Source organism: Nerophis ophidion, linkage group LG19, assembly GCF_033978795.1.
Source record: "Nerophis ophidion isolate RoL-2023_Sa linkage group LG19, RoL_Noph_v1.0, whole genome shotgun sequence".
Classification (NCBI taxonomy): Eukaryota; Metazoa; Chordata; class Actinopteri; order Syngnathiformes; family Syngnathidae; genus Nerophis; species Nerophis ophidion.
This window is the reverse complement of record NC_084629.1, coordinates 46,346,963-46,491,141: the sequence shown is the minus strand read 5'-3', so window position 1 is coordinate 46,491,141 and position 144,179 is coordinate 46,346,963. Positions and strand designations below refer to the sequence as shown.

Here is a 144,179-nt window from a genome sequence, read left to right as displayed (position 1 = left end):
GAAGGACTTACCTATTCATCCCCGAAAAAACAGCCAGGTGAACGGCTGATTTTATGAGTTCCGGTGCTGACGTAAGACGACCCGCGTCCTATATGTGAACGTAGGATGAACAAATAGATAGATAGATAGTACTTTAGTATTATTAGGTCCATCAGTGCTAAATATTATAAACTTATCACTTTCCTCGGGCACTGTTCCCCTAGCATTCAAAAAAGCGGTTATTCATCCTCTCCTTAAAAGACCTAACCTCGATCCTGACCTCATGGTAAACTACCGACCGGTGTGTCACCTTCCCTTTATTTCGAAAATCCTCGAAAAAATTGTCGCAGAGCAGCTAAATGAACACTTAGCATTTAACAATCTATGTGAAATCTTTCAATCCGGTTTCAGGGCAAATCACTCTACTGAGACAGCCCTTGCAAAAATGACTAATGATCTATTGCTAACGATGAGGTCCTCTCCAAGGTTTCTCATAGTCAGCATTGTCACTGGCGTCCCACTGGATGTGAATTCTCCCTGCCCACTGGGTGTGAGTTTTCCTTGCCCTTTTGTGGGTTCTTCCGAGGATGTTGTAGTCGTAATGATTTGTGCAGTCCTTTGAGACATTTGTGATTTAGGGCTATATAAATAAACATTGATTGATTGATTGATTGATACGGAAAACCATAGCATTTAATAGGAGAGACAAATACTAGAGTCTGTGAACATTGCTCCAAAGTCAGGATTTTTTTAGTTGATTTAATGTGCGTCCAAAAGTAAACATTGACAGGTGCAAAGGCAGCAATATATGATAAAACAAGACGGCAGCTAAAGAAGGACTTACCTGTTCATCCCCGAAAAAACAGCCAGGTGAACGGCTGATTTTATGAGTTCCGGTGCTGACGTAAGACGACCCGCGTCCCATATGTGAACGTAGGATAGATAGTACTTTATTGATTCCTTCAGGAGAGTTCCTTCAAGAAAATTAAAATACTGTCAGAGTTGCCACTGACAGTTTGTGTGTGTTTTAGTTTCTCCTCTGTGTGTTTAGTATTTCCTGTCCTTAGTTCCTGTCTAGTGCTCTTATTTTGGTTCAGCTTCCTGTTTGTCTCCCTGTGTCCTGTTTTCACTCAGCTGCGGCTGATTGGCATTTGGTCACACCTGGTGTCAATCAGCCAGCTCCTACTTTGCCTCCTTTGTTCCTCCAGTCAGGGCTGGATTATTGTATTGTTGTTGCCACATGTCACTCTTGTCGTCCCACCTGTCGTGTCATTTTGTTACAGCTACTTCCTGTCGTGCTACATTTTGTCCTGGTCGTCGTAGCGGTATGCTGTTTCTGTTAGCATTAGTTTTTCTGTTTGCTATCCACTAGCTTCCATGCTAAAGTTCCTTTTTGTTTTCTAGCTTCTAGTGCTAGCTCCCTTAGTTTGTTATTCCACCCACGTGCGTGCTTTTTGTTTGTTCTTGTTTAGTTTGAATTAAATCATGTTATCATATTCTATACCTGCCTCCGTCTCTGCATCTTGGGGTTCGTCAACAACAACTACCTCTGACAAATACAGAACAATACTAAGACTATCGTGGCCATTAACAGTTAGCTTCTACAGCTGGGTTGACCAAAGTGCGGCACAGGGGCCATCTGTGGTCCGGGTCTCGTTTGTCATCGACATTAAGCACATTACAAGAAACACAAAAATAGGGATGTCATTCGCACCCCTGGTGGTGAAATCTATCAAAAGGAGGAAAGTCCCAAAAAGGAGGTATTTTTCAAATTGACTGTGTGCCGGTTTTAAAAGTGCTCCACCCCTGGTCAACATATGAAATAACAAGTGCGTGAAAGAAATTGAATTTCAAAATTTGCCCAAAATGTATGAAAAAATAAAATAAAAATACATGTATGTAGAGTCATATTGTAATAACTTGAAGTAAATAATAACGATTAAAAACTAATTATAAACAAATAATAAAAAAAATAGTAAGTTAACTAAAATCTTTTTCCTCACATTGTGTCGACTTTTTTCTTATAAAATTGGGAAAAATTTCTCATATTCTTTTCTGTTTCTGTAATATTGCAATATTTTTTAGTAAAATTATTACTTTTTTAATGCAAAATGGTGACATTTGTCATTTGAAATTCTGTGTTTTTTATCACTATATCGCCAATTTGTTTGTTGTTCCTGCAAAATAGCGACATTTTTTGAGTCAAATCATGCATTTTGCCAAGTAAAATTCGGATTATATTATAATGCTGCCAAAATGTTAAAGTTTTCTTATAAAATGGTGACTTTTGTCACCATTCCAACTTTTATCAGAGTATTGCACAAATGTTCAGTTTTTCTTGTAAAATGTTGACTTTTATTATCCATCCATCCTTCCATTTTCTACCACTTGTCCCTTTTGGGCTCGCGGGGGTGTCGCTGGAGCCTATCTCAGCTGCATTCGGGCGGAAGGCGGGGTACACCCTGGACAAGTCGCCACCTCATTGCCGCACTTTTATTAAAATACTGCCAAAATTCTACGTTGTGCTTGTAAAATTGTGACCTGGCACCTTGTGTAAATGGTAAATAAAAACAGAATCCAATGATTTGCAAATCATTTTCAACTTATATTCAATTGAATAGACTGCAAAGACAAGATATTTAATATTCAAACTGATATATTTTTTGGGTGAATGGCGATATACGATATATATTTCGCAATTTTTTCCGTAAAGTCAAAACAAAATAGTCCTAGTTACCTGAGATACTAAGCATGTCATTATTATGCCACATGCTGAAATGTCCTCAATTATTACAGCATTTGGGAAGCCTGTAGTTGATTTTTATCATGTAAATGTTATATTTTTTGCAACATGTGAGAGCAGGAACCATGCCATTCAAAACTAGGCTGCTACATTACTAATGATTCATGTAACTATATCTGAAAAAAATAGTACAATAGCAAAAGGAGAGACTATTCATCCCTGAACACCATGTAGGCTTTATGATGCACTTACATTATTATATTAACTATCAGAGACAGCTTCAGGAAACTTTTCATTTAAAAGAGTGTTGTTTTTTTGCTGCTTCAACATAGTTCAATCAACACAGAAAAAGGTAAAGTGAAATAACTTTGTTCTTAACTGTAGGTCAATAATGATTGTCTTTCTTTTAGACAGACCGGGCTTTGCTGTCTGTAACACACACACACACACACACACACACACACACACACACACACACACACACACACACACTGAAAAAATAGCTAACTGTCTGCCTCTGCCGTGTGCACTGACTCTATGCGCTCTGAATACGCAGAGCTGATTGGCTGTTAAAATCTTTGCACTATGCGATTCAGCATCCGCTGACACCTCTCTGTCAGTTTACGTGGTCTACCACTTTGTGGCTGAGTTGCTGTTGTTCCCAAACTCTTCCATTTTCTTTAAAAAAGCCGACAGTTGACTTTGGAATATATAGGAGCGAGGAAATTTAATGACTGGATTTGTTGCACAGGTGGAATCCTATGACAGTTCCATGCTGGAAATCACTGAAAGCGGCCCATTCTTTCACAAATGTTTGGAGAAACAGTCTCCATGCCTAAGTGCTTGATTTGATACACCTGTGATTAGGACACCTAATTCTGATCATTGGATGGGTGGCTAAATACTTTCGGCAATATAGTGTATCTATGTACCAGACTCCAAGTGTCTTTGTTCATTCAACCAACCATGCTTCATACGCATTTTATATCGCTATATATATACTCTATATTGATATTGTTTTATTGACCCAGCTGTCAGGCTTGCCTCTGACAGTTTGACTATGTTTTAGTTTTTTCCTCTGCATTTGTCTTTGTTTCGTCTGTGTGTGTAGTGTTTCCTGTCAGCGCTCTTATTTTGTTGGTATCCTGTCTTTCTCCCTGAGTGCTGTGTTCCCCCTCAGCTGCGGCCGATTGGCACCTGGCCACACCTGATGTCAATCAGCCCGCTCCTATTTAGACCTGTGTTCCCATCCAGTCAGGGCTGGATTATTGTATTGTCTTGTCGATGACTTCCTTATTGTCGTGTCGTTTCATGTCGAGTCATTGCTGAGTAGCGGTAAGCTATCTTTCGGTATCTGTTTGTAACTTATTGTTTTTTGTTCCCTGCTTCCGTTTTGGGGCTTCACGGTGGCAGAGGGGTTAGTGCGTCTGCTTCACAATACGAAGTTCCTGCAGTCCTGGGTTCAAATCCAGGCTCGGGATCTTTCTGTGTGGAGTTTGCATGTTCTCCCCGTGAATGCGTGGGTTCCCTCCGGGTACTCCGGCTTCCTCCCACCTCCAAAGACATGCACCTGGGGATAGGCCCCTCCCACCTCCAAAGACATGCACCTGGGGATAGGCCCCTCCCACTTCCAAAGACATGCACCTGGGGATAGGTTGATTGGCAACACTAAATGGTCCCTAGTGTGTGAATGTTGTCTGTCTATCTGTGTTGGCCCTGCGATGAGGTGGCGACTTGTCCAGGGTGTACCCCGCCTTCCGCCCGATTGTAGCTGAGATAGGCGCCAGCGCCCCCCCGCGACCTCAAAAGGGAATAAGCGGTAGAAAATGGATGGATGGATGGGCTTCCGTTTTGTTTTGACTCTACAAGTAACGACTTCTGTTTTCCTGTTTGCTACCCGCTAGCTTCCACGCTAGGCCCCTTTTTGTTTCTTGCTAGCTTCCATGCTTAAGACTCTTACTTTGTTATCCGCCCACGTGCACGCTTTTTTTTTTTTTTAACCCTTTCTTTGTTTTTGTCTTAATATTTTTATTAAATCATGTTTTCTTGTTCAATGCCTGCCTCCGTCTCTGCATCTTGGGGTTCGACAACAACAAACTTTGACACCAGTCCTCGTTTCAACGCCCGGATAATTCAATCGATCTTATCCCTCTTAATGAAAGATAATATTCACGGACTTATCAAACCCATGAAATGTGAAAAGGCCTGAAAACACAACTGACAGCAGCCCTTATGAGACGTAGATGAATGGTTGAATCAGGGAGAACAAACTCCTGAAGAAACCGACAAGACTCTGGGACTGAGAGAGGGAAATTGCAGGACTAATCACAACTTGAGGGCGTCGTTAGAAAGTGGATGTGCATGAAAAAAAGTGGAGGAAGTCCTTCAGAGGGATAAAAATTGAGGCGGTATTATGTGGCGCGGCACAAGGACGAAGAGCATGAGCAGGCATTGCAAGGACTCCCTTTTTTTAATTAAAAAACCTATTATGATGTACTTAAGGTCTGGAACTATTGTTAAAGGCCTCCACATTATTTTAGTATTCCAGAACGGTTGAACGCGGCAACCTTCACGGACAATTCTTAAACGATTTCCCTGAACACTCAACAGCCTCAACTAAACAATGTTGAGGCGACCACTTGAAACAGCGACTAAACTAAGGAGCTGCGGCTTTGTGTACCACACACCTGCAAGACATCTCAAAGGCTTGTGTTGTTGTGAACGACATCGTGGAGGTAAGACCAACGTACAAACAGAACACCGGTCGCCACTTGAGAGCAACGTTCTCACTAAGTTGTCCTTGGAACACAGCCCATCTACGCTCTGCACAAAATGAAATCCAATGTGAATTCTAAACAAAATCAATCAATCAATCAATCAATGTTTATTTATATAGCCCCAAATCACAAATGTCTCAAAGGACTGCACAAATCATTACGACTACAACATCCTCGGAAGAACCCACAAAAGGGCAAGGAAAACTCACACCCAGTGGGCAGGGAGAATTCACATCCAGTGGGACGCCAGTGACAATGCTGACTATGAGAAACCTTGGAGAGGACCTCAGATGTGGGCAACCCCCCCCCCTCTAGGGGACCGAAAGCAATGGATGTCGAGCGGGTCTAACATGATACTGTGAAAGTTCAATCCATAGTGGCTCCAAGACAGCAGCGAGAGTCCCGTCCACAGGAAACCATCTGAAGCGGATCAGCAGCGTAGAGATGTCCCCAACCGATACAGGCGAGCGGTCCATCCTGGGTCCCGACGAGCGGTCCATCCTGGGTCTCGACTCTGGACAGTCAGTACTTCATCCATGGTCATCGGACCGGACCCCCTCCACAAGGGAGGGGGGGACATAGGAGAAAGAAAAGAAAAGAAGCGGCAGATCAACTGGTCTAAAAAGGAGGTCTATTTAAAGGCTAGAGTATACAAATGAGTTTTAAGATGAGACTTAAATGCTTCTACTGAGGTAGCATCTCGAACTGTTACCGGGAGGGCATTCCAGAGTACTGGAGCCCGAACGGAAAACGCTCTATAGCCCGCAGACTTTTTTTGAGCTCTAGGAATCACTAATAATAAAATAAACACATACGATATTTCCTAGAATTTCCGCCGGGTCAAACTCGTTTCGCCAAATAATTAGCATATGTTCACGGCTACACAAAAAGTGTGACAACTCCAACACCACACAAAGTGTAAATGCCAGTGTAGTTATGTTCTGTTTTGCTTGAGACTCCATTGTTTCCTGTTTTTGCGCTTCCTTGTTTGTTTGTTTCCATGACTACCCATTAGTTTTCACCTGTCCTCATGTCACGCACCTGTCTCACGATTTGCACTCGCACACCTGTCGCTAATCATGTCTATTATTTAAAGCGAAAGTTGCCGGGAAGTCAGCCTGGCAACTTTACCTTCCACTCTGCTTCATGCCATGTTTAGGATTCACGCTGCTTGTTTCATAGTTCCATGCCAAGTAAGTTTTTGTTTATTGTTCATAGTTTCTGCGTCCGTGCAAGTTTTGTTTCATTAGTCAAGTTTGTTCTCCGCCATTGTGCGCGCCTTTTGTTTGCTTCTTTTTTTGTAGTTATAGTGTTAAAATAAAGGATGTCATTACCTTCACGCCTTGCCCGCTCCAACTTTCCTTTGCATTAAAAAAAAACAAACCCCAAAGTCCACATTCTGACAGCCAGGCAGTTAGACTTCGACTCGCCAATTAGCTGTGTGCTTATTCTACTGTCATTTATTAAGAATGTTAATTTATGTATTTTATTAATGAAATGTTGTCACCGTTGAGTTATTGAGTCTGTTTAGCTGATTAGAGAGCTAGCTTCCCAAGCTAATGGGTTCATGATGATGACTTCTGATTTGTTCATTCATTCATGCCGTGTGACAGGCACTGTTTGAAAACAATTAAGGTATGAAAATGAACATTTACAAAATATTTTGTACTTATACATGCATAGTTTTATATATATATATATATATATATATATATATATATATATATATATATATATATATATATATATATATATATATATATATGTATGTATGTGTGTGCACGCACGCACACACACATACACACACACACACACACATGTATATGTATATATATATATATATATATAGTATGTATATATATATATATATGTTTATATGTATGTGTATTTATGTATGTGTATATATGTATATATATGTGTATATTCATATATATACACATATATATACATTTTTTATGTGTGTGTAGGTATATATATATAAATGTGTCTATATATATATATATATATATATATATATACATATATATATGTATGTATATATACATATGTATATACATGTATACACACACATATACGCATATATATATATATATATATATATATATATATATATATATATATATATATATATATATATATATATATATATACACAATCTCCCTGACCACCTGAGGGCACTACAGACTATGAATGCTTTAAAAAAAAAAAGGCTTAGAAAAACTTTTTTTTTAAAAAGCCTTTTTATAGATATATGCATACTAGTTCTGGCTATTAGGCTGTTCTACTTTTTATTTGTATTACATTATTATTATTATTATTATTTTAATACACTGTAGCACTTTTAGGTTGTTTGCTCAATGCAAAGTGCTTTTTACAAATAAAATCTATTATTATTATTATAATGGCAGAACTAAAAAAAATAAAAAAAATAAAAAAAATACCAATGATTGTCACACACACACTAGGTGTGGTGAAATTATTCTCTGCATTTGAATCATCACCCTTGATCACCCCCTGGGAGGTGAGGGGAGCAGTGAGCAGCAGCAGTGGCCTCACCCGGGAATCATTTTTGGTGTTTTATCCCCCAATTCCAACCCTTGATGCTGAGTATCAAGCAGGGAGGTAATGGCTCCCATTTTTATAGTCTTTGGTATGACTCGGCCGGGGTTTGAACTCACAACCTACCCATCTCAGGGCGGACACTCTAACCACTAGGCCATGATGTAACAATTACACTAGTTATATTGTCTAAAGGAATAGAATATTGGCAACAGCTCTTTGAGGGAATCAGTGTGGTATTATATCATCGCAAACTACAAGCACCAAAATAAACATATTTTTAAACTGCAATGCAATTAATTTTGGCACTGATGGTCAACAGGTGTCAAAAGTCATTTGGATCATCACCAAACTATAAAGATACACGCATTACCACCAGACACAAGTGTGGTAAATGTCCCTTCTGCGTATCCACTATCTTTATATAGTATTACGCCTTAGGGTAGACCAGCACACAAAGGAATGCTTGAGCTCAAATCCTATTAAATCTGGGGACCATGAATCTGGGGTTGAATGGGTGATTTGTAGACCGTTCTGAAGGAATATACAAAATTAATATCGACAGTCGACGACAATGAAAAGCCTAAGGAAGAAGCTTATATTGCTGTGGAATTGGATATTGTGCAATCTGTGGCCACCAGACACTGTGCTGTAATGGAAAGTTTTAATTCAGTAGTCACCAAACTACGGTCCGTGGGCCTTGATCTGGCCCGCCAGCGTCCCAAAAAAAAAAAAAAAAGTATTTAAAATTTGTACTTTCTAATCCATTTTCTACCGTTTGTTACTCTTTGTGTCTCCTGGATGCTCAGGCAAATTGTCTAAAAATGCATTGTGACAGTCTTAAGCCGTCGTGCGGGTTCAATGGACCACCTAGGAAGGACATTTCTTTTGAGCACGTTTGACTCTTGCTTATTTTGCAAAAAGCTTTGTTTTCAGGTCGGATCGCTTTTCAGCTTCTCCTCTCCACTGCTCGCTCACGGTCCGCTTTTCGTCGTCCTCGTCTTCTCATTGCTTTCGCTCCTTGGTCGCTGCTGCGGGCTCCCTTCCTCCTTCTGCCCCGTTTTATGCAGCGTGAGGAGAAATGTTAATTGTGAACCGGTGCACGATCCACGCACCTGCATTTGACTGCGGCGTCGCTCCCGGCAACATTCTATGCCTCCTCGCTGCCATCTCGGGCAGGGCTACATCGTTCGCCGGCTCCGCCTCTCCACAACCTTTTACTACTGTTACCCCAGGTGGTCCTTGGCAAAGACCTAACACCTGACTTACCCCTAGCCAGGGATACGGTGAAGACCTTAAGGGCGGAGCAGGCGTCAGACGGTAGTTTTAAGAACTATCACAACGGCTGTGATAGCGGAAGAAGGCTGCAGCAGAAAAAGGGCCCCAGTCGTCTTGGACTCCATGCCACTGGACCCTGACCCAATCGTGTGGTGACTGTCTCTGCACCAGTCTCCCCACGTACAAAAAAAAAAAAGTCACTCACAGACATCCTTCATGAAGGGATACACCCCTACTAGGAGGATCGTCATACTCGCTTCGAGTGACCGGCGATAATAACAACAGTGTGTGTACATGTATGTTTGTACGGTGAGTGTATTTTGTATTTTGACATGCTTACATAGGAATAAGGGCAGCACGGTGGAAGAGGGGTTAGTGCATGTGCCTCACAATACGAAGGTCCTGAGTAGTCCTGAGTTCAACCCCGGGCTCGGGGTCTTTCTGTGTGGAGTTTGCATGTTCTCCCCGTGACTGTGTGGGTTCCCTCCGGCTCCCTCCCACCTCTAAAGACATGCACCTGGGGATAGGCCCCTCCCACCTCCAAAGACATGCACCTGGGGATAGGCCCCTCCCACCTCCAAAGACATGCACCTGGGGATAGGCCCCTCCCACCTCCAAAGACATGCACCTGGGAATAGGCCCCTCCCACTTCCAAAGACATCCACCTGGGAATAGGCCCCTCCCACCTCCAAAGACATGCACCTGGGGATAGGCCCCTCCCACTTCCAAAGACATGCACCTGGGGATAGGCTCCTCCCACCTCCAAAGACATGCACCTGGGGATAGGCCCCTCCCACCTCCAAAGACATGCACCTGGGGATAGGCCCCTCCCACCTCCAAAGACATGCACCTGGGGATAGGCCCCTCCCACCTCCAAAGACATGCACCTGGGGATAGGCCCCTCCCGCCTTCAAAGACATGCACCTGGGGATAGGCCCCTCCCACCTCCAAAGACATGCACCTGGGGATAGGCCCCTCCCACCTCCAAAGACATGCACCTGGGAATAGGCCCCTCCCACCTCCAAAGACATGCACCTGGGGATAGGCCCCTCCCACCTCCAAAGACATGCACCTGGGGATAGGCCCCTCCCACCTCCAAAGACATGCACCTGGGAATAGGCCCCTCCCACCTCCAATGACATGCACCTGGGGATAGGTTGATTGGCAACACTAAATGGGCCCCAGTGTGTGAATGTTGTCTGTCTATCTGTGTTGGCCCTGTGATGAGGTGGCGACTTGTCCAGGGTGTACACCGCCTTCCGCCCGAATCGAGCTAAGATAGGCTCCAGCATCCCCCGCGACCCTAAAAGGGACAAGCGGTAGAAAATGGATGATAATATAAATAAATATAAAAAAACTACAAAGGCACGTGTTCCAGAACCTCCTTTGGACATTTTCTGAAAATGTCATCAAAATCTGTCCATTATTTAAATTGCGAACTTCCAGATGATGCAATTGGTTGCAGATTTTTTTAAGAAGCAGAACATTTGGACATCCTTGTCTTAGACAAAACTGAACCAAGTGGGCACCCGCTACAGTACTGTTCTGCTTGTTTTAAATCAGGGGTGCCCACACTTTTTCTGCAGGCCAGCTACTTTTCATTTGACCAAGTCGAGGGGATCTACCTCATTTATATATATCATTTATATGTTTTTATGATAATGCAATAATGTTTAACACATATAGAGTCCTTTCTTTCATTAAGACAAGAATATAAGTTGGTGTGTTACCTGATTCTGATGACTTGCATTGATTGGAATCAGACAGTAATGATGATAACGTCCACATTTTCGAATAGAGGAGAAAAAAAAGTTGTCCTTTCTGTACAATACCACATGATAGTGGTTGGTTTTTGGCATCTTATTTATCCAGCTTCTGTACTCGTTTTGATACACTTTACAAGAAATCCATTTGCTCCGTAGCTTGCTCGCTTGAGCACGCCAGCTTTCTAAGACTCTTATTTTGTTAGCGCAGGCAAGAGGAAGCAGCGCTTTTATTGTGAAGACAGGAACTGTGCAGTCGGTCTTTAGAGTTTTGACAGCAGGTACGTTGAAATAAAAAGTGTTTCTCGCTTTCCTGTCAATCACTTTTTCTTAATAATGAGCTCGCAGCTGCCAGCGTCATCTCACAAGACCCTCAGGTGTCGTGAATGTCAATCAAATGACGTCTTGGGGAAAATTGATGATGGCTAATTTTTAGGTCTATTTTTTTAAATGCCTGGCTGGCGATCGACTGACACACCCTCCACTATCGACGTAATGGGCACCCCTGTTATAAATGGTAAATGGGTAATACAAACCCCGTTTCCATATGAGTTGGGAAATTATGTTAGATGTAAATATAAACAGAATACAATGATTTGCAAATCCTTTTCAAGCCATATTCAGTTGAATATGCTACAAAGACAACATATTTGATGTTCAAACTCATAAACTTTTTATTTTGGCACATAATAATTCACTTAGAATTTCATGGCTGCAACACGTGCCAAAGTAATTGGGAAAGGGCATGTTCACCACTGTGTTACATCACCTTTTCTTTTAACAACACTCAATAAACGTTTGGGAACTGAGGAAACTAATTGTTGAAGCTTTGAAAGTGGAATTCTTTCTCATTCTTGTTTTATGTAGAGCTTCAGTCCTTCAACAGTCCGGGGTCTCCGCTGTTGTATTTTACGCTTCATAATGCGCCACACATTTTCCATGGGAGACAGGTCTGGACTGCAGGCGGGCCAGGAAAGTACCCGCACTCTTTCACTACGCTTGGCATTGTCTTGCTGAAATAAGCAGGGGCGTCCATGATAACGTTGCTTGGATGACAACATATGTTGTTCCAAAACCTGTATGTACCTTTCAGCATTAATGGTGCCTTCACAGATGTGTAAGTTACCCATGCTTTGGGCACTAATGCACCCCCATACCATCACACATGCTGGCTTTTGAACTTTGCGCCCAAAACAATCCGTCTGGTTGTTTTCCTCTGTGTTCCGGGGGACACCACGTCCACAGTTTCCAAATATAATTTGAAATGTGGACTCGTCAGACCACAGAATACTTTTCCACTTTGCACCAGTCCATCTTAGATGAGTTGGGGCCCAGCAAAACCAGCGGCAATCCTTGGTGTTGTTGATATATAGGTTTGGCTTTGCATAGTAGAGTTTTAACTTGCACTTACAGATGTAGCAACCAACTGTGGTTACTGACAGTGGTTTTCTGAGGTGTTCCTGAGCCCATGTGGTGATATCCTTTACACACTGATGTCGGTTTTTCATGTAGTACCGCCTGAAGCATCAAAGGTCCGTAATATAATCGCTTGCGTGCAGTGATTTCTCCATATTCTCTGAACCTTTTGATGATTTTACGGAAAATCCCTAAATTCCTTGCAATAGCTCGTTGAGAAATGTTTTTCGAAAACTTTTCGACAATTTGCTTACAAATTGGTGACCCTCGCCCCATCCTTGTTTGTGAATTACTTAGCATTTCATGGAAGCTGCTTTTATACCCAATCCCGGCACCCACCTGTTCCCAATTAGCGTGCACACCTGTGGGATGTTCCAAATAAGTGTTTGATGAGCGTTCCTCAATTTTTTTATAGTATTTATTGCCATCTTTCCCAACTTCTTTGTCAGTGTTGCTGGCATCAAATTCTAAAGTTAATGATTATTTGCAAAACAAATTTTTTTTTATCAGTTTGAACATCAAATATGTTGTCTTTGTAGCATATTCAACTGAATATGGCTTGAAAAGGATTTGCAAATCATTGTATTCTGTTTATATTTACATCTAACACAATTTCCCAACTCATATGGAAACGGGGTTTGTATAATATATATATATGTATGTGTGGGAAAAATCACAAGACTACTTCATCTCTACAGAACTGTTTCATGAGGGGTTCCCTCAATCATCAGGAGATTTTCCTGATGATAATCTCCTGATGATTGAGGGAACCCCTCATGAAACAGTTCTGTAGAGATGAAGTAGTCTTGTGATTTTCCCCACACATACATATTGAGCTCCACCACGGTATCGAGCACTATTCTCTGGATAATCCAATCAAGATATGAAATACTTGACTCTTAACCCCATCCTTGACCCCCACCCCCACCCCCACCCCCACCCGCCACCTCTCGAAATCGGAAGTCTCAAGGTTGGCAAGTATGACCAGGAACCCTCGGGTTGCTTCCACGGCAATTCTCCCAACCGCGCCACGTTGTAACTGCAGAGCAACACAGCTGCACCGGCACAACAACAAAATAATTGCTCGTCACAGCGGTTGGCTCCGGGGTCGTTAATGGTTCCAGGCCCGTTTTGAGCCGGTCTTCAAGTATTAATCAGCCCGCATGCGGATACAATTTTAAGGCTGATTTGCCGCCTGTCAACTAAAGTGTTTACGGCCCTGATTGCCGGACGGGGTGTTAAGTGAAGTGATAGATGTTTGGAGGCGTACATCTTATCTGGAAGGAGAAAGAAGGATGACGCTAAACACTGAAGCCGCGTTGTCTGGGCGACTGATGGAAGTGTTTGTCATCTCCAGACGGACGAGGAGAGCAGAGCGCCGCGGAGGAGGGGGGACGAAGGTCTTCAGGGGAAGGCGTGATAATGACAAAATGCCAAGGGGACGATCGAAGCGCGGGCCATGTTTACCCAAAGAGGTGGGAGTGAGTGGAAGCCACGGCGGAGAGTCTGAAGGCGGACGGCGTGACAGCCCACTGAAGGGTCGCTCTGTCGGCTGGGAGACGGGAGGAGATTGAGAGATATCGATGTGCGGACGGAGGAGAAAAAAGATGAAGTGAGACAGCCCCGGACGGAGAGATGGCCTGTGGCTCGGGAAAAGGATGAAGGGAAATGATCGGGAGCGGGGAAAGACTTGGAAGGACGGGATCCTGAGAGACAGCCAATGAAGAGACGGAGTCAGCAAATACGGAAAACATTAAAAATTCACACTGTGGCCTTATTGAGAAGAGTTATTGAGAAGAGTTATTCGGGAGCAGGGAAAGACTTGGAAGGACGGGATCCTGAGAGACAGCCAATGAAGAGACGGAGTCAGCAAATACGGAAAACATAAAAAATTCACACTGTGGCCTTATTGAGAAGAGTTATTCGGGAGAAGGGAAAGACTTGGAAGGACGGGATCCTGAGAGACAGCCAATGAAGAGACGGAGTCAGCAAATACGGAAAACATTAAACATTCACACTGTGGCCTTATTGAGAAGAGTTATTGAGAAGAGTTATTTGGGAGCAGGGAAAGACTTGGAAGGACGGGATCCTGAGAGAGAGCCGTGGTCCAATGAAGAGACGGAGTCAGCAAATACGGAAAACATTAAAAATTCACACTGTGGCCTTATTGAGAAGAGTTATTCTTCAGGGGAGAAGTGCAAGGAGACACTGGGTGATTTATCTCTGCTCTGCTCAGGGAGACGCAGTCCGAGGGGGGAAGTTGGAGATGACTCCACTTGGAATCGATAGAGAGAGAGAGAGAGAGAGAGAGAGATATCATCTGTAAAACCTCCGTCCGACCGGACCTGTCGGTTGCTGAGCTATGGACTTCGGCCACAGTGACTCATGTCCGGGCTCTAATGGGCTGCAACTTCCGTTCAGCACAAAAAAAAATAATTGTTTTTGATGGCTTGGAAGTTAGGTTGTGGAAACAGGATGGGTCTTACTGAATAAACATTCAAGCGCTTCGCCCAAAACCCATGAACCGTTATACCGTTTTGTACTCACAATCCTTTTTATTTGCCTGCTCCGCTTTCTGAAACGGGGCCTTTTTTTTTTCTTGTCCGTCAAGTGACGTTCATGGAGGTGGGACAAAAACCTGGTCAAGTCTTGAAATTGGTTAGCAGAGCACACTTGATCTTGCACAGTTGACTGGATTCCTTTAAATTGTTTAAAGCAGGGGTCAGCAACCTTTTTGAAAGCAAGAGCTACTTCTTGGGTACTGATTAATACCAAGGGCTACCAGTTTGATACACACTTCAATAAATGGCCAGAAATTGCCAATTCGCTCACATTTACCTTTAATAAATAAATCTATGTATATAAAAAAAAGGGTACTTCTGTCTGTCATTCCGTCCATTTTTTTTTCCTTTTCACGTAAGGTTTTTCTGTAGAAAATAAATGATGAAAAAAACACTTAATTGAACGGTTTAAAAGAGGAGAAAACAGGAGAAAATTAAATTAAATTTTGAAACAGTATATCTTCAATTTCGACTCTTTAAAATTCAAAATTCAACCGAAAAAAAGAAGGGAAAAACTAGCTAATTTGAATCTTTTTGAAAAAATTAAAAAAATATATTTATGCAACATTATTAGTAATTTTTCCTGATTAAGATTAATTTTAGAATGTTGTTGACATGTTTTAAATAGGTTAAAATCCAATCTGCATTTTGTTAGAATATATAACAAATTGGACCAAGCTATATTTCTAACAAAGACAAATCATTATTTCTTCTAGATTTTCCAAAACAAAAATGTTAAAAGAAATTCAAAATACTTTGAAATAAGATTTAAATTTGATTCTACAGATTTTCTAGATTTGCCAGAATATATTTTTTGGAATTTTAATCATAATAAGTTAGAAAAAATACTTCACAAATATTCTTCGTCGAAAAAACAGAAACTATAATGAAGAATTAAATTAAAATGTATTTATTATTCTTTACCATTAAAAAACATAAATTTACTTGAACATTGATTTAAATTGTCAGGAAAGAAGAGGAAGGAATTTAAAAGGTAAAAAGGTATATGTGTTTAAAAATCCTAAAATCATTTTTAAGGTTGTATTTTTTCTCTTAAATTGTCTTTCTGAAAGTTAGAAGAAGCAAAGTATAAAAATAAATTAATTTATTTAAACAAGTGAAGACCAAGTCTTTAAAATATTTTGGGGGATTTTAGAATTCTATTTGAGTTTTGTCTCTCTTAGAATTAAAAATGTCGAACAAAGCGAGACCAGCTTGCTAGTAAATAAATACGATTTAAAAAATAGAGGCAGCTCACTGGTAAGTGCTGCTATTTGAGCTATTTTTAGAACAGGCCAGCGGGCGACTCATCTGGTCCTTACGGGCGACCTGGTGAAAGTAAAAAGTAGTCATCATAATAATTACTTGAGGAAGAGTAAGTATTCTGTGGAAAAACTATTTAAGTAATGAGTAACTTATAAGTAACTTTAGATTTATATACAAAACCCAAAACCGGTGAAGTTGTCATTTTGTGTAATTCGTAATTAAAAACAAAATAGTGATTTTTTTTATTTTTATATTTATATAGCGCTTTTTCTCTAGTGACTCAAAGCGCTTTACATAGTGAAACCCAATATCTAAGTTACATTTAAAGCAGTGTGGGTGGCACTGGGAGCAGGTGGGTAAAGTGTCTTGCCCAAGGACACAACGGCAGTGACTAGGATGGCACAAGCAGGAATCGAACCTGCAACCCTCAAGTTGCTGGCACGGCCGCTCTACCAACCGAGCAAATCCTTTTCAACTTATATTCAATTGAATAGACTGCAAAAACAAGATATTTAAAGGCCTACTGAAATGAGATGTTCTTATTTAAACGGGGACATCAGGTCCATTCTATGTGTCATACTTCATCATTTCACCATATTTTTGCTGAAAGGATTTAGTAGAGAACATCCACGATAAAGTTCGCAACTTTTGGTCGCTAATAAAAAAGCCTTGCCTGTACCGGAAGTAGCAGACGATGTGCGCGTGACGTCACGGGTTGTGGAGCTCCTCACATCTCAACATTGTTTACAATCATGGCCACCAGCAGCCAGAGCGATTCGGACCGAGAAAGCGACGATTTCCCCATTAATTTGAGCAAGGATGAAATATTCGTGGATGAGGAAAGTGAGAGTGAAGGACTAGAAGAAAAAAAAAAGGCGAGGTCAGTGGGAGCAATTCAGATGTTATTAGACACATTTACTAGGATAATTCTGGAAAATCCCTTATCTGCTTATTGTGTTACTAGTGTTTTAGTGAGATTATATGGTCATACCTGAAAGTCAAAGGGGTGTGGTGACCACCAGTGTCTTCGATGGAAGCCACGTTTCTCGACGAAGCAAGGCAGCCGGGCTGAGATTTTTTTCCCCCCCCTCCTCCACGGTGTAAGCATTCGACGGTCGGGGGCGGCCGTTGGGAGGAGGCAAGAGAGTCCGCAGCTGCAGGAGGCGAGGCACGACGCAAGCTCTCCGCTCATAAAAACGGTAAGAGCTGACTTAATACCACCATTTTCTCACTGAAACCTGCCGGTTGTCATGTGGTAGGAAACCATGTTCGCTTGACCGCTCTGTTCCATAGTAAAGCGTCACCGTCATCTTTTGGGAATGTAAACAATGAAACACCGGCTGTGTTTGTGTTGCTAAAGGCGGCCGAAATACACCGCTTCCCACCTACAGCTTTCTTCTTTGACGTCTCCATTATTCATTGAACAAATTGCAAAAGATTCAGCAACACAGATGTCCAGAATACTGTGTAATTATGCGATTAAAGCAGACGACTTATAGCTTGGATCGGTGCTGGATCAAAATGTCCGCTACAATCCATGACATCACGCGCACGCCTCATCATACACGTCATCATACCCCGACGTTTTCAACAGGATACTTTGCGCGAAATTTAAAATTGCAATTTAGTAAACTAAAGCGGCCGTATTGTCATGTGTTGCAATGTTAATATTTCATCATTGATATATAAACTATCAGACTGCGTGGTCGCTAGTAGTGGCTTTCAGTAGGACTTTAAAGTTGGAACTGAGAAACTAATTGATTTTTTGCAACTAATCATAAACTTAGACTTTCATGGCATTTTTACCACTGTGTTACATGGCCTTTCCTTTTAACAACACTCAGTAAACGTTTGGGAACTGAGGAGACACATTTTTGAAGCTTTTCAGGTGGAATTCTTTCCCGTTCTTGCTTGATGTACAGCTTAAGTTGTTCAACAGTCCGGGGTCTTCGTTGTGGTATTTTACGCTTCATAATGTGCCACACATTTTCCATGGGAGACATGTCTGGACTACAGAAAGGCCAGTCTAGTACCTGCACTCTTTTACTATGAAGCCACACTGTTGTAACACATGGCTGAGGCGCTGTCTTGCTGAAATAAGCAGGGGCGTCCATGATAACGTCGCTTGGATGACAACATATGTTGTTCCAAAACCTGTATGTACCTTTCAGCATTAATGGTGCCTTCACAGATGTGTAAGTTACCCATGCCTTGGGCACTAATGCACCCCCATACCATCACACATGCTGGCTTTTCAACTTTGCGTCGATAACAGTCTGGATGGTTTGCTTCCCCTTTGGTCCGATGTGGAATATTTCCAGAAACAATTTGAAATGTGGACTCGTCAGACCACAGAACAGTTTTCCACTTTGCATCAGTCCATCTTAGATGACCTCGACCCCAGTGAAGTTGGCGGCGTTTCTGGGTGTTGTTGATGAATGGCTTTCGCTTTGCATAGTAGAGCTTTTCCTTGCACTTACAGATGTAGCGACGAACTGTAGTTACTGACAGTGGTTTTGTGAAGTAATCCTGAGCCCATGTGGTGATATCCTATACACGCTGTTGTCGGTTTTTAATGTAGTGCCACCTGAGGGATCGAAGGTTCGTAATATCATCGCTTATGTGCAGTGATTTCTCCAGATTCTCTGAACCTTTTGATGATATTACGGACCGTAGATGGTGAAATCCCTAAATTTAGAAATGTTGTTCTTAAACTGTTGGACAATTTGCTCAGGCATTTGCCCACAAAGTGCTGACCCTCGCCCCGTCCTTGTTTGTTAATGACTGAGAATTTCATGGAAGCTGCTTTTATAGCCAATCATGGCACCCACCTGTTCACAATTAGCCTGCACACCTGTGGGATGTTCCAAATAAGTGTTTGATGAGCATTCCTCGACTTTCTCAGTCTTTTTTGCCACTCGTGCTAGCTTTTTTTGAAACATGTTGCAAGCATCAAATTCCAAATGAGCTAACATCTGCAAAAAATAACAAGGTTTCTCAGTTTGAATGTTAAATATCTTTTCTTTGCAGTCTATTCAATTGAAAAAAGATTGAACAGGATTTGCAATCATTGTATTCTGTTTTTGTTTATGATTTACACAACCTGATCACTTCACTGGTTTTGGGGTTTGTCAAAAAAATAAAAATAAAACAATTCTAAAATAGGACAGTGCCTTAGTTTACTGTGAGGGTTTTGTCAGTACTGAGTTCTGACTTACAAGACTCTTTGGTAATTTGCTGGTAAAGTGCATATCTGATTGTGAATACCACATTCTGGTCCAGTTCTTCCCTACTTTAGTATATTTGCTATATTTTACAACATCCGTATCACAATTTCTGCTTTAGAAAAGAAACCAAACGCTCAATTTTGACAATTTTTGACAATACTCAGTGTCCACCCTGAGATCGGTAGGTTGTGAGTTCAAACCCCGGCCGAGTCATACCAAAGACTATAAAAATGGGACCCATTACCTCCCTGCTTGGCACTCAGCATAAAGGGGTTGGAATTGGGGGTTTAATCACCAAAAATGATTCCCGGGCGCGGCCACCGCTGCTGCTCACTACTCCCCTCACCTCCCAGGGGGTGATCAAGTGTGATGGGTGAAATGCAAAGAATAATTTCGCCACACTTAATTTGTGTGTGACAGTCATTGGTACTTTAAAAAAAAACATCTTTAGGTGGACATAGGACTCACTAAATATAAGATGACAAGCGACAGGAAGAAAAGGTTTGGGGAGCCATGTCAGCTGCTGGTGTTGGTCCACTGTGTTTCATCAAGTCCAGAATCAATACAGCTGTGTACCAAAAGATTTTAAGAGCACTACATGCTTCCATCTGTTGAAAAGCTCTATGGAAATGATGATTTAATTTTCCAGCAGGATCTGGCACGTGCCCACAGTGCCAAAACCAGCAGTAACTGGTGTACAGACCATGGCATTACTGTCCTCCATTGGCCTGCCAACTCTCCTGACCTAAACCCCATTGAGTATTTGTGGGGTATTGTGAAGAAGAAGCTGAAAGACACCAGGCCCAATGTTGCAAATGAGCTGAAGGCCGTTATTGAAGCATCCTGTGCATCCATAACACCTCAGCAATGCCACAGGCTGATTGCCTCCATGCCACGCCGCATTGAGGCGGTAATCCGTGCAAAAGGATTCCCAACCAAGTACTGAGTGCAGTAATTGACATTTTCAAGTGTTTAATTTTATTTTGCTGTTACTATTTCTTTTCCTTTACTGGGTCTTAGGAAATATTGTCATCTTTTGAGTTTTTTTAAGCTGTATGCCATAATCAGCAATATTAAAATAATAAAAGGCTTGCAATATTTCAGTTGATGTGTAATGAATCCAGAATGTATGACATTTTCATGCTTTTAGTTGCATTACAGAAAATAAAGGACTTCATCCCAATATTCTAATTTTCTGAGACAGTCCCACACAGAAATTTAAGAATTTTGCAATTTGTTCAATGAACAATGGAGACATCAAAGAAGAAAGCTGTAGGTGGGAAGCGGTGTATTGCGGCCGGCTTTAGCAACACAAACATTGTTTACATTCCCGAAAGATGACAGTCAAGCTTTAATATGGAACAGAGATGTCAAGTGAACACGGTTGGATTGGACCACACACACAAAGTACTATGTGTATTAATAAAATACATTTTACCATTCTGTATTCTGAAGGCGATCTATGTCGTGTGCTAGTCCAGCATCAATATGCGTCCTCCTGACCGTCACCGTCAGCGTCGGGTTCCAAGCGGTATTGTCATGATCCGTAGTCTGGATCATGTTTAGTTTAGTTATTTTCTGTTAGTTTGGACTCCCTTTGTTGTTTGTGTACCTTTGTGAGTCAGTCTGGTCACCATGGTAACATATTCATTTCACCTGCTGCGGGTTCCAGATGCACACCAGTTTTTGTTCATTACTTCCTTATTTAAGCCTGCCTTGTCCCGTCAGTCGGTCTTGGTCCCTTGTTTGCGGTAAGCAATAATCACGTACGCTATTCTTGTTTCCTGAACCTGTGCTGGTGTTAGCTTTAGCTTCCGTGCGTCCGGCATGCGTTTCTTTTGTGTATTTTGTCTGTTTTTGTACCAGTGTTTTTGTTATCAAATCATCTTACATTTACGGAGTGTCCATGTTTGCACTGGAGGAACGATCCCGCAGTAAAATGCGACCCTCACGTGACAGGTATGGTTCTATCCCTTGTTGCGGTTGGGCCTGGCCGAGTGGTCCACGGCTGCCACGGCGCCTCTCACAGCATCTTCCCTACCTGAATCGCTCCCACTGCCCTATTGTCTTATTTTTTTTTCCTTCTAGTCCTTCACTCTCACTTTCCTCATCCACGAATCTTTCATCCTCGCTCAGATTAACGGGGAAATTGTCGCTTTCTCGGTCCGAATCGCTCTCGCTGCTGGTGGCCATGATTATAAACAAAGTTCAGATGTGAGAAGCTCCACAACCCGTGACGTCACGCGCACATCATCTGCTACTTCCGGTACAGGCAAGGCTTTTTTATTAGCGACCAAAAGTTGCAAACTTTGTTGTCGATGTTCTCTGCTAAGTATTCTTTCAGCAAAAATATGGCAATATCGGGAAATGATGAAGTATGACACATAGAATGGACCTGCTATCCCCGTTTAAATAAGAACATCTCATTTCAGTAGGCCTTTAGGAATATAGTTTTAATGTAACTTTTCCCCCCTGCAATGTAGAACTGCACCGCATCACACTGAAAGATGCTACTATTATTCGGTGTATTCATTTTTGAAGGATTGAATCGCCTCTTTACCGCAGGCTACGTTGTCAAGAGGGGTAGCGTTCTCCCCTCTCTGGGGCGAGACGCTGCCCGGGAAACGGATGAGCCAGAAAATGCAGGCGAATAAAACGCTGAATGGAAGGGAACGCGGGAGGTGAGAGGTGAGATAGACGAGATGCGACCGACGACGGGTTGGGCGGGGTGAGGTGAAGGCTGGAGGGGAATGATAGATTACAGGAGGAAGGAGACATGAGGGGACGCCGGTGTCTTATTTACAGCACGAGTTTAGCACACCCCTGGGGGCTCCTTTGTGTCGCCGTGTATTAATACACACATTCTATCTAATTACATTTGAAAAAGCACGTCTGACTTCGGCAATGCAAGCGATAATTGTTAGCGGGATGCGTTCATTGTCGGTGTTGCCCTTTTTGACAGTCAAGGTTAACACATTTCTTTGGACCTTCCATCTTCTTCCGCTTATCCGAGGTCAGGACGCGGGGGCAGCAGCCTAAGCAGGGAAGCCCAGACTTCCCTCTCCCCCATACTTGCCAACCTTGAGACCTCCGATTCGGGAGGTGGGGGGCGTGGCTGGGGGTGGGGCGGAGGCGTGGTTTGGGGGCGTGGTTGGGGCGAGGGGCGTGGTTAAGAGGGGAGGGGTGTATATTTACAGCCGATTCACCAACTCGCGTAATTCATATATATTTCATATGTATATATATATATATATATATATATATATATATATATATATATATATATATATATATATACACAGTTATATATGTATGAAATACTTAACTTTCAGTGAATCCTAGCGGGGACGGCGTGGCGCAGTGAAAGAGTGGCCGTGCGCAACCCGAGGGTGCCTGGTTCAATCCCCACCTAGTACCAACCTCGTCACGTCCGTTGTGTCCTGAGCTTCACCCTTGCTCCTGATGGGTGCTGGTTAGCGCCTTGCATGGCAGCTCCCTCCATCAGTGTGTGAATGTGTGTGTGAATGGGTAAATGTGGAAGTAGTGTCAAAGCGCTTTGAGTACCTTGAAGGTAGAAAAGCGCTATACAAGTACAACCCATTTATCATTTATATATATTTATTTTATTGTATATATAAATAAAATAAATAGATGAATTTCAGACGGCACTTATCAAATACACAGTAATAAAAACACAGTTTTTCTACTAACTGTACTGTGCTTGCTGGTTACTAAAAAACAACAACAACAACACTTACCTTTCACTATTTGAGTAACGTCACTTCTGAGTTTCCAGAAGATGGCGCCAGTATGTGCTTTGTCTCTCGCTGTCAGCTCTGTTTGTTTTTGTGTTGTTTGCGTCTATTTTCGCCTCTGTCAGCTCACTGCTTGTTTATGGCCGCCAAACACTGTTGGATCTTTGCCCCTCTCCCACTGGTATGATCAACTTCGAAGTTGGTTTTTCGACGTCCCAGGGAGCTTTTTCACCTGGCCGGATTCCTGCCTTCCTTTCCCGCCTCGTGGCTCCTCTCCCCCGCTACCTGCGGGCTGTGTGTCGGGCCCCACCTGGATTAGCTGCGCCCTTGGACTTGCTGTCCCCCGCCAGGTTAGATCTTGTGAACGCAAGATCATTGACAAACAAAACAAAACGTTTATCCAGCAGGAGACCACCCCAAACGGAGACGGGTCAGCAGAGAAGAAATGTCCCCAATCGATGCACAGACGAGCGGTCCATCCTGGGTCCCGACTCTGGACAGCCAGCACTTCATCCATGGTCATCGGACCTGTGTCCCCCCCACCCCCACCAAAAGGGAGAGGGTGGCAGAAGAGAAAAGAAAAGAAACGGCAGATCAAATGGTCTAAAAAGGGGGTCTATTTAAAAGCCAGAGTATAAAAACGAGTTTTAAGATGAGACTTAAATGATTCTACTGAGGTGGAATCTCGAACTGTTACCGGGAGGGCATTCCAGAGTACTGGAGCCCGAACGGAAAACACTCTATAGCCCGCAGACTTTTTTTGGGGGGCTCTAGGAATCACTAATAAGCCGGAGTCTTTTGAAGGCACATTTCTTGCCGGGACATATGGTACAATACAATCGGCAAGATAGGATGGAGCTAGACCGTGTAGTATTTTATACGTAAGTAGTAAAACCTTAAAGTCACATCTTAAGTGCACAGGAAGCCAGTGCAGGTGAGCCAGTACATGTATATATGTATGTATATATGTATATAAAGGTATATACAGTATAGGTATATATGTATGTATATAAAGGTATATACAGTATAGGTATATATGTATGTATATATGTATATAAAGGTATATACAGTATAGGTATATATGTATGTATATATGTATATAAAGGTATATACAGTATAGGTATATATGTATGTATATATGTATATAAAGGTATATACAGTACAGGTATATATGTATGTATATATGTATATAAAGGTATATACAGTATAGGTATATATGTATGTATATATGTATATAAAGGTATATACAGTATAGGTATATATGTATGTATATATGTATATAAAGGTATATACAGTATAGGTATATATGTATGTATATATGTATATAAAGGTATATACAGTATAGGTATATATGTATGTATATATGTATATAAAGGTATATAGAGTATAGGTATATATGTATGTATATATGTATATAAAGGTATATACAGTATAGGTATATATGTATGTATATATGTATATAAAGGTATATACAGTATAGGTATATATGTATGTATATATGTATATAAAGGTATATACAGTATAGGTATATATGTATGTATATATGTATATAAAGGTATATACAGTATAGGCGTAAAATGATCAAACTTTCAAGTCTAGCAGCCGCATTTTGTACCAACTGTAATCTTTTAATGCTAGACATGGGGAGACCCGAAAATAATACGTTACAGTAATCGAGACGAGGCGTAACAAACGCATGGATAATGATCTCATCATCGTTACTGGACAAAATGGAGCGAATTTTAGCGATGTTTGTGAAGTCCACAGACTTAAGCTCAGTTTGTTTGGATGGTGGTGGTGGGGGTGGGGGGTATTTAGACAGCTGTCCACTGTCATACACATTGATTTTCTCGGGCTCGTCACAGTCATGGAGTGACTGGACCACCAACAGATGATGGCAGTCACCTGCTCCCTTACATGACATGAGGCTGGGGGCTGTTTAAGAGGAAGGCTTTAAATACAAACCCCGTTTCCATATGAGTTGGGAAATTGTGTTAGATGTAAATATAAACAGAATACAATGACTTGCAAATCCTTTTCAACCCATATTCAGTTGAATATGCTACAAAGACAACATATTTGATGTTCAAACTCATAAACTTTATTTATTTTTTGCTAATAATAATTAACTTAGAATTTCATGGCTGCAACACGTGACAAAGTAGTTGGGAAAGGGCATGTTCACCACTGTGTTACATCACCTTTTCTTTTAACAACACTCAATAAATGTTTGGGAACTGAGGAAACTAATTGTTGAAGCTTTGAAAGTGGAATTCTTTCCCATTCTTGTTTTATGTAGAGCTTCAGTCCTTCAACAGTCTGGGGTCTCCGCTGTCTTATTTTACACTTCATAAAGCGCCAAACATTTTCGATCAGGCACAGGTCTGGACTGCAGGCGGGCCAGGAAAGTACCCGCACTCTTTTTTTTTTTTTTTACGAAGCCACGCTGTTGTAACACGTGCTGAATGCGGCTTGGCATTGTCTTGCTGAAATAAGCAGGGGCGTCCATGAAAAAGACGGCGGCATATGTTGTTCCAAAACCTGAATTTACCTTTCAGTATTAATGGTGCCTTCACAGATGTGTAAGTTACCCATGCCTTGGGCACTAATGCACCCCCATACCATCACACATGCTGGCTTTTCAACTTTGCGTCGATAACAGTCTGGATGGTTCTTTTCCCCTTTGGTCCCAATGACACGATGTTGAATATTTCCAAAAACAATTTGAAATGTGGACTCGTCAGACCACAGAACACTTTTCCACTTTGCATCAGTCCATCTTAGATGATCTCGGGCCCAGAGTCTGTCATCCATGTCTTTGTGGACCTTGCTTTGTGTACTGGTGCACAGTCATGTTGGAAGAGGAAGAGGCCGGCTCCAAACTGTTCCCACAAGGTTGGGAGCGTGGAATTGTCCAAAATATTTTCGTATCCTGGAGCATTCAAAGTTCCTTTCACTGGAACAAAGGGGCCGAGCCCAACTCTTGAAAAAAACAACCCCACACCATAATTCCTCCTCCACCAAATTTGACACTCACAGTCCGAAATGTACCATTCTCCTGGTAACCTCCAAACCCAGACTCGTCTGGCAGATTGCCAGATGGAAAAGTGTGGCTCATCACTCCATAGAACGTGTCTCCACTGCTCTAGAGTTTAGTTTACGTGGTCTACCACTTGGTGGCTGAGTTGCTGTTGTTCCCAAATTCTTCCATTTCTTATAATAAGGCCGACAGTTGACTTTGGAATATTTAGGAGCAAGGAAATTTCACGACTGGATTTGTTGCACAGGTGGCATCCTATGACAGTTCCACGCTGGAAATCACTGAAAGCGGCCCATTTTTTACAAATGTTTGTAGATTTAGTCTACATGCCTAAGTGCTTGATTTTATACACCGGGCCAAGTGATTAGGACACCTGATTCTGATCATTTTAGTTTAGTGGCCTGGGAGCAGACCTTTCCCAGCAGGGTTAGACACTGAGGTGCTATTTAAGCAAACACAGTGATTGCCAACCTGACACAGCTGCCATGGGGCAGGTGACCACACATAAACCTGACTGAGAATAGGATTAGGGATGGACTTGCCTTCAATTACCAGGTCCAGAGGTCGGTGTAGTTTGACCGCCTGGTGCACACCCTCACTCTGATGGCTGGTCTCACCTGTTCAGGGGTATTGTGATGCTCCACGATATATATACGCTCTTACCAAAGTGGTCTTTGGTAAGAACAGGGGTAAATGCTGAAAAGAAGACCTGCCGATCACATGACTGGCACAAAGAGAACCATTCACACTCACTGGACTGTGGTCATCAGTCACCACACCATCCTTGACAGATCCGGGTCAGGGTCCAGTGGCATGGAGCCCAAAACGACTGGGGACCCACTTCTGCTGCAGCCTTCACCCGCCATCCCAACCGTTGTGTTAGTTCTTACATCTACCGTCTTCCACCTGCTCCGCCGTTGAGGTCTTCACGGTATCCCTGGCTAGGGGGCAGTCAGGTAGTAGGCCTTTGCCAAGGACCACCTGGGGTAACAGTAGTAAAGGGGTTAACCTCCTAGTGCCCCAAGACCCCATAGAGGAGCCTCCACTGCCGGATGCACTTTAACGTCATGCCCAGGACTTGGACTGTGGTAGGAAGCTCTAATACCAGCTTAGCGTGTTCAATAGGGCTGAAATACATGTTTTTGGACTGTGGTCATCATCATCGGCGGTCACTCGAAGCGAGTATGATGATCGTCCTGGTAGAAGGGTATCCCTTTATGGAGGATGCCTGTGCGTGACTTTGTTCAACGTGGGGAGACTGATGCACAGACAGTCCACACACGATCCTTGACAGAATTGGGTCGGGTCCAGTGGCATGGAGTCCAAGACCACTGGGGACCCTTTTCTTCTGCAGCCTTCATCTGTCATCCCAGTCGTTGTGACGCTCCATAGGGTTAGCAGTCTTCCTCCGCCTGTTCCACCGTTGAGGTCTTGGGTTGTTATTCCCCATATCTGGGCCCACATGCATGTGGGGGGGCCTTCTTCAACCATCGCAGCCGTAGTGGAGGTTCATACAGCTACCGTCTTCCGCCTGCTCCGCCGTTGAAGTCTTCACGGTATCCCTGGCTAGGGGGCAGTCAGGTAGTAGGCCTTTGCCAAGGACCACCTGGGGTAAAAGTAGTAAAGGGTTAACCTCCTAGTGCCCCAAGACCCCATAGAGGAGCCTCCACTGCCGGAGGCACTTTAACGTCATGCCTAGGACATGGACTGTGGTAGGAGGCTCTAATACCAGCTTAACGTGATCAATAGGGCTAACATACATGTTTTTGGACTGTGGTCATCATCATCGGCGGTCACTCGAAGCAAGTATGACGATCCTCCTGGTAGGGGGGTATCCCTTTATGGAGGATGCCTGTGCGTGACTTTGTTCAACGTGGGGAGACTGGTGCACAGACAGTCACCACACGATCCTTGACGGATTCGGGTCAGGGTCCGATGGCATGGAGTCCAAGACGACTGGGGACCCTTTTCTTCGCCATCCGAGCCGTTGTGGTAGTTCTTACATCTACCGTCTTCCGCCTGCTCCGCCGTTGAGGTCTTCACGGTATCCCTGGCTAAGGGGCAGTCAGATTCTAGGCCAGTGGTTCTTAACCTGGGTTCGATCGAACCCTAGGGGTTCGATGAGTCGGGCTCAGGGGTTCTGCGGAGGTCAAGACACACACGACTCATCGTGTAAATGTCAGGGATCAAACACTGATGACATCTATTAATCAGACAAACAAGCAAGGGACCATGCAGAGACAAAGTTCAATTCAGCTCATGAGGCGCTGCACACAGTCTCGCCCTACGCTCTAAGGTTCAGCTCTCACGTCCCTCTATTTATTCAGAAGTTCCATAATCAACATCACGGAGGCCGCCTCTAAAAGGAGTGGTCACATATATTATGCAAAGCAGGTCAAGTACGCATAATATGTGACGGAATGTGCTTGGGGGCTTGTGATTTCCTTGTTTCGGCTTCGTCTGTGTGCTGTCATCTTATCTTAGTTGAGGTCGTTGAAGTCCTCGGCTGTTAGCGGGCTAAAACAAATACAACATCTGTGGCTGAGGCCCCCCCCTCAGACAAGAAGTTTTGTCCTTGCACAGATAGAAAAAATGCAATAGCTAATAACTATGGCAACTGACTTTAAGCATACTAAAGTTGTGCGATAATATATGTACATGATTATCCGAACAGTAAATTAAAACTTCTCCTGGTGGGGTTCGGTACTTCCAACAAGGTTAAGAACCACTGTTCTAGACCTTTGCTAGGACCACCTGGGGTAACAGTAGTAAAGGGGTTAACCTCCTAGTGCCCCAAGACCCCATAGAGGAGCCTCCACTGCCGAATGCACTTTAACATCAAGCCCAGGACTTGGACTGTGGTAGGAGGCTCTAATACACCCCCCAAAAAACCTATTGAACATAAATGCCAACATATTTTGAAAAAGTACATCTTCCGGCCAACTTACTCGCCCAAAAATTTGTTATGTGCCTTATTTTGCCCATGTTTTAGCACTTCCAAATAGTCCTCAAGACAGATTCTTTATCTTCACTATTTCATTGCCCATCCATCCATTTTCTACCGCTTATTCCCTTTCGGGGTCGCGGGGGGCGCTGGTGCCTATCTCAGCTACAATCGGGCGGAAGGCGGGGTACACCCTGGACAAATCGCCAGCATTGCTCACAGCATAAATGGTGCTTTCATTTGCAGCCAAGTAGAGAGCAGTAAATGTCGGAGCTATTTTTCCAACCCGTGCCAACCGGTATTTTTGCTTTTCATCTCTCCCAATTCCTTACTATCACTTAACAAAGTCAACTAAGTGGTTATTATTCGCATTTGAGCGTGTAATCCCAGACCCACACTCAATATATTTGGCAGTCAGAGCATCAGCAACGTGCCAGAATGTGAAGAAAAGGATGATTTTTTTTCTTTCAACAACTAATCAATCAATCAATCAATCAATGTTTATTTATATAGCCCCAAATCACAAATGTCTCAAAGGACTGCACAAATCATTACGACTACAACATCCTCGGAAGAACCCACAAAAGGGCAAGGAAAACTCACACCCAGTGGGCAGGGAGAATTCACATCCAGTGGGACGCCAGTGACAATGCTGACTATGAGAAACCTTGGAGAGGACCTCAGATGTGGGCAACCCCCCCCCTCTAGGAGACCGAAAGCAATGGATGTGGAGCGGGTCTAACATGATACTGTGAAAGTTCAATCCATAGTGGCTCCAACACAGCCGCGAGAGTTCAGTTCAAAGCGGATCCAAGACAGCAGCGAGAGTCCCGTCCACAGGAAACCATCTCAAGCGAAGGCGGATCAGCAGCGTAGAGATGTCCCCAACCGATACACAGGCGAGCGGTCCATCCTGGGTCCCGACGAGCGGTCCATCCTGGGTCTCGACTCTGGACAGCCAGTACTTCATCCATGGTCATCGGACCGGACCCCCCCACCTCCCACCACAAGGGAGGGGGGGACATAGGAGAAAATAGAAAAGAAGCGGCAGATCAACTGGTCTAAAAAGGGGGTCTATTTAAAAGCCAGAGTATAAAAACAAGTTTTAAGATAAGACTTAAATGATTCTACTGAGGTGGAATCTCGAACTGTTACCGGGAGGGCATTCCAGAGTACTGGAGCCCCAACGGAAAACGCTCTATAGCCCGCAGACTTTTTTTGGGCTCTAGGAATCACTAATAAGCCGGAGTCTTTTGAACGCAGATTTCTTGCCGGGACATATGGTACAATACAATCGGCAAGATAGGATGGAGCTAGATCGTGTAGTATTTTATACGTAAGTAGTAAAACCTTAAAGTCACATCTTAAGTGCACAGGAAGCCAGTGCAGGTGAGCCAGTATAGGTATATATGTATGTATATATGTATATAAAGGTATATACAGTATAGGTATATATGTATGTATATATGTATATAAAGGTATATACAGTATAGGTATATATGTATGTATATATGTATATAAAGGTATATACAGTATAGGTATATATGTATGTATATATGTATATAAAGGTATATACAGTATAGGTATATATGTATGTATATATGTATATAAAGGTATATACAGTATAGGTATATATGTATGTATATATGTATATAAAGGTATATACAGTATAGGTATATATGTATGTATATATGTATATAAAGGTATATACAGTATAGGTATATATGTATGTATATATGTATATAAAGGTATATACAGTATAGGTATATATGTATGTATATATGTATATAAAGGTATATACAGTATAGGTATATATGTATGTATATATGTATATAAAGGTATATACAGTATAGGTATATATGTATGTATATATGTATATAAAGGTATATACAGTATAGGTATATATGTATGTATATATGTATATAAAGGTATATACAGTATAGGTATATATGTATGTATATATGTATATAAAGGTATATACAGTATAGGTATATATGTATGTATATATGTATATAAAGGTATATACAGTATAGGTATATATGTATGTATATATGTATATAAAGGTATATACAGTATAGGTATATATGTATGTATATATGTATATAAAGGTATATACAGTATAGGTATATATGTATGTATATATGTATATAAAGGTATATACAGTACAGGCGTAATATGATCAAACTTTCTTGTTCTTGTCAAAAGTCTAGTAGCCGCAAGAAATCTGTTTTGAACGCGTCAGAATTAAATTATCCCCTCAATTTGCCCTAAAATGGATGAACTCGCTGGAATAAAAAAAGACGATATAACATACATCCATAAACGTGGACACATGTGAAAAAGTGCAATATATCTATCTGTACAATTTATTTATATATATTTATTGATTTTATATATTTATTTATACATATTTATTTAATTATACATGCACCTCCATCCATCATCCATCATCTTCCGCTTATCCGAGGTCGGGTCGCGGGGGCAACAGCCTAAGCAGGGAAGCCCAGACTTCCCTCTCCCCAGCCACTTCGTCTAGCTCTTCCCGGGGGATCCCGAGGCGTTCCCAGGCCAGCCGGGAGACATAGTCTTCCCAACGTGTCCTGGGTCTTCCCCGTGGCCTCCTACCGGTTGGACGTGCCCTAAACACCTCCCTAGGGAGGCGTTCGGGTGGCATCCTGACCAGATGCCCGAACCACCTCATCTGGCTCCTCTCCATGTGGAGGAGCAGCGGCTTTACTTTGAGTTCCTCCCGGATGGCAGAGCTTCTCACCCTATCTCTAAGGGAGAGACCTGGAAACTCATTTGGGCCGCTTGTACCCGTGATCTTATCCTTTCGGTCATGACCCAAAGCTCATGACCATAGGTGAGGATGGGAACGTAGATCGACCGGTAAATTGAGAGCTTTGCCTTCCGGCTCAGCTCCTTCTTCACCACAACGGATCGGTACAACGTCCACATTACTGAAGACGCCGCACCGATCCGCCTGTCGATCTCACGATCCACTCTTCCCTCACTCGTGAACAAGACTCCTAGGTACTTGAACTCCTCCACTTGGGGAGATGGCATTCCACCCTTTTTTGGGTGTGAACCATGGATTTGGACTTACAGGTGCTGATTCTCATTCCGGTCGCTTCACACTCGGCTGCGAACCGATCCAGTGAGAGCTGAAGATCCCGGTCAGATGAAGCCATCAGGACCACATCATCTGGAAAAAGCAGAGACATAATCCTGCGGTCACCAAACCGGAACCCCTCAACGCCTTGACTGCGCCTAGAAATTCTGTCCATAAAAGTTATGAACAGAATGGGTGACAAAGGACAGCCTTGGCGGAATCCAACCCTCACTGGAAACAGGTCCGACTTACAATGCGGACCAAGTTCTGGCACTGATCATACAGGAAGTGGACCGCCACAATCAGACAGTCCGATACCCCATAGTCTCTGAGCACTCCCCACTGCTTTTATTCCCGACACTACCATGAGTTTATGTAACCAAATGTCGTTCTTATCTGTGTTGTAAAGTTCAAATTTGAATGACAATAAAAAGGAAGTCTAAGTCTTAAGTCTGAGCAGAATCCACTCAGATTTGACTCAGTTTGCTTTGAGCAGACGCCTGTGTTTGTCTGTCCAAATATGTACCGAGGGGCTTCTGGGGTATTTCCTCCCCTTGCTCTCGGACTCTGTTTACCTGCCGGGGTCACTCTGCCTTGCGCAAACAGGCTAAATCCACTCGGCGAGAGTGTGCCACGGACTGGAGGAGCGGCTCCATAAATCTTCTTTTCATTCACTTCTTTTCTTCCCCAGTTTTGGATCCATAACAGTCGGCTTTTACGGCTTAAACTCACTTTTAGTAGGTTTTAAAAAAAGTTATGTCTGTAATTAGCTCTTTAACGGGCAACAGCTATTTTTGGTGACGTGAGTGGATCTTTTAATTGCTCTTCAATGAAGTTGCACCATCCAACAAAGATGATGGAAAATAGTCTAGAATTAAGTACAGAATATAAAAATCCCTATTACGATAATTTTGGTAGAGTTGTTTTTGAAGATAACATTTTCCCTATTGGCGTATCAACTTCTCAACAGCACAATACTGGTCCTGTAGTTGTAGGAGATGTAACAAAACCTCACCAGGAGTCCCGACAAAACCCAAAAATGACAGAAATTCTACATTTTTTGAAAACTTGTTTTCGTTAAAATGTCCTAAGGGTCCTAGGACCCTTACACAAAAATTAAAACTGTCTTGCTTCAACAACACAACACTGGTGTTAGGAGATGTAACAAAACCTCACCAGGAGTCCCGACAAAACCCGAAAATGACAGAAATGCACTATTTTTTTTAAAATGTTTTCATTAAAAATTTTTTTCGTTAAAATGTCATAAGGGAGGACCCTTACACAAAAATGAAAACTGTCGTGCTTCAACAACACAATACTAGTTGTAGGAGATGTAACAAAACCTCATTAGGAGTCCCGACAAAACCGGAAAATGGGGGAAAATATATATTTTTCAAAAAATATTTTTTTGCTAAAATGTCGAAGGGTGGGACACTTTCACAAACATTTTGAAAAACTGTCTTGCTTCAACAGCACAATACTAGTTGTAGGAGATGTCTCAAAACCTCACCAGGAGTCCCGCCAAAACCCGAAAATGACAGAAATTCAATATTTAAAAATGTTTTATTTTCGTTAAAATGTCATAAGGGGGGACTCTTACACAAAAATTAAAACTGTCTTGCTTCAACAACACAATACTAGTTGTAGGAAATGTAACAAAACCTCATTAGGAGTCCTGACAAAACCCGAAAATGACAGAAATTCAATATTTTTTTAACCTTTTTTTCGTTAAAATGTCATAAGGGAGGACCCTTACACAAAAATGAAAACTGTCTTGCTTCAACAACACAATACTAGTTGTAGGAGATGTAACAAAACCTCATTAAGAGTCCCGACAAAACCCGAAAATGACAGAAATTCAATATTTTTTGAATTTTTTTTTTCGTTAAAATGTCATACGGGAGGACCCTTACGAAAAAATTAAAGCTGTCTTGCTTCAACAACACAATACTAGTTGTAGGAGATGTAACAAAACCTCACCAGGAGTCCCAACAAAACCCGAAAATGACAGAAATTCAATATTTTTTTAAAATATTTTTTCGTTAAAATGTCATAAGGGGGGACCCTTACACAAAAAATAAAACTGTCTTGCTTCAACAACACAATACTAGTTGTAGGAGATGTAACAAAACCTCATCAGGAGTCCCGACAAAACCCGAAAATGACAGAAATTCAATATTTTTTGAAAACTTTTTTTCGTTAAAATGTCATAAGGGGGGACCCTTACACAAAAAATAAAACTGTCTTGCTTCAACAACACAATACTAGTTGTAGGAGATGTAACAAAACCTCATCAGGAGTCCCGACAAAACCCGAAAATGACAGAAATTCAACATTTTTTGAAATTTTTTCCGTTAAAATGTCATAAGGGGGGACCCTTACACAAAAACTAAAACTGTCTTGCTTCAACAACACAATACTAGTTGTAGGAGATGTAACAAAACCTCATCAGGAGTCCCGACAAAACCTGAAAATGGGGGGAAAATGTATATTTTTCAAAAAATATTTTTGAAAAAAAACTGTTTTGCTTCAACAGCACAATACTGGTCCTGTAGTTGTTAGAGATGTCTCAAACCCTCTTCAGGAGTCCCAACATAACCCGAAAATGCCAGAATATGTATATTTTTAAAAACTTTTTTTAGTTAAAAATTTGAACAACACAATACTGGTCCTGTAGTTGTAGGAGACGTCTTAAAACCTCATTAGGAGCCCCGAAAAACCCCGTAAATGGCAGAACATATATACACCTGTATATGTCCGCCGTGGTACAAGTCCACTTTGGCATATTTTTCCAGGAAAGTCTTTTTCTCGTCACATTTAAAAACTCGCTGTGATACGAAGTCAGCTTCCTCAATCTCTTTAATAAGAGACAAGAGGCACACTTGGCTCGATCTTAAAGTTTGTAAACCGAAAAGCTGGCTTACAGAGGGCTTCATTAATCAAGGTTCCGCGTTATATTATATTGGCTGTTAGTTGGACAGAAAGCTTCATCAATTGTATCATTTAGGACACAGATGTCAAACTCCAGACCCGGGTGCCAGATCATTTTAAGTGGTCCGCCAAAAAGAAATATGTCAAAAAATACTTCATTCTTTCTCGTTAATGAAATGTATTTGCTCTTCCAATTTTGAAAAAAGTTTCACATGTTAACATCCCAACCTTATATTTTCCGATCATACACACACACAAAAACAAACAAACAATCAAAGCAATGTTTGGATGATTAAAATTTAATACTTGAATATATATGTGGAGAGACGGAGCCGATGGCGGGGCAGGACACGCTGCAGCCCTGCCCAAGATGGCGGCAAGGAGGCGGAGAATGTGGTGGAGCAGAGAGGCGGGGCGTGCCGGTAGCGACGCTGCCGCGATCTAATTCAGGTGCGTGGCTTACACACCAGGAAACGATTAACCCATCTCCTCATGATGTATAAAATGGGAGAAGGAGGAGAGATCGCGGAAGGAGTAGGAGAGCCGACAACAGCGACCGAGAAGCAAGAGAGAGCAAGCCCGACTAAAGAGCTAACCGGAGAACGAGACACAAAGGAGCGAGCAGTGGGAGCGACGACGGCGCAAAATACGCCATTTATTGAAAAATAAAAGAGTCAAATCTGCTCAAAAAGATGTCCTTCCTTGGTGATCAGTGGAACCCGAGCGACAACTGCAAAAGTCGTTCACATTTGGCGCCCAACCTGGCTGGATCACCGGAGGCGGGGGAGGATGATCCCCTGTGGGCTAACGTGAGCGCTCTCACACAGCTAGCAGTAAGCAAGAGAGAGCAAGACACGAGAGACGGAGTCTTGGCCTACTCAACAGCGGACCAGAAGCAAGACGCGAGAGACGAGGAGGGAGACACGGAGGAGCGAGCAGTGGGAGCGACGACGGTGCAAAAGACTGGCTTTGATGAAAAATAAAAGAGACAAACCTAATCAAAAAGATGTCCTTCCTTGGTGGTCAGTGGAACCCGAGCGACGACGGCAAAAGTTGTTCACATTTGGCGCCCAACCTGGCTGGACCACCGGAGGCGGGGGAGGACGATCCCCTGTGGGCTAACGTGAGCGCTCTCAAACAGCTGGCAGCAAGCAAGAGAGAGCAAGACACGAGAGACGGAGTCTTGGTCGACTAAAGAGCGGACCGGAAGCAAGACACGAGAGATGAGGAGCGAAACACAGCGCACGAGCAGTGGGAGCGACGACGGAGCAAAAGACGCCATTTATTGAAAAATAAAAAAGTCAAATCTGCTCAAAAAGATGTCCTTCCTTGGTGGTTAGTGGAACCCGAGCGGCTACATGGAAAGTCGTTCACAATATACTATATTGCCAAAAATATTTGGCCACCCATCCAAATGATGAGAATCAGGTGTCTTAATCACTAATCAAGCACTTCGGCATGGAGACTGTTTCTACAAATATTTGTGAAAGAATTGCCCGCTCTCAGTGATTTACAACGTGGAACTGTCATAGGATGCCACCTGTGCAACAAATCCAGCCGTGAAAATACCTCGCTCTTAAATATTCCAAAGTCAACTTCATTACAAGAAAAGTGAAGAGTTCGGGAACAACAGCAACTCAGCCACCAAGTGGTAAGCCACATAAACCGACAAAGAGGGGACAGCGGATACTGCAGCGTGTAGTGCAAAGACTTTCTGCACAGTCAGTTGCTACACAGCTCCAAACTTCGAGTGATCGTCCAATTAGCCCACGTACAGTACGCAGAGAGCGTCATGGATTGGGTTTCAATGGCTGTTCTGCTGGATCTAAGCCAGAACTGGGCACTACGGTACATTGTTTACAAATTGTTGATCATTTGTCAGCAAACTATCAAATGCTGAGACCTTTGTGTTTGTATCAGTTTTGTGTGGATGTTTTGTTTATTTATTTTTTTTGCATTCGAGGCAAACCAGATGCTAATGTGGCGGCAGTAAATTCTCCAGCGAAATTAAAGTTTGATTGACGGCCTCCTTTTGCACGCCATCGTCATCACCGTTTGCCATTTTGCATTGTCACATATTGGACGCAGACATGTGGCCTTCTCACACATGCCATCTCTTGGATCGCACACACAAACACACACACACACACACACACACACACACACACACACACACACACACACACACACACACACATAGACACCAAGCACCAGTCGTGAGTTGAGTCAGATGCCCTCAGGTTTGCTGAGTCAGAACGCCATCCTGTTAGATTTCTGATGGTGTTGCCGGCGCTCACGGCGCCTTGTCACACACACACACACACACACACACACACACACACACACACACACACACACACACACACACACACACACACACACACACACACACACACACACACACACACACATGACAAATTGTTCCCAATTTTTTTTTAATAAAAGTTGTCACATTGTGAGAAAAATTTAGTTAATTTCTTTCATTTTTTGTTGGTAATTGTTTTTTAATCTTCATTATTTACTTTAAGTCTTTACAGTATGTCTCTATATACATATTTATTTTATTTGTTTTTTTTATTTTGGCAAAAAGGAGCGCATTTCAAATTCTTACACACTTGTTATTTCATATGTTGACCAGAGGGGGAGCACTTTAAAAACCGACACACATTTGGTTTGAATTTTTTTTTAATAGATTTCACCATCAGGGGTGCAAATGAGACATTCTCTATTAGGTTTTCCCTATTGGGACCAAGATTTATGTCCTAACTTGTTCACCGGTCCTCACATGTTCGGAACTTTTCCTTGTTGATGTCTCAAGAAGGGTAAAAATACAAGACCACACACACACACACACACACACACACACACACACACACACACACACACACACACACACACACACACACACACACACATGACAAGTTGTTCCCAATTTTTTTAGAATAAAAGTTGTCACATTTTGAGAAAAACACTGCTTTTAGTTAATTTCTTTCATTTTTTGTTGGTAATTGTTTTTTAATCTTCATTATTCACTTCAAATTATTACAGTATGTCTCTATATACATATTTATTTTATTTGTTTTTTTAATTTTGGCAAAAAGGAGCGCATTTCAAATTCTTACACACTTGTTATTTCATATGTTGACCAGAGGGGGAGCACTTTAAAAACCGACACACATTTGATTTGAATTTTTTTTTAATAGACTTCACCATCAGGGGTGCAAATGAGACATTCTCTATTAGGTTTTCCCTATTGGGACCAAGATTTGTGTCCTAACTTGTTCACCGGTCCTCACATGTTTGGAACTTTTCCTTGTTGATGTCTCAAGAAGGGTAAAAATACAAGACCACACACACACACACACACACACACACACACACACACACACACACACACACACACACACACATGACAAGTTGTTCCCAATTTTTTTAGAATAAAAGTTGTCACATTTTGAGAAAAACACTGCTTTTAGTTAATTTCTTTCATTTTTTGTTGGTAATTGTTTTCTAATCTTCATTATTCACTTCAAATTATTACAGTATGTCTCTATATACATATTTATTTTATTTGTTTTTTTAATTTTGGCAAAAAGGAGCGCATTTGTGGGCCACACACACACACACACACACACACACACACACACACACACACACACACACACACACACACACACACACACACACACACACACACACACACACACACACAGACACACACACACACACACACACACACACGTTCTTATATTTGTTACCTTCTTGAGACCTCGGAAAAATGCCTACCTCTTTAGGACCAGCCTTTCTAGATATATAAAACAATGTATTTAAAACATTAATAATATATACATACTATACAGACATAAAAAAGCTTTTTGTGAAAAATGAGTTGGAATTTCATAAGAAAAAGGTCACAATTTCACAAGAAAAACTTGGAATTTTGGCAGTGTTATAATAAAAGTCGTCATTATACTCATAGCAAGTCAAAATTGTACAAGAAAAACTGAACAGTTCTGCAATATCATGATAAAAGTTGGGATTTTACTCGATGACAGTCGCAATTTTACATGAAAAGCTCAACAATTTGGCAATTTTATGGAAGGAGTTGTAATTTAACTTGACAAAAGTCACAATTTTATACGAAAAAGTTAACATTTTGGCAATATTTTAATAATAATTGGAGTTTTACTTGGCAAAATTATGACAAAAATCCAAATTTTACTTAAAAAAATGTCACTGTTTTACAAGAACAACAAAAAAATTGGCGATATTGTGACAAAAGTCAGAATATTATATGGCAACTGTCACCATTAGGCATTAAAAAGTAATCACTTTACATAAAAAAGCAATAATTTTACAAAAAATGTAATATTACAGAAACAGAAAAAATTTGACACATTTTTTCCCAATTTTTTTTTAGAACAAAAGTCGACACATTGTGAGAAAAACACTGCTTATAGTTAATTTATTTCATTTTTTGTTGGTAATTGTTTTTTAATCTTCATTATTTACAGTGTGTCTCTTTATACATATTTATTTTATATGTTTTATTAATTTTGGCAAAAAGGAGCGCATTTCAAATTCTTACACACTTGTTATTTCATATGTTGACCAGAGAAGGGGAGCACTTTAAAAACCGACACACATTTGATTTGAAAAAATCCCTCCCTTTTGACCTCCCTCATTTTTAATAGATTTTACCATCAGAGGTGCAAATGAGACATGATTTATGTCCTAACTTGTTCACCGGTCCTCACATGTTCGGAACTTTTCCTTGTTGATGTCTCAAGAAGGGTAAAAATACAAGACCACACACACACACACACACACACACACACACACACACACACACACACACACACACACACACACACACACACACACACACACACACACACACACACACACACCCCCGCCTTGATTTGCCCAGATGTATCTCCTTGTGCCCAGCATCACGCTGACATGCACACAGATAATTAAGGACGCTTGAATACGTCTGCTCAAGTATCTATTTAGCGCTCAACAAAAATGAATGCAAGAGCCCGGGCAAATGTGAGACGTACACATACCACACAAAACTTCTCGGCAAAACCCAATGCTGACATTTGGACTGATGACCGGTTGCCATGGACACAAGACTGGTGTTGAACATAACTGTATTTGTGGTGCCCTTCTATTTAGAAAAGTACTGAAATACTTTTGGTACTTCAAGGTCACTTTTGGAATATTTAAAATGTATGCTGATATTGAACACAAATACTGTATAAAGTAAACTACAAACCTTGTTTCCATATGAGTTGGGAAACAGAATACAATGATTTGCAAATTCAGTTGAATATGCTACAAAGACAACATATTTGATGTTCAAACTCATTTTTTTATTGCAAATAATCATTAACTTTAGAATTTGATGCCAGCAACATGTGACAAAGAAGTTGGGAAAGGTGGCAATAAATACTAATAAAGTTGAGGAATGCTCATCAAACACTTATTTGGAACATCCCACAGGTGTGCAGGCTAATTGGGAACAGGTGGGTGCCATGATTGGCTATAAAAACAATTTCTCCAAAAAATGCTCAGTCTTTCACAAGAAAGGATGGGGCGAGGTACACCCCTTTGTCCACAACTGCGTGAGCAAATAGTCAAACAGTTTAAGAACAACCTTTCTCAAAGTGACATTGCAAGAAATTTAGGGATTTCAACATCTACGCTCCATAATATCATCAAAAGGTTCAGAGAATCTGGAGAAATCACGACATGTAAGCGGCATGGCCGGAAACCGACATTAAATGACCGTGACCTTCTGCACTGTATCAAAAACCGACATCAATCTATAAAGGATATCACCACATGGACTCAGGAACACTTCAGAAAACCATTGTCACTAAATACAGTTTGTCGCTACATCTGTAAGTGCAAGTTAAATCTCTACTATGCAAAGCCAAAGTCATTTATCAACAACATCCAAAAACGGCGCCGACCTTTCTGGGCCCGAGATCATCTAAGATGGACTGATGCAAAGTGGAAAAGTGTTCTGTGGTTTGACGAGTCCACATTTCAATTTGTTTATGGAAATATTCGACATCGTGTCATCCGGACTAAAGGGGAAGCGAACCATCCAGACTGTTATCAACGCAAAGTTGAAAAGCCAGCATGTGTGATGGTATGGGGGTGCATTAGTGCCCAAGGCATGGGTAACTTACACATCTGTGAAGGCACCATTAATGCTGAAAGGTACATACAGGTTTTGGAACAATATATGCTGCCATCTAAGCGCCGTCTTTTTGATGGACGCCCCTGCTTATTTCAGAAAGACAATGCCCAGCCACAATCAGCATGTGTTACAACAGCGTGGCTTTGTAAAAAAAGAGTGCGGGTACTTTCCTGGCCCGCCTGCAGTCCAGACCTGTCTCCCATGGAAAATGTGTGGCTCATTATGAAGCGTAAAATACGACAGCGGAGACCCCGGACTGTTGAAGGACTGAAGCTCTACATAAAACAAGAATGGGAAAGAATTCCACTTTCAAAGCTTCAACAATTAGTTTCCTCAGTTCCCAAACGTTTATTGAGTGTTTTTTAAATAAAAGGTGATGTAACACAGTGGTGAACATGCCCTTTCCCAACTACTTTGTCACGTGTTGCAGCCATGAAATACTAAGTTAATGATTATTTGCAAAAAAAAATTAAATTTATGAGTTTGAACATCAAATATGTTGTCTTTGTAGCATATTCAACTGAATATGGGTTGGAAATGATTAGCAAATCATTGTATTCTGTTTATATTTACATCTAACACAATTTTCCAACTCATATGGAAACAAGGTTTGTATTAGCAGTCAAAATATGCTGCGGCAAACAGAAAGGGTTGCCGATAGTTTTGTAGTACCAAAATACAGACTAGGAGTGTAAACAAGAGGTTGAGTGACGGCAGGGCAGAGACTAAATAGCTCTCTGATTAGTGGCCAGGCAACAGGTGAGCGTCTCGAACACTAACCAGAGGCAGGTGATTGTAATCTGCTGTCATGGCAACCAAAACAAGCAAGGGTTGCACATAACAGGAACTAAGAGAGTCCACAACTAACAGAACATAACTAAACAAAACATGATCATGACATTGACACGTTGTGTATGTCATAAATAAAAACCAAATACAATGATTTGCAAATCCTTTTCAACTTATATTCAATTAAGTAGACTGCAGAGATGAAATATTTAATGTTCGAACTGAGAAACACTTTTTTTTTTTTGTTGCAAACACACTGCAAAAAGTCAAAAACCAGAAAAAAACAAAAACAAAAATGAGGGGTATTTTATATGAACTGAGCAAAATTATCTGCCAATAGAACAAGAAATGTTGGCTTGTCAAGACTTTCCAAAACAAGTAAAATGAGCTAACCTCAATGAAACCAAAAATACCTTAAAAATAAGAATATTCTCACTAATAACTGTACTACTATATAAGTGCTGTTTTACTTTCAAAGAAACAATAGAAAATAGGTAAAGTCCATTTGGCTGTGTGGAGAGGCGAAGCCGACAAGCCGACGGCGGGGCAGGACACGCTGTGGCCCTGCTCAAGATGGCGGCCAAGAGGCGGAGAATGCAGCTGAACGAAGAGGCGGGAGCGATGCTGCAGCAATCGAGATCAGGTGCGTGGCTCACACGCCGGCTCACAATTTGCCCATCTCCTCACAGTGTTTAAAAGGGGAGAAGGAGGAAAGATCGAGAGGAAGAGGTGGAGTGTCCAAAGCACAGCAGAAGCTGACGAACAAGGCCGATTAGAGAATGAGCCCCAGAGGAAGACGACAACACCGGCAGCTGACAGCAGCCCGAGACGAGCAGCGGAGGAGGAGGAGCTGAAAAGCGACCCGATCGACACTGACGCTTTCATATTTGAAAAAATAAAAGAGTCAAACCTGCTCGACACAATGTCCTTCCTGGGTGGTGCAGGCAACCCACACGACCACGGCTGGAGTCGTTCACAGGCTGTAATCTGTTTTAATTATGAGACACAATTGTGTCAAAGGCATGATTTTTTTTCATGCTTTGAATAAGACATGATTACTTTAAAAAAGTAGTTTTATACTTGAGTGTTGATGACACAGCTTTGCAACACTTGATATTCTAGTTTCAAGCATGTTTTACTCAATATAGGTCATCACATCTCAGCAACAAGCTGTAATATCTTACTGAGATCATTTAGGACCAAAACACTTAAAACAAGTAAAACACTCTAACATAAAATCTGCTTACTAAGAAGATTTATCTTATCAGACAGGAAATAATAAAATATCACCCTTTTTGGAGATATTTCATCTCACTTAGATTTCAGTTTTTGCAGTGTGTGATAATGGAATTTTTACCACTGTGCTACATGGCCTTTCCTTTTAACAACACTCAGTAAATGTTTGGGAACTGAGGACACACATTTTTGAAGCTTTTCAGGTGGAATTTTTTCCCATTTTTGCTTGATGTCCAGCTTAAAGGGGAACATTATCACAATTTCAAAGGGGTTAAAAACAATAAAAATCAGTTCCCGGTGGCTTGTTGTATTTTTTGAAGTTTTTTTCTAAATTTTACCGGTCCCTGAATATCCCTAAAAAAAGCTTTAAAGTGCTTGATTATCGCTATTTGCGATGCGACTATCCATTTCCCTGTGACGTCACACAGTGCTGCCAATGTAAACAAACAATGGGAATACCACAGCAAGATATAGCGACATTAGCTCGGATTCAAACTCGGATTTCAGCGACTTAAGCGATTCAACAGATTACGCATGTATTGAAACAGATGGTTGGAGTATGAAAGTATTGAAGAAGAAACTGAAGCTATTGAGCAAATAGCTATTGACGCTATTCATAGCCATAGCATGGCCGAATAGCTGCGTTAGCATCGCCGGTAAAATGTGCGGACCAAACGATCAGGACTTTCGCATCTTTTGACACTGGAGCAACTTAAATCCGTCGATTGGTAAGTGTTTGTTTCGCATTAAATGTGGGTGGGAGGAAACGTAATATAGTTGCAAATGCATCTGCAGGTTATCCATACATCTCTGTGCCATGTCTGCTTTAGCACCGCCGGTAAATAGCATGTTAGCATCGATTAGCGTAGCATGTTAGCATCGATTAGCTGGCAGTCAACATCAACAAAACTCACCTTTGTGATTTCGTTGACTTTATAGTTGCAATTGCATCTGCAGGTTATCCATACATCTCTGTGCCATGTCTGTCTTAGCATCGCCGGTATATAGCATGTTAGCATCGATTAGCATAGCATGTTAGCATCGATTAGCTGGCAGTCAACATCAACAAAACTCACCTTTGTGAATTCGTTGACTTTATAGTTGCAATTTCATCTGCAGGTTATCCATACGTCTCTGTGCCATGTCTGTCTTAGCATCGCCGGTATATAGCATGTTAGCGTCGATTAGCTGGCAGTCATGCCGCAACCAAATATGTCTGATTAGCACATAAGTCAACATCAACAAAACTCACCTTTGTGATTTCCATCCATCCATCCATCTTCTTCCGCTTATCCGAGGTCAGGTCGCGGGGGCAGCAGCCTAAGCAGGGAAACCCAGACTTCCCTTTCCCCAGCCACTTGGTCTAGCTCTTCCCGGGGGATCCCGAGGCGTTCCCAGGCCAGCCGGGAGACATAGTCTTCCCAACGTGTCCTGGGTCTTCCCCGTGGCCTCCTACCGGTTGGACGTGCCCTAAACACCTCCCTAGGGAGGCGTTCGGGTGGCATCCTGACCAGATGCCCGAACCACCTCATCTGGCTCCTCTCCATGTGGAGGAGCAGCGGCTTTACTTTGAGTTCCTCCCGGATGGCAGAGCTTCTCACCCTATCTCTAAGGGAGAGACCTGGAAACTCATTTGGGCCGCTTGTACCCGGGATCTTATCCTTTGTGATTTCGTTGACTTTATTGTTGCAATAATTCGCCAAAATTCACCCATTTACAGTTTGGAAATCGGTTAAACAAATACATGGTCTTTTTTCTGCACCATCAAGGTATATATTGACGCTTACATAGGTCTGCTGATAATGTTCCCTTTTAAGTTGTGCTATTTTAGGCTTCAATATGTGCCACACATTTTCAATGGGAGACAGGTCTGGACTACAGGCAGGCCAATCTAGTACCGGCACTCTTTTACTACGAAGCCACGCTGTTGTAACAAGTGACTTGGCATTGTCTTGCTGAAATAAGCAGGGGCGTCCATGATAACGTTGCTTGGATGGCAGCATATGTTGTTCCAAAACCTGTATGTACCTTTCAGCATTAATGGTGCCTTCACAGATGTGTAAGTTACCCATGCCTTGGGCACTAATGCACCCCCATACCATCACACATGCTGGCTTTTCAACTTTGTGCCTAGAAAGTTCGGGATGGTTCTTTTCGTCTTTGTTCCGGAGGACATGGCGTCCACAGTTTCAAAAAAAATTTGAACAGGGCTTTGGGGCGGGTTTTGTCGGGGTTGATCCGTAGAAGTCCCAAGGCTTCCTGGTGGGGAGGGGGGCGGGTTTCGGCCGGTTCCCCCCACCTCCCTTGGCGCGCGTGGTTAACCTACTCAGTGGCCTAGTAGTCAGAGTGTCCGCCCTGAGATCGGTAGGTCGAGTCATACAAAAAGTCTATAAAAATGGGAGCCATTACCTTCCTGCTTGGCACTCAGCATCAAGGGTTGGAATTGGGGGTTAAATCAGCAAAAATGATTCCCAGGCGCGACCACCGCTGCTGATCACTGCTCCCCTCACCTCCCAGGGGGTGATCAAGGGTGATGGGTCAAATGCAGAGAATAATTTCGCCACACCTAGTATGTGTGTGACTATCATTGGTACTTTACTTTTTATTAAATGTGGACTCCTCAGACCACAGAACACTTTTCCACTTTGCATTAGTCCATCTAAGATAGCCTCGGGCTTAGCAAAGACGGCGGCATTTCCGGGTGTTGTTGATAAATGGCTTTGGCTTTGCATAGTAGAGATTGAACTTGCACTTACAGATGTAGCGACCGACTGTAGTTACTGACAGTGGTTTTCCGAGGTGTTCCTGAGCCCATGTGGTGATATCCTTTACACACTGATGTCGCTTTTTGATACAGTAACGCCTGCGGGATCTGAGGTCACGGGCATTCAATGATACGTGCAGTGACTTCTCCATATTCTCTGAACCTTTTGATGATTTCACAGAGTGTAGATGGTGAAATCCCTAAATTCCTTGTTGAGAAATGTTGTTCTTAAACAATTTGCTCAGGCATTTGCTCACAAAGTGGGGACCCTCGCCCCGTCCTTGTTTGTGAATGACTGAGCATTTCACGGAAGCTGTTTTTATACCCAATCATGGCACCCACCTGTTCCCAATTAGCCCGTTCACCTGTGGGATGTTCCAAATAAGTGTTTGATGAGCATTCTTCAACTTTATCAGTCTTTTTTGCCACTTGTGCCAGCTTGTTTTTGAAACATGATGCAGGCATCAAATTCCAAATGAGCTAATATTTGCAAGAAATAACAAAGTATTCCAGTTCGAACATTAAATATCTTGTCTTTGCAGTCTATTCAATTGAAAATATGTCGAGATTGATTTGCAAATTATTGTATTCTGTCTTTATTTACCATTTACACGACGTGACAACTTCACTGCTTTTGGGTTTCGTCTTGTATGGTACCTTTTGTGCAAGTGTACCTACTATAGCGTACAACCTCCCTGCACATGCAACACTTTCACCACCTACATTTTTAATGAAGCCATGAGAATATTCTCGCTCAAGAGACCGACTCCAATTTCATTTAACAACTCATCGCGGCGTAAAACTCCAACTAAACACAAATGCTAACCTAAGTCCAATTCAAGCCTCCTCAGCAAAACACAGCTACTAACTTAGCATATAAATATGGTACAATGGAAATTATTCACAGATACAGATGTTTTTCAAGGTGGCAGCACGGTGGTACAGGGGTTAGCGCATGTGTCTCACAATACGAAGGTCCTGAGTAGTCCTGGGTTCAATCCCGGGCTTGGGATCTTTCTGTGTGGAGTTTGCATGTTCTCCCCGGGACTGTGTGGGTTTCCTCCGGGTACTCCGGCTTCCTCCCACCTCCAAAGACATGCACCTGGGGATAGGCCCCTCCCACCTCCAGAGACATGCACCTGGGGATAGGCCCCTCCCACCTCCAAAAACATGTACCTGGGGATAGGCCCCTCCCACCTCCAAAGACATGCACCTGGGGATAGGCCCCTCCCACCTCCAAAAACATGTACCTGGGGATAGGCCGCTCCCACCTCCAAAGACATGCACCTGGGGATAGGCCCCTCCCACCTCCAAAGACATGCACCTGGGGATAGGCCCCTCCCACCTCCAAAGACATGCACCTGGGGATTGGCCCCTCCCACCTCCAAAGACATGCACGTGGGGATAGGCCCCTCCCACCTCCAAAAACATGTAACTGGGGATAGGCCCCTCCCACCTCCAAAAACATGTACCTAGGGATAAACCCCTCCCACCTCCAAAGACATGCACGTGGGGATAGGCCCCTCCCACCTCCAAAAACATGTAACTGGGGATTGGCCACTCCCACCTCCAAAGACATGCACCTGGGGATAGGCCCCTCCCACTTCCAAAGACATGCACCTGGGGATAGTCCCCTCCCACCTCCAAAGACATGAACCTGGGGATAGGCCCCTCCCACCTCCAAAGACATGCACCTGGGGATAGGCCCCTCCCACCTCCAAAGACATGCACCTGGGGATAGGCCCCTCCCACCTCCAAAGACATGCACCTGGGGATAGGTTGATTGGCAACACTAAATGGTCCCTAGTGTGTGAATGTTGTCTGTCTATCTGTGTTGGCCCTGCGATGAGGTGGCGACTTGTCCAGGATGTACCCCGCCTTCCGCCCCAATGCAGCTGAGATAGGCTCCAGCGACACCCCGTGACCCCAAAAGGGACTCGCGGTAGAAAATGGGTGGATGGGCATATAAAATATGGGTGTTGTTTACATGAGTCATAGTGCAGTCGACACCTATCTATGTTTGACTGCCATCTACTGGTCACACTTATTACACCATGCACCACACAGAATTGCTTCGAAGTCGGTAAGCAAAACCAGAATTATCCCGCACATTCGGCGCACCGGGTTGTAAGGCGCAATCTCACTTTTGAGAATTTTTTTTTTTAAAGTGCGCCTTATACTGTATTTCCCTGAATTGTCGCTGGGGCGCTAATTAATTTAAAACCTCTTCTCACTCCGGCACTTACCAAAGGCATGCAGTAAAACATTTGAGTGTGATGTAAGGATACCATCATGAAAAGCACATTTAACATAAAAACGTTATTATAGTCTTACCTTTACTTATAAATGAAGTCCATGCCAGCTCCTTCTAATCAAAACAAACGATAACTTGTTTATAGAAGTCTTCCTTATCTTTCTTCAGTTAAAATGGAGATCTTCCTTTATTACCTCCTGCTTCGATTGAAAGTCCAGTTTAGAATACTGCTATCAGACCGCTGCTATCAGTTAGCTCGGCTCCTCAAGTGCGGGCGACGACAGAATTATCCTCGGACAACTCCCCCTCCCGTTCTGCTCCGTGGCTGTGCGATGAGGTGGCGACTTGTCCAGGGTGTACTCCTACTTCCGCCCCAATGCAGTTGAGATAGGCTCCAGCGCCCCCCGCCAACCTAAAAGGGACAAGCGGTAGAAAATGGAGGGCTAGATGGATGTTTTGCAAGATAAGGACCAGACAGGAGTTAATAATTATGCTAAAAAGGCACCAGTGACTTAACTTAAAGACATAAATCATTATTTCTTTGGAGACTTGTTGGAAATAGATGATATCATTTTGGAAAGGCGAACAGAATTACTGGGTATAGATGTTTTTTTTTTTGCAAACAATAAATCATCCACATTGTTTTCTTGCACATATTGACAGCTATTCTTACCCGCGGCTTTCATTAACTTCCACATAAACACCGACTGTGACAGAAACCGTAACTTGGCAGTCTGAAGCGTTCCTCCGAGCTCAATCTCTCCCCTTTTTCTCTTCCCTCGCTCCATGCCTTTTATGCCGTCTCAAACCTTTTAGTGCGGCACCAAAACCTCATTTTCACTGAAGTGGAGAATTAAGACGGCACAGCTGTGCCGTCACAAAAATCCTACGGATTTAATTCAGCGCCTCGGAACCGTCGGAAACAAGCGTCTGACTTTAGTTTTATCTGGGAAGAGAACAATGCGACCGGACCGCGCAGGCTGTCATCAGACCAGCTCATTTTCTGCAAGGCTCCAACCTGAGGTCCGTGGGCTGACTCTGCATATAACACCAAATTCTGGGCCACCATACCCAAGACACTTCTTTTGGAACACAAACACCCTTACGGCCATACTTGCCAACCTTTACACCTCCGATTTTGGGAGGTGGTGGGTTAAAAGGGGAGGAGTATATTTATTGCTAGAATTCACCAAGTGAATTTTATGTTGAATGTGCTTTTCATGATGCTATCCTTACATCACACTAATTTTTTTTACTGCATGCCTTTGGTAAGTGCCGGAGTGAGAAGAGGTTTTAAATTAATTAGCACCCCAGCGGCAATTCAGGGAAATACGGTATAAGGCGCACTTAAAAAACTAAAATTCTCAAAAGTCAGATTGCGCCTTATAACCCGGTGCGCCGAATGTGCGGGATGATTCTGGTTTTGCTTACCGACCTCGAAGCAATTTTGTGTGGTGCATGGTGTAATAAGTGTGACCAGTAGATGGCAGTCAAACATAGATACGTGTCGACTGCATAATAACGCAAGAAAACAACACCCATATTTTATATGCCCATCCACCCATTTTTTTACCGCTATATATATATATATATATATAAATATATATATATATATATATACATATATATATATATATATATATATATATGTATATATGGATAAGAGAAATACTTGAATTTCAATGTTCATTTATTTACACCTATACACACACACACATAACCCTCATCTACTCATTGTTGAGTTAAGGGTTGAATTGTCCATCCTTATTCTATTCTCTGTCACTATTTTTCTAACCATGCTGAACGCCCTCTCTGATGATGCATTGCTGTGTGGCACACACAAAAGTGCTTTCATCAAATGCACTAGAGTCTGGAATCTGTGTGGCGATGCTGACGGTCAGTCACAGCTGGCAGGTGATTAGATTTCACAGGTGGTACGTGATAATCCAATCCAATTAAAACATATGATTATTAAAATATTGGTAAAACCTGCACGCTTGGCTCCTGTGTGACAGTAATTAAGTCATTATTAACATACTGAGATGAAAAATATCTTATTTTTAATAAGGTTGAAAGTATTTCTCATCATTCTTGTTATTTGTATTCAATTGAACAACCTCTTAAACTGGATCTTAAAACTTGAAAGCAGGGTTGGTACGGATGCTTAAAAACCTTGAAAATGCTTGGATTTTAATGTTGTGTTTTCAAGAAAAAATGCTTGAATTTTGGGTGAAGTGCTTGGAAATGTCAACTTCTTTATTTTTAGACAACAAAATAAATGAATAAATACATGGAAAATACAAATAATAAAAAAAAAGGAAATGTTCATCATGTTTCTCGGCAGCCTGACTCAATAGGCTAATTATAAAATGGAAAAAAAAAAAAGTTTCCTTAAAAATGAAAGCTACATGCTTAAATAATGATAATAATAATAATAATAATAATAATAATAATAATAATATATTTTATTTGTAAAAGGCACTTTACATTGAGCAAACAACCTCAAAGTGCTACAGTGTATTAAAAAATAAATAAATAAAAATATAATAAAAATAAATAAAAATAAAAACTAGAACAGGCTAATAGCTAAAACTAGTATGCATATATCTAAAAAAAGGTCTTTTTTTTTTTTGAAATAAGTTTTTTTTTTGTTATGATCCGCTCCTCGGATCATGGCATATTCTGGTTTTGGTTCTGTCTTGTATCTCGTCTTGTTATTTGACTTCCTTAGTTCCGGGTGGCACTTCCAGTTTTGTTCCGTTTCCACAGTTACACATTTAGTGTCACCTGTCTCTTGTTTGTCGTCACGCACCTGCCTCCTAATTTTCCTCCCTACTTAAGCCTGCCTTTGTTTGCCCTTCGGCCTCGCAGTGTAGTTTGCTTTCCACGCAACAGGTGACGCCGCTATCCCGCATTTTGGTAAAGTACTTTTGAACTCGATTAGCTTCCACGCTATTTGTATGTTTATTTTCCTAGCTCACATGCTGGCGTCCTTAATTGTGTCTAGCTCTCATGCTAGGTCAGTTAGTTTTGTTTATAGTGCCTATGTGCAAGTCTTTTAGAAAAGAATAGAATAGAATGAACTTTATTGTCAGTATATTCGCATATAACGAGACTAATAACGTTTTGTTATTAGTCTGTTTTTGTCGTTACACATACATATTTTCTTACCTTTACGCTGTGTCCACTAAGCATTGCATCCAACGAGAAAACGCAATCCACACCACGATGCCAGCAAAACGTCACATTCTTAAGCCTTTTTTTAAAAGCATCCACAGTCTGTGGTGCCCTCAGGTGGTCAGGGAGAGCGTTCCACAGACTGGGAGCGGCGAAGCAGAGAGCTCGATCTCCCATTTTCCGTAGCTTTGTTTTTGGAGGTTGGAGGATGTTTGCCTGTTTGAGGTAGAAGAGGCTGGGGAAAGGGAAGTCTGGGCTTCCCTGCTTAGGCTGCTGCCCCCGTGACCTGACCTCGGATGAGCGGAAGAAGATGGATGGATGGATGGATGGTCTTTATCACATACATAAACGTAGCAAGAGGTGAGAAAGTGTACTGTAGGTTTCACTTTTGGATACATTTTGAGCCTCTGTATTTTTTTTTCTATTATAAATCTCTAATTACTGTAAAAACGGATGAGGGACTTTGTTGACAAAACTCTGTCAAATAAGAAGAAATGGCCGGCGGCGATTAAGTGCGCTCAAACCAGTCAAACATCTGTGCTTAGTGTGCTCAGGCACGCCTTGCGTCCTAAAGGCTTCGAACCCTCCGGCGAACCTCTCCAGACAAAATTTCTCAAATTTTAATCATCCCTCCAATTAGTGAGGGGACGGCGGTAGCTGCACATGCCGCTTTCATTTGTGCACTCGGTACCCGCATCGTTTTTTCAGTGCCTATGCAAGCATGGAAAAGTAGGAAAATGATGTCCAGAAGGGCATCTGTGGAAAAACAAAGCCTCACAAATCATGCTGGTGAGCAACACAGAAGCAGGCTGCTGATACTACATTTGATATCATCCAGATGGCAGAGCCACGTATTATAAGTGTGGTAATACAAACCCTGTTTCCATATGAGTTGGGAAATTGTGTTAGATGTAAATATAAACAGAATACAATGATTTGCAAATCCTTTTCAAGCCATATTCAGTTGAATATGCTACAAAGACAACATATTTGATGTTCAAACTCAAACTTTATTAATTTTTTGCAAATAATAATCAACTTAGAATTTCATGGCTGCAACAGGTGCCAAAGTAGTTGGGAAAGGGCATGTTCACCACTGTGTTACATCACCTTTTCTTTTAACAACACTCAATAAACGTTTGGGAACTGAGGAAACTAATTGTTGAAGCTTTGAAAGTGGAATTCTTTCCCATTCTTGTTTTATGTAGAGCTTCAGTCCTTCAACAGTCCGGGGTCTCCGCTGTCCTATTTTACGCTTCATAATGCGCCACACATTTTCGGTGGGAGACAGGTCTGGACTGCAGGCGGGCCAGGAAAGTAGCCGCACTCTTTTTTACGAAGCCACACTGTTGTAACATGTGATGAATGTGGCTTGGCATTGTCTTGCTGAAATAAGCAGGGGCGTCCATGAAAAAGACAGCGCTTAGATGGCAGCATATGTTGTTCCAAAACCTGTATGTACCCATCCATCCATTTACTACCGCTTATTCCCTTTCAGGGTTGGGGGGGGGGGGGGGGGGCCTATCTCAGCTACAATCGGGCGGGAGGCAGGGTACACCCTGGACAAGTCCCCACCTCATCGCAGGGCCAACACAGATAGACAGACAACATTCACACTCACATTCACACACTAGGGACCATTTAGTGTTGCCAATCAACCTATCCCCAGGTGCATGTCTTTGGAGGTGGGAGGGGCCTATCCCCAGGTGCATGTCTTTGGAGGTGGGAGGGGCCTATCCCCAGGTGCATGTCTTTGGAGGTGGGAGGAAGCCGGAGTACCCGGAGGGAACCCACGCATTCACGGGGAGAACATGCAAACTCCACACAGAAAGATCCCGAGCCTGGATTTGAACCCAGGACTGCAGGAGCTTCGTATTGTGAGGCAGACGCACTAACCAACCTGTATGTACCTTTCAGCAGTAATGGTGCCTTCACAGATGTGTAAGTTACCCATGCCTTGGGCACTAATGCACCCCCATACCATCACACATGCTGGCTTTTCAACTTTGCGTCAATAACAGTCCGAGTGGTTTGCTTCCCCTTTGGTCCGGATGACACAATGTCGAATATTTCCAAAAACAATTTGAAATGTGGACTCGTCAGACCGCAGAACACTTTTCCACTTTGCATCAGTCCATCTTAGATGATCTCGGGCCCAGAGAAGCCGGCGGCGTTTCTGGATGTTGTTGATAAATGGCTTTTGCTTTGCATAGTAGAGCTTTAACTTGCACTTACAGATGTAGCGACAAACTGTATTTAGTGACAGTGGTTTTCTGAAGTATTCCTGAGCACATGTGGTGATATCCTTTAGAGATTGATGTCGGTTTTTGATACAGTGCCGTCTGAGGGATGGAAGGTCACGGTCATTCAATGTTGGTTTCCGGCCATGCCGCTTACGTGGAGTGATTTCTCCAGATTCTCTGAACCTTTTGATGATATTATGGAGCGTAGATGTTGAAATCCCTAAATTTCTTGCAATGTCACTTTGAGAAAGGTTGTTCTTAAACTGTTTGACTATTTGCTCACGCAGTTGTGGACAAAGGGGTGTACCTCGCCCCATCCTTTCTTGTGAAAGACTGAGCATTTTTTGGGAAGCTGTTTTTATAGCCAATCATGGCACCCACCTGTTCCCAATTAGCCTGCACACCTGTGGGATGTTCCAAATAAGTGTTTGATGAGCATTCCCCAACTTTATCAGTATTTATTGCCACCTTTGCCAACTTCTTTGTCACGTGTTGCTGGCATCAAATCCACGGCATACTTACCCATGTAAAAAGTTATCCAAGGAGGCTGACCATAAACGATGGTTTAGTGTGGCTAACACGATGCTTAGGCTAAATAATTATTAGTTTAAGGCGGGGGTCGGCGACCCGCGTCTCTAGAGCTGCATGCGGCTCTTTAGCGCCGCCCTAGTGGCTCTTTGGAGCTTTTTCAAAAATGTATTAAAAATGGAAAAAAATAAGGGGAAAAAAAAACAATTTTTTTGTTTTAATATAGTTTCTGTAGGAGGACAAACATGACACAAATCTCCGTAATTGCAATAAAGCACACAGTTTATATTAAACATGCTTCACTGATTCAAGTATTTGGCGAGCGCCGTTTTGTCCGACTAATTTGTGCGGTCCATGAACTCACCACAGTTTGTTTACATGGACAACTTTCTCCGACTTTCTAGGACGTGTTTTATGCCACTTCTTTTTCTTTCTCATTTTGTCCGCCAAACCTTTAACGTGCATGAACGCACAAAGGTGACTTTTGTTGATGTTATTGACTTGTGTGGAGTGCTAATCAGACATATTTGGTCACTGCAAGCTAATCGATGCTAACATGCTATTTTGGCTAAATCTATGTACATATTGCATCATTATGCCTCATTTGTAGCTAGATTTGAGCTCATTTAGTTTCCTTTAAGGCCTCTTAATTCAATTTGTATCTCATGACACACTTTATGAATGTAATATGGCTTTTAATTTTTTGTGGCTTCAGACAGATTTGTTTTTGTATTTTTGGTCAAATATTGCTCTTTCAACATTTTGGGTTGCCGACCCCTGGTTTAAGGGCTTATCCGGCTTACTGTAGACCAGGGGTCACCAACCTTTATGAAAGCAAGAGCTACTTCTTGGGTACTGATTAATGCCAAGGGCTACCAGTTTGATACACACTTAAATAAATTGCCAGAAATAGCCAATTTGCTCAATTTACCTTTGATAAATAAATCTATATATATAAAAAAATGGGTATTTTTGTCCGTCATTCCGTCGTACATTTTTTTTCCTTTTACGGAAGGTTTTTTGTAGAGAATAAATGATGAAAAAAACACTTAATTGAATGGTTTAAAAGAAGAGGAAACACGAAAAAAAAATGAAAATTCAATTTTGAAACGTAAATTATCTTAAACTTCGACTCTTTAAAATTCAAAATTCAACCGAAAAAAATGAAGAGAAAAACTAGTTAATTTGAATATTTTTGATAAAAAATAAAAAAAGAATTTCATTAGTAATTTTTTCCTGATTAAGATTAATTTTAGAATGTTGATGACATGTTTTAAATAGGTTAAAATCCAATCTGCACTTTGTTAGAATATATAACAAATTGGACCAAGCTATATTTTTAACAAAGACAAATCATTATTTCTTCCAGATTTTCCACAACAACATTTTTAAAAGAAATTCAAAAGACTTTGAAAAAAGATTTAAATTTGATTCTACAGATTTTCTAGATTTGGCAGAATATCTTTGGGGAATTTTAATCATAATAAGTTTGAAAAAATATTTCACAAATATTCTTTGTCCAAAAAACAGAAGCTATAATGAAGAATTAAATTAAAATTGATTTATTACTCTTTACAATAAAAAAAATAATTTACTTGAAAATTGATTTAAATTGTCAGGAAAGAAGAGGAAGGAATTTTCAAAGGTAAATAGGTTAAAATCCAATCTGCACTTTGTTAGAATATATAACAAATTAGACCAAGCTATATTTTTAACAAAGAAAAATCATTATTTCTTCTACATTTTCCAGAACACAAATTGTAAAAGACATTCAAAAGACTTTGAAATAGGATTTAAATTTGATTCTACAGATTTTCTAGATTTGCCAGAATAATTGTTTTGAATCATAATAGGTTTGAAGAAATATTTCACAAATATTCTCCGTTGAAAAAATTTAATTAAAATATATTTATTATTCCTTACGATAAAAAAAATAAATTTACTTGAACATTGATTTAAATTGTCAGGAAAGAAGAGGAAGGAATTTTTTTTTAATAATTTTTTTTATTATCTTTCTAGCTATCATTATGTATACGTATCGTTGCATTTGAACAACTTTATTGTTGATAATAGAGTTAATCTATTGGTTTTGTTCATGATCAATAGCACTTTTTCTATTGGTATTTGTATGGGTCCAGTTTTAGTGTAAAAATGCTCATTGTCATTACTATATTATTTATTTCACCAACTGCTTATTTGCTATCACTTTTACGATCATATTTGTACATATTATGTATGTGCTGGTGTTGTTCTATTGTTGTTATTGTTGTATTTGCTGTTGTTGTTTTTGTCTCTCTGTCTAATCCCCACAATTTCCCCCTCTGTCTTCCTCTTTTCCTCTTTCTATTTCCTCCTGGCTGCACCAAATAATAATATAAATACATTTAATAAAGTCACATTCAAATAAGACAACAAGAGAAGTATCCTACACTTCTCTTTTGGAAAGTAACTCTGAACAGCCGATACGGGCGTCTACTTCAACCATATGATTGGCCCGAGAAGCTGGACAGGACAAAAAAAGAAAAAAAGAGGAAGGAATTTAAAAGGTAAAAAAGTATATGTGCTTAAAAATCCTGAAATTATTTTTAAGATTGTATTTTTTCTAGGGGTGGGCAAATTAATGCGTTAATTACGAGTTAACTCATCAATCTATTAACGCCGACAATTATTTTATCGCACATTTGCGTATGTTGTTTACATGCTTTTATTTTGTTAACGCTTTTTCTTAACAAGATGGCGTGGAGGGGCTCTTGGTAAAGATGGAACATTTGGCAAAAATACCGGACAATTCTGCAAATGTCCTGGCTGGCTTACAGCGTGGTCACTCCGGGATCACTTACGACCGCCAGACAATTCTGGATGTGGATAGATCGGGCCGTTTTGGACTGAATGAGGCGTGCTTGCTAGAGCGGCTAGCTAGCATGGGAATACTTTGCCGGCTACATCCAGCGGCCTGTGAAGCAGCGGAGTATATGTGTTGTCTGTCTATTTATGAATAATGCAGACCAGGAGTGTTGGCTGACTTCTTAACGTTTACTTTCAGAGCGTGCATATCACAACATACAAGATGCCGTCATGGCGACACAACCTATACATGCTCCTCACTCCTGTTGCATGCTGGGTAGGGTAGTTCTTTTATTCCCTGGTTCATAACATCACAATATAGTACCATGTATATGATGCCTTCAGTTTATCAAAGCACCAAGCAAACAATCGGAAAATTCCCATCATATCAATTCCTAGATATGGTCATAATTATTTTAAGTGCACTACGCAGAATAAACACAACATTATTAATATTGCTACTACGGATAATTTGATCAAAAATTCCCTAAAACAGCCCACTACCTGTAATATAGGTTTTTTAAACATAAGATCCCTGATAAAAAATGTTTTTCTGCTGTTACCTCAGAAATTGCCTGTTCAGATGTTATGATTTTTAATCGTTGCCGAGCCCTAATTTTTTCTCTAAAATTGTCTTTCGGAAAGAAGCAAAGTAAATAAATAATAATTTATTCAAACAAGTGAAGACCAAGTCTTTAAAATAATTTCTTGGATTTTCAAATTCTATTTGAGTTTTGTCTCTCTTAGAAATAAAAATATCAAGCAAAGCGAGACAAGCTTGCTAGTAAAAAAAAAAAAAAAAAAAAAAAAAAATAGAGGCAGCTCACTGGTAAGTGCTGCTATTTGAGCTATTTTTAGAACAGGCCAGCTGGCGACTCATCTGGTCCTTACGGGCGACCTGGTGCCCGCGGGCACCATGTTGGTGACCCTTGGGTTAGTGCATCTGCCTCACAATACGAAGGTCTTGAGTAGTCCTGGGTTCAATCCCAGGTTCGGGATCGTTTTGTTATGGAGTTTGCATGTTCTCCCCGTGACTGCGTGGGTTCCCTTAGCGTACTCCGGCTTCCTCCCACTTCCAAAGACATTCACCTGGGGATAGGCCCCTCCCAACTCCAAAGACATGCACCCGGGGATAGGCCCCTCCCAACTCCAAAGACATGCACCCGGGGATAGGCCCCTCCCACCTCCAAAGACATGCACCTGGGGATAGGCCCCTCCCACCTCCAAAGACATGCACTTGGGGATAGGCCCCTCCCACCTTTAAAGACATGCACCCGGGGATAGGCCCCTCCCACCTCCAAAGACATGCACCTGGGGATAGGCCCCTCCCACCTCCAAAGACATGCACCTGGGGATAGGCTCCTCCCACCTCCAAAGACATGCACCTGGGGATAGGCTTCTCCCACTTCCAAAGACATGCACCTGGGGATAGGCTCCTCCCACCTCCAAAGACATGCACCTGGGGATAGGCCCCTCCCACCTCCAAAGACATGCACTTGGGGATAGGCCCCTCCCACCTTTAAAGACATGCACCTGGGGATAGGCCCCTCCCACCTTTAAAGACATGCACCTGGGGATAGGCCCCTCCCACCTCCAAAGACATGCACCTGGGGATAGGCCCCTCCCACCTCCAAAGACATGCACCTGGGGATAGGCTCCTCCCACCTCCAAAGACATGCACCTGGGGATAGGCTTCTCCCACTTCCAAAGACATGCACCTGGGGATAGGCTCCTCCCACCTCCAAAGACATGCACCTGGGGATAGGCTCCTCCCACCTCCAAAGACATGCACCTGGGGATAGGTTGATTGGCAACACTAAATGGTCCCTAGTGTGTGAATGTGAGTGTGAATGTTGTCTGTCTATCTGTGTTGGCCCTGCGATGAGGTGGCGACTTGTCCTGGGTGTACCCCGCCTTCCGCCCGAAATAAATCTATATATATAAAAAGAAATGGGTATTTTTGTCTGTCATTCCGTCGTACATTTTTTTCCTTTCGCGGAAGATTTTTTGTAGAGTATAAATGATGAAAAAAAACACTTAATTGAACGGTTTAAAAGAGGAGGAAACGGGAAAAAAATGAAAATTAATTTTGAAACAGTTTATCTTCAATTTCGACCCCTGGTCTAGACGTAGACTTAGTCTCACGTTACATCCCCGCTATCGGCTCCTCTTGTTTTGCTTGCTAGGTAATCATCCGCTGGCGTTTATCGGCTTTAATATCCTACTCCGACTTTATTTGCCCCGAGCTCATCACACTTTCCAGTTGTCGACATCCATCATCCTTCCTTTCACATTGCTCCGACATGAATTTTATTCCACTCTCAAGAGGACTCACAGTCGTCTCATAAATCAACCGCCATTGTCTCACATATAGCACGCTTACATCTGCCGATTTATTGCCCCGCCCCCCCCCCCAGCCTCCCCCCGTAGTTGTTTGTCTTGTCATGCATTCCTTTCTGCTCTGCTCAAATCCTGTTATCCTCCGCTAATCTTTCCCATCCTAATTCACTCCTGGCAAGCTCACCTGCTGCCATGACTCATTATCACCGCCACCTGCGGCGCGTGCGTCGGCGTGCACGCTCGGCCGGGGAAGTGCAAAATGCGCGACACGCACGTGCGCCCGTCACGCCTCCGCGTCTTGACATTGACGGATGGACGGAGAACCTCAAACATGTGCCGGGCGTGACGGCGAGCTGTAAGGAAGGCCGAAACATTCCCAGTAATGCAGGGGTGTCCAAAGTGAGGCCATTCGCGGTTTATTTTTTTTAAAGGGGAACATCATCAAGTGGAGGAGTTCAAGTACCTAGGAGTCTTGTTCACGAGTGAGGGAAGAGTGGATGGTGAGATCGACAGGCGGATCGGTGCGGCGTCTTCAGTAATGCGGACGTTGTACCGATCCGTTGTGGTGAAGAAGGAGCTGAGCCGGAAGGCAAAGCTCTCAATTTACCGGTCGATCTACGTTCCCATCAATCAATCAATGTTTATTTATATAGCCCCTAATCACAAATGTCTCAAAGGACTGCACAACATCCTCGGAAGAACCCACAAAAGGGCAAGGAAAACTCACACCCAGTGGGCAGGTGTGTGTGCCACGCACCTGAGTCAAATTGTGGCGGCGTCGCTCGCGGAAAGCCCCGCCTCTCTGCTCCGCCGCAACCTCCGCCTTCTTGCCGTCATCTTGGGTGCCCCGCCGTCGGCCCGTTGGCTCCGCCTCTCCACAGGGACCTTGGAGACATCATGCCTCGTCGGTGTGTTGTCGGAGGGTGGAACAACACTAACAGGGAGGGATTCAAGTTGCACCACCGGACCGAAGATGCGAAAGTGTCTGCCGCCAGACCCCCATTGAATGTACCAAAGTGTCTCCACATTTTACCGGCGATGCTAAAGCAGACATGGCACAGAGATGTATGGATAACCTGCAGATGCATTTGCAACGATAAAGTCAACTAAATCACAAAGGTGAGTTTGTTGATGTTGACTCATGTGCTAATCAGATATATTTGGTCTCGGCGTGACTACCAGCTAGGGAGGGATTCAAGTTGCACCACCGGACCGAAGATGCGAAAGTGTCTGCCGCCAGACCCCCGTTGTCACACCACGCCTCGGGTGAAGGTAATGTAACCTTTGCAAACCAGACTTCAAAGCAAGGATGGCAAGTCACGCAGTTGGCAACAGTTTACAAACATTTATTTAAATCCCCAAAAAGTGTCAAAAGGTGAAGAAAACAGGAAGACAAAGCACCAAAAATCTCAGTAGTTGTTTGATGTATGACGACCGAAACTCTTGGTCAGGACAGAGAGCCTCCTCTGGCAGTGACAGGCAGCAGACTGGCATTTCCCCCACTTAAATAGCCCATAGCCCCGCCCACTAGCTGGGACCAATTTGACAGGGAAAATTAAGAAAACTGTTATTTTGTAAATTTAACCATAAACAACCATCAGATGTCTAAAAGTATTCACATAGTACTTTTGCATTTTTAAAGCAGTCACATTTGTCCACAGTGTATTCAGGTTTAGAAAACACACCTTTCAAATGTCCAGTGTCTCTCAGCAACACCCAGCTCCTGACAATCATGGTTTGGCCCAAATTAGGCCTAATTAGTCAAAGCAGGTGTGCTCACCTACATGAAGCCTTCAGCCCCACCATGACTCTTTCAACCAGGCATGCAGAGCCAAGGTGAGTGACAGCTTACAATTTGTTTGTTGAGCATGCTTTCCACGGACTAAAGAAAAATTTGCATGGTTTGAGAGGACGCCAAAGTTCAAACAGTGACAGTGTGGGGTCAAACTGTCACACCCATGGAATGTACCAGAGTGTCTCCACATTTTAGCGGCGATGCTAAGACAGACATGGCACAGAGATGTGTGGATAACCTGCAGATGCATTTGCAACTATAAAGTCAACGAAATCACAAAGGTGAGTTTTGTTGATGTTGTTGACTTATGTGCTAATCAGACATATTTGGTTGTGGCGTGACTGCCAGCTAATCGATGCTAACATGCTATGCTAATCGATGCTAACATGCTATTTACCGGGGGTGCTAAAGCAGACATGGCACAGAGATGTATGGATAACCTGCAGATGCATTTGCAACGATAAAGTCAACGAAAGCACAAAGGTGAGTTTTGTTGATGTTGACTGCCAGCTAATCGATGCTAACATGCTATGCTAATCGACGCTAACATGCTATTTACCGGCGGTGCTAAAGCAGACATGGCACAGAGATGTATGGATAACCTGGAGATGCATTTGCAACGATAAAGTCAACGAAATCACAAAGGTGAGTTTTGTTAATGTTGTTGACTTATGTGCTAATCAGACATATTTGGTTGCGGCGTGACTGCCAGCTAATCGATGCTAACATGCTACGCTAATCGATGCTAACATGCTATTTACCGGAGGTGCTAAAGTGGACATGGCACAGAGATGTATGGATAACCTGCAGATGCATTTGCAACTATAAAGTCAACAAAATCACAAAGGTGAGTTTTGTTGATGTTGACTGCCAGCTAATCGATGCTAACATGCTACGCTAATCGATGCTAACATGCTATTTACCGGGGGTGCTGAAGCAGACATGGCACTGAGATGTATGGATAACCTGCAGATGCATTTGCAACGATAAAGTCAACAAAATCACAAAGGTGAGTTTTGTTGATGTTGACTGCCAGCTAATCGTTGCTAACATGTTATGCTAATCGATGCTAACATGCTATTTACCGGCAGACATGGCACAGAGATGTATGGATAACCTGCAGATGCATTTGCAACTATATTACGTTTACTTCCACCCACATTTAATGCAAAACAAACACTTACCAATCGACGGATTTAAATTGCTCCAGTGTCACAAGATGCCAAAGTCCTGATCGTTTGGTCCGCACATTTTACCGGCGATGCTAACGCAGCTATTCGGCCATGCTATGGCTATGAATAGCGTCAATAGCTATTTGCTCAATAGCTTCAGTTTCTTCTTCAATATTTTCATACTCCAACCACCTGTTTCAATACATGCGTAATCTGTTGAATCGCTTAAGTCGCTGAAATCCGAGTTTGAATCCGAGCTAATGTCGCTATATCTTGCTGTGGTATTCCCATTGTTTGTTTACATTGGCAGCACTGTGTGACGTCACAGGGAAGTGAACAGTGTCTTGGCAGAGAGCGAAAATAAGGCACTTTAAGGCTTTGTTTAGGGATATTCCGGGACCGGTAAAATTTCGAATAAAAAAAAAAAAATACAACACATCTGTGTTGCTGAATCTTTTGCAATTTGTTCAATTAATAATGGAGAAGTCAAAGTAGAAAGATGGAGGTGGGAAGCTTTATCCTTTAGCCACACAAACACACGGCGTTTCCTTGTTTAAAATTCCCGGAGGTGAAGCTTTACTATGGATCAGAGCGGTCAAGCGAACATGGATCCCGACAACATGTCAACCGGCAGTTTTCGGTGAGAAAATTGTGGAAATAAGTCGGCTCTTACCAGCGTCCTCCTGCAGCTGCCGTGACTTCTCTCAGAGACTCTGGCGTCAAAACACCCATGGCCACACCTCTCCGACTTTTAGGTACTATTTAATCTCACTAAAACACAAGTAACGCAATAAGCAGATAAGGGATTTCCCAGAATTATCCTAGTAAATGTGTCTTAAAACATCTGAATTGCTTCTTTTTTTTCCTAGTCCTTCACTCTAAATTTCCTCATCCACGAATCTTTCATCCTCGCTCAAATTAATGGGGAAATTGTCGCTTTCTCGGTCCGAATAGCTCTTGCTGCTGGTGGCCATGATTGTAAACAATGTTCAGATGTGAGGAGCTCCACAACCCGTGACGTCACGAGCACATCGTCTGCTAAAAGCAAGGCTTTTTTATTAGCGACCAAAAGTTGCGAATTTTATCGTGGATGTTCTCTACTAAATCCTTTCAGCAAAAATACGGCAATATGGCGAAATGATCAAGTATGACACATAGAATGGACCTGAGATCCTGGTTTATATAAGAAAATCTCATTTCAGTAGGCCTTTAAATGTCACAGTTATTTGTTGTCGAACCCCAGGATGCAGAGAAGGAGGCAGACATTGAATGGGAAAACATGGTTTTAATTTAAAATACTAGAACTAGAACAAACAAAGGGTACAAACAAAAACCGCGCACATGGGCGGAATAATAAACTAAGGGTCTTTAGCATAGAAGCTAGCAAGAAACAAAAAATGACCTCGCGTGGAAGCTAGCGGGTAGCAAACAGGAAAAACTGGAAATGGCTAATGCTAACGGAAACAGCTTACCGCTACGACGACCAGGACAAAATGTAGCACGGCAGGTAGTAGCTGTAACAAAACGACACGACAAGAGCGACATGTGGCAGATACAAATAGGAGCGGGCTGATTGGCAACAGGTGTGGCCAGGTGCCAATCAGCCGCAGCTGAGGAGGAACACAGCACTCAGGGAACAAGACAGGAAGCTGAGAAAATAAGAGCACTAGACAGGAACTAAGGACGGGAAATACTAAACACAGAGGAAACAGACAAATGCGGAGGAAACAACTAAACCAGACAAACTGTCAGGGGAAAGCCTGACTTTTGGAGCATCAATAATTTTAGTGTGATTTGTTTTTTTAATGTCATTGCTCAAAAAATAATAATTAATTAAAAGCAATGATGTTATGAGTTATTGACCTTTTGAGTGCTCCAATCTAAAATATTCCACTTAAAAAAATATTGGGTGAAAATATTGTATATTTTGTGATTCTTCCATAAAAAAACAGTTTTTTTTTTGTGACAAAAAGAGCATACAACTTAAATCGTTAAAATCACTATTTTGACAGATAGACCTAATGTTGATCTAGAGATTTAAAGCTTGAATAGTAATACAAAAAAATAACACTGAATAATGATACATTTTTAATATTTTTTTGACCAAAACCCTTTGGGGTCCCTGGGATCAAGCCTGAGTGGAGGCCGAAATGTATATATTTTTTATACATACAGGTGTACCCCGCCTTCCGCCCGATGGTAGCTGAGATAGGCGCCAGCGCCCCCCGCGACCCCGAAAGGGAATAAGCGGTAGAAAATGGATGGATGGATGTATTGTTTTTTTAAAAATAAAAAAATATCAAAATGGCCCCCGCTTGCTTTGATTTTTCAGTGTGCGGCCCTCAGTGGATAAAGTTTGGACACCCCTGCATTACATCATCCGAGCTGGTGGTGGGTTGCCAGGATGCTTTCTGCACGACGAAGATGTGAAACAAAAGTTCAAATGCGCCTTGCATGTACGCGCGGGTCGATATCACCGATACGGCTTTCAACCTTCTGCCTGTGAGCCGCCTTTGTTTTGTCAACGGGTGTCTTGGAGTGGGACGTGGCTGCCATGTATGATTAATTATAGCAGGATCGAGAAGCTGGGATGCTGTCCGTCAGCGGAGCTTGACTCGAATGTTTATCATTCCGTTGTGTTCTGGCCGCTGAGAGCGGAACGGGAGTGCAATATGGGCCGTGCAGCAAAGTAGTGTTGCCTTGATACCGATATTTTGGTACATGTACTGGTTCGTTTGTCAGTTTTGAAGGACATGTAGGTATAATCAACGTCGGATCAATGACTAGTAGCTGCCGGGCTGTGAGACGAGCCAAGGTGTCCTTCACAAAGATACTGAGCTCCCGGCCGCACCTGATATTGATCAGCGTGGGAATAACTGATCATTCACCATCATGGTTGGGTGAAAAGCACAGTATTCTAAAGAGCTATAAAACCAGGACACAATGAGCACGCATGGGACGAGTCACATGATGGTGTACTTTGTGAGAAAAAAAAAATCCCATCATTGTGAGCAGTGTGTAGTTCCTTCATAGCTGGGTTCATGCCTGCTGTTATCTCAGTGCCAGCTTTTCTTTTGCTGGAGTCTTAGTCCCAGTGTGCATGACTTGAATGGTTAACCTACATAACTATTGTGTTCCGCAAAAAAAAAAAAAAAAAAAGCCCTTTTGTAGCTTTCCCATCTCGATAAAGTCGCAGGCATATTTCCCGCTTTAAAAAAGGATGGAATCTCACGCAGTTTAAATCACTCAAGTCTGAATGTTCCCATCGATTTGTCACTTCCGCAAACTTTTTTTTGATGGCATTTCCGTCCTATAGCATGCATGTGTTGTCTTTTCCGGCGTACGTCCAGTTTGTCTGTCAGGGTCGCAGGGTCCAGTTAATGTAGGTCATCCATTAATCTAGCCCATTTTGTTTCTCCTGGGAAAGAGGCGCCTCCTTACATGATAACATCACTCAGTCTCTGCAGCTGTCGGACGCACCCTGCAAAGTAGACACGCCGTAAATCTTTATAAGGTACCTCAAACCATTTTTCTGTGTACATTCCTCCATATTCTCTTATTTTGTATTGTATGTATGGAAAAGGACAAAGAGTTTTACACGTGAACAAACAGGCAGATGTTTACATGATGTGGTCATGTGACTGGATAGACACACTGCAAATTATTTGCCACTTGGCAAGATTAAAAAATGTATATGGAGAGGCGGAGCCGGCAGTTCGACAGCAAGGCTGGGCACGCCGTAGCCCGGCCCAAGATGGCGGCGAGGATGCGTGGCCGGCAGTCTGACAGCGAGGCAGGGCACGTCGTGAGCCTGGCCCAAGATGGCGGCAAGGAGGCATGGCCGGCAGTCCAACAGCAAGGCAGGGAACACCGGAGCCCGGCCCAAGATGGCGGCGAGGAGGCGTGGCCGGCAGTCCGACAACGAGGCAGGGCACGCCGTAGCCCGGCCCAAGATGGCGGCAATGAGGCGTGGACGGCAGTCTGTAAGGCCAGACGGGGCAGGCCGGAGCCCGGCCCAAGTTGGCGACGAGGAGGCGTGGCCGGCAGTCCAACAGCAAGACAGGGCACGTCGTGAGCCTGGCCCAAGATGGCGGCAAGGAGGCGTGGCCGGCAGTCCGACAGCAAGGCAGGGAACACCGGAGCCCGGCCCAAGATGGCGGCGAGGAGGTGTTGCCGGCAGTCCGACAACGAGGCGGGGCACGCCGTAGCCCGGCCCAAGATGGCGGCAAGGAGGCGTGGCCGGCAGTCCGACAGCAAGGCAGGGAACACCGGAGCCCGGCCCAAGATGGCGGCGAGGAGGCGTTGCCGGCAGTCCGACAACGAGGCGGGGCACGCCGTAGCCCGGCCCAAGATGGCGGCAATGAGGCGTGGACGGCAGTCTGTAAGGCCAGACGGGGCAGGCCGGAGCCCGGCCCAAGTTGGCGACGAGGAGGCGTGGCCGGCAGTCCAACAGCAAGACAGGGCACGTCGTGAGCCTGGCCCAAGATGGCGGCAAGGAGGCGTTGCCGGCAGTCCGACAACGAGGCGGGGCACGCCGTAGCCCGGCCCAAGATGGCGGCAATGAGGCGTGGCCGGCAGTCTGTAAGGCCAGACGGGGCAGGCCGGAGCCCGGCCCAAGTTGGCGACGAGGAGGCGTGGCCGGCAGTCCAACAGCAAGGCAGGGCACGTCGTGAGCCTGGCCCAAGATGGCGGCAAGGAGGCGTGGCCGGCAGTCCGACAGCAAGGCAGGGAACACCGGAGCCCGGCCCAAGATGGCGGCGAGGAGGTGTGGCCGGCAGTCCGACAACGAGGCGGGGCACGCCGTAGCCCGGCCCAAGATGGCGGCAAGGAGGCGTGGCCGGCAGTCCGACAGCAAGGCAGGGAACACCGGAGCCCGGCCCAAGATGGCGGCGAGGAGGCGTTGCCGGCAGTCCGACAACGAGGCGGGGCACGCCGTAGCCCGGCCCAAGATGGCGGCAATGAGGCGTGGACGGCAGTCTGTAAGGCCAGACGGGGCAGGCCGGAGCCCGGCCCAAGTTGGCGACGAGGAGGCGTGGCCGGCTGTCTGACAGCAAGGCGGGGCACACCGTAGCCCGGCCCAAGATGGCGGCAATGAGGCGTGGCTGGCAGTCTGTAAGGCCAAATACATATATATATATATATATATATATATATATATATATGTATATATAAAGGGAATAAGCGGTAGGAAATGGATGGATGGATATATATATATTTACGCATATAAAAGAAATACTTTAATTTCAGTGAGTTCTCGCTATATATATATACTCCTCCCCCCTTCACACACCCCCTGGTTCGCCCCGGCCACCTCCATCTCCCGAGTTCAGAGGTCTCAAGGTTGGCAAGTATGCACTAGATGTGCACGTCGCCACAAGTATGCACTAGATGTGCACGTCGCCACAAGTATGCACTAGATGTGCACGTCGCCACGACGACGCAGCAGGACACACATCTGACCCCGCTGCACGCACCATAACACACACACCCGAGTGTGATCTCGGCGGTGACCAGTTGTCTTCCTGCGTGTAAAATATGATGCCCGGTGGTGAGGTCACTGACCCTTCCGCCAAGTTCCCTTCATGAGCCCGACGTGGACCACATTGCACTTTTCTTGGTTTTACGGCTTCTCTCGGTCTGAGGTCACGTCAGTTCATCTGAAGTCGGGTGCAATTTAAGCAACCTGATAGTTGATAGGGGGTTGAGACAATAGAAAATAATCAATTCTGCATGTGTATATTTTCATGTTAGAATGCACAGTGTGGCAGTAAGTCGGTTTAACAGTGGACTTTGAAGTGTGAATGTGAAATAGACAACATTATTCTGTCTTCTAATGGAATAAACTCACTGTCTGCATTTTAATACAAACAACAACAGCAAATATCTGTTAATCCTTCATTTTTCTGTTTTGGACTTATATTTATTTTTTTCCATTTTTTTTTTTTTGTCCTGTCCAGTGACTTTGGCAAATTATATTGTTGATGCCCCAAAACTGTACAAATTAACTTATACTTTTCTTGTTGCCTTCTCTGTTTTTGACACTATTTAATGTATTCATATCAATCAATCAATCAATCAATCAATTTTTATTTATATAGTCCTAAATCACAAGTGTCTCAAAGGGCTGCACAAGCCACAACAACATCCGCGGATCAGCGCCCACATAAGGGCAAGGAAAAACTCACAACCCAGTGGGAGGTCGATGAGAATGACTGTGAGAAACCTTGGAGTGGACCGCAAATGTGGGTAACCCCCCCCCCCCCCCCCCCCCCCACCCCCCCCCCCCCCCCACCCCTCTAGGGGAGACCAGTGCAATGGACGTCAAGTGGGTCTGACATAATATTGTGGAAGTCCAGTCCATAGTGGATCTAACATAATAGTGGGAGTCCAGTCCATAGTGGATCTAACATAATAGTGTGAGTCCTGTCCATCGTGGATCTAACATAATAGTGAGGGTCCAGTCCATAGTGGATCTAACATAATAGTGTGAGAGTCTAGTCCATAGTGGATCTAACATAATAGTGTGAGAGTCCAGTCCATAGTGGATCTAACATAATAGTGAGAGTCCAGTCCATAGTGGATCTAATATAATAGTGTGAGAGTCCAGTCCATAGTGGATCGAACATAATAGTGAGAGTCCAGTCCATTGTGGATCTAGCATAATAGTGGGAGTTCAGTCCATAGTGGATCTAACATAATAGTGAGAGTCCAGTCCATAGTGGATCTAACATAATAGTGAGAGTCTAGTCCATAGTTGCTCTAACATAATAGTGAGAGTCCAGTCCATAGTGGATCTAACATAACAGTAAAAGTACTGTCCATGGTGGATCTAACATAATAGTGAGAGTCCAGTCCATTGTGGATCCAGCATAATAGTGGAAGTCCAGTCCATAGTTGCTCTAATATAATAGTGAGAGTCCAGTCCATAGTGGATCTAACATAATAGTGAGAGTCCAGTCCATAGTGGATACAACATAATAGTGAGAGTCCAGTCCATAGTGGATCTAACATAATAGTGAGAGTCCAGTCCATAGTGGATCTAATATAATAGTGTGAGAGTCCAGTCCATAGTGGATCGAACATAATAGTGAGAGTCCAGTCCATTGTGGATCTAGCATAATAGTGGGAGTTCAGTCCATAGTGGATCTAACATAATAGTGAGAGTCCAGTCCATAGTGGATCTAACATAATAGTGAGAGTCTAGTCCATAGTTGCTCTAACATAATAGTGAGAGTCCAGTCCATAGTGGATCTAACATAACAGTAAAAGTACTGTCCATGGTGGATCTAACATAATAGTGAGAGTCCAGTCCATTGTGGATCCAGCATAATAGTGGAAGTCCAGTCCATAGTTGCTCTAATATAATAGTGAGAGTCCAGTCCATAGTGGATCTAACATAATAGTGAGAGTCCAGTCCATAGTGGATACAACATAATAGTGAGAGTCCAGTCCATAGTGGATCTAACATAACAGTAAAAGTACTGTCCATGGTGGATCTAACATAATAGTGAGAGTCCAGTCCATTGTAGATCTAGCATAATAGTGGGAGTCCAGTCCATAGTAGCTCTAATATAATAGTGAGAGTCCAGTCCATAGTGGATCTAACATAATAGTGAGAGTACAGTCCATAGTGGATCCAACATAATAGTGAGAGTCCAGTCCATAGTGGATCTAACATAATAGTGAGAGTCCAGTCCATAGTGGATCCAGCCTAATAGTGGGAGTCCAGTCCATAGTGGATCTAACATAATAGTGAGAGTCTAGTCCATAGTTGCTCTAACATAATAGTGAGAGTCCAGTCCATAGTGGATCTAACATAATAGTAAGAGTCCAGTCCATAGTGGATCTAACATAATAGTGAGAGTCCAGTCCATAGTGGATACAACATAATAGTGAGAGTCCAGTCCATTGTGGATCTAGCATAATAGTGAGAGTCCAGTCCATAGTGGATCTAACATAATAGTGTGAGAGTCCAGTCCCTAGTTGCTCTAATATAATAGTGAGAGTCCAGTCCATTGTAGATCTAGCATAATAGTGGGAGTCCAGTCCATAGTAGCTCTAATATAATAGTGAGAGTCCAGTCCATAGTGGATCTAACATAATAGTGTGAGAGTCCAGTCCATAGTGGATCGAACATAATAGTGAGAGTCCAGTCCATTGTGGATCTAGCATAATAGTGGGAGTTCAGTCCATAGTGGATCTAACATAATAGTGAGAGTCCAGTCCATAGTGGATCTAACATAATAGTGAGAGTATAGTCCATAGTTGCTCTAACATAATAGTGAGAGTCCAGTCCATAGTGGATCTAACATAACAGTAAAAGTACTGTCCATGGTGGATCTAACATAATAGTGAGAGTCCAGTCCATTGTGGATCCAGCATAATAGTGGGAGTCCAGTCCATAGTTGCTCTAATATAATAGTGAGAGTCCAGTCCATAGTGGATCTAACATAATAGTGAGAGTCCAGTCCATAGTGGATACAACATAATAGTGAGAGTCCAGTCCATAGTGGATCTAACATAACAGTAAAAGTACTGTCCATGGTGGATCTAACATAATAGTGAGAGTCCAGTCCATTGTAGATCTAGCATAATAGTGGGAGTCCAGTCCATAGTAGCTCTAATATAATAGTGAGAGTCCAGTCCATAGTGGATCTAACATAATAGTGAGAGTACAGTCCATAGTGGATCCAACATAATAGTGAGAGTCCAGTCCATAGTGGATCTAACATAATAGTGAGAGTCCAGTCCATAGTGGATCTAACATAATAGTGAGAGTCCAGTCCATAGTGGATCCAGCCTAATAGTGGGAGTCCAGTCCATAGTGGATCTAACATAATAGTGAGAGTCTAGTCCATAGTTGCTCTAACATAATAGTGAGAGTCCAGTCCATAGTGGATCTAACATAATAGTAAGAGTCCAGTCCATAGTGGATCTAACATAATAGTGAGAGTCCAGTCCATAGTGGATACAACATAATAGTGAGAGTCCAGTCCATTGTGGATCTAGCATAATAGTGAGAGTCCAGTCCATAGTGGATCTAACATAATAGTGTGAGAGTCCAGTCCCTAGTTGCTCTAATATAATAGTGAGAGTCCAGTCCATAGTGGATCTAACATAATAGTGAGAGTCCAGTCCATAGTGGATCCAACATAATAGTGAGAGTCCAGTCCATAGTGGATCTAACATAATAGTGAGAGTCCAGTCCACAGTGGATCTAACATAATAGTGTGAGAGTCCAGTCCATAGTGGATCTAACATAATAGTGAGAGTCCAGTCCATAGTGGATCTAACATAATAGTGTGAGAGTCCAGTCCATAGTGGATCTAACATAATAGTGAGAGTCCAGTCCATAGTGGATCCAACATTATAGTTAGAGTCCAGTCCATAGTGGATCTAACATAATAGTGAGAGTCCAGTCCATAGTGGATTTAACATAATAGTGAAAGTCCAGTCCATAGTGGTTCTAACATAACAGTGAGAGTCCAGTCCATAGTGGATCCAACATAAGAGTGTGAGAGTCCAGTCCATAGTGGATCTAACATAATAGGGAGAGTCCATAGTGGGGCCAGCAGGAGACCATCCCGAGCGGAGACGGGTCAGCAGCACAGAGTTGTCCCCAACCGTTGCATAGGCGAGGGGTCCCCCCAGATCCTGACTCTGGACACATTTTGGACAATTCCATAGTCCCCAACCTTGTGGGAACAGTTTGGAGCGGGCCCCTTCCTCTTCCTACACAACTGTGCACCAGTGCACAAAGCAAGGGATTTCAACATCTACGCTCCATAATATCATCAAAAGGTTCAGAGAATCTGGAGAAATCACTCCACGTAAGCGGCATGGCCGGAAACCAACATTGAATGACCGTGACCTTCCATCCCTCAGACGGCACTGTATCAAAAACCGACATCAATCTCTAAAGGATATCACCACATGGGCTCAGGAACACTTCAGAAAACCACTGTCACTAAATACAATTGGTCGCTACATCTGTAAGTGCAAGTTAAAGCTTTACTATGCAAAGAGAAAGCCATTTATCAACAACATCCAGAAACGCCGCCGGCTTCTCTGGGCCTGAGATCATCTAAGATGGACTGATGCAAAGTGGAAAAGTGTTCTGTGGTCTGACGAGTCTACTTTTCAAATTGTTTTTAGAAATATTCGACATCGTGTCATATGGGCCTGTGTCACGCCTATGGTTCATGTTTTGTTTTGGTCATGCTGTGTTTAGTTTTTTGGACATTTAGTTCTGTTTTGCATTTCCTTGTTTGTCTTGTTACCATGCCAACTGATTTAGTTTTCATCTGTCATGTCTGATCATGAGTTCTGTATGGCCATATTATCCTGAGCATCCCCAATCTCATCTGTTCTCAAAGCTAAGTAGTGTCTGGCCTGGTTAGTACTTGGATGGGAGACTACCTAGGATTACCAGGTTCTTTGGACTCTAAGTTCCTTTTTTTTTCACTCCGTTTTGTTACCATGACGACCAATCAGTTCACCTGTCTTGTCTCACACCTGTTTTCACTTATGTTCATTATTTAAGCCACAGTTACCAGGTAGTCAGTCTGGCAACATCACCTCCTTCACAACCTGGATTTTCTGCTTCATGCCTTGCTCTGCTGTTCATTTTGTCCACGTAAGTTTTTGTTATTCATGCCATGGCACAAGTGTTTTGTTTCATGTTTATAGTTTATAGCCTTTGTGCTAGTCTTTTGTTTCATAGCCCACGTTTTGTACCTCCATTGTGAGCGCTTTTTGTTTGTTCCTGTTTTTAGTTTATGAGTAAATAAATTAAATATGTACCTACCTTCACGCCGTTTCCACTCCATTCGCTTCGCACCTCGGGAAAACAACCCAAGACCAAGTCCAAGCCTGACATACTGAAAGGTACATACAGGTTTTGGAACTAAATATGTGCCATCTAAGCGCTGTCTTTTTCATGGACGCCCCTGCTTATTTCAGAAAGACAATGCCAAGCCAAATTCAGCACGTGCTATAACAGCGTGGCTTCGTAAAAAAATAGTGCTGGTACTTTCCTGGCCCGCCTGCAGTACAGACCTGTCTCTCATGGAAAATGTGTGGCGCATTATGAAGCGTAAAATAGGACTGTTGAAGGACTGAAGCTCTACATAAAACAAGAATGGGAAAGAATTCCACTTTCAAAGCTTCAACAATTAGTTTCCTCAGTTCCCAAACGTTTATTGAGTGTTGTTAAAAGAAAAGGTGATGTAACACAGTGGTGAACATGCCCTTTCCCAACTACTTTAGCATGTGCTGCAGCCATGAAATTCTAAGTTAATTATTAGCGTTAATTGTTAGCGTTCCACAGACTGGGAGCAGTCTGTGGAATGCTCTCCCTGACCACCTGAGGGCACCTCAGACTGTGGATGCTTTTAAAAAAGGCTTAAAAACCCATCTTTTAAAAAAAGCCTTTCTATAGACATGCATGCTGGTTGTAGCTTTTGGGCTGTTTCTACTTTTTTATATATTTTTTATTTTTATTATTACTATTTTTTACACTGTGGCACTTTGAGGTTGTTTGCTCAACGTAAAGTGCTTTTTACAAATAAAAGCTATTATTATTAATTATTATTTGCAGAAAAAAAACAAAGTTTATGAGTTTGAACATCAAATATGTTGTCTTTGTAGCATATTCAACTGAATATGGCTTGAAAAGGATTTGCAAATCATTGTATTCTGTTTATATTTACATCTAACACAATTTCCCAACTCATATGGAAACGGGGTTTGTATTTTGCGTGCTTTCTTAGCAAACTTGCTGCGGCGTAAATGAAAAATGGGCCGAGCGGTCTTTGCAGGCCTATTATGGGTCGCCTGATGAAATCATCGATCAAGAGAAAATGAATTAATCCTCTCTTGGATCCTAATTTACGTTGGGCTGGCATTTGAACAGTTTCTACAGTTAGTAAGAATTTTCTTCGTCAGCGTAATTAATGACACCGTGTCAAGTTCAGCAACACAATTAAAAGTTACCGAGGCATAACTTGTGCGAATGTATTACGCGGCGTCGTATCAATCCGATGCTGAAAACCGGGTCAAATTAGCATGGAAGCCGTAACCTCCTTTTTTTTTTTTCTGTATTCAGCCTGCATTCATTCTGATGATTCGACAAAGCGAGACGGCGGACTGACGCGCATCACGCTAACAGGGAGTGATGACGGGCTTAAGCAGGAGTGTAAACACAGCCGGCGAAGAGAAGTGATATCACCGTGTGAAGTATGTGCAACAGGGAGTGTTGAAAAGGCGAGCTGCTGACAGGGCAGCCTTGAATCCGGGCTTTCTTCTTTTGCACAGCTGGTGAAATGCTATCACCTGGGAGCTCTTGTCATGAAAAAAAAGGAGAAAAAAAAGAGAAAAAAGATGAATGATATGTTATCAGAAATGAAGCGCTCTGGTGTGTACTCGGTGCCCTTATTTACACCACGTGCGATGAGGTGGCGACTTGTCCAGGGTGTACCCCTTCTTCTACCCATGTGCAGCTGGCATAGACGCCAGGGACAAGTGTTAGAAAAAAGATGGATGGATAGTTTACTAATGTTAAAATTGAGAGAATAACTCCATGATCATCTGAGGTCAGCCACCCGGACAGCTGCTGCAGCAATCGGTTTGCATAACCATAGCGTTTCGGCTTGAGTGGACAAATGCTCACATTTGATGGCGTCTGGAAAGTTGGACAGGTGTTGTCTTTGACGGATGAATACCGGATTTCACTGTTCGGAGCAGATGGTAGACAGCATGTGTGGTGTTAGTGCATGTGCCTCACAATACGAAGGTCCTGAGTAGTCCTGAGTTCAATCCCAGGGAGTTTGCATGTTCTCCCCGTGACTGCGTGGGTTCCCTCCAGGTATTCCGTCTTCCTCCCACCCCCAAAGACATGCACCTGGGGATAGGTTGATTGGCAACATTAAATGGTCCCTAGTGGGGTGAATGTTGTCTGTCTATCTGTGTTGGCCCTGCGATGAGGGGGCGACTTGTCCAGGGTGTACACCGTCTTCTGCCCATGTGCAGCTGGCATAGACTCCAGGGACAAGTGTTAGAAAAAGGATGGATGGATAGTTTACTAATGTTAAAATTGATAGAATAACTCCATGATCGTCTGAGGTCAGCCACCCGGACAGCTGCTGCAGCAATCGGTTTGCATAACCATAGCGTTTCGGCTTGAGTGGACAAATGCTCACATTTGATGGCGTCTGGAAAGTTGGACAGGTGTTGTCTTTGACGGATGAATACCGGATTTCACTGTTCAGAGCAGATGGCAGACAGCATGTGTGGCGTCAGTGCGTGTGCCTCACAATACGAAGGTCCTGAGTAGTCCTGGGTTCAATCCCAGGGAGTTTGCATGTTCTCCCCGTGACTGCGTGGGTTCCCTCCAGGTATTCCGGCTTCCTCCCACCTCCAAAGACATGCACCTGGGGATAGGCCCCTCCCACTTCCAAAGACATGCACCTGGGGATAGGTTGATTGGCAACACTAAAATGGTCCCTAGTGCGAGAATGTGAGTGTGAATGTTGTCTGTCTGTCTCTGTTGGTCCTGTGATGAGGTGGCGACTTGTCCAGGGTGTACCCCGCCTTCTGCTCATGTGCAGCTGGGATGGACTCCAGCACCCCCCCGCACCCCGAAAGGGACAAGTATTAGAAAAAGAAAGGATGGATAGTTTACTAATGTTAAAATTGAGAGAATAACTCCAGGTGCACCCTCCATGATCGTCTGAGGTCAGCCACCCGGACAGCTGCTGCAACAATCGGTTTGCATAACCATAGCGTTTCGGCTTGAGTGGACAAATGCTCGCATTTGATGGCGTCTGGAAAGTTGAAGAGGTGTTGTCTTTGACGGATGAATACCGGATTTCACTGTTCAGAGCAGATGGCAGACAGCATGTGTGGTGTCAGTGCGTGTGCCTCACAATACGAAGGTCCTGAGTAGTCCTGGGTTCAATCCCAGGGAGTTTGCATGTTCTCCCCGTGACTGCGTGGGTTCCCTCTGGGTACTCTGGCTTCTTTCCACCTCCAAAGACATGCACCTGGGGATAGGTTGACTGGCAACACTAAATGGTCCCTAGTGTGTGAATGTTGTCTGTCTTTCTGTGTTGGCCCTGCGATGAGATGGCGAATTGTCCAGGGTGTACACCTGCCTTCCGCCCCATTGCAGCTGGGATAGACTCCAGCACCCCTCCGCACCCCCGAAAGGGACAAGTGTTAGAAAAAGAAAGGATGGATAGTTTACTAATGTTAAAATTGAGAGAATAACCCCAGGTGCACACTCCATGATCGTCTGAGGTCAGCCACCCGGACAGCTGCTGCAGCAATCGGTTTGCATAACCATAGCGTTTCGGCTTGAGTGAACAAATGCTCACATCTGATGGCGTCTGGAAAGTTGGAGAGGTGTTGTCTTTGATGAATGAATACCGGATTTCACTGTTCAGACCAGATGGCAGACAGCATGTGTGGTGTCAGTGCGTGTGCCTCACAATACAAAGGTCCTGAGTAGTCCTGAGTTCAATCCCAGGGAGTTTGCATGTTCTCCCCGTGACTGCGTGGGTTCCCTCTGGGTACTCTGGCTTCTTTCCACCTCCAAAGACATGCACCTGGGGATAGGCCCCTCCCACCTCCAAAGACATGCACCTGGGGATAGGTTGACTGGCAACACTAAATGGTTCCTAGTGTGTGAATGTTGTCTGTCTTTCTGTGTTGACCCTGTGATGAGATGGCGAATTGTCCAGGGTGTACACCTGCCTTCCGCCCCATTGCAGCTGGGATAGACTCCAGCACCCCTCCGCACCCCCGAAAGGGACAAGTATTAGAAAAAGAAAGGATGGATAGTTTACTAATGTTAAAATTGAGAGAATAACCCTAGGTGCACCCTCCATGATCGTCTGAGGTCAGCCACCCGGACAGCTGCTGCAACAATCGGTTTGCATAACCATAGCGTTTCGGCTTGAGTGGACAAATGCTCACATTTGATGGCGTCTGGAAAGTTGAAGAGGTGTTGTCTTTGACGGATGAATACCGGATTTCACTGTTCAGAGCAGATGGCAGACAGCATGTGTGGTGTTAGTGCATGTGCCTCACAATACGAAGGTCGTGAGTAGTCCTGGGTTCAATCCCAGGGAGTTTGCATGTTCTCCCCGTGACTGCGTGGGTTCCCTCCAGGTATTCCGGCTTCCTCCCACCCCCAAAGACATGCACCTGGGGATAGGTTGATTGGCAACACTAAAATGGTCCCTAGTGTGTGAATATTGTCTGTCTATCTGTGTTGGCCCTGCGATGAGGGGGCGACTTGTCCAGGGTGTACACCGCCTTCTGCCCATGTGCAGCTGGGATAGACTCCAGAACCCCGCACCCCCGAAAGGGACAAGTGTGAGAAAAAGGATGGATGGATAGTTTACTAATGTTAAAATTGAGAGAATAACTCCATGATCGTCTGAGGTCAGCCACCCGGACAGCTGCTGCAACAATCGGTTTGCATAACCATAGCGTTTCGGCTTGAGTGGACAAATGCTCGCATTTGATGGCGTCTGGAAAGTTGAAGAGGTGTTGTGTTTGACGGATGAATACTGGATTTCACTGTTCAGAGCAGATGGCAGACAGCATGTGTGCCTCACAATACGAAGGTCCTGAATAGTCCTGAGTTCAATCCCAGGGAGTTTGCATGTTCTCCCCGTGACTGAGTGGGTTCCCTCCGCGTACTTCGGCTTCCTCTCACCTCCAAAGACATGCACCTGGGGATAGGTTGATTGGCAACACTAAATGGTCCCTAGTGTGTGAATGTTGTCTGTCTATCTGTGTTGGCCCTGCGATGAGGTGGCGACTTGTCCAGGGTGTACACCGTCTTCTGCCCATGTGCGGCTGGGATAGACTCAACAGATACAGCTTCAATAGCCGTATTCCCATGGTCAAGCCACTCCTGAACTCTAGACAACGGAAGTTCCCTCAGTCAGCAATGGTTTGGGGAGCCATGTCAGCTGCTGGTTTTGGTCCACTGTGTTTCATGAAGTCCAGAGTCAATGCAGATGTGTACATGCTTCCATCCGTGGTAAAGCTCTATGGAAATGATGATTTCATTTTCCAGCATGATCTGGCACCTGCCCACAGTGCCAAAACCAGCAGTAACTGGTGTACAGACCATGGCATTAATGTCCTCCATTGGCCTGCCAACTCTCCTGACCTAAACCCCATTGAGTATTTGTGGGGTATTGTGAAAAAGAAGCTGAAAGACAGCAGACCCAATAAAGCAAATAAGCTAAAGGTCGCTATTGAAGCATCCTGTGCATCCATAACACCTCAGCAATGCCACACCACATTGATGCAGTAATCCGTGCAAAATGATTCCCAACCAAGTACTGAGTGCATTAATTGACATTTTCAAATGTTTGATTTTTGTTTTGCTGTTTTAAATCTTTTGTTTTTTTACTTGGTCTGAGGAAATATTCCAATTTTTTGAGATAGGATTTTTGAGTTTTCTCAAGCTGTATGCCATAATCAGCAATATTAAATTAATGAAAGGCTTGCAATATTTCAGTTGATGTGTAATGAATCCAGAATGTATGACATTTTCATGTTTTTAGTTGTATTACAGAAAATAAAGTACTTTATCACAATATTCAAATTTTCTGAGACAGTCCTGTGTATAATATATATATATATATATATATGAAGAGTTCATATGCAAAAGCAGATAAATCCATTTTGACCGATTCTGTATATTAACGATTTTCTGCCTGCTGGTGTTGCCGGTACATATACAAGCATACAATGGTTTATTTAATATCAACATAAGCAAGTCATGAAAGCCTAAACTTTTAAGAAATGCTGATGTAATGAATGGCTTTCAAATAAGAGTGTTTGATGTGGTTTTACGTCAAAAGCAGATATATCCAAATTATGATATGTTGCAAAAACAGATATCTCCAAAATCGTTTTCTTTGCGGTCGTTATTTCGCATAATATTCAAGATAAAGATAGAGAGAAAAACAGAACGTGAAATTTATCGAAAGCCACATTTCAAGGTAACAACTGTTCACATTTATTTACTTCATTATTTAACAGTTTGGATCCCTTGGTACGTATAAATCTAGCTGTCCCTGCGAACATTGTTTTTTCGTACTTGCTAACCAGACATGCTTTTTTGGAACTGTGACCTCACATATTTACCTTGTGCTTTTCAGCACAAAATGAAAAAACAAAAAAACAGTGTTGCAATGAAGACAATGTTTTATTAATAAAAACAAGCACAAATGCTCAACCTGGTTTGCCTATCAAAAACACTCCTGTGCAGATAACAGCTGACTCATCATCGCTATCGACATTAGCTCCATGCTCGACAACATCGTTTAACGCAGCGGTGTAAAACTCACGGACACGCGTGCTAGCGCCAACATCAAATAACTTCAACACGTCAGTTTTTTTCGCTGGCTTAACAGTGTTCACAGGAGAAGCATCCAAATGATTCATGCGTGGATAACAACACTGAGTGAGTCCGAGCGCGCTGCCATTTTGTTTGTCACGTGATCCCGTACTGCAGCGCTGGTTGGGCAAACGGATATATCGGCTTTTGTGATAAATGATCCATGGCGCTTATCGGCCTTTGCAATAAATCGCTGAACTAAATGACGTTAAAAGCGGCATTTGTCCGCATTTGCAAACAAATTGATTTTGGTATACCACAATAGAAGTGGTGGACTATATATTACCAAGGCTGGGCTAAACTTTATCAAAATGGCGTTTATCGGTTTTTGCGTATGAACTCTTCATATATATATATATATATATATATATATATATATATATATATATATATATATATATATATATATATATATGTATATATATATATGTATATATATATGTATATGTATATGTATATGTGTATATATATATATATATATGTATATGTATATATATATATATGTATATATATATGTATATATATATATATATATATATATATGTATATGTATATATATATATGTGTATATATATATATATTTTTTTTTTTTTCAATTCTTTTTAATCCAATGCTGCCACCGAGTCAAAAAGTTTGGGGACCCCTGGTGTACAGGATTATTTGTGTCCTATTATAGACCAGTTCTAGAAACAATACACGCTTGTTGTTAGTTATTTAATTAATCTATGTATGACATTTTCATGTTTTTAGTTGCATTACGGAAAATAAAGGACTTTATCACAATATTAAAATTTTCTGAGACAGTCCTGTATATATATATATATATATATACATATATATATATATATATACATATATATATATATATACATATATATATATATATATATATATATATATATATATTTTTTTTTTTTTTAATTCTTTTTAATCCAATGCTGCCACCGAATCAAAATTTTGGGGACCCCTGGTGTACAGGATTATTTGTGTCCTAGCATAGACCAGTTCTAGAAACAATACACGCTTGTTGTTAGGTCAATACCTTCAGATTAATTAAATAACTATTTTTCATACATTTCTGAATCAATAACCCTTTTTTTTTGGTTCATGCCCTCTAGTGACAACGTAGGCCTGATGTTGTGACTTCATAGAACGTTGGATTACTTCCACCAAAAGGAACTGGGTGTTCATTCCAGCCAGCTTGATAGATGCATAATTTATTATCCATGTTTCGAATAGACAAATAAATGTAGGGCAGATGATTACAAAAAAAATTTTCAATTCAGGATGCTGTGGTGAGATAAAATGAGACTAGACTTGTCTGTTTCTCATTGTTGCTTTTCAAAGAACGCTATTAAAGGTTTTCACTGGAAGAAATTAGGGCATTTTTAATGTTTGCTTCCGTGAGAGTTAGTTTTTGCTTTTGTGCAATAAAGAGGTGAACATTAAAATCCACTCATTACATCACAAAATACACAAAACCCAAAACCAGTGAAGTTAGCACGTTGTGTAAATGGTAAATAAAAACAGAATACAATGATTTGCTAATTATTTTCAACTTATATTCAATTGAAGAGACTGCATAGATAAAAAAGTTAATGTTCAAACTGGAAAACATTGTTATTTTTGTAAAAGTTAGCTCATTTGGCATTTGGTACCTGCAACACGTTTCAAAAAAGCTGGCACAAGTGGCAAAAAAGACTGAGAAAGTTTAGGAATGCTCATCAAACACTTATTAGGAACATCCCACAGGTGAACAGGCTAATTTGGGAACAGGTGGGCACCATGACTGGGTGTAAAAGCAGCTTCCGTGAAATGCTCAGTCTTTCACAAACAAGGATGGGGGCGAGGGTCACCGCTTTGTGAACAAATGTGTGAGCAAATTGTTGGACAGTTTAAGAACGACATTTTTCAACGAGCTATTGCTGTTATGGGTTGCTGAGGGGAGATGACGGCAACAGACACCATGGGGTTTAAGCTTTAGGATTTATTATGTGTGTGGTTAGCTGAAGTGTGTGTTACCAAGTGTTGAACAAGACCAGGAAGTCCAGGGGAGAGAGAAGTACGTGTCCGAGCGGGAGGTTGAGATCCAAGTTGCAGTCCGGGAAGCAGGGGGAGAAACGAGGAATGTCGAGACGCACAACACGTGGAACAAAGGCAGTCAGCAGGAAGGACGACAAGGGAAAACGTGAGACCATATAAACAGAGGAAAAACACAGAGAGCGACGGAAGGTTTGCATGGAGCCGGATGATCGCTTATTGTACGTCAACAGAAGATTATATTCCGGCCCGGCATGGCAGGTTGAGCAGGCTTATGAAGACCAAGAAGATCATCACCCACAGGTGCGCTGATTTCCGATTGACTGCAGCCGGCGGAGTGGTGCGTGCAGGAGAGGAGCGGCCGTGGGCGTGACCCGAGGTGCATTGAGGAATGCACACTGGCATGTGTCCAGGCTGCGACAGTTGCAAGGAATTTACTGATATCACCATCTAAGGTATGTAATATCATCAAAAGGTTCAGAGAATCTGGAGAACTCACTGCACGTAAGCGTCTAAGCCCGTGACCTTCGATTCCACAGGCGATACTGCATGAAAAACTGACATCGTTGTGTAAAGGACATCACCACATATGTAAGTGCAAGTTAAAACTCTAATATGCAAAGCCAAAGTCATTTATCAACAACACCCAGAGGACTTGAGCTCATCTACGATGGACTGATGCAAAGTGTTCCTTGGTCTGACGAGTCCACATTTCGAATTGGTTTTGGAAACTATGGGCGTCGTGTCTTCCGGAACAAATAGGAAAAGAACCAATTATTCATAATTATCATGTTAAGCCAGGGGTGTCCAAACTTTTTCCACTGAGGGCCGCACACTGAAAAATCAGAGCAAGCGGGGGCCAATTTTATAATTTTTATTTTAAAAACCAATACAATATATGTATAAAAAAAAATACATTTAGGCCTCCACTCAGTTGTGATCCTGGGGACCCCAAAGGGTTTTGGTCAGAAAAAATATGAAAAATGTGTCATTCTTCAGTATTATAATTTTTATTATTATGCAAGTTTTAAATCTCTAGATCAACAGTAGAAAAAAAGAAAAAAGAAAAAAACCCCACAAAATATGCAATATTTTCACCCAATACCTTTTTTAGGTGGAATATTTGAGATTATATAATAATTGGAGCCTTCATTTTGGATTTTGATTCATTATTATTTTTGAGCAATGACACTTAAAAACAAATCACACTAAAATATTTGGGGATCCAAAAGTGTCCTACTTACTAAAGTGTTAAAAAATAAAATATACATTTCATTTACCGTTTACTTTTAGCACAATAATCTCCAGATCAACTTCAGATATATCCGTCAATTTTAAGTTTTATTGTTGTTTATGTTTTAGACCCTTCTTTAAAAAAAAACAAAACAGCTCAGTGTTTTATATGGTCCATCCATCCATCCATTTTCTACCGCTTATTCCCTTTTGGGGTCGCGGGGGGCGCTGGCGCCTATCTCAGCTACAATCGGGCGGAAGGCGGCATACACTCTGGACAAGTCGCCACCTCATCGCAGGGCCAACACAGATAGACAGACGACATTCACACACTAGGGACCATTTAGTGTTGCCAATCAACCTATCCCCAGGTGTATGTCTTTGGAGGTGGGAGGGGCCTATCCCCAGGTGCATGTCTTTGGAGGTGGGAGGGGCCTATCCCCAGTTGCATGTCTTTGGAGGTGGGAGGAAACTGGAGAACCCGGAGGGAACCCACGCAGTCACGGGGAGAACATGCAAACTCCACACAGAAAGATCCCGAGCCTGGATTTGAACCCAGGACTGCAGGAACTTTGTATTGTGAGGCAGACGCACTAACCCCTCTGCCACCGTGAAGCCCTTCTTTCTAGTCCTTCACTCTAAATTTCCTCATCCACGGATCTTTCATCCTCGCTCAAATTAATGGGGAAATTGTCGCTTTCTCGGTCCGAATATCTCTCGCTGCTGGTGGCCATGATTGTAAACAATGTTCAGATGTGAGGAGCTCCACAACCCGTGATGTCACGCGCACATCGTCTGCTACTTCCGGTACAGGCAAGGCTTTTTTATTAGCCACCAAAAGTTGCGAACTTTATCCTCGATGTTCTCTACTAAATCCTTTCAGCAAAAATATGGCAATATGGGGAAATGATGAAGTATGACACATAGAATGGACCTGCTATCCCCGTTCAATCCCCACCTAGTACCAACCTCGTCACGTCCGTTGTGTCCTCAGTTTTATATGGTAAAACATAAAATATGCGACATTATCCCCCAAAAAATATCTCAAAGTGGAATATTGAAGCCTTGAATAGGTCAATAATTCAAAATGATTCATTATTATTTTTTTGGCAGCTTTGTGTTATAAGAGTAAGCATTGCAACAATTTCTTGTTACATTTCACCTGTTTGCTCTTTTATACCACTTTTTTATGGTTTTAATTTTTTTTAAATTGTATTCTTAAAATGTGTTGTGGGGCCGTTTAAAAAATGACCCGCGGGCCACACTTTGGACGGCCCTGTGTTAAGTAATGTCAGCTAAGATTTATCTGAGAGCCAGATGCAGTCATCAAAGAGCCACATCTGGCTCTAGAGCCATAGGTCCCCTACCCCTCCTCTAAGGGAATAAGCGGAAGGAAATGGATGGATGGAAAGGTCCATACAGGTTTTGGAGCAACATATGTTGCCATCCAAGCAACGTTATCATGGACGCCCCTGCTTATTTCAGCAAGACGATGCCAATCCACGTGTTACAACAGCGTGGCTTCGTAGTGTGTACGTTTCTCAGTTGGAACATTAAGTGAATTGTGAAGTGAATTATATTTATATAGCGCTTTTTCTCTAGTGACTCAAAGCGCTTTATATAGTGAAACCCAATATCTAAGTTACATTTAAAGCAGTGTGGGTGGCACTGGGGGCAGGTGGGTAAAGTGTCTTGCCCAAGGACACAACGGCAGTGACTAGGGTGGCGGATGCGGGAATCGAACCTGCAACCCTCAAGTTGCTGGCACGGCCACTCTACCAACCGAGCTATACCGGTTGGTATAAATATCTTGTCTTTGCAGTCTATTCAATTGAATAAAAGTTGAAAAGGGTTTGCAAATCATTGTTTCCTGTTTGTTTATTTACGAATTACACAACGTGCCAACTTCCCCGGTTTTGGGTTTCCTATTTACAAACTTCGTTTTTGTGTTACAGTGCAAAAGCACAGAGCAGCGACCGACCGTGCCTGCTTTAACGCTGTCTGGTTTCCATTAAAACACACAAACACTCGTTGTCATAGCAACAGATGACTCAAATAGTAATTGGTGTGTTTTGGGGGTTGGATGATTGAAACGGTGTAAAATGTAAACAGATGTAGCAGCAAAGGATGCCAAAGTGCTTCACTTATGCATACAGTAGGTGTCCAAAACTGGTAAAACACCGATACATAATACAAACTGTAGTAGTACAGTTGGCACTGGTACTGTAAAACATTTAGCATGTGACATTTCAAACAATTTTGAACAGAAATAGTTCATGCACATTCAGGTAAATTCTTCAAAATTATAATAAAAACAAATTTGCACTAATTGACTGAAAGAGCACACATTTGGCAGCTCTCAAATCCCTTCACTCCCGATTGAATACAAAGTTTCCCTACTAACACACCAGTGCCTCCATGGAAATGCCCCCCTCTACCTCAAAACACCTCCGCTCCGGACAGGCTAACCTCCTCCAACCTTCGAGGACAAAGCCACGAACTATAGGAGACCGGGATTTCTGCTCCGCCGCTCCCAGTCTGTGGAACGCTGTCCCTGACCACCTGAGGGCACCACAGACTGTGAAAGCTTTTAAAAAATGTTTTAAAACCCTTCTTTTAAAAAAAAGCCTTTTTTATGGATATATGCATACTAGTTCTAGCCCAGGGGTGTCCAACTCAAATACAAAGTGGGCCAAAATTCTAAACTGAACAAAGCCCCAGGCCAAAGTTTCATTTCATTTATTTATTTCGGCAATCTTCACATAAAACAAAGAACAACAACAAAAAAACAACAAAAAAAAAACCACTCATTTGAGCAATGATTGAGCCGAAAGGGTGTAGGTTGAAGCAACGCTTATATAAACCTACCCCATCACAACAAGAACAAGGTTCAAAATATATAAAATCTAAAACATGCTTCACTTATATTACTTTAAAAAAAAATTTTTTTTTAAACAATATATAAGCAACATATATGTAGCACACGTCTCATATACACAGTTTAACATTTAAATCAAACATATACATTTGTACACCTATATATATATATATATATATATACACACACACACATATATATATATATATATATATATATATATATATATATATATATATATATATATATACACACAATTTATTTAAATTCCATATAAAGTGGTAATATATACATTTTAATATAACTTATATGTATAATTATGAAATCATAAATTGTATTTATCCATCCATCCATTTTCTACCGCTTATTCCCTTTTGGGGTCGCGGGGGGCGCTGGCACCTATCTCAGCTACAATCGGGCGGAAGGCGGGGTACACCTTGGACAAGTCGCCACCTCATCGCAGGGCCTAAATTGTATTTATATACATATTATATATTATTGTCTTTCTAAAACAATGTTTGCTCTTCTTTCTTATATTTACTAATGATAAATGATTTAAAAAGCTTTTTAAACTGGTTTATGTTGGTGCTGTTAAGCTTTTAACTTAAGCTTTTAATAGGGACCCAAACAAGTTTTGCATTGAATATTGAACAAGCAAGGCTTATATAACTTTATAGTGACATGCAAAATCCAGCGTCCCGGAAGAGTTAGTGCTGCAAGGGGTTCTGGGGATTCGTTCTGTTGTGCTTACGTTGTGTTACGGTGCGGATGTTCTCCCAAAATGTGTTGTTTGGTGTGGGTTCACAGTGTGGTGTAACAGTGTTAACGTTGTTTATACGGCCACCCTCAGTGTGACCTGTATGGCTGTGGACCAAGTATGCCTTGCATTCACTTGTGTGTGTAGAAGCCGCATATATTACATAAATGGCTGTTTGTATGGAGGAAAAGCGGACGTGACGACAGGTTGTAGAGGATGCTAAAAGCAGTACCTTTAAGGCACGCCCCCAATATTGTTGTCCGGGTTGAAAGTCGGGAGAATGGTTGCCCCGGGAGATTTTCGGGGAAGGCACTGAAAATCGAGAGGGTTGGCAAGTATGAGAATTAGCGTTGAACGCGGTGATACAGCGGCACCGACGCTGTATAATACCGGCGGGCCAGCTCTAATGTTAATTTATTATTGCCTCAAGGGCCAAATGAAATTACACGGCGGGCCAAATTTGGCCCCCGAGCCAGAGTTTGACACCCATGTTCTAGCCATTAGGCTGTTGTAGTTCCCCACTCATAAAGTGATGCATTTTTATTATTTGTATTTATTTATTATTATTAGGGGCGGCGTGGCGCAGTGGTAGAGTGGCCGTGTGCAATCCGAGGGTCCCTGGTTCAATACCCACCTAGTACCAACCTCGTCACGTCCGTTGTGTCCTGAGCAAGACACTTCACCCTTGCTCCTGATGGGTGCTGGTTGGCGCTTTGCATGGCAGCTCCCTCCATCAGTGTGTGAATGTGTGTGTGAATGGGTAAATGTGGAAGTAGTGTCAAAGCACTTTGAGTACCTTGATCATTTATCATTTATTTTTTATTTTATTTTACTTTTAACACTTAAATTTCAAGATCAATGTCCGATATATTTGTTTGAACTATTATTTTGTTTGTTTTAATGCTCTTTTGTCAACATTTTGATGTTTTTATATGGCCACCACACAACATATGCAATATTTTTTCCACATAAAACATTTTAAAGTGATCATTTTTTAAGTAGTGAAGTGAAGTGAATTATATTTATATAGCGCTTTTCTCTAGCGACTCAAAGTGCTTTACATAGTGAAACCCAATATCTAAATTACATTTAAACCAGTGTGGGTGGCACTGGGAGCAGGTGGGTAAAATGTCTTGCCCAAGGACACAACGGCATTGACTAGGATGGCGGAAGTGGGAATCGAACCTGCAACCATTTAAGTCTCATCTTAAAACTCATCTGTATACTCTAGCCTTTAAATAGACCTCCTTTTTAGACGAGTTGATCTGCCGCTTCTTTTCTTTCTCCTATGTCCCCCCCTCCCTTGTGGAGGGGGTCCAGTCCGATGACCATGGATGAAGTACTGACTGTCCAGAGTCGAGACCCAGGATGGACCGCTCGTCGGGACCCAGGATGGACCGCTCGCCTGTATCGGTTGGGGACATCTCTACGCTGCTGATCCGCTTGAGATGGTTTCCTGTGGACGGGACTCTCACTGCTGTCTTGGAGCCACTATGGATTGAACTTTCACAGTATCATGTTAGACCCGCTCGACATCCATTGCTTTCGGTCCCCTAGAGGGGGGGGGTTGCCCACATCTGAGGTCCTCTCCAAGGTTTCTCATAGTCAGCATTATCACTGGCGTCCCACTGGATGTGAATTCTCCCTGCCCACTGGGTGTGAGTTTTCCTTGCCCTTTTGTGGGTTCTTTCGAGGATGTTGTAGTCGTAATGATTTGTGCAGTCCTTTGAGACATTTGTGATTTGGGGCTATATAAATAAACATTGATTGATTGATTGATTGAACCCTCAAGTTGCTGGCACGGCCGCTCTACCAACCGAGCTAAACCGGGGGTGTAATAATTCAATATAGCATAGATTTTTTTGTCCCCTTTTTTTTTAGCAATGGAAAAAAAAGAAAATAAAGACAAAAGGCAAGAAAAAAAACGGCCTGCATAGAATTTGTGTCAACATAGCCACTTTTTCTCATTAGATTTCACCTCATTCCACTTTTTTTTAAAAATATTTTTTTCTAATTTTTGCAATACTATCAATTTTGCAATTTTTGCAGAATGTGTGGCGGGCCGCTAAACGATTAGCTGCGGGCCGAAAATGGCCCCCGGCCCGCACTTTGAACACCCCTGCCCTAGACTGTCCACTCACTCACAGATTTTCTTTATTTTCTCAAGCTATCGCCGCTCCCCCAGAACCCCAGACTTTGAAGCCTGGCCATCGTCCGCTTGACTGATTGCAAACGTTTGTGTTGTCTGTTCTTTTGAGGCGGGCGGGTGCCCCTAAAAGTGTGGATTTTGTTTGCTTTTGCAGCACATAGACAAAGGTCTGTGATGTCTGTGGGCCAATGTGAGAAGGATTACGAAACCATGAGGACTTAATTGAAAACATGTTTTTTTTTTTTACACAATGGGTCTCATCCACTTTGTTCTACAAAATCCGAGTATGCTTGACTTGTCGGTGGATGTCAATGCTTTTAATTAGCAAAAAAAAAATGGATGTCTCATTGCAATAACATTTGTTTCTATGTGTGTTTAGTAGTCTTGTACATGTCAATCATTAATTATCTCTTTGTGGTATCGTGTATAAATTGAAGAGGATTACTTTGCTGTTGATACCAGAACAGGACAGGACAACTGTGGAGTCTTTCTTCTGGCACTGCAGGCTCTGTGAGTTTAATTGCAGTGCAGAGAACATGAAGTCATCAACATGTGTCCAAAACAGCTTCACTGGTTCCAAAAGCTGAGTTGTCTTTAGAATAAAGGCAACAAAACGGTTAAATCCATTTCTCATTTTATTATTAAATTGTGGGTGTTGAAAAATATAATGGCACTAAAATGTATCTTGACAGTTTCAACATAAAGAAACAAGAGCAATAACTTAACATGAAAGTAATAAAAATATGATTCGTCCGTCTGTAACCTGGAATAAAACATTGAAGTAATTCTAATTATTCAAAGAAGAAAGCCTTTTGTCTTATGAACATATTTAAACGTCCATCCATTCATCTTCTTCCGCTTATCCGAGGTCCGATCGCGGGGGCAGCAGCCTAAGCAGGGAAGCCCAGACTTCCCTCTCCCCAGCCACTTCGTTCGGGGCGACCCTAGGTCAGCCGGGAGACATAGTCTTCCCAACGTGTCCTGGGTCTTCCCCGTGGCCTCCTACCGGTTGGACGTGTCCGAAACAGCTCCCGAGGGAGGCGTTCGGGTGGCATCCTGACCAGATACCCGAACCACCTCATCTGGCTCCTCTCCATGTGGAGGAGCAGTGGCTTTACTTTGATCTCCTCACCCTATCTCTAAGGGAGAGACCCGCCACCTGGCAGAGGAAACTCCTTTCGGCCGCTTGTACCCTTGATTTTGTCCTTACGGTCATGACCCAAAGCTCATGACCATAGGTGAGGATGGGAACGTAGATCAACCAGTAAATTGAGAGCTTTGCCTTCCGGCTCAACTCCTTCTTCACAACAACGGATCGATACAGCGTCCGCATTACTGAAGACGTTGCCTGTGGATCTCACAATCCACTCTTCCCTCACTCGTGAACAAGACTCCGAGGTTCTTGAACTCCTCCACTTGGGGAAAGATCTCCTCCCCAACCCGGAGATGGCACTCCACCCTTTTCCGAGCGAGAACCATGGACTCAGACTTGGAGGTGCTGATTCTGATCCCAGTCGCTCCACACTTGGCTGTGAACCAATCCAGTGAGAGCTGAAGATCCTGGCCAGATGAAGCCATCAGGACCACATTATCTGCAAAAAGCAGAGACCTAATCCTGCAGCCACTAAACCGGATCCTCTCAACGCCTTGACTGCGCCTAGAAATTCTGTCCAGCCTTGGCGAAGTCCAATCCTGACCGGCTGGGCTGACTTGGATGGGCTGATTCTCATCCCAGTCGCTTCACACTCGGCTGAGAACCGATCCAGAACCGGTCCATATTTAAATGTCTTGAAGTTGTATTTCTCTTGACCTTGATGATTCTGCGAAGGTGCAGGTAAAAAATATTTTTCAAAACCAGTCGAACAACTTCACCAGAATGTAAAAAATGTTACCCAAATCTAAACTTAAAAACAAACAAAAAGACCAAGTTGAGCATTTCGTTTAAGCTTCTGCTCGGTCAAATTTGGCAGTTACTGAGTTAGAAAATTGTGCAAAATGCAAAAAGTCCTCGAGTGCACGATTCTCTACTGGATGGGTTCGCAACCGAGTGTGAAGCGACTGGGATGAGAATCAGCGCCTCCGAGTACGAGTCCATGGTTCTCGCCCGGAAAAGGGTGGAGTGCCATCTCCGGGTTGGGGAGGAGACCCTGCCCCAAGTGGAGGAGTTCAAGTACCTCGGAATCTTGCTCACGAGTGAGGGAAGAGTGGAACTTGAGATCCACAGGCGGATCGGTGTGGCGTCTTCAGTAATGCGGACGCTGTATCGATCCGTTGTGGTGAAGAAGGATCTGAGCCGGAAGCGAAAGCTCTCAATTTACCGGTCGTTCTACGTTCCCATCCTCACCTATGGTCATGAGCTTTGGGTTATGACCGAAAGGACAAGATCACGGGTACAAGCGGCCCAAATGAGCTTCCAGGTCTCTCCCTTAGAGATAGGGTGAGAAGCTCTGCCATCCGGGGGGAGCTCAAAGTAAAGCCGCTGCTCCTCTAACTCTACCGCCTGGCCTGGGAACGCCTCGGGATCCCACGGGAGGGGCTGAACTGGTTTCGGGTTTTGTAGAATGCAACAATGTAGCTTGCAGGTAAACAAATATTTAATAGCACCACTAGTCTCCAGGTTGGGGAGGAGATCTTTCCCCAAGTGGAGGAGTTCAATTACCTAGGAGTCTTGTTCACGAGTGAGGGAAGAGTGGATGGTGAGATCGACAGGCGGATCGGTGCGCCGTCTTCCGTAATGCGGACAAGGTATCAATCAGTTGTGGTGAAGAAGGAGCTGAGCCGGAGGGCAAAGCTCTCAATTTACTGGTCGATCTACGCTCCCATCCTCACCTATGGTCATGAGCTTTGGGTTATGACCAAAAGGTCAAGATCACGGGTACAAGCGGCCCAAATGAGCTTCCTTAGAGCCCTATCTCTAAGGGCTCTCTCTTAGAGATAGGTTGAGAAACTCTGGAGAGCTCAAACTAAAGCCGCTGCTCCTCCACATCTAGAGGAGCCAGATGAGGTGGTTGGGCATCTGGTCAGGATGCCACCAGAACGCCTCCCTATGGAGGTGTTAGGGCACGTCCGACCGGTAGAAGGCCACGGGGAAGACCCAGGACACGCTGGGTAGACTATGTCTCCCGGCTGGCCTGGGAACGCCTCGGGATCCCACGGGAAGGGCTGAACTGGTTTCGGGTTTTGTAGAATGCAACAATGTAGCTTGCAGGTAAACAAATATTTAATAGCACCACTAGTCTCCAGGTTGGGAAGGAGATCTTTCCCCAAGTGGAGGAGTTCAAGTACCTAGGAGTCTTGTTCACAAGTGAGGGAAGAGTGGATCGTGAGATTGACAGGCTAATCGGTGCCGCGTCTTCCGTAATGCGGACAAGGTATCAATCAGTTGTGGTGAAGAAGGAGCTGAGCCGGAGGGCAAAGCTCTCAATTTACCGGTCGATCTACGCTCCCATCCTCACCTATGGTCATGAGCTTTGGGTTATGACCAAAAGGTCAAGATCACGGGTACAAGCGGCCAAAATGAGCTTCCTTAGAGCCATATCTCTAAGGGTGAGAAACTCTGGGGAGCTCACTGCTCCTCCACATCTAGAGGACCCAGATGAGGTGGTTGGGCATCTGCTCAGGATGCCACCAGAACGCCTCCCTAGGGAGGTGTTTAGGGCACGTCCGACCGGTAGAAGGCCACGGAAAAGACCCAGGACACTCTGGGTAGACTATGTCTCCCGGCTGGCCTGGGAACACCTCGGGATCCTCCGTTAAGAGCTGGACGAAGTGGCTGGGGAGAGGAAAGTCTGGGCTTCCCTGCTTAGGCTGCTGCCCCCGCGATGGATGGATGGATGCATGATTTTTGAGCTGAAAAAGATCTTGGTTATTTTGTACCAGCCCAGAAAGAAACACAGTGTCATAAAATCATAAATATCTGCAACTTGAGCACCATTTTGAAATGTGTTTTAGCCCTATCAAAAATATAAGGCACATTTGGTAAATACCCTACTTGTAGATGTATATTCTTAAGCAAGTAACCTGATACAAAATACTGAATACCATTCCACACATCACATAATATTGGAGTCTTTTTTTTAAAAACATCACCAGTATTTCAACAGAGCTTTGCAGTTGATTTGGGCATCGAGTTAATACTTCATCAGTCCACGACAATGTTCTTCACCTCGTTATATAACATGCAGGTATGTTGTCTTTGTGTCCACTCCTATCACGTTTTTGGCGGTGCACCTGTAGAATCCTGTGTCCCTACTTGACGGGTTCTGTATCACCAAAGAACCTCGGGGACTCAGGTACCGGTTACCATAGATACGAGCTTGGCCCATCACCCTGAGCTGTGTCATGTCTGGTGTTTCCCAGGTAACCACTGCCCGGGGAGTTGCTATGGTAAGGCAGGGCAGCTCCACGGCGACACCAGGACGGGTGTAGGACACAGGCGAGGGGCCCGTTGTGATACGTGGCGGGTAAGCAATGACTATGACGGGGACAGTGACAACTGAAACCGAAGAGGAATCCTGGCTGGAGGATCTGCAGGTGTAAGTGCCTCGGTCGAACACGGATGTCTGGTGCACAACCAGTGTCCCATCCTCTTGGACTAAATACCGGCCTGAGTCGCCGCTTTCCCCCCTGGACACCACCTTGCCATTGGGAAAAGTCCAAGAAAGGGAGCCTTGGGTTTGTTTTGGGTCTTGAGAAGCGGAACAAGATAGACGAAGCGTCTCTCCATTTGTAATGCTAATCAGAGAAGCAGTTTTGGTGCTCACAGCTGGTGCTGAAACCGCCAGGGGTGCGGGGGGGCCAATAGGATCAGGGGCTACAAGTGAAGATGGTGCTTGTTGAAATGTCTTCATAGGAACGGTAATTCGAGAAGGCACCTCAGGTATTATCTGTCTCGATTGAGGGATTTGTACTCGGTCACCCGGGCGAGGTACGGCAGACAAAACCGATCTGGATAGTTCTTGTGGCTCAGAGACCTGCAGCTCGACCTGAATTCTCACTTCTCCTTTGTCCCCTCTAACTACGCACACCAATGTCCCACTGTCGCTCACCCGAGCACCTCGCACCTCCAAGGAACCGTTTCTGTGAACCGTGAGCCGGCTTCCGTAGTACGGGGCTGGTAGGACACCGTTACCAGGCAGATACCAGGTCAAAGATAGGGAACCATGAGATGGACACGGCAAAAGAACAGTTTGGCCTTTCAATACCAGCTTTTTCCCGGTAGTTACCACACCCACACGCTTATCAGTGGCGCTATGTGGGCGTTTGCCAGCTGCAGCTGCACTGCTTAAACCACTGTTCCTATTTTTATTGTTCATTCCTGAGTTGCCAATGGTCCAAGTTGTGCTGAGAGTGCTACTCCCACCATGATTAGCGGTACTACTTGCAAACACTCTATTTCTCGAAATGCTGCTAATCTTACTGTTGTCTCTACTGGGGCTTTGGTCATTGTTTGCCTTCCCAGCCGCAAAGTCATTGGTACTAGCCCCAAGATTCCTTTCAAAACCTCCAACTCCAGCTGAGCTCTGACGGCTTCTCGTAGTTATCTCTCTAATTAAAGTTCCTGGGGCATTTTTATCCATGATTCCTTGGTTATTTGCTTTCAGTCTGACATTTCCACTGTCGTTCACATCGAAGCCAACGACACGACTGAGCTGTGTTGTGATTCCACTCGTAGACTTTTTGAAACCGTTTTCAGAATCGCTCCTGGGGGCTGGATTAAGACCATTGGTTACTTTGGTATTTCCACTGCTTGTTCTTGTATGGCCATTGTTTTCACTAAAGCCGTTGTTTCCTTCCACCTCAAGACCCACCACCATGCTTCTTTCCCCGGCAAAGTTGCTTGCTTGGCATGTATAGTTTCCTGCGTCAGTCTTCTGGGCCCGACGCACCTCCAGAGTTCCCCCAGCAGCCGCCACAACCCGGTCGGTGTAGAAACCAGAGCTGATTGGAATGGCTCGATGTGCCGGTGAGAACCAAGTCACTGTCGGTGGAGGATCACCCATGGCCTCGCAGCGAATGACGGCCGTTGCCCCCTGACGTACTTTGATGACTTGATAACTTCTGTGGTCACTGGAGGCCGGCGGCGATCTCGTCATAACCTTGACGTTTACCTTAAGGGAAAGAAGTATGTGTTAAAAACAAGATTGCGAGAATTTTCTGAGTTTTGGTTTGCCTTCACCTTCATGGTATCTTGACCTCCTTGGTTCTCAGCATAACAGGTGTATTCCCCTTCCTCTCCCATGCCCACTGCCGGAACCAGCAATGTTCCATTATCGAAGACGATTAGCCTCCGTGCCCGACCCGCTCTATCCGCCCCCTGCAACACACTGTTGACCATTGTTCCGTCTGGTAGACTCCAACTCACGGCCGGGTCAGGTCGTCCTGAGGCCACACAGTCCACCTGTAAGAACCAGAATCATTTTTTTACAATGGGAACTAATAATCGGTATGTATATTTAGAACTTGACAATCAATTGCAGATGAATTTTAAACATTGATTAAACATTGCTTTCGAAAAACCCAATCTATAAAACTTTGTGCACATTAGTACATCAGGGGTATCAAAGTCAATTTAACTGGGGCCACTGCAGGTAGAGGCACAAAGTTTCACTTCAGATCCACCATTTAACCATGTGAATAAATGTGTTAACGAGTCCTACAAACAACCGTGACTATGACTATGATCTATGGTCTGGTGGCCATGGATGAAGTGCTGGCTGTCCAGAGTCGGAACCCGTGCATCGGTTGAGGACATCTCTGGGCTGCTGACCTGTCTCCGCTCAAGATGGTCTCCTGCTGGCCCCACTATGGACTGGACTCTCAGTATTATGTTAGATCCACTATGGACTGGACTCTCACTAATATGTTAGGGCAACTATGGACTGGACTCTCACTACTATGCTAATCCACTAGGGACTGAACTCTCACTATAATGTTAGATCCACTATGGACTGGACTCTCACATCATTATGTTAGATCCACTATGGACTGGACTCTCACTATTATGTTAGATCCACTATTGACTGGACTCTCACTATTATGTTGGATCCACTATGGACTGGACTCTCACTATTATGTTAGATCCACTATGGACTGTACTCTCACACTATTATGTTAGATCCACTATGGACTGGACTCTCACTATTATGTTAGATCCACTATGGACTGGACTCTCACTATTATGTTAGATCCACTATGGACTGGACTTTCCCACTAATATGTTAGATCCAATATGGACTGGACTCTCACACTATTATGTTAGATCCACTATGGACTGGACTTTCCCACTAATATGTTAGATCCAATATGGACTGGACTCACACTATTATGTTAGATCCACTATGGACTGGACTTTCACTATTATGTTAGATCCACTATGGACTGGACTTTCCCACTAATATGTTAGATCCAATATGGACTGGACTCTCACACTATTATGTTAGATCCACTATGGACTGGACTCTCACACTATTATGTTAGATCCACTATGGACTGGACTTTCACTATTATGTTAGATCCACTATGGACTGGACTCTCACTATTATGTTAGATCCACTATGGACTGGACTCTCACTATTATGTTAGAGCCACTATGGACTGGACTCTCACTATTATGTTGGATCCACTATGGACTGGACTCTCACTATTGTGCTAGATCCACTATGGACTGGACTCTCACTATTATGTTAGATCCACTATTGACTGGACTATCACTATTATGTTAGATCCACTATGGACTGGACTATCACTATCATGTTAGATCCACTATGGACTGGACTCTCACTACTATGTTAGATCCACTATGCACTGGACTATCACTATTATGTTAGATCCACTATGGACTGGACTCTCACACTATTATGTTAGATCCACTATGGACTGGACTCTCACTATTATATTAGATCCACTATGGACTGGACTATCACTATTATGTTAGATCCACGATGGACTGGACTCTCAAACTATTATGTTAGCTCCACTATGGACTGGACTCTCACACTATTATGTTAGCTCCACTATGGACTGGACTCTCACTATTATGTTAGATCCACTATGGACTGGACTTCCACAATATTACGTCAGACCCACTCGACGTCCATTGCATCCGGTCTCTCCTAGAGGGGTTTGGGTTACCCACATTTGCGGTCCTCTCCAAGGTTTCTCAAAGTAATTCTCATCGACGTCCCACTGGGTTGTGAGTTTTTCCTTGCCCTTATGTGGGCACTGATCCGAAGATGTTGTTGTGGCTTGTGCAGCCCTTTGAGACACTTGTGATTTAGGACTATATAAATAAACATTGATTGATTGACGGCAGGCTTTAATTGATTAAGAATGTTATGATGGTCAGAGAGTTCTCCACTCGCCTGTAAGAAGTTGTTCTTCGTGTCTTTGTGTTTGCATTGTTATTATAGTTAAGAGTTATTTTTCTTAGGCTTCAAGATTGCAATAATATATTTAACTGTTCACCGCCATGGTGTGTGGGTTGCAAACACACTCAATTCTGAAGCCAAGTAGAAGGCCTCAAACTATGAGGGTTTGAGACACTTGCTGTACAAAAACCGAGTAACAGATTAATGCAGTAAGTCAAGGTCATCTCTTGCACATCATTAAGTTTTGTTATTAGCATGACCAGGTTTTAATTATTCATTGTCATCGATGAAGACTGCTGAATGATGGATAAGCAGCATACACCATGAATTCCAAACTCTTTCCGAGAGAAACGTACAACAGAAATACACATCGTTATCTGCAAACTCCATATGAGTTGGGAAATTGTGTTAGATGTAAATATAAACAGAATACAATGATTTGCAAATCCTTTTCAAGCCATATTCAGTTGAATATGCTACAAAGACAACATATTTGATGTTCAAACTCATAAACATTTTTTTGTGTGCAAATAATCATTAACTTTACAATTTGATGCCAGCAACACGTGACAAAGAAGTTGGGAAACGTGGCAATAAATACTGATAAAGTTGAGGAATGCTCATCAAACACTTATTTGGATCATCCCACAGGTGTGCAGGCTAATTGGGAACAGGTGGGTGCCATGATTGGGTATAAAAACAGCTTCCCAAAAAATGCTCAGTCTTTCACAAGAAAGGATGGGGCGAGGTACACCCCTTTGTCCACAACTGCGTGAGCAAATAGTCAAACAGTTTAAGAACAACCTTTCTCAAAGTGACATTGCAAGAAATTTAGGGATTTCAACATCTACGCTCCATAATATCATCAAAAGGTTCAGAGAATCTGGATAAATCACTCCACGTAAGCGGCATGGCCGGAAACCAACATTGAATGACCGTGACCTTCCATCCCTCAGACGGCACTGTATCAAAAACCGACATCAATCTCTAAAGGATATCACCACATGGGCTCAGGAACACTTCAGAAAACCACTGTCACTAAATACAGTTTGTCGCTACATCTGTAAGTGCAAGTTAAAGCTCTACTATGCAAAACCAAAGCCATTTATCAACAACATCCAGAAACGCCGCCAGCTTCTCTGGGCCTGAGATCATCTAAGATGGACTGATGCAAAGTGGAAAAGTGTTCTGTGGTCTGACAAGTCCACATTTCAAATTGTTTTTGGAAATATTCGACATTGTGTCGTCCGGACCAAAGGGGAAGCGAAACATCCAGACTGTTATCCACACAAAGTTGAAAAGCCAGCATGTGTGATGGTATGGGGGTGCATTAGTGCCCAAGGCATGGGTAACTTACACATCTGTGAAGGCACCATTAATGCTGAAAGGTACATACAGGGTTTTTGAACATATGCTGCCGTCTAAGGGCTGTCTTTTTCATGAACGCCCCTGCTTATTTCAGCAAGACACTGCCAAGCCACATTCAGCACGTGTTACAACAGCGTGGCTTCATAAAAAAGGAGTATGGGTATTTTCCCGGCCCGCCTGCAGTCCAGACCTGTCTCCCGTGGAAAATTTGTGGCGCATTTTGAAGCGTAAAATACAACAACTGTTGAAGGACTGAAGCTCTACATAAAACAAGAATGGGAAAGAATTCCACTTTCAAAGCTTCAACAATTAGTTTCCTAAGTTCCCAAACGTTTATTGAGTGTTGTTAAAAGAAAAGGTGATGTAACACAGTGGTGAACATGCCCTTTCCCAACTACTTTGGCACGTGTGGCAGCCACGAAATTCCAAGTTAATTATTATTAAAATTATGAGTTTGAACATCAAATATGTTGTCTTTGTAGCATATTCAACTGAATATGGCTTGAAAAGGATTTGCAAATCATTGTATTCTGTTTATATTTACATCTAACACAATTTCCCAACTCATTTGTAGTCACGGCACTGGTGTTTAAAGAATATTTGACTTGAAATTGAATAGCGTTCTATTTTCCCAATCTCGGAAAGTCAGAAGATTGGTTTAAGACATGAACAGATTAAACAGATAAAACTTTAACCACCTCGGAAATCTCAATGTCTGATACCGCTTAAAATCCACCAGTAGATTTCTTGCTTTGACATTAATGAATAATCCTTTCAAACTTGACAAATGTCATTTAAGCCTAGCGCACTGAATAGAAATCACTACGGACGCCGGAAACAGGACAGACTAAGTCTAATTCCCGCCTAGTCTGATATGATCAAATACCCAGCATTCGATTCGTACGTTACCTTCAATGCCTTTCCAAAGGAGACCATTTGATTGAAAGGCTGCTTGGGCTCAATCTTTGCAGGCTTGATGTCAACGGAAACACGCAGGAGACGATAATCATCTGCCACCTTGTTCCGTGCGATGCAGAGATAGTCTCCAATGTCCCGCTCCGTCACTGACTGGACGGACAGCGTGCCATTTGGGTGAACTTTCAGGCGTCGATCAAAACTTCAAATGAAACATACACGGGAAAGACAGAGCGTGAGACACAATGCCAGAGCTAAATTATATTGCTCATACACTGCAAAAAGTTAGTGTTCAAAAACAAGGAAAAAAAATGCAAAAATGAGGGGTATTTTACTTGAATTAAGCAAAATTATTTGCCAATAGAACAAGAACATTTGGCTTGTCAAGTCTTTGCAAAACAAGAAAAAAATGAGGGGTATTTTATTTGAATTAAACAAAATTATCTGCCAATAGAACAAGAAAATTTGGCTTGTCAAGGCTTTCCAAAACAAGAAAGAAAATACATATAATAGTGATATATTATTTGAAATTAGCAAAATTATCTGCCAATAGAAGAAGAATATTCAGCTTGTCAAGACTTTCTAAAACAAGAAAAAAAATACAAAAACGAGGGATATTTTATTTGAACTAAGCTAAATTATCTGCCAATAGAACAAGAAAACGCGGCTTGTCAAGACTTTCCAAAACAAGAAGAAAAAAATTGGGAGTATTTTATTTGAATTAAGCAAAATTATCTGCCAATAGAACAAGAAAATTTGGCTTGTCAAGACTTTTCAAAACAAGAAAAAAAAAATTAGGGGTATTTTATTTGAATTAAACAAAAATTTTTGCCAATAGAACAAGAAAACGCGTCTTGTCAAGACTTTTCAAAACAAGAAAAAAAAAAAGTTACTGAAATCTAAGGAAGATGAAATATCTCAAATAAGGCTGATATTAGCTTATTTTCTGTCTGATAAGATAATTCTTCTCACTAAGCAGATTTTAGGTTAGAGTGTTTTACTTGTTTTAAGTGTTTTGGTCCTAAATGATCTCAGTAAGATATTACAGCTTGTTGCTGAGATGTGATGACCTATATTGAGTAAAACATGCTTGAAACTAGAATATCAAGTGTTGCAAAGCTGTGTCATCAACACTCACAAGTAGAAAACTACTTTTTTAAAGTAATAACTTCTTATTTTATGCATGAAATAAAATTGTGATGCCAAGCGCATATCATGATGTCAAGGTAATGGCACTAGCATTTACTTCATTTAAGAATATTTTTCAACATAACGTTTTAGCATTCAATCAGGCATTATTGCAAAGTTTTGTATTAGTGTGCCTAAAAATAGATATACCGGCTCCCAGACACGTATTTGTTTTTTCTAAATGTGGTCCCTGAGTCAAAATAATTGCCCAGGCCTGACCTATATTGAGTAAAACATGCTTGAAACTAGAATATCAAGTGTTGCAAAGCTGTGTCATCAACACTCACAAGTATAAAACTACTTTTTTAAAGTAATCATTTCTTACTTCAAGCATGAAAAAAAAACTCATGATGCCAAGCGCATATCGTTATGTCAAGATAATGGCACTAGCATTTACTTCATTTAAGAATATTTTTCAACATATTGAGCAAAAAGTGTACTTTTCTACCTAGAAAAGTACACTTGTTATTAGTGAGAATATACTTATTTTAAGGCATTTTGGGGTTCTTTGAGGTTAGCTCATTTTCCTTGTTTTGGAAAGTCTTGACAAGCTGAATTTTCTTGTTCTATTGGCAGATAATTTTGCTTAGTTTAAGTAAAATACCCCTCATTTTTGTATTTTTTTTTATTTTCTTGTTTTTGAACACTGCCTTTTTGCAGTGTGGTGACTAAGACACTAGCTCTTTAGTCAAATCTTACAGGGTTCACTGTGGAATTTGCTACGCCAACTAGGAGTTGGGAGGCTCGGAACCCCAACTTTTGCTCGCATGGCGCATAACAACCAACCAAGAGCGCTGTGGCTTGTATAATACTGATGTTGATTTCACCTGTGGTGAGACACTCATCTGAGCCTCTGACCCATTAGTATTGGACTCATGATGCCTAGCAAATGATGACATAACTCGTTATGTCAAGATAATGGCACTAGCATTTACTTCATTTAAGAATATTTTACAACATATTGAGCAAAAAGTGTACTTTTCCACATAGAAAAGTACACTTGTTATTAGTGAGAATATACTTATTTTAAGGTATTTTGGGGTTCATTGAGGTTAGCTAATTTTGCTTGTTTTGGAAAGTCTTGACAAGCTGAATTTTCTTGTTCTATTGGCAGATAATTTTGCTTAGTTTAAGTAAAATACCCCTCATTTTTGTATTTTTTTTTCTTGTTTTTGAACATTGACTTTTTGCAGTGTAAACACTTAAAACAAGTAAAACACTCTGACATAAAATCTTATATATGGCCGCGCAAGTCCCGTGATGCCCAACATGTCGATAACACACCCAGTTGAGTCCCATGGGGAGAGGGGATGAAAGTTGTAAAAGTCAGCAAATGTCCCAAAAATGTTCAAAATACCTACACAGGTTCGAGTCCCACAAGTTCTGCCGCCAGCCGGGATGCCCAAAATGTCCAAAACGCGCCCAGCAAAGTCCCACGGAGAAGTGGGGAGAAAAGTGAGAAAAGTCGGTGAAATGTTCAAAAGCCCCACCCGGTTCGAGTGTGCACTCAAACTCAAACTCGAACCCGGTTGGGACTCGAACCTTGGTAGGTATTTAGAAAATTTTGGGGGACTTTTGCCGACTTTTTCTCATTTTTCCCCCCTACTTCCCGTGGGACTTTGCTCGGTGCGTTTTGGACATTTTTTGTATCCCAGGATTTGTGTGTCCGGTGGTGGGACTCGTGGGACTGGAACCCCGGGGAGGTATTTTGGACACAATTGGGACTTTTGAACATTTTGGCCGCCTTTTCCCCCTCTTCTTCCCCACTTTCCTGTGCACCATTGCTGGGTGTGTTTTGGACACTTGGACAAAAATAGTTTCAAGCATATTTTACTCAAAATAGGTCATCAAATCTCAGCTACAAGCTGTAATATCTTATTGAGATCATTTAGGACCTAAACACTTAAAACAAGTATAAAATCTTATGTATGGCCGCGCAAGTCCCGGGATGCCCTAAATGTCCACAACACACCCAGTCGAGTCCCATGGGGAGGGGGGATGAAAGTTGTAAAAGTCAGCAAAAGTCCCAAAAATGTTCAAAATACCTACACAGGTTCGAGTCCCACAAGTTCTGCCGCCAGCCGGGATGCCCAAAATGTCCAAAACGCGCCCAGCAAAGTCCCACAGAGACGTGGGGAGAAAAGTGAGAAAAGTCGGTGAAATGTTCAAAAGTCCCACCCGGGTTCGAGTGTGCACTCAAACTCAAACTCGAACCCGGTTGGGACTCGAACCTTGGTAGGTATTTAGAAAATTTTGGGGGACTTTTGCCGACTTTTTCAAATTTTTCCCCCCTACTTCCCGTGGGACTTTGCTCGGTGCGTTTTGGACATTTTTTGTATCCCAGGATTTGTGTGTCTGGCGGTGGGACTCGTGGGACTGGAACCCCGGGGAGGTATTTTGGACACAATTGGGACTTATGAACATTTTGGCTGCCTTTTCCCCCTCTTCTACCCCGCCTTCCTGTGCACCATTGCTGGGTGTGTTTTGGACACTTGGACAAAAACAGTTTCAAGCATATTTTACTCAAAATAGGTCCTTTTTGTTTTAAATTTATTTATTTTTTATTTTTTTTATTTTATTTTTTATTTTATTTCAATCTTCTATTTTTTTCTCTCCCCCCCTTGTTTACCTGTATGTCATCTTTTTTGTAAGGGGCGCTGGAAGCCGGCAGACCCGTCAGCGATCCTGTTCTGTCTCCCTTTAATGTTTGTCTGATCTTGAATGGGATTGTGCTGAAAATTGTAATTTTCCTGAAGGAACTCTCCTGACGGAATAAATAAAGTACTATCTATCTAATCTAATAAAATGTCGTAAACAAGCTGTAGTATCTTACTGAGATCATTTAGGAGCAAAACCCTTAAAACAAGTAAAAGACTCTTACATAAAATCTGCTTAGTGAGAAGAATTATCTTACCAGACAGAAAATAAGCAAATATCACCCTTATTTGAGATATTTCATCTTACTTAGATTTCAGTTTTTGCAGTGTACTGTGTATCAGTTCAAACCCACAATACCTGAAGTGCATGTCCACCAGTTTCTTGTTGGGGGTCCTCCAAATAATAATGGGGGATGGGTGGCCAGTTACAGAGCAGTGAAGCTGCAGATTTTCCCCATAGGACACCGTAGTGATGGACGGTGAGCTGAAGACAATTCGGGCTTTGCTGAATGGAGTTACGGGCATGGACGGCAAAACAACTGAAGCTCTGCCTTTTTCAGATGTGTTTACAAAGCCAAAGGACACTGTTGTAACCACGGGGGTTTTTGTCAAATTAGTCAGCTGTGAGTGGGAGGGAACGACTGTTCTATTGATTTTTGAAGCCGAGTCCACAGAAGCGGGCCGGCGAGGAGGATGTGAGTATTTTGAGCCTGTTCCTGGCCCATTCCTGGATCCATGAGAAGGCAATAGTGGGGTAGAATCAAGTGCTATTGATTGGTAGCTGGATCTGTTTTTCAGAAAACCAGATGTAAAAGTTGTCCCTTCCCTTTTCTCAGCATCTGTTTCCTCTTTAATGTCCACCTTGACCGTCCTCCTGTCAGTTCCAACTGCATTAGTGGATGTGCATTCGTAAATCCCAACATCCTTCGGACCCACTTTTCGGATATGCAGGGTCCCGTTTGGCAGGACGAAAAGGTTGCCGTGAAGAAACTGGGATGGCTGAACTACAGTCCCATCTGGGAGACGCCATCTCAAAGTCGGCGGCGGGTCCCGTCTAGCAAAGCAGTCGGCATAAAGCGGTCTCCCCAGAGCCAAGACCAGGCGTTCCTCTGCGGGTTGCTCCATCACCGGGGGCAACGACGATACGTGGAGTCGAACAGAAGCGCTGGCAGCTCCGGCTGAGTTGGAGGCCACACAGCGATATATCCCGCGATCACTTGGTAAGGTTGAGGAAATACGGAGGGTTCCGTTTGAGTCCAGACTGATACGATTGCCGGAGTTGGTAGTGGAGGTCAGGACTGAGCGATCCGGAAGAACCCAGGAGAGCAGAGGGGCTGGGACGCCGCTCGCATGGCAGTCCAGGTGGGCTTCTCCACCTTGCTGGACGCTGAATTCTCTGTAGCCCGCCAGCTGCATTCGAGGGGGACGTGTCCACACTTCCAGGGTGGTCAGCAGCCTTGACATAAAAGAAATGAAACATCCTCTCTCAGTATAGAAATTCTTACAACGTCTCGGTGTTGGCATAAGAGTGTGTATGAACCCCGTTTGTGTTAGATGTAAATATAAACAGAATACAATGATTTGCAAATCCTTTTCAACCCATATTCAGTTGAATATGCTACAAAGACAACATATTTGATGTTCAAACTGATAAACTTTATTTTTTTTTGCAAATAATAATTAACTTCGAATTTCATGGCTGCAACACGTGCCAAAGTAGTTGGGAAAGGGCATGTTCACCACTGTGTTACATCACCTTTTCTTTAAACAACACTCAATAAACGTTTGGGAACTGAGGAAACTAATTGTTGAAGCTTTGAAAGTGGAATTCTTTCCCATTCTTGTTTTATGTAGAGCTTCAGTCCTTCAACAGTCCGGGGTCTCCGCTGTCCTATTTTACGCTTCATAATGCGTCACACATTTTCCATGGGAGACAGGTCTGGACTGCAGGCGGGCCAGGAATGTACCCGCCTTCATTTTTTACAAAAACACGCTGTTGTAACACGTACTGAATGTGTCTAGGCATTGTCTTGCTGAAATAAGCAGGGGCGTCCATAAAAATGACGGCGCTTAGATGGCAGCATATGTTGTTCCAAAACCTGTATGTACCTTTCAGCATTAATGGTGCCTTCACAGATGTGTAAGTTACCCATGCCTTGGGCACTAATGCACCCCCATACCATCACACATGCTGGCTTTTCAACTTTGCGTCGATAACAGTCTGGATGGTTCGCTTCTCCAATGTCGAATATTTCCAAAAATAATTTGAAATGTGGACTCGTCAGACCACAGAACACTTTTCCACTTTGCATCAGTCCATCTTAGATGATCTCGGGCCCAGATAAGCCGGCGGAGTTTCTGGATGTTGTTGATAAATGGCTTTTGCTTTGCATCGTAGAGCTCTAACTTGCACTTACACTATATTTAGTGACAGTGGTTTTCTGAAGTATTCCTGAGCCCATGTGGTGATATCCTTTAGAGATTGATGTCGGTTTTTGATACAGGGGATGGAAGGTCACGGTCATTCAATGTTGGTTTCCGGCCATGCCGCTTACGTGGAGTGATTTCTCCAGATTCTGTGAACCTTTTGATGATATTATGGAGCGTAGACGTTGAAATCCCTAAATTTCTTGCAATTGCACTTTGAGAAAGGTTGTTCTTAAACTGTTTGACTATTTGCTCACACAGTTGTGGACAAAGGGGTGTACCTCGCCCCATCCTTTCTTGTGAATGACTGAGCATTTTTTGGGAAGCTGTTTTTATAGCCAATCATGGCACCCACCTGTTCCCAATTAGCCTGCACACCTGTGGGATGTTCCAAATAAGTGTTTGATGAGGATTCCTCAACTTTATCCGTATTTATTGCCACCTTTCCCAACTTCTTTGTCACGTGTTGCTGGCATCAAATTCAAAGTTAATTATTATTTGCAAAAAGTTTCTGAGTTTGAACATGAAATATGTTGTCTTTGTAGCATATTCAACTGAATATGGCTTGAAAAGGATTTGCAAATCATTGTATTCTGTTTATATTTACATCTAACACAATTTCCCAACTCATATGGAAACGGGGTTTGTAGTTATTTTGCATTCATAACTTGATAACTAAAGTATTCTCACCTGTCGCGGCCCAGGAAGTTGTGCACGCTGCAAATATACGTGCCCCTGTCTTGGAGCTGAACACTTTGGATGACAAGACTGCCGTTTGGCAGCACCTCAAACCGCTGAGACCTGGAATGGACTGACATGACAGCTCCTGGAACCCAAACATCCACAGACACACTATTAGAAAGGGCGGCAGAAAGAGAAAAGATAATTATGCACGATAAACACATAAATGATCGCTTATGTCAGGGGTGTCCAAACTTTTTCCACACGGAAACATTTAAGTATGCAGGGGCCGTTTATAATATTTTTCATTTTCAAACCATAACAAAATATATGTTTTGTTTTTTTAATCTTTAGGGGTCCTGGGGAGTATACGGGTGTCAGTCACCAAAATGTTAAAAATAAGTCAAATTATATTATTATTTTTAATTTAATGCTTACACTAAATCTCTATATCAACTTGAGGTTGATATAAAGTAAAACAAATAAGGTTTTATGCCTTTTCTGTCAAAGACCACTTTGTTTTTTTATAGTAAAACTGAAATATGCAGTATTTAGATAGATAGATAGTACTTTATTGATTCCTTCAGGAGAGTTCCTTTATTTAGCAATAAAAGCCCTCAAAGATCAATAATGCAGGACACCATTGATTTTAATTATTTAATATTTTGGAGTAATTATTTAATATTTTATTGAGTAATCACAGTGAAAAGTTGAATAAAATCCTACTAAATATATACACTAAATGGTCCCTAGTGTGTGAATGTTGTCTGTCTATCTGTGTTGGCCCTGTGATGAGGTGGCGACTTGTCCAGGGTGTACCCTGCCTTCCCCCCGATTGTAGCTGAGATAGGCGCCAGCGCCCCCCGCGACCCCGAAAGGGAATAAGCGGTAGAAAATGGATGGATGGATAAATATATTTGAAATCCGAAAGGTTCCCCACTCATAAAGTGATGCATTGTGGTAGAGTGGCCGTGTCAGCAACTTGAGGGTTGCAGGTTCGATTCCCGCTTCCGCCATCCTAGTCCCTGCCGTTGTGTCCTTGGGCAAGACACTTTACCCACCTGCTCCCAGTGCCACCCACACTGCTTTAAATGTAACTTAGATATTGGGTTTCACTATGTAAAGCGCTTTGAGTCACTTGAGAAAAAGCGCTATATAAATATAAAAATAAAAAAAATCACTATTTTGTTTTTAATTACGAATTAAGCGCTATATAAATATCATTCACTTCACTTTTATAAGATGTCGATAATAATACATACTCCTGCAGTAGTGTCGTCCCGATACCAATATTTTGGTACCGTTACCCGTACCAAAATTGTTTCGATACTTTTGGGTACTTTTCTAAATAAAGGCTTTATTATAACAAAATATCTTACGGTCCATTAAATATATGTTTCGTATTGCAAGTTTTTCCTTAAATAAAATAGTAAACATACAAGACAACTTGTCTTTTATTAGTAAGTAAGCAAACAAAGGCTCCTCATTTAGCTGCTGACGTATGCAGTTCTATTATTTTTGTCAAAATTATCAAGGACAAGCGGTAGAAAATGTTAATAACTGCTTACTTTCTCTTTAACATGTTTTATCTACACTTCTGTTAAAATGTAATAATCACATTTTCTTCTGTTGTTTGATACTTTAAATTATTTTTAAATGATACCAAAAATGTGGGTATCAATCCGATACCAAGTCGTCATATTCAAAGTCCTCATGTGTCCAGGGACATATTTTCTGAGTTTATAAACACGATACACTATTGAAAAAAAAAAAATGTTATGATGCCAAAAAATATTGACGTAATCATAGTAGAATCGAGGAGAAAACGCTCCTGTACTTGGTATCATTACAGTGGATGTTAGGTGTAGATCCACCTATGGCGTTTGTTTACGTTTTGTGTAGTGAAACATGTTTAGCTATTCCTTGTCCTGCAGGGATATTACTTGTAAGAAACATACTTTATTTGTCGCCAGGGAGGCGAAGATTAGTGATTTGAGCTGGACTTTAGCCGCTAGCCAGCTAGCCATGTCTTAAAGTGTCTCTTCCAGTGGGCGTTTCAGTGTTATAACATCACCTTTATCGTCAGTTTTTAAGCCAAATTGCGTCCGTTCTACCTTTTCTATCTACACACCGTGTCTGCTTGTAAGTACTCTGTGATTGTGCACTGCCGAACATGCTCGTCTGCTCGTAAACCAGCCATGATGTGAAGACGAGGGGGGGCGGAGGGTGGTATGGCGGACCGGTACTTTTTAAAGGCGATATAGTACCGAAAATTATTCATTAGTATCTCGGTACTGTACTAATAACGGTATACCGTGCAGCAATATTAGTTTTACTATTTGCTGTTTTGCAATGTCCACCTGACGGCTGAAGAAAATATAATTAAAAACTACTGGTGTAATAAAACTGTTCCACAATTCTGTACTGTACTTAACTCTTTCCGACATGGCATATCCTACTTATATGTTTAACCTACAAACCCCGTTTCCATATGAGTTGGGAAATTGTGTTAGATGTAAATATAAACAGAATACAATGATTTGCAAATCCTTTTCAAGCCATATTCAGTTGAATATGCTACAAAGACAACATATTTCATGTTCAAACCCATAAACTTTTTTGTTTTTGCGAATAAAAATTAACTTAGAATTTCATGGCTGCAACACGTGCCAAAGTAGTTGGGAAAGGGCATGTTCACCACTGTGTTACATCACCTTTTCTTTTAACAACACTCAATAAAATTGGGAACTGAAGAAACTAATTGTTGAAACTTTGAAAGTGGAATTCTTTCCCATTCTCGTTTTATGTAGAGCTTCAGTCCTTCAACAGTCCGGGGTCTCCGCTGTCGTATTTTACGTTTCAAAATGCACCACACATTTTCGATGGGAGACAGGTCTGGACTGCAGGCGGGCCAGGAAAGTACCCGCACTCTTTTTTTCAACGAAGCCACGCTGTTGTAACACGTGCTGAATGTGGCTTGGCATTGACTTGCTGAAATAAGCAGGGGCGTCCATGAAAATGACGGCGCTTCGATGGCAGCATATGTTGCTCCAAAACCTGTATGTACCTTTCAGCATTAATGGTGCCTTCACAGATGTGTAAGTTACCCATGCCTAGGGCACTAATGCACCCCCATACCATCACAGAAGCTGGCTTTTCAACTTTGCGTCGATAACAGTCTGGATGGTTCGCTTCCCCTTTGGTCCGGATGACACGATGTGGAATATTTCCAAAAACAATTTGAAATGTGGACTTATCAGACCACAGAACACTTTTCAAATTTGCATCAGTCCATCTTAGATGATCTCGAGTCCAGAGAAGCCGGCGGCGTTTCTGGATGTTGTTGATAAATGGCTTTGGCTTTGCATAGTAGAGCTTTAACTTGCACTTACAGATGTAGCGACAAACTGTATTTAGTGACAGTGGTTTTCTGAAGTGTTCCTGAGCCCATGTGGTGATATCCTTTAGAGATTGATGTTGATTTTTTGATACAGTGCCGCGGTCACGGTCATTCAATGTTGGTTTCCGGCCATGCCACTTACGTGGAGTGATTTCTCCAGATTCTCTGAACCTTTTGATGATATTATGGAGCGTAGATGTTGAAATCCCTAAATTTCTTGCAATGTCACTTTGAGAAAGGTTGTTCTTAAACTGTTTGACTATTTGCTCACACAGTTGTGGACAAAGGGGTGTACCTCGCCCCATCCTTTCTTGTGAAAGACTGAGCATTTTTTGGGAAGCTGTTTTTATAGCCAATCATGGCACCCACCTGTTCCCAATTAGCCTGCACACCTGTGGGATGTTCCAAATAAGTGTTTGATGAGCATTCCTCAACTTTATTAGTATTTATCGTCACTTGATGCTGGCATCAAATTCTAAAGTTAATGATTTTTTGCCCCAAAAAAGTAATGTTTATGAGTTTGAACATCAAATATGTTGTCTTTGTAGCATATTCAACTGAATATGGCTTGAAAAGGATTTGCAAATCATTGTATTCTGTTTATATTTACATCTAACACAATTTCCCAACTCATATGGAAACAGGGTTATTGTGTGTTTTGTTGTATATATTTAATCAAATGTGTCCATATCAGCTTACCTGTGGCGATCTTGGTCCATGTGATGGTGGGTTTGGGTTCTCCTTGAGCCTCACAAGCCAGTCTTGCAACGCCCTCGGCTGGGAATGACACGGTTCTGATGTGTGGGTCAGCAATCTTTGGCCTGAATCTTAAAACCGGTACCTGGGAACCGATAATGGATCGTAATCACATTAATGTTTAAAAAGTACCAGCATGATACAAGGGTGGCATTACAATACAGTTTGTTTATTACAGCATTATTGTTGTTTCAGATTAAAAAGTTCCTCATCTGTGATGGAATTCATTACTTTGGGTTGTTCAGTCTTGCAAAAAAAATTAATGTCTCATTGTTACAAATCCCATGGGATTAGACTCTGACAACGTTTAATGTTGTAATGGAGCGTGTTGTTTTTTCACCTTTTGCTTACTGACAGTGTGCTGAAAAATCCTATAAATATAAGAACTTCCATAAGCATCCCTTAGGTTTTAATAGTAGGTCACTCAAATACTGTCACGCCTATGGATTATGTTTCGTTTTGGTCATGTTATGTTTGGTTTTTTGGACACTCTGTTTCTGGTTTGTGTTGCTACCATGACAACTTATTAGTTTCACCTGTCATGTCACGCACCTGTTCAATCACTGATGATGTCACTGCTATTTAAGCTGTCTGTTTCTGTTCTTCGTCCTGGCGACATAATAATAATAATAATAATAATAATAATGGATTAGATTTATATCACGCTTTTCTATTGTTAGATACTCAAAGCGCTCACAGAGAAGTGGGAACCCATCATTCAGTCACACCTGGTGGTGGTAAGCTACATCTGTAGCCACAGGTGCCCTGACGGAAGCGTGGCTGCCAGTTTGCGCCTACGACCCCTCCGACCACCACCAATCATTCATTCATCATTCATTCACCAGTGTGAGAGGCACCGGGGGTAAAGGGTGAAGTGTCCTGCCCAAGGACACAACGGCAGTGATTTTTTTGGATGTCAATAGGTGGGAAGTGAACCTGCAACCCTCAGGTTTCTGGCACGGCCGCTCTACCCACTACGCCATCCCGCCCGGACGCCGGACATCACCTCCTTCACGCCCTCGATCACCTGCTACGCACCTTGCTAATGATCCATGCCCCTTGTTTTTGTCACAGTAGGTTTTCTTGTTATTCATGCCACAGTGCAAGTTTTTGTTTCTTGTTTATAGTTCATTGCCTTTGTGCTAGTCTGTTGTTTTATAGCCCTTTTTTTGTACCGCCTTTGTGTGTGCCTTTGGTTTGTTCCTGTTTTTAGTTTTAGTGTTTAAATAAACATGTCTTTACCTTCACGCCATCGCCGTTTCCACTCCGTTCGCTTCGCACCTCGGGGAAACAACCCAAGTCCAAGTGTGACAAATACAGAGTGGGCCAAAATGTAATACTGAACAAATGAACCTTTTATTAGGGACCCAAACAAGTTTTGCACTCAATATTGAACAAGAAAGGCTTATATAACTTTATAGTGACATGCAAAATCGAGTTTCAAATAATAATAATAATAATAATAATAATAATTAAAAAATATCAATGGCATATCAAATACAATTTAAATAAATATCCAATGCCTCTTTTCTATTTGGAGCCTTCTGAGGTAAATATCAAAATAAACTTTTTCCACAGGCTAATATAACAAATTTGCAAATAAAAAATAATAACGAATGAAGAAAAAATTTTAGCTTTGAAGTAGCAGGAGAAAGTGCATGAATAAAATGTTGATTATTTGCTCAGTTAGCTACACCGATTTTGAATATGGAGCAAGCAACGCTTACCGTATTTCCTTACCGTATATAGTATGCGCCTTCCTAGAATTACTGCCGGGTCAAACTCGTTTCACAAAATAATTAGCGCATGCTTAGCATTACCGCCGGCTCAGGATTAACGCCGGGTCAAACTCGTATCCCAAAATATTATTTTTATTTGCGCATTTTTAGAATTTCCGCCTGGTCAAACTCATTTCGCAAAATAATTAGCATATGCCTAAAATTTCCACCGGGTCAAACTCGTCACGTCACGAGTGACACTTCACCTGTCATCATTTTCAAAATGGAGGAGGCTGATTTCAATCATTTGAAATCGCATAAAGGGAAGAAGATTAAGAGCTATTCAGTAGGATTTAAGGTCCAAGCTATTGAATATGCTAAAAAGAACAGTAAGCAGCTATGTTTTATTAATATACCGTAGCTGCGTGTGTCAAATATGAGTCATTAAATGACTCCCGCCTCCTGGTGGTAGAGGGCGCTAGTGATCCTTCTTGCAACTACTCGGCTGCAGAAGAAGTGACAACAAGCAGCAATCGTTTATTTTTTCCTCTCGCTTGCACTTTTAACATGGAGGATTACATATTTAAAATAAAACAGTTTTCTAAACTGGACTTTCAATCGAAGCAGGAGGTAATAAAGGAAGATCTCCATCGAGACAGAGAGACTTTGAAAACTGAAGAAAGATAAGGAAGACTTCTATAAACAAGTTATCGATGCTTTTGATCAGAAGGAGCTGCGCATGGACTTCATTTATAAGTAAAGGTAAGACCATAATAACCTTTTTTTATATTAAATATGCTTTTCATGATGGTATCCTTACATCACACTCAAATTTATAAGCGGGGGGCTAAGTTTACCGCATGCCTTTGGTATGCGCCGGAGTGAGAAGAGGTAACTTTTTTTATTAAATGTGCTTTTCATGACGGTATCCTTACATCACACTCAAATTTATAAGCACCGGCCTAAACTTACCGCATGCCTTTGGTAAGCGGCGGAGTGAGAAGAGGTTTTAAATTAATTAGCGCCCTGGCGGCATTTCAAAGAAATACGGTATAAAACTCCATCCATCCATCCATTTTCATAAAATATAAAACTCAATAGTGCAAAATCAACTTTCAAAAAACAAACGAAAAAACAACAATGGTATAGTAAATACAATTTAAATAAAAAATGTATTTGCAGCCTTCTGAGGTAAATGTCAACATGAACTTTTTCCACGGGCTAATATATTTGAAAATAAAATTACAATGAGGTGGGCGGGGTTTGGTGGTAGAGGGGGGGGGGTTACTGCTGCAAGGGATTCTGGATATGTTGGAGGGAATGTGTTTGTCATGGTTGTTTGGTGTGGGTTCACAGTCTGGCGCATATTTGTAACATTGTTAAAGTTGTTTATATGGCCACCCTCAGTGTGACCTGTATGGCTGATGGTTGACCAAATATGTCTTGCATTCACTTGTGTGTGCGTGAAAGCCGCATATATCATGTGACTTGGTCGGCACGCTGTTTATACGGAGAAAAAGAAGACATGAAGACAAGGCAATGTCTTTAAGGCACGCCCCCAATATTGTTGTCCGGGTGGAAATCGGGAGAATATTCGGTAGATTTTCCGGGAGGGGGGCTGAACTTCCAGAGTCTCCCGGGAAAATTAGGAGGGTTGGCAAGTATGAGTATGAGAGTTTGACACCATGGATTAGAGCAGTGGTTCTCTACCTTTTTTTTAGTGATGTACCTCTTGTGAACATTTTTTTAATTCAAGTACCCCCTAATTAGAGCAAAGCATTTTTGGTTGAAAAAAAGAGATAAAGAAGTAGAATACAGCACTATGTCATCAGTTTATGATTTATTAAATTGTATAACAGTGCAAAATATCCATCCATCCATCCATTTTCTACCGCTTATTCCCTTTCACTGGCGCCTATCTCAGCTACAATCGGGCGGAAGGCAGGGTACACCCTGGACAAGTCGCTACCTCATCACAGGGCCAACACAGATAGACAGACAACATTCACACACTAGGGACCATTTAGTGTTGCCAATCAACCTATCCCCAGGTGCATGTCTTTGGAAGTGGGAGGGGCCTATGCCCAGGTGCATGTCTTTGGAGGTGGGAGGGGCCTATCCCCAGGTGCATGTCTTTGGAGGTGGGAGGGGCCTATCCCCAGGTGCATGTCTTTGGAGGTGGGAGGGGTCTATCCCCAGGTGCATGTCTTTGGAGGTGGGAGGGGCCTATCCCCAGGTGCATGTCTTTGAAAGTGGGAGGGGCCTATCCCCAGGTGCATGTCTTTGGAGGTGGGAGGGGCCTATTCCCAGGTGTATGGGTTTGGAGGTGGGAGGGGCCTATCCCCAGGTGCATGTCTTTGGAGGTGGGAGGGGCCTATCCCCAGGTGTATGGGTTTGGAGGTGGGAGGGGCCTATCCCCAGGTGTATGTGTTTGGAGGTGGGAGGAAGCCGGAGTACACGGAGGGAACCCACGCATTCACGGGGAGAACATGCAAACTCCACACAAAAAGATCCCAACCCTGGATTTGAACCCAGGACTGCAGGAACTTCGTATTGTGAGGCAGACGCACTAACCCCTCTGCCACCGTGAAGCCCCGAGATCAATTTTAAAAAAGTAAAAAGTAAATAATGGGGGTTTAAATGGAAATAAAATAGAGAAATATTACAATAAGAATAAAAAATCTAAAGCAACGATGGGAATAAAAATACAACATTGTTTTGCATCCCCTGTCATCCTTGTACCCCCTTGCCCCAGAGAGGAGTTGTACAGTCTAATGGCATGTGGGACAAAGGAGTTTTTGAGCAACACTAGCAACACAATAGGCAGATAATGGATTTTCCAGAATTATCCTAGTAAATGTGTCTAATAACATCTGAATCGCACCCACTGCAATCGCCTTTTTTTTCCCTTTTTTCTAGTCCTTCACTCTAAATTTCCTCATCCACGAATCTTTCATCCTCGCTCAAATTAATGGGGAAATTGTCGCTTTCTCGGTCCGAATAGCTCTAGCTGCTGGTGGCCATGATTATAAACAATGTTCAGATGTGAGGCGCTCCACAACCCGTGACGTCACGCGCACATCGTCTGCTACTTCCGGTACAGGCAAGGCTTTTTTGTCAGCGACCAAAAGTTGTGAACTTTTCTCTACTAAATCCTTTCAGCAAAAATATGGCAATATGGCGAAATGATGAAGTATGACACATAGAACGGAGCTGCTAGCCCCGTTTAAATAAGAACATCTCATTTCAGTAGGCCTTTAAATCAAAGACTGTTGATCGTTTTTAATTAGTCTTTTTGTCGTAGGTATTGGCTTTAAAACACATTTTCCTGATATAAAACTTTTCTCAATAGATCAAGACTCACCCGTGGGGCGGCAGGAAGTGGAGACGGAGACCACTGTGGCCTGTTGCTGTGTGAATCCGGAATTAAATTAGCTCCAGGGTTCCTCCAGTCAGTTGGGGGTGGACTCTGGTTGGAAGCCACAGACACAGGCCTCCCTTTGGCTTTGACCTGGCCCATGGTTGGCCTCTCTCTGGATGACACAGCAGGACTTGATGTTGTTCTTGTAGAGGATGCGCCGGGTGTAGTTGATGACATTTTGACTGAGGAGCCACCAGGAATCGGACTGCTTGTTTTCGAGGTAGAAGAAGCCGGACCTAAAGTCATCTGAGGACTAACTCTGAGGAGATCTGCTGTTTTTGTACCACTCAAAGTAGTAGTCGGGGGAAGGGTGGTGGAAGACTGAATAACAGTAGTGGGAGCAGAAGTTGAAAATGTGTTACCCTTCGGAGTAGTTTCGGTAGGCGTCGTCGATGGACTCAAACGTCCAGTAAATGTAGTCAGTGTTGAAAATGTTTCATCTAAATCTGCAAAACTAGTACTACTTGTAACGTAGTTATTTGTGGGACTGGTTGAAGGAGTCGGCAATAAAACCGCGGAGGTTACAGGGGCTTGGAGAATAGTGGAGAAATGAGATACATCTCGTCCAACGTCAAGGTTTGTTTCCGGTCCTTCACCCTTTTTGCCCGAGGGCCCGACATCATGTATGCCGGAGGGCGTTTGTGTTTTTGTGTGCGCATCACGAGAATCAGCAGTCCCCGGTGGTTGAGGTTCAAAGACCCAAGGCTCTGTGCTGTCTGGTATGTTGCCTGAACGAGTCATGGCGTCTACATATGTCTCCGTGTCCATGTGGGGCAATGAAGTCGGTGAAGGCAAGTCGGCGGTTATACCTGGAGTGGTGTAAATGTACGTAGTTGAAGGATTTACCATACTGATTGTTGGAGTAGACAAAGTAGTTTTAGTATCATTCATCTCTTTAACCAGAATAGGAGATATTGTGATCTGGTTCGTTGTGTAAGGTATCAGAGTTTTTGGAGAGTCAGGCAGAGGTTGAGGTGGTAGAGTCGGTCGCCCCCTTGGCCGGTTGAGGACTCGCCTCCGCTGTCCGATCCTCCTGCGAGAGTTCCAAGGGTTTTGAGGCCGGGTTCTGGGGGTTAAATTAGGCATGAATCCCCTATGTGGTTTTAACGGTTTGACTCTCGACGACGTGGGGATTGCTTCCTGTTGTTCCCCTCCAGCTGGATCTGGGTCATTAGTTCCAAAGGTGACTGGATTTGTCCGTGTTGTTGTTTTGAGCTGTGTTGTGGCCTCGTTCTTGTGTGTCTGTGTGTCCGAGGGCTCACTGTCTATATGCCTCTCAGTGGCAGTTTTGGTCCCAGTTTCCACTTGTGTTACCTCGTTTACGGTCTGAGGGGGGTAAATAGGCTGTAAACTTTCCTCTCCCAGATTAGCGTCATCGACTGACGACCCTTCCATGTCTGATATATTTATCCCTTCCCCCTTTATGTCATCACCATCCTCATTTCTTTCCAAGTCTTTGTCTCCTCTCAATGGTTCTGCTGTGGGCTTTCCTGCTGTGATGTCCTCACTGTTGTTCGTAAGTGCAGTCTTCTGGCGTATCTTTGCCAGTAGGTCAGCCCATTTTTGAGGGTCTATGTTTTGTTTGTTTAGGGTGACTCTAGACCTGCTGTCACTTTGGTTTCTCATCTGCTCAGATGATAGAGGCCTCCCTCTTCTTCTCAAGGGACCCTTTCTCAGAGGCCCTCGTCTAATGGACTTGCCACCTTGAAAGTGTCTGTTCGGACTAGGTTGAAGAGGTCTTGCATGTTTTTTATTAACTACAATAGTTCCCACTTCTTCCTCTGCTCCATCCCCGGATCCTTCCTCTATTTGACGTAACAACGGCGCTCGTATCTTTGTTGATCGCCCGGAGGCTGACTGTGGCCCGACTGGAACATGTCCAAAAGACACCGGGTTCAGTGAGTTTATTTCTAGGTTAATGGACAAGGACGCGCTACCATACTGGTTGGCAGCAACACAACGATATTGACCAGCATCTCTCAGAGAGGGGTTGGAAAGAAAAAGACTCCCATTTGATTGGATCATAAGTCCCCCTGATACTGCTAAACCCTTCCAAACTACATTCCCATCTGGTAACACCCAACCTGTTTGTGGTTCTGGTGAACCAGATGCCTTGCAAGATAAGCTGACAGGCTGTCCGGCTGATCCTGTGACAGGGGGTCCGACTTGCTTGCCTATTGTTGAGGCGGAGGACTCCTCCACTATCAGGCGCACAGGGAGAACATCAGAATCAGTTCCAGCCTGGGCTAAGCAGTAGTAAATCCCTGCATTTGAGAGCTCCACTTTGTGCAACAATAGCCCAGTACCAGAGGCCTGAATTCCACCATCTTCACTAATGGAAGGGGAGATAAGTTTTGATCCATCTGGAAGAATCCATTGTATTTGCGGCTTACTAGAACTTAAAACGGGACAGGAAAGCTCCAGCCTAGAGCCTTCGATAGCTGCTAGTGCTGTGGGGGTATGGGAGGTTGAAATGAGTACCCATGGGTGTGAAATAGTGGTAGATGATGCTGAATCTGTTGTGGGGTCAGGATGAGTAGAGACTCTTGTGGAGTATATAAGGCTCACTGTGTCTCGGCTAGACTGCGCTCTGTTAAGCTGAATGCCAATTGCTGGCTGCATTAACCAGTCTGGTCCTGTTTGGACCGTGGCTTTGACTCCAGTATTATAATATCCCTCTGTCCCTGCTGCTTGCCGGTAGTGGTATGCCAGACCCGGTGGTCCATTCAGCATTTCTCTCTCAAGGTGCACTGCAGTCTCACTGTAGTAAGCCAGGATCCTCCAAAGACTCTCGTAGCTCGTTCTTTCCACGGGGCATTCCAGAGTTAGTGACAAAGCCATGGCGACAGGAGAAGAGGAGGGAAGAGAGAGATCCAGGGCAGGGAATTCATTTTGAGAGTCTGCCGAGCGAGTGATGTCGCAGCGCAGGTCGGCACTGTTCCCCTGTTGGTCCGACAGGCCAAGGGTCGCGGTGCCTAGAGGCTCTTTGAAGGATTCACTCGGTCCGATTTCACTGTACTCAATCTCAGAGGGCGTTTTTTCTCCACGCTGGGTAATTACAGGTGAGGCACAGGTCATATCTTTCTGTTTAAGCAAGCTCTGACCTCGAAGGGCGGTCGGTGATTCACATAACGGACACTCAGGACCTCCGGAACATTTCAATAACTCTAGATGGAAAGATAGACAGAAACAGGTAAGAGGAAATTGATCCCCTACGCTATGTAGGATAATGTGCACATTTCATCTCTCTGTGCGCGTGACTAATGCCAGATTTAGCATGCACGCTCTTCTCCACTGTTAATTACACTTCATATCACTTACTAATTTGATATGGCTACTTAATCTGCTTATAAATCGTAAATATGCAAAACCTAATTATTCCACTGCAAGCTTTAGCCTTTGTTTCAACTGCCTGCACACAATGCTGCCAATATGTATTAGTCATGGGAGGTTAAGTCTGGCATGTCTCAGAGAGACATTTGAAATTCCTGCCGTTTTTTAACACCCTCTTGAAAGCCAGAAATAGACTACAGATTCACATTGTTAGAGAAAAAAATCAGTTGGCAACAGACGTCAAAAGTATACAAAAATGCAACCACGTATTTAAATGCAAATGCATATGTCAACCATCAGGCGGGATTTGACAGCGTGACAAGACATTAGAGGCTCATCAATCAGTCAGAAAGTGACTCGTGTTTCTATTTGCGTTCCTGATGCCGACCCGTTCTTTTTCTCGAGCATAAGCAATGGCCGTTTTTTGAAGGACAACATGCAAGTGACAAAATAAGCAATGACCGTTTTTGAAGGACAACATGCAAGTGACAAAATAAGCAATGGCCCTATTTGAAGGACAACATGCAAGTTGCAAAACAAGCAATGGCCGTTTTTGAAGGACAAAATGCAAGTCACAAAATAAGCAATGGCCATTTTTGAACGACGACATGCAAGTGACAAATTAAGCAATGGCCGTTTTTGAAGGACAACATGCAAGTGACAAAATAAGCAATGGCCATTTTTGAAGGACTACATGCAAGTGACAAAATAAGCAATGACCGTTATTGAACGACTACATGCAAGTGACAAAATAAGCAATGGTTGTTTTTGAAGGACAACATGCAAGTGACAAAATAAGCAATGGCCGTTTTTGAAGGACAACATTCATGCAAGTGACAAAATAAGCAATGGCCGTTTTTGAAGGACAACATGCAAGTACAAAAATAAGCAATGACCGTTATTGAAGGACTACATGCAAGTGACAAAATAAGCAATGGCCGTTTTTGAAGGACAACATGCAAGTTGCAAAAATAAGCAATGGCCGTTTTTGAAGGACAACATGCAAGATGCAAAATAAGCAATGGCCGTTTTTGAAGGACAACATGCAAGTTGCAAAAGTAAGCAATGGCCGTTTTTGAAGGACAACATGCAAGTGACAAAATAAGCAGTGGCTGTTTTTGAAAGACAACATACAAGTTGCAAAATAAGCAAAGGCCGTTTTTGAAGGACAACATAAACAATGACGGTTTTTTGAAGGACAAAATGCAAGTGAAAAAATAAGCAATGGCCGTTTTTTGAAGGACAACCTGCAAGTGACAAAATAAGCAATGACCGTTTTTGAAGGACAACATGCAAGTGACAAAATAAACAATGACCGTTTTTGAAGGACAACATTCATCCAAGTGACAAAACAAGCAATGGCCGTTTTTGAAGGACAACATACAAGTGCAAAAATAAGCAACGACCATTATTGAAGGACTACATGCAAGTGACAAAATAAGCAATGGCTGTTTTTGAAGGACAACATGCAAGTCACAAAATAAACAATGGCCGTTATTGAAGGACAACATGCAAGTGACAAAATAAACAATGACCGTTTTTGAAGGACAACATGCAAGTGACAAATAAGCAATGGCCGTTTTTGAAGGACAACATGCAAGTGACAAAATAAGCAATGGCCATTTTTGAAGGACAACATGCAAGTGACAAATAAGCAATGGCCGTTTTTGAAGGACAACATGCAAGTGACAAAATAAGCAAAGGCCGTTTTTGAAGGACAACATAAACAATGACGGTTTTTGAAGGACAACATGCAAGTGACAAAGGAGCAATGGCCGTTTTTGAAGGACAACATGGAAGTGACAAAATAAGCAATGGCCGTTTTTGAAGGACAACATGCAAGTGACAAAATAAGCAATGGCCGTTTTTGAAGGACAACATGCAAGTTGCAGAATAAGCAATGGCTGTTTTTGAAGGACAACATGCAAGTCACAAAATAAGCAATGGCCCTATTTGAAGGACAACATGCAAGTTGCAAAACAAGCAATGGCCGTTTTTGAAGGACAAAATGCAAGTGACATAATAAGTAATGGCCGTTTTTGAAGGACAACATGCAAGTGACAAAATAAGCAATGGCCGTTTTTGAAGGACAACATGCAAGTGACAAAATAAGCAATGGCCGTATTTGAAGGACAACATGCAAGTCATAAAATAAGCAATGGCTGTTTTTGATGGACAACATACAAGTGCAAAAATAAGCAATGGCCGTTTTTGAAGGACAACATGCAGCGACAAAATAAGCAATGGCCGTTTTTGAAGGACAACATACAAGTCGCAAAAATAAGCATTGGCCGTTTTTGAAGGACAACATGCAATTGCAAAAATAAGCAATTGCCGTTATTGAAGGACAACATGCAAGTGACAAAATAAGCAATTGCCGTTATTGAAGGACAACATGCAAGTGACAAAATAAGCAATGGCCGTTTTTGAAGGACAACATGCAAGTGACAAAATAAGCAATGGCCGTTTTTGAAGGACAACATGCAAGTTGCAAAATAAGCAATGGCTGTTTTTGAAGGACAACATGCAAGTCACAAAATAAGCAATGGCCCTATTTGAAGGACAACATGCAAGTTGCAAAACAAGCAATGGCCGTTTTTGAAGGACAAAATGCGAGTCACAAAATAAGCAATGGCCGTTTTTGAAGGTCAACATGCATGTGACATAATAAGTAATGGCCGTTTTTGAAGGACAACATGCAAGTGACAAAATAAGCAATGGCCGTTTTTGAAGGACAACATGCAAGTGACAAAATAAGCAATGGGCGTTTTTGAAGGACAACATGCAAGTCATAAAATAAGCAATGGCTGTTTTTGATGGACAACATGCAAGTGCAAAAATAAGCAATGGCCGTTTTTGAAGGACAACATGCAGCGACAAAATAAGCAATGGCCGTTTTTGAAGGACAACATACAAGTCGCAAAAATAAGCATTGGCCGTTTTTGAAGGACAACATGCAATTGCAAAAATAAGCAATTGCCGTTATTGAAGGACAACATGCAAGTGACAAAATAAGCAATTGCCGTTATTGAAGGACAACATGCAAGTGACAAAATAAGCAATGGCCGTTTTTGAAGGACAACATGCAAGCGACAAAATAAGCAATGGCCGTTTTTGAAGGACAACATGCAAGTGCAAAAATAAGCAATTGCCGTTTTTGAAGGACAACATGCAAGCGACAAAATAAGCATTGGCCGTTTTTGAAGGACAACATACAAGTCGCAAAAATAAGCAATGGCCGTTTTTGAAGGACAACATGGAAATGACAAAATAAGCAATGGCCGTTTTTGAAGGACAACATGCAAGTGACAAAACAAGCAATGGCCGTTTTTGAAGGACAACATGCAAGTCACAAAACAAGCAATGGCCGTATTTGAAGGAAAACATGCAAGTGACTAAATAAGAAATGGCCGTTATTGAAGGACAACATGCAAAGTGACCACATTGTTAGGAAAATTGGAACCTTATCTACTGAATGATAGTAACCTCGGTGAACAAAATGCCAGGCGGGGAACCAACTCATCCTGCAGTCGCAGCTCCAGGGGTTGGCATGCAGTGATAGTGTTTCCAGCATGGGGGCCGTCTTAAAGGTGGCCCCTGGCAGGGTGCTTAGACTGTTGTTGGACACGTCCAAGTGCCTGCATGGAAATAAAAGAGATGGAATACATTAATGCTGCAGTAAGAGGCCATAAGGTGAACCGGGAAAAAGTGTCTGGAAAGTGATTTTCGTTCCCACGTCTGGGCACTACTCTTTTTTTTAGCATTTTTGCATTGACAATGCCATTGTGGACATGAGGTTAAAAGTTCTCCGTAAAATATCCCGGCAGTTTTTTTTAGAGCCATAAATGTATTAAAATAAGAATTACAAAAAAACGAACATTTTAGGCAACTGAAACAGAATCTCTCTGACAAATTGACATTAATACATATACTAACCCTGTTTCCATATGAGTTGGGAAATTGTGTTAGATGTAAATATAAACAGAATACAATGATTTGCAAATCCTTTTCAAGCCATATTCAGTTGAATATGCTACAAAGACAACATATTTGATGTTCAAACTCATAAACTTTTTTATTTTGCAAATAATCATTAACTTTAGATTTTGAGTCCAGCAACACGTGACAAAGAAGTTGGGAAAGGTGGCAATATATACCGATAAAGTTGAGGAATGCTCATCAAACACTTATATGGAACATCCCACAGGTGTGCAGGCTAATTGGGAACAGGTGGGTGCCATGATTGGGTATAAAAAAGGTTTCCTTAAAAAATGCTCAGTCTTTCACAAGAAAGGATGGGGCGAGGTACACCCCTTTGTCCACAACTGTGTGAGCAAATAGTCAAACAGTTTAAGAACAACCTTTCTCAAAGTGCAATTGCAAGAAATTTAGGGATTTCAACATCTACGCTCCATAATATCATCAAAAGGTTCAGAGAATCTGGAGAAATCACTCCACGTAAGCGGCATGGCCGGAAACCAACATTGAATGACCGTGACCTTCCATCCCTCAGACGGCACTGTATCAAAAACCAACATCAATCTCTAAAGGATATCACCACATGGGTTCAGGAACACTTCAGAAAACCACTGTCACTAAATACAGTTTGTCGCTATATCTGTAAGTGCAAGTTTAAAACTCCACTATGCAAAGCGAAAGCCATTTATCAACAACATCCAGAAACGCCACCGGCTTCTCTGGGCCCGAGTTCATCTAAAACGGACTGATGCAAAGTGGAAAAGTGTTCTGTGGTCTGACGAGTCCACATTTCAAATTGTTTTTGAAAATATTCGACATGGTGTCATCCGGACCAAATGGGAAGCGAACCATCCAGAGTTTTATTGACGCAAAGTTGAAAAGCCAGCATGTGTGATGGTATGGGGGTGCATTGGTGCCCAAGGCATGGGTATCTTACACATCTGTGAAGGCACCATTAATGCTGAAAGGTACATACAGGTTTTGGAACAACATATGCTGCCATCTAAGCGCCGTCTTTTTCATGGACGCCCCTGCTTATTTCAGCAAGCCACATTCAGTACATGTTACAACAGCGTGGCTTCGTAAAAAAAGAGTGCGGGTATTTTCCTGGCCAGCCTGCAGTCCAGACCTGTCTCCCATGGAAAATGTGTGGCGCATTATGAAGCGTAAAATACGACAGCGGAGACCCCGGACTTTTGAACGATTGAAGCTCTACATAAAACAAGAATGGGAAAGAATCCACTTTCAAAGCTTCAACAGTTAGTTTCCTCAGTTCCCAAACGTTTATTGAGTGTTGTTAAAAGAAAAGGTGATGTAACACAGTGGTGAACATGCCCTTTCCCAACTACTCTGGCACGTGTTGCAGCCATGAAATTCTAAGTTAATTATTATCAGTTTGAACATCAAATATGTTGTCTTTGTAGCATATTCAACTGAATATGGCTTGAAAAGGATTTGCAAATCATTGTATTCTGTTTATATTTACATCTAACACCATTTCCCAACTCACATGGAAACGGGGTTTGTATACACCAGAATTTTAGAGTCCAAACAAAGCCACTTGTGGACTTGCTACTGACCTGAGTGTAGAAAAGTAGTAAGTGTTGAGTAGGGAAATTGTGCAGAGAGCGTGGGGATGAAGCTGCTGCAGCCTGTTTCCTTGCAGACGGAGCAGACGGAGGCTTGGCAGCTGCAGCAAAGCCCGGGGGTGGATGTACTGGAGACGGTTGTGATCCAAGTACAAACGCAGTAGCGAGGTTAGGCCAGAGAAAGTCCGGGATGAAGGGATCTCTGTCAGCTTGTTGTAGCTTAGTTTAAGAATCTGTGAAGGAGCAGATGGTGATATCAAACAAGAGATAATACCGCAATACACAGTAAAGTACTTTTGCTTCGCTATGTAACTTTGATTTTTAAGGTAATCATTTTTAATGTAAAACCGTCATTTTTACCGCTGGATGATCAAAAACCGTACTCATTATGGGGAAAACCGTGCTTGTTAGCAGGAGACGGATCAAGATTTTAACACACATTGTAAGTCGGAAAAAAACGAAGAAAATCTGAAATATATTTGTTTATATATGTACAGAGATAGGGAAGCGCGGTGGTACAGGGGTTAGTCCATCTGCCTCTCAATATGAAGATCCTGAGTCGTCATGAGTTCAATCCCGGGCTCGGGATCTTTCTGTGTGGAGTTTGCATGTTCTCCCCGTGACTGCGTGGGTTCCCTCCGGGTACTCCGGCTTCCTCCCACCTCCAAAGACATGCACCTGGGGATAGGCCCCTCCCACCTCCAAAGACATGCACCTGGGGATAGGCCCCTCCCACCTCCAAAGACATGCACCTGGGGATAGGCCCCTCCCACCTCCAAAGACATGCACCTGGGGATAGGCCCCTCCCACCTCCAAAGACATGCACCTGGGGATAGGCCCCTCCCACCTTCAAACACATGCACCTGTGGATAGGTTGATTGGCAACACTAAATGGTCCCTAGTGTGTGAATGTTGTCTGTCTATCTGTGTTGGCCCTGTGATGAGGTGGTGACTTGTCCAGGGTGTACGGCGCCTTCCGCCCGAGTGCACCTGAGATAGGCACCAGTGCCCTCCACGCACCCCAAAGGGAATAAGCTGTAGAAAATGGATGGATGGATGGATGGATGTTTATTTAAATTTCATTATCATATTAATGTTTACATTTAACAATCATATTTAAAATTTCACATTTATATTTAACATTTATTTTACATATATATATATATATATATAAAATATAGATATATATATATTTGTGAACAAATGCGTGAGCACATTGTTGAACATTTTAAGAACAATATTTCTCAACGGCTGTTATGGGTGGCTGAGGGGAGGTGACGGCAACAGACACCAGGGAATTTATTTTATATATATATATACATATATAGGGACGGTATGTATATATATTGGCAAATTTTTGATAGAAATATTATTGATTAATACATTTCCCTGAAGAGCAGGGAAACCTCCAAAACAGGCTTGTGGGGATGACATAGGTTCTACATTTTTTCTTGACCTAACTTATATATATACGTATATATATATATACATATATAATGTGGCTTATTTTTAGAACCCAGACACTTCTGGTTCCCTGGGACCAAACTTTAGGGAAACCCTAAGAGTTAAAAAAAAATCAATAAATTGTATTGGCTTTGAAACTCAAACATCTCAAACTGATTTCTACATGCTTTCATTTTTCATTGTGCAGCCCTCAGTAGAAACAGTTTGGACACCCCTGACCTGCCCAATCTAGATTGGAATCTGCCATATGACAGAATGCATCTTATTTTCCTGGGATCGGGGTTCGACAAGAACCAGCCCGTGATCATTTACCAGTGATGTATTGCTTCTTGTCCCCACTCACCTGCAGCGCTGTCAGGTCTCTAAACAGTGCATCCGGCAGCTGGTGGATGTCATTGCTGTGCAGCATCAAAAGCTCTAACCTCTGTAACCCGGCCAGTGAGGTGTCATTGATCCTGCCGATGCTGTTGAACCTACATGTGCACCCCAAGCCCCACCGGGATAAAAAACAAAAACAAAACAATTTACTATCATTTTTTTTTTTTTTTTACAAACCCTGTTTCCATATGAGTTGGGAAATTGTGTTAGATGTAAATATAAACAGAATACAATGATTTGCAAATCCTTTTCAACCCATATTCAGTTGAATATGCTACAATGACAAGATATTTGATATTCAAACTCATAAACGTTACTGTTTTTGCAAATAATAATTAAACTGGCGGCATTTCTGGATGTTGTTGATAAATGGCTTTCGCATGTACCTTTCAGCATTAATGGTGCCTTCACAGATGTGTAAATTACCCATGCCTTGGACACTAATGCACCCCCATAAGTCACATATGTGGTCCGCTCCAAGGTTCTCATAGTCCTCATTTTCACCGACGTCCCACTGGGTGTGAGTTTTCCTTGCCCTTATGTGGGCCTACCGAGGATGTGGTAGTGGTTTGTGCAGCCCTTTGAGACACTAGTGATTTAGGGCTATATAAATGAACATTGATTGATTAATTGATACTATCACATATGCTGGCTTTTAAATGGGTTGTACTTGTATAGCGCTTTTCTACCTTCAAGGTACTCAAAGCGCTTTGACACTACTTCCACATTTACCCATTCACACACACATTCACACACTGATGGAGGGAGCTGCCATGCAAGGCGCCAACCAGCACCCATCAGGAGCAAGGGTGAAGTGTCTTGCTCAGGACACAACGGACGTGACGAGGTTGGTACTAGGTGGGAATTGAACCAGGGACCCTCGGGTTGCGGACGGCCACTTTCCCACTGCGCCACGCAGTGGGAGAGTGGCTGTGCGTGTTCATCGATAACAGAGTGTTATCGACGAACTTTGCGTCGATAAAAGTCTGGATGGTTCGCTTCCCCTTTGGTCCGGATGACACAATGTCGAATATTTCCAAAAACAAATTGAAATGTGGACTCGTCAGACCACAGAACACTTTTCCACTTTGCATCAGTCCATCTTAGATGATCTCGAGCCCAGAGAAGCCAACAGAGTCTCTGGATGTTGTTGATAAATGGCTTTTGCTTTGCATAGTAGAGCTTTAACTTGCACTTACAGATGTAGCAACAAACTGTATTTAGTGACAGTGGTTTTCTGAAGTGTTCCTGAGCCCGTGTGGTGATATCCTTTAGAGATTGATGTCGGTTTTTGATACAGTGCCATCTGAGGGATCGAAGGTCATGGTCATTCAATGTTGGTTTCCGGCCATGCCGCTTAAGTGGAGTGATTTCTCCAGATTCTCTGAACCTTTTGATGATATTATGGAGCGTAGATGTTGAAATCCCTACATTTCTTGCAATTGCACTTTGAGAAAGGTTGCTCTTAAACTGTTTGACTATTTGCTCACGCAGTTGTGGACAAAGGGTGCTCAGTCTTTCTTGTGAAAGACTGAGCCTGCACACCTGTGGAATGTTCAAAATAAGTGTTTGATGAGCATTACTCAACTTTATCAGTATTTATTGCCACCTTTCCCAACTTCTTTGTCACGTGTTGCTGGCCTCAATTTCTAAAGTTAATGATTATTTGCACACAAAAAAAAATGTTTATCAGTTTGAACATCAAATATGTTGTCTTTGTAGCATATTCAACTGAATATGGCTTGAAAAGGATTTGCAAATCATTGTATTCTGTTTATATTTACATCTAACACAATTTCCCGACTCATATGGAAACGGGGTTTGTAGTTTCACTCTGCTGTGGTTCGACACTTCCTCTCCACAGTAAACACCACACAGCATTTGACAAAGTTGGCGTGAGGCCGTTACCCCAAGTTGATGCGGCGTGTGTGCGCAGGCAGCCCGGGCGGGACGGTGAGCAGGGAGCGGAAAGTGCAGTGGACTTCGTTGGCCTGGTAGCAGTTGCAACTCCTGGGACAGGCCTGGCCCCCCTGAGCCAGGAGGGCCGAGAGCGCGGCGGCCAGGATGCACACGCCGCCGGGAGACATCTTCGAGGTTGGCACTGATGAGACGATAAAGACCTCGTTGATTTGGTTTTTATTTGCAAGACTTTTTAATTTGCGCGGGGCTTTTGGAGGCGGAGCGACACATGGCCCTTCGTATGTTTTGGCACGGCCCCGTGTTGTTGCACCTGTCCTAAAATAAACACAACTGCGTGCCTGCCAGACTAATTCACCTCACATCTGGTGCATAACACATACTTGCCAACCTTGAGACCTCCGATTTCGGGAGGTGGGGTGGGGGGCGTGGTCGGGGGTGGAGCTGAGGCCTGGTTGGGGGCGTGGTTTGGGCGGGCCGTGGTTAAGAGGGGAGGAGTATATTTACATCTACAATTCACCAACTCCAGTATTTCATATATTTATATTTATATGTGTGAATTGTGATGTGAATTATATTTATATAGCGCTTTTCTCAAGTGACTCAAAGCGCTCTACATAGTGACACCCAATATCTAAGTTACATTTAAACCAGTGTGAGTGGCACTGGGAGCGGGTGGGTAAAGTGTCTTGCCCAAGGACACAACGGCAGTAACTAGGATGGCACAAGCGGGAATCGAACCTGCAACCCTCAAGTTGCTGGCACGGCCACTCTACCAACCCAGTATGAAATACTTGACTTTCAGTGAAGTCTAGCTATATATATTTATTCTATTACACATATAAATAAAATAAATAGTTGAATTTCAGACGGCACCTATCAAATACACAGTAAAAAAAACACAGTTGTTTTACTAACTGTACTGTTCTTGCTGGTTACAAAAAAAAACCAACAACAACACTTACCTTTCACTATTTGAGTAACATTTGTTCTGCCGTTTGCGTACTGGCGAGAGTCACTTGCCGTCAGGTGCACAACACCACATAAATCGTTGGCCAATCAAAAAGCAACCCCATAACGCTATAGCCAACATTCACCAGGAGATGGCGACAGACAACATAGAATCACTCTATTACAGACGGTGTCGCCATGGCTGTAACTTCCTCGTTTTTCTGCTTCGTCTCCTCGTGTGTGAAGTTTTTAATTAAAATCCGTAGATGTTGTAACGTGATTGGGCAGGCAAGCTGTTTATATAAAAGGAAAGCGGACGTGAAAACAGGCTGTCCCCACTCAGGTTCGTATGGAGCTCGAGGGGGCGTGTCCTCCAGCTACGCTGAAATTTCGGGAGATTTTTGGGAGAAAATTTCTTCCGGGAAGTTTTCAGGAGAGGCGCTGAATTTCGGGAGTCTCCCGGAAAATCCGGGAGGGTTGGCAAGTATGGGATAACATTAAGTACAGGCACATGATAGAATAGATCAGGGGTCTCAAATATGCGGTCCGCGGGCGAATTGCGGCCCGCGAGACGTTATTTTGCGGCCCGCACTTCAATATGACAATTTATTGTAGGTGCGGCCCGCGAGTTTAATATGAACGGAGCTTGCCAACGTTCCCAATTTTTCCGGGAGTACCCTTAATTTCAAGGCATCCATTCTCTAGAAATCCCTGCCGATTTTTACCCAACCAACAATACTACATCCTGTACAGATAGCGTGCAAGCCCAGTTATTTTTTGCATCTGGCTATGCAGTGGACACGTGTGATGTTGCAAGACATATTTGATCAACAGCTACACAGGTCACACTAAGGGTGGCCGTAAAAAAAAACAATTTGACACTGGTACAAATATGCGCCAGACTGTGAACCCACACCAAACAAGAATGACAAACACATTTAAGGACAACATCTGCACCGTAATACAACATAAACACAACAAAACAAATACCCAGAATCCCATGCAGCCCTAACATTACACACACCACCGCTACCACCAACCCCCCACACCCCCACCCTCCCTACTTGCGTCGGTTGAAGTGGTGTATATTGTTGTACGGGAAAGTTAGGGCTGCAAGGTGTTCTGGGTATTTATTCTCTTGTGTTTAAGTTGTGTTAGGGTGCAGATGTTCTCCCAAAATGTGTTTGTCATTTTTGTTTGGTGTGGGTTCACAGTGTGGCGCATATTTGTAACAGTGAAGTGAATTATATTTATATAGCGCTTTTCTCTAGTGACTCAAAGCGCTTTACATAGTGAAACCCAATATCTAAGTTACATTTAAACCAGTGTGGGTGGCACTGGGAGCAGGTGGGTAAAGTGTCTTGCCCAAGGACACAACGGCAGTGACTAGGATGGCGGAAGCGGGAATCGAACCTGCAACCCTCAAGTTGCTGGCACGGCTGCTCTACCAACCGAGCTATACCGCCCCAGTGATAAAGTTGTTCATGCGGCCCCCCTCTGTGTGACTTTATTATGCATTTTCGGTAGGTGCGACTTATACTCCGGAGCGACTTATACTCCGAAAAAAAAAAAAAAATGATATAAAAATAACCAAAAACTTGTTGAAAAATGAACAAGTGATTCAATTGTAAATAAAGATTTCTACACATAGAAGTAATCATCACGTTCAAGTGCCCTCTTTGGGGATTGTAATAGATATCCATCTGGATTCATGTGTCATGTCTGTTGATCATGCTTTTGTTTGGCCATGTGCTGTTTGTTTTTTGGACTCATTAGTTCCTGGTTGTGCACTCTTGCTTGTTTTGTTTCCACGACTACTCATTAGTTTCTCACGTTTTGCACTCGCGCAGCTGTCACTAATCAGGTCGGTATTATTTGAGCTTGCAGTTGCCAGGCAGTGGGCCTGGCGACATTACCTGCTGGACACCCATGCTATCTGATATCCTTACTACTCATTAGTTTCTCACGTTTTGCACTCGCGCAGCTGTCACTAATCAGGTCGGTATTATTTGAGCTTGCAGTTGCCAGGCAGTCGGCTTGGCGAAATTACCTACTGGACACCCATGCTATCTGATATCCTTACTACTCATGCCATTGTCATGCTGCCATAGTTTTCTTGCTGCTCGTTTCTCGTCACGTGAGTTTTGTGTATTCTTGTCAGAGGAAGTGTTTATTTGTTTCATGTTCATAGTTTTTTGCCCAAGTGCTAGTTTTTGTTTCACTAGTCTAGTTTGTTCTCCGCCTTTGTGCGCGCCTTTAGTTTTGTACCTTTTTGTGAGAGTTAGAATAAAATCATGACCGATCCAACTTTACTTGCATCTCGGGGAAACAAACACCCCATAGTCCACACCTTGACATCATCAACTTAATTCTAAACATTTCTTCACAAAAACAGAAATCTTTAACATCAATATTTATGGAACATGTCCACAAAAAAATCTAGCTGTCAACACTGAATATTGCATTGTTGTATTTCTTTTCACAGTTTATGAACTTACATTCATATTTTGTTGAAGTATTATTCAATAAATATATTTATAAAGGATTTTTGAATTGTTGCTATTTTTAGAATATTTTTTAAAAAATGTCACGTACCCCTTGGTATACCTTCAAGTACCCCCAGGGGTACGCGTACCCTTATTTGAGAACCACTGCAATAGACAATAATAATAATAAATAATGTAATATATATCATTTATTATATATAAATATATATATATATATATATATATATAATATTTTAATCAAATCATTTAGCTCAGGCCTGGGCAATTATTTTGACTCGGGGTCCAAATTTAGAGAAAAAAAAAAGTGTCTGGGGGCTGGTATATCTATTTTTAGGAAAACTAATACAAAACCCTCACAATAAAGTCTGATTGAATGTTAAAAATTATACGACAGACCGTCTTAAAAACGGAATGGAATTTTTAACTTTTTCTACGAACGATAAAACCCTGAATATTGAGAACATATAAACGTCACACTCCCTCTCAATCGACATATTTTACATTCAAGCCAAATTCAACAAAAATGCAACAAACACAGCGAAATATGAACGTGAAGGGTAAAAAAAACTAAAAAAAAAAACTTCTACAATCTAATATATGTGATAAATCACTAAGCTATTTTTGCATCTGAAAAAAACACACCCACAAACGCTGGCTTACTCCGATAAAAATGTCATGTTTGTTATAAATTCAGTTAAAAAAAAAAATAAAATAAAAAATTCTGGCTTCCTGTGGAGAGACCTGTGTCTGCTAGCTTGAGCGCCCCCACTTCTCCCAGTGTGGCGAGTCAGAGTACTGCTGAGGCATTGAACTGCAAATTGACAATATATCGCCCCCTACCTTGAGGCAGAGGTACTTGCTGCCTCAAGATCAGCCTTTCTCAACATGGCAACAAGCACGCGCCCAATACACACTGTGTGTAGCCGTGGAGGCACCGCCTGTGTCTGCCTCACTTCTCATCTGCTGCATTGTTTTGATCAAGAAACATGGAATTTCCGCGATTTCTACCATGAAAATTATCAAAATATGCAGGAACCAAACCAAAATCACATGGAAAGCATAAACCCAAAGAGAAATCTGAAAACGTATTTTATTTTATTACTTTGTTTTGGAACATCTCATGGTTAAGCCACCTGGTGGCAGATGAGGCACTGCCTCACTTGCCTCCCCTGACAGCACGTCACTGGTATTAGTATAGTACCGCGATACTAATGAATCATATTCGGTACCATACGGCCTCTGATAAGTACCGATCCGCCACACACTAAGATTTTTTTGTTAAAATAAAGCCAATAATGCAATTTTTTCTTGTCTAGAAAAAATTGTGTTACTAAAACACTAGTAACACAATAAGTAGATAAGGGATTTTCCAGAATTATCCTAGTAAATTTGTCTAATAACATCTGAATCGCTCCCTCTGACCACCACTAGTCTTTTTTTTTTTCCTTCACTCTCACTTTCCTCATCCAGAAATCTTTCATCCTCGCTCAAATTAATTGGGAAATCGTCTTTTCTCGGTCCGAATCGCTCTAGCTGCTGGTGGCCATGATTGTAAACAATGTGAGGAGTTCTACAATCCGTGACGTCACGCGCACATCGTCTGCTTCTTCCGGCACAGGCTAGGCTTTTTTAATAGCGACCAAAAGTTGCGAACTTGATCGTCGATGTTCTCTACTAAATCCTTTCAGCAAAAATATGGCAATATGGCGAAATGATGAAGTATGACACACAGAATGGAGCTGCTATCCCCGTTTAAATAAGAACATCTCATTTCAGTAGGACTTTAAACAAGCCATTTATTCACCATGACGACTTCCCAAGCTTGTTTGCCAAATATTGCACGGAAACAGTTAAAAGCTTACCTTGCGATCCTTCAGTCCAGCTGAGTGACTTATTTAACAACAAAGTCATTCATGTCTCCCTTGCAAACGTGCACCGTCCCAAAAACTGGGGGGGAAAAACTCCACATGAAAGAAAAAGAAACATGCGACCCAAATAAATGTTTGATAAAATGATCCACAGCTGTTGTTTGGGAGCATCCAATAGGTTTCTTTCATGTGTGTGCATGTGTGGTTTTGCAGGAAACCCGCCTGCGTGTGTGTGTGTGTGTGTGTGTGTGTTGAGGGGGAAAATGAGAATGGGCAAAAGTAAACTTGCAGAGGAGCTCTCACTCTCAGAGGAGGGGCTTGACTTTACTGTATGTCCTCAATGGGAGTCCCACTCCCCCTCTCGTCTTGGAATGGGTGGGAACGTTTTGCACATACAATGTCGGACAATGTTCTTTTTTTAAGGAAGACAAGTTGATGGTTAAAAGGCGAAATAAACGGCGTATGACAGGGGTGTCCAAAGTGCGGCCCGCAGCTAATTGTTTACCAGCCCGCCACACATTCTGGAATTGCTATTGCAAAAACAAAAAAAGGGCATTAAAAATATTGGAATGAGGTGAAATCTATTGAGAAAAAGTTGCAATGTTGACACAAAGCTGCCGTGCAGGCTGTGCAATCTATTAATAAATGTTTCAATCAATCAATTATTTATTTTTTATTTTTTTGCCATTGCTCAAAACGAAAAATAATGACAAAAAAAAAAAATCCATGTTATAATGAATTATTTTCAAAGCTCCAATTAGTTCAAAAAATTCGCTTTAAAATGTTTTATGTGGTAAATATTGCATATGTTGTGTAGTTGCCATATAAAAACAAACTTTCCTTTGACAAAAGAGCATAAAACAAACAAAATAATAGTTAAAACGTAAAATGGACAGATATATCTGAAGATGATCTCGTAACTTAAGTGTTGAAAGTTAAAAAAAAAACTTAAAAAATGTATCACTTTTGGATCCCAAATATATTTATTGGTATTTTATTTATATTTTCACTGTGATTACTCAAAAAATAATAAAGAAATAAAATCCATCACTGATCTTTTCGGGCACTAATTACTAAATACTGCATATTTCAGTTTTACTATTAAAAAAACAAATATGTTTTGGACAAAAAAGCCATAAAACCTTTTTTTTTTTTTAAAGTTGATATTGAGATTTACTGTAAGCGTTGAATAAAAAAAAATTAATACAAATTTGACCTATTTTTAACATTTTAATAACTGAGACCCTTTATGGTCCCCGGGACCACTAAAGGTAAAATACATTTTAAAAACCCACATATTTTGTTATGGTTTGAAAATGAAAAATATCAAAACGGCCCCCGCATGCTTTAATTTTTCTGTGTGCGGCCCTCAGTGGAAAAAGTTTGGACACCCCTGCCGTATGAAGAAATGAATACTTTCAGAACTGCATCACCAAATCAAACTCATTAAAAATGAATAATATATACTTAAATAAGTCAGGTGATACTTTAGTGCAATGACTATTTAGTCCCATAAATAAAATAATGATGATTGTATTTTACTTTCTACATAGTTTGAACAATATGACTTTGAATAGTAATATAATACTAATTTGCCTAAATTAATGAACAATAACATGAAAAAAATATATATAAACAAATGCATTGTAGTACAGTGGCAATTATTTTTTTAACCTAAATTGATAAACAATAACATGAAAAAGAAAATATATAAAAAAATGTGTGAATTGTAGTACAGTGGAAAAAAAATATTTTTAAAGCACATTTTAGGAATTTAGCTGACAAAAGGTGCTATTTTTTTTTTTAAATATTTATTTAAATGACAAAAAAATCAAGCCCGGTGATACAGTAATGCTGTCACACCGCGGTGAAGGTATAGTCTTGTCCTGGTTTTTCTGTCTTGTGATTTACGTGTTTTATTTTGAAAAGCTACCCTCTTGTTTCACCAGTCTGACGTCATCCCTGATTCCTGATTGTTTCCACCTGTTCCCCATCACTCCCACGTCCTATTTAAGCTCACTTCTCCGTTTGTCCTTTGCCAGATCGTCTCGTCTATCGTGCCTTTCTAGCGTCCATGTCCATGTCCTTGATTAGCTCCTTGTCTTGCTCCTGTTTTCCTAGTTACCCTAGTTTTTGCTGTATTTTTGAGTTTACTTTTTCCTCCCTCGAGCGTCCTTGGTTATCCTTCGTCTTCCTAATTGGTGAGTTTTTGTTTTTCCAAATTTCGAATTTATTGCCTCATTGATTGAGAGATTTTTTGTTATTTATAGTTAGTGTTTATATATAGGTCGTTTTGGTGTTTTTTTTCCTCCTGTTGGAGCGCTTTTCATTTATTCTTATTATTATTCTTTTTTGTTGGAATTTCCTTAGATTAGTATTCCTCATTTTTGTGGAGTGATTTTAAGTTAATTGTTTATCCTCAATTATTTTTCCGCGTGTTGATTATACTTGTGAAAAAGTTTTTGCATTGGAGGTAAAAAGTTGTTTCAAAATAAAAGCTTTATTTTTTTGAACTTCTTCTCTGCATCTGGGTCCTCTCCTTACTCCGAGTCGTAACAAATGCAGGGCTTGAATGACTATTTGCCCCCAATAATAAAACAATGATGATCCATTAAACATGATTCTATGTTACGTTCTACATTGTTTGACCAATATGACTTTGAATAGTAATATAATACTAATTTGCCTAAATTAATGAACAATATCATGAAAAAAAATAATATAAACAAATTCATGCATTGTTGCACCGTGGCAATTTTGTTTTACCTAAATTGATAAACATTAACATGAAAAAGAAAATAAATAAAAACATTTGTGAATTGTAGAACAGCGGCAAAAAATATTTTTAAAGCACATTTTAGAAATTTAGCTGGCAAAAAAGTGCTATTGTTTTTTTAAATATTTATTTTAATGACAAAAAATCAAGCCAGGTGATACAGTAGTACAGGGCTTGTATGACTATTTGCTCCCAATAATAAAACAATGATGATCCATTAAACATGATTCTATGTTACGTTCTACATGGTTTAAACAATATGACTTTGAGTAGTAATGTAATACTAATTTGCCTAAATTAATGAACAATAACATGAAAAAAATATATATAAACAAATGCATGCATTGTAGTACAGTGGCAAAAATGTGTACCTAAATTGATAAACAATAACATGAAAAAGAAAATAAATAACAAAATGTGTGAATTGTAGTACAGTGGGAAAACATATTTTTATGGGGTCCTCTCCAAGGTTTCTCATAGTCACCGACGTCCCACTGGAGTGAGTTTTTCCTTGCCCTTATGTGGGCTCTGTACCGCGGATGTCGTTTTTGGCAGCCCTTTGAGAAACTTGTGATTTAGGGCTATATAAATAAACATGGATTGATTGAAGACTCACCTGTTATGGCGCTTGCACTGTCTGCGTCTCCCTCCTCTGTAGGAGCACCTGAAAATTTCGCTGACAGCACGCTCGGACACGCCCCTGCTCGCGCTGAGAGCAGCACACCCACGCAGCTACAAGCTTGCAGATGATCAGGCAATCTGGACACCTGTGACTGATGAGGGCGAGCTGAATAAAGGACCAGTGGACCCAAGGATCGGCGCGGGAACTTAGTTCTCTAATGTTGTACCGTAAGCGAAGCTGTTCGCTCTATCCTCGTTTCCTCTCCGTTGCTTGATTTGTCCCTTGTCTTCTCCCGTGTTTTTCAGCAGTGTTTTCCTTCCGTTGCCCTGGATCTCGACTGCCTCCCTCATTTCTCGACTCCTCGCTCGCCCCTGATCACCTGCCTGCCTCCTGGACTTCCTTGTATGTCGTTCAACACTTTGGTAACACACACTTCAGTTAAATTCTACACATAGTCTTACACCATACACACTCTTGGATTTTTGTCACACATCATTTCCTTAGTTTATTAGTTAGTAATGTTTATTATTCTTATCATATATATTTACTATCCATCCATCTATTTTAAACCGCTTATTCCCTTTGGGGTCACGGGGGGCGCTGGCGCCTATCTCAGCTACAATTGGGCGGAAGGCGGTGTACACCCTGGACAAGTCGCCACCTCATCACAGGGCCAACACAGATAGACGGACAACATTCACACTCACATTCACACTAGGGACCATTTAGTGTTGCCAATCAACCTATCCCCAGGTGCATGTCTTTGGAGGTGGGAGGGGCCTATCCCCAGGTGCATGTCTTTGAAAGTGGGAGGGACCTATCCCCAGGTGCATGTCTTTGAAGGTGGGAGGGGCCTATCCCCAGGTGCATGTCTTTGGAGGTGGAAGATTACCCGGAGCGAACCCACGCATTCACGGGGAGAACATGCAAACTCCACACAGAAAAATCCCGAGCCTGGGATTGAACCCAGGACTGCAGGACCTTCGTATTGTGAGGCAGAAGCACTAACCCCTCTGCCACCGTATATACTATATATATAACAAACATATTGAAAAAACACCAACTCTGGTGTCTGTTTACTGTCACCTCCCTTAGTCAAGACATAAGATTGCTATCTTAAATATAAAAAAAAAAAAATATTTGGGAATGTCTGGCGGGCCAGGTTGAAAAGCTCAACGGGCCGCATGTGGCCCCCGGGCCTTAATTTGCCCAGGTTTGACCTAGAATATGATTTCAAAGGTCGTGCTGGTGAATAAATCGTGATTGATTGATTGAGACTTTTATTAGTAGATTCCACAGTAGAGTTCATATTCGGTACAATTGACTACTAAATGGCAACACCCCAATATGTTTTTCGACTTGTTTAAGTCGGGGGTCCACGTTAATCCATTCATGGAACACGACATTGCTCCACAAGTACGGTCGAAATATGTGTGATCCCTGACTGGGAGTGAATGAGCCAAACTCCTTCTGAGACACAACAGGGGAGAACAAAAATAGCCTGATGCCCCTCAGCTGTTGTCTCCCGGGCACAGAAAGACCCTCCACCTCCTCCACCTCCTCCCCCTACTTCAGGGGTCTCAGACCTACATAGGAGTTTTTGTTTCATGTCGCTATGACATTCCTAACAGAAGTTACATGCAGTTTTGTCTGTAATTTTTTTCCTAGGGGGCGCTAGAGCGCAATTTTCATTTTGGGGGATTGGTTGCTTAATATGTTGGGAAGGTTTGCTATACCGACGTGTGTGTCAAATTTGGTGAGTTTAGAAGCATTTTAAGGGGGTCAAATAACAGCTCAAAGAAGCAAAAATGACATTTTTTAGGAGACTTTACACAGGGGTTCTTTGAAGGCGCGTAAAATCAAAACCTGAGAACTTATCAAAACTCTGTTCTATACTTTTAATCAGAAGGGTTCAATCTCTCTCCTGTGCGAGTTTGAAGCCAAAACAACAAACGCACTCAGAGGAAATAATGTTTGACGAAAGGTGACCAATTTTTACAAAACTTTTGTTTTGAAGGGGGGATTGCAAACTTCCTGTTGATTTTTGTTGGGGGTTGTCAATCTATGAAATGTAGGTCTAAGCGAGACCTACATAGAGGTTTTTGTTTCATGTCTCTCCGACATTCTTACCGGAAGTTACAAGCAGTTTTGTCTGTGTTTTCTTCCTAGGAGCAGTTTTTTCAGTGTTTTATTAAAAAGTAGCGCTAGAGCTCAATTTTGAGTTTTGGGGTTTGTTTTTTTCATTAGATCGCAATATTCGCCAGTCCTTATGTGTGCGCCAAGTTTGGTGACTTTTGAAGCATTTTAAAGGGGTCAAATTACAGCGCAAAGAGGCAAGAATTGCATTTTTTCCGCAAATTTTATTTTGAAGGGGTTTTTGCCAACTTCCTGTAGATTTTTGCTGAAAGAAGTGAGTGTATGAAAATTGGGTCTAAGTCAGACCTACATAGGAGTTTTTGTTTCATGTCGCTATGACATTCCTAACAGAAGTTACATGCAGTTTTGTCTGTAATTTTTTCCTAGGGGGCGCTAGAGCGCAATTTTCATTTTGGGGGATGGGGTTGCTTAATATGTTGGGAAGGTTTGCTATACCGACGTGTGTGTCAAGTTTGGTGAGTTTAGAAGCATGTTAAGGGGGTCAAATAACAGCTCAAAGAGGCAAAAATGACATTTTTGATTAGACTTTGCACAGGGGTTCTTTGAAGGCGCGTAAAATCAAAACCTGAGAACTTGTCAAAACTCTGTTCTAGACTTTTAATCAGAAGGGTTCAATCTCTCTCCTGTGCGAGTTTGAAGCCAAAACAACAAACGCACTCAGAGAAAATAATGTTTGACGAAAGGTGACCGGTTTTTACAAAACTTTTGTTTTGAAGGGGGGATTGCCAACTTCCTGTTGACTTTTGTTGGGGGTTGTCAATCTATGAAATGTAGGTCTAAGCGAGACCTACATAGAGGTTTTTGTTTCATGTCTCTCCAACATTCTTACCGGAAGTTAAAAGCAATTTTGTCTGTGTTTTCTTCCTAGGAGCAGTTTTTTCAGTGTTTTATTCAAAAATAGCGCTAGAGCTCAATTTGGAGTTTTGGGGTTTGTTTTTTTCATTAGATCGCAATATTTGCCAGTCCTTATGTGTGCGCCAAGTTTGGTGACTTTTGAAGCATTTTAAAGGGGTCAAATTACAGCGCAAAGAGGCAAAAATTGCATTTTTTTGCGAAAATGTTATTTTGAAGGGGTTTTTGCCAACTTCCTGTAGATTTTTGCTGAAAGAAGTGAGTGTATGAAAATTGGGTCTAAGTCAGACCTACATAAGAGTTTTTGTTTCATGTCGCTATGACATTCCTAACAGAGGTTACATGCAGTTTTGTCTGTAATTTTTTTCCTAGGGGGCGCTAGAGCGCAATTTTATTTTGGGTGATTGGTTGCTTAATATGTTGGGAAGGTTTGCTATATCGACGTGTGTGTCAAATTTGGTGAGTTTTGAAGCATGTTAAGGGGGTCAAATTACAGCTCAAAGAGGCAAAAATGACATTTTTTAGGAGACTTTGCACAGGGGTTCTTTGAAGGCGCGTAAAATCAAAACCTGAGAACTTATCAAAACTCTGTTCTATACTTTTAATCAGAAGGGTTCAATCTCTCTCCTGTGCGAGTTTGAAGCCAAAACAACAAACGCACTCAGAGGAGATAATGTTTGAAGAAAGGTGACGGGTTTTTACAAAACTTTTGTTTTGAAGGGGGATTGCAAACTTCCTGTTGATTTTTGTTGGGGGTTGTCAATCTATGAAATGTAGGTCTAAGCGAGACCTACATAGAGGTTTTTGTTTCATGTCTCTCCGACATTCTTACCGGAAGTTAAAAGCAATTTTGTCTGTGTTTTCTTCCTAGGAGCAGTTTTTTCAGTGTTTTATTCAAAAATAGAGCTAGAGCTCAATTTGGAGTTTTGGGGTTTGTTTTTTTCATTAGATCGCAATATTCGCCAGTCCTTATGTGTGCGCCAAGTTTGGTGACTTTTGAAGCATTTTAAAGCGGTCAAATTACAGCGCATAGAGGCAAAAATTGCATTTTTGGCGAAAATGTTTATTTTGAAGGGGTTTTTGCCAACTTTCTGTAGATTTTTGCTGAAAGAAGTGAGTGTATGAAAATTGGGTCTAAGTCAGACCTACATAGGAGTTTTTGTTTCATGTCGCTATAACATTCCTAACAGAAATTACATGCAGTTTTGTCTGTAATTTTTTTCCTAGGGGGCGCTAGAGCGCAATTTTCATTTTGGGGGATTGGTTGCTTAATATGTTGGGAAGGTTTGCTATACCAACGTGTGTGTCAAATTTGGTGAGTTTTGAAGCATGTTAAGGGGGTCAAATAACAGCTCAAAGAGGAAAAAAATGACATTTTTTAGGAGACTTTGCACAGGGGTTCTTTGAAGGCGCGTAAAATCAAAACCTGAGAACTTATCAAAACTCTGTTCTATAATTTTAATCAGAAGGGTTCAATCTCTCTCCTGTGCGAGTTTGAAGCCAAAGCAACAAACGCACTCAGAGGAGATAATGTTTGAAGAAAGGTGACCGGTTTTTACAAAACTTTTGTTTTGAAGGGGGGATTGCCAACTTCCTGTTGAATTTTGTTGGGGGTTGTCAATCTATGAAATGTAGGTCTAAGCGAGACCTACATAGAGGTTTTTGTTTCATGTCTCTCCGACATTCTTACCGGAAGTTACAAGCAATTTTGTCTGTGTTTTCTTCCTAGGAGCAGTTTTTTCAGTGTTTTATTCAAAAATAGCGCTAGAGCTCAATTTGGAGTTTTGGGGTTTGTTTTTTTCATTAGATCGCAATATTCGCCAGTCCTTATGTGTGCGCCAAGTTTGGTGACTTTTGAAGCATTTTAAAGGGGTCAAATTACAGCGCAAAGAGGCAAGAATTGCATTTTTTCCGCAAATTTTATTTTGAAGGGGTTTTTGCCAACTTCCTGTAGATTTTTGCTGAAAGAAGTGAGTGTATGAAAATTGGGTCTAAGTCAGACCTACATAGGAGTTTTTGTTTCATGTCGCTATGACATTCCTAACAGAAGTTACATGCAGTTTTGTCTGTAATTTTTCTCCTAGGGGGCGCTAGAGCGCAATTTTCCTTTTTGGGGGATTGGTTGCTTAATATGTTGGGAAGGTTTGCTATACCGACGTGTGTGTCAAATTTGGTGAGTTTTGAAGCATGTTAAGGGGGTCAAATTACAGCGCGTAGGTGCGGAATAATAATAAAACACAGCAGTTTCAATAGGGTCCTCGGCCCATTGCAAAGGACTCCACAGGAGTCCTTTGCAATGGGCCTGCGGACCCTAAAAATAAACACAACTTCAAGAAATAACCGCAACGTCTTTTTGGTTGTGGTTATTAGATCTGGAGGACGTCTCCAAACATCTTTGAGCGGGAGGTCTGTTTATCTGATATTCTCGGATGAATCATTTCCGCTGTCGTGGATTCTCCGACATCTCCAGCAGGTTCGAGTCCGCGGGCGAAGGTTTAATCCGTGACGGCTCGACAGTTCTCAGGCTGTGATGATGTATTGCCACGCAGCCTCCGTGTTCATCATCGCAAACATTTACTGGATTTGCCAGACTTAAACTGCGCTGGTCCGTCTTCCGGAGTCAGGAAGAACTCGGCAACCGTGTTACGGTAAATATATTTTGCAAGCCATAATAATTCAGAAATGGCACTTAAGAGCAGTCAGTGTGCAGCTTGAAGAAAAACACAGCTGCAAAAGAACAGGTGGCAGGTGGAGGTCTCGCCCCTCCGGGTTCTTTGGACCGCCAATGACGGACATTTTTGTGAAAAATGATTTATTTTTCAATGATTTGTGCTTTTCAGCCATGTTAAAGATTATCGCTCGTTCTCCGCCATCAACCACCTTCTCTCCTTCCCGACTGCAGCCTTTAACAGAGCGACAGGTGATCGGACAAACACACCTGTCACTAATCTCACAGCCGATCTTGACACAGCCCGCTTCGCTGCAGGTCAGCAGGCCACCCACCCACACAATGATAATTGTAGAACTGCGGCTTATTAGTGATTCCCAATCAATCAATCAAATTATTTTTTTTATATAGCCCTAAATCACAAGTGTCTCAAAGGGCTGCACAAGCCATAATGACATCCTCGATTCAGAGCCCACATTGGGGCAAGGAAAAACTCACGACCCAGTGGGATGTCAATATGAATGACTATGAGAAACTTTGGAGAGGACCACAGACCCCAGGCAATGGACGTCGAGTGGATCTAGCATAATATTGTGAAAGTCCAGTCCATAGTGGATCTAACATAATAGTGAGAGTCCAGTCCATAGTGGATCTAACATAACAAGGAGAGTCCAGTCCATAGTGGATCTAACATAATAGTGAGAGTCCAGTCCATAGTGGATCTAACATAATAGTGGGAGTCCAGTCCATAGTGGATCCAACATAATAGTGAGAGTCCAGTCCATAGTGGATCTAACATAATAGTGTGAGAGTCCTGTCCATAGTGGATCTAACATAATAGTGAGAGTCCAGTCCATAGTGGATCCAACATAATAGTGAGAGTCCAGTCCATAGTGGATCTAACATAATAGTGATAGTCCAGTCCATAGTGGATCTAACATAATAGTGAGAGTCCAGTCCATAGTGGATCTAACATAATAGTGTGAGAGTCCAGTCCATAGTGGATCTAACATAATAGTGAGAGTACAGT

At 42.4% G+C, this 144,179-nt stretch overlaps 1 protein-coding gene across 1 annotated transcript; it reads right to left on the bottom strand.

Moving 5' to 3' along the window:
* Positions 1-89,806: 89,806 nt before the first annotated feature.
* Positions 89,807-134,325, bottom strand: LOC133538477 (matrix-remodeling-associated protein 5-like). Its single transcript, XM_061880132.1, has 12 exons — positions 134,069-134,325; positions 128,740-128,932; positions 126,797-126,926; positions 124,981-125,222; positions 122,909-123,060; positions 116,033-119,256; positions 110,894-111,035; positions 106,804-106,939; positions 104,045-105,142; positions 99,836-100,043; positions 95,368-95,589; positions 89,807-95,299 (listed from the first exon to the last, which is right to left on the bottom strand). Exons 1-12 carry the CDS (start codon positions 134,115-134,117, stop codon positions 93,359-93,361), a joined length of 7,737 nt encoding a protein of 2,578 aa, XP_061736116.1. The 5' UTR covers positions 134,118-134,325; the 3' UTR covers positions 89,807-93,358.
* Between the last annotated feature and the right edge of the window lie 9,854 nt (positions 134,326-144,179).

What these genes read in the sequence shown, in the direction of transcription:
- LOC133538477 (XM_061880132.1), bottom strand. Translation starts at nt 134,117, where the DNA reads ATGACTTTGTTGTTAAATAAGTCACTCAGCTGGACTGAAGGATCGCAA. An exon ending in CTGGACTGAAGGATCGCAAG is followed by an intron (nt 128,933 to 134,068) that starts GTAAGCTTTTAA and finishes TCGTCTCATCAG; the next exon opens with TGCCAACCTCGAAGATGTCT. An exon ending in CTGGCATTTTGTTCACCGAG is followed by an intron (nt 119,257 to 122,908) that starts GTTACTATCATT and finishes CTTTCCATCTAG; the next exon opens with AGTTATTGAAATGTTCCGGA.